Source organism: Fringilla coelebs, assembly GCF_963513975.1.
Source record: "Fringilla coelebs genome assembly, chromosome: 2".
Taxonomy (NCBI): domain Eukaryota; kingdom Metazoa; phylum Chordata; class Aves; order Passeriformes; family Fringillidae; genus Fringilla; species Fringilla coelebs.
In genome coordinates, this window is record NC_140029.1 from 30,590,170 (window position 1) to 30,734,014 (window position 143,845).

General features: G+C 42.2%; 3 protein-coding genes across 5 annotated transcripts; 1 reads left to right on the forward strand and 2 right to left on the reverse strand.

Moving 5' to 3' along the window:
- The first annotated feature begins 10,210 nt into the window (after positions 1–10,210).
- On the forward strand, positions 10,211–59,053 carry TBC1D8 (TBC1 domain family member 8). Of its 3 annotated transcripts, none has more exons than XM_084226419.1 (20): positions 10,211–10,424; positions 24,136–24,291; positions 28,629–28,747; positions 30,072–30,300; positions 33,964–34,204; positions 41,548–41,755; positions 42,922–43,116; positions 44,307–44,489; positions 44,876–45,026; positions 46,072–46,286; positions 47,101–47,218; positions 51,281–51,566; positions 52,046–52,175; positions 52,456–52,554; positions 53,052–53,120; positions 54,479–54,719; positions 55,950–56,015; positions 56,599–56,688; positions 56,800–56,900; positions 58,143–59,053. In XM_084226419.1, the coding sequence occupies exons 1-20, from the start codon at positions 10,298–10,300 to the stop codon at positions 58,599–58,601; spliced, it is 3,483 nt and encodes a 1,160-aa protein (XP_084082545.1). In that variant the 5' UTR covers positions 10,211–10,297; the 3' UTR covers positions 58,602–59,053. The 3 variants fall into 3 exon arrangements, with proteins under 3 accessions (XP_084082545.1, XP_084082546.1, XP_084082547.1); XM_084226420.1 differs by having other exon boundaries at positions 58,146–59,053; XM_084226421.1 differs by having other exon boundaries at positions 24,136–24,246.
- Positions 59,054–59,644: 591 nt separating this feature from the next.
- Positions 59,645–64,636, reverse strand: RPL31 (ribosomal protein L31). Its single transcript, XM_084227119.1, has 5 exons — positions 64,594–64,636; positions 63,900–64,016; positions 62,264–62,389; positions 60,185–60,297; positions 59,645–59,710 (listed from the first exon to the last, which is right to left on the reverse strand). The coding sequence occupies exons 2-5, from the start codon at positions 64,004–64,006 to the stop codon at positions 59,679–59,681; spliced, it is 378 nt and encodes a 125-aa protein (XP_084083245.1). The 5' UTR covers positions 64,007–64,016; positions 64,594–64,636; the 3' UTR covers positions 59,645–59,678.
- Positions 64,637–68,075: 3,439 nt separating this feature from the next.
- Positions 68,076–120,588, reverse strand: NPAS2 (neuronal PAS domain protein 2). Its single transcript, XM_084227237.1, has 20 exons — positions 120,542–120,588; positions 115,600–115,748; positions 112,336–112,427; positions 108,938–109,027; positions 102,963–103,083; positions 101,840–101,953; positions 92,763–92,881; positions 90,313–90,395; positions 89,292–89,398; positions 87,992–88,139; positions 87,319–87,400; positions 86,486–86,627; positions 85,651–85,757; positions 85,386–85,478; positions 79,463–79,609; positions 73,574–73,768; positions 72,119–72,291; positions 71,522–71,614; positions 69,430–69,616; positions 68,076–68,274 (listed from the first exon to the last, which is right to left on the reverse strand). The coding sequence occupies exons 1-20, from the start codon at positions 120,571–120,573 to the stop codon at positions 68,089–68,091; spliced, it is 2,460 nt and encodes an 819-aa protein (XP_084083363.1). The 5' UTR covers positions 120,574–120,588; the 3' UTR covers positions 68,076–68,088.
- Between the last annotated feature and the right edge of the window lie 23,257 nt (positions 120,589–143,845).

The following is a 143,845-nucleotide window of genomic DNA, read 5'->3' on the forward strand; positions in this document are numbered from 1 at the left end:
TGTGTGCCTTTGGGCACGTTTGGTTTGTCTGGATATCCACATCCACATATGTAAGCCAGGGTAAATCTTACAGCAAGAAATGGGCAGAAGTATAACTAGGCAAAACTTGTGTGGCAGAACTGAAAGCAAAGCATCAAGTTTCCCAAGTCCCAGGACTGCTTTGCAGTGAGAAAAGGGCAAAGCAATAACACTACCACCTTGATTTCAGTTTCTCCATTAGCTCAGTGGTTTCACCTTGTAGGTATACAAAGTACCTGTATGGATGTGCACGTTCCTGTACTTTTGTAGGTAGGGTTTTCATCTTTAGAAGATGACATGGCCTAGAGCAGGCTCCTCAGTTTATAACATCCTTCATCTGGCTAGAAGCAGTTGCTGCAGCTTCCACAGGCCATGCCAGGTCAGAGTAAACTCTGTGTCCCAGATGGAATGAGAGCTACTTTAAGATAGTCTGATAGCAGGGCAATAATTCAGGAAATCCTGTTTTGTTGGGGTCCTGAGTCTTGTTCCTGGACCGCATAGACACTTGTGTGACAAGCCACGGTGTCCTTCAGAAGACTTAGTCTGTACCATGAATGGAGCAATTCTCATACATCTACCAAGGTGAGTATAACCTTGCAAAAACAAGCATGGAGAAATGTCAATAGTGTGCTTACATAAATGGTTTCAACTGGAAAAATTGAGTTTGCTCAGTGTGGTTTATTTATGATCTGAACATCAAGAGCATTTCAAATGTCTACTTGATCAACAAAAGAAAAAACCACTCTGTATTTATACAGTCTTGTACCAACCTCCCTTTTCCCAGTAACTCTTAAACCTGTGGCTATTTTCAACCAAAGGAGAGAGAGGGATAGAGGTCTGGAAGAGATGGAGCTGTAAAATCTCCATCAGCTGGAGACCTAGTGGAGGGGAAGGGCTCTGCCATGGAATCTGCCCTGTTTTGCTGCCTGCTCTCTCAACTCTAACCAATTTTCCTGTTCTCACTTCTTGGCCATTTTGCAGCTGTGTCAGACCAGCTGGCCCCAGCAGGGAGGCTTTGGGAGAGAGTCCGAACCATGCTGGGAGGAGGGGAAACAGGAAGCATTGCAGGAAGGGGGGACTGAAGATGTAAAGGCAACCATGGGGACATGGAGAGAGGGTACAGGGAGACTATTATAGTAAGGGAGGGGCAGGAGAGCAGAGGCTGTTACAGGTTTTGTTGGTTTTGCTGGCTGCTAAATCCTCTTCTTTGACATGTGAAAGGAATGTGAAGGTGCAAGACAACAAGAATTAATAAATAAACAGTAGTTATCAGTGCTTTTCAATTCCAAGGGGTTTATAAACATTAATGAACCTTCATGAGCTGTTGGACAGGTATTTAAGCTGTATTCCATTTTCACAGATAAGGAGATGAAAGCTCTGGCCCAAGTCCAAAAGTTTTCAAAAGCAGAAACTACTTTTAAGAACCCTGCTTGACACTCAGCACCAAACCTCTGAAGGGATTGATTTCACAGTTGTCATCAATGTTGATTATATTTAATCAACATTGCTATTTACTTCTGCAAAGCTAGGTTTAAACATGCCCACTCAAAAGCAGCAATATCTTTTAAAAATTCAGGCTCTGTAGGTCTTTTGAGTTCTCCCAAGGAGAAACTGGTTTATGAGAGAAATAGATATGCAAAAGCTTGCACCATGACTAGAATGGAAACAGACTTTGCTGGCCTAAGACACTTAGAGAAAGGGCAAGGTAAAACAAAGATTTTAAAAAAAAAGAGTTCAAGAAGATCCATTCCTCTGTGCAAATGGGAAAGGAAGCAGAGCATGTTTTCAAATCTTTCTACATCTCCCATAAAGACTAGGCAGATGGTTTGGGTGCATTTCTGTGTGTGATGAATATTTTATCCCTGAAAGGAATAGAAAACAAGAATGTGTATGTAGTCACCAGCTTCACTGAGTGAAGAAACAACAGGACTTCATCAGAAACCATGTGATTTGGTAGTCTAGAAAAGAAAGAAAATAGTGTAATAAAAAAGGGGAAGAGATTTGTAGTTATTTTCTTTGGAATCATGCATTCCCAATTTGAATTGTTCTGTGGCCATGCAAAGACTAACATCTTGTTAGCCTACCTGCAAAAACATAGATGGTGAAAAAGCCTCCAAATTCTGTTAGAATGGCAGGTGTCACATTTAAATTAGCCAGCAGGCAAAACAAAAGGTCATGGAGCTTTCACACCGAATATGGCAGTCAGGTAGAAGCAGAAATGCAATGCTGATCAAAGACAGCAAGTTCAAACCCAGTCCTAGGCATGTGCAGCATGATTCCTACCCAGCAATATCAGCAATGTACCAGGCTCAGCTCAGCATAGCTTTGAGCGTCATAGTGGGAAGATGTAAGAATCACAACAGAAATGCTCCTTTGGGGATCCCCAGTGCATAAAAAAGAGGAAAAGGTTGCCAGAAAAAATATGTTAAAGGGTGCCTCAAAGGCACTCACATAGACGTTTTAAAACTTGTCTCAATGTGCTGACACTTCTGCAGCAACCAGGCTTGTGCTGTGACACAGTTTTGCCACTCCTGCAGCTAAAGCTCCCCACAGGTATTTTGAAATGCTCAGAAAGCGAGCAGAAGTGGTGGCTCCTCCCTCCACCTTCTGCGGCACCACCATGCCCAGGACAGGCGGCACGGGCAGTCCCAGCACGCTCACCCTGACACCATTTGGGTGATAATGTGGTGCTTCCACCCTTGGTGGAAGGTGCCAACTGTCTGCAGCTGCCAGACAGGCAGGCAGGATTCACAAAAAATGTAAAACAGTAGAGCTTTATGTAGCTTCAAACTGGTTGTAAGGTCCCTGTGTGCACAGGGTTATGACAAATCCCATGGAGTATGGTGTCAGATCTTGTGGCATACAGGTGGGATAGAGACCATCATGACTTTAAGGGACATAATATGCTTTCATGTGTTTCTGTTATGCAGCTCTTGTGAGGCATCTCTGACTGAGAAAAGGGTAATTCATGATTTTAAAAGGCCTTACTGTCCACACAAGTTGAAATTCCAGGGGATCAAAGGAATAACAGGGTAAGCACCTAACAAGAACCTCTGCTTCCAAATGCAGCCAAGAAAAATGGAAATTCTTCCAATTTCCTAGGCCATACTTTTAGCTAAGGCAAATTGTACTCAGATCCAACAAAAGACAGCTATGGTAGGAAAACCACTGCCAGAAGCAAGATGGGGCACTATAAACAATGCTGGCATGCTTTTGGAGGTGGTTTATGTTTGGGATTTTTTATTCCCCAAATCATTAAAGTATTGCTGAGCTCCTGAGGACTTTTGATCTTGGAAGATAAATTAGCATGGGAATTTTGGATCAGGAAACAGTGCTGGAGGAAGCTGCTGCTAACAGAAGCCATTCCACTTCAGGCTTCCTTTGAGACTGCCTGGCACAAGTGAATGCCAGCAGCTGCATTTTTGGTAGTGTGTTAGGGCAGCAAGACCTTTTACCTATCAAGGTAATTTGCTATTGCTGCTGAAAGACCACTGCTCTTTAAAAAACTGCAATTAGAAAGGGGGCAGGTTGCAACCTCTGTTCAGAAGCGTTGTCCTCTCTGCTCTGGGCTTTTCACCTTGTCACAAGTTATGGAGCCTTTGTACCTTTGCTTTCAATTCTGCCTCCTTTGTTCCTGGCTCTGCTAATTTGCTCTATTGGTTAAGGTCTTGTATGTACCAAAAGGTAGAAAAATCACGGGCTGCTTGATTCATTCTCCCTAAAGAGCAGAAATGCATTTTAGGAGGCCAACTCTTCCATTCCCATCATACTGCAGTGACTTATGCCAAGCCAGAAATAAATTGTATTCTTGGAATGCAGTTTCTTATACAGGGCTGGCCATTCCTCTTCTTTTGTACCAGAATAATTTTAGTGTCTTATCTCAGTGTCAGATAGGGCTGTGTATAAGAATCCTGAGAGGATGGGGTCTACCCATTGCCATATCTTGAGAATGAAAATGAGGATGGGCAGAGAGGGTATCCTGGGCAGTAACTTGAGAAATACCTTCTTCTTTCCATCATAACTGAAGTAATCTACATCATCTCCTCCCAGCTTCCTGGGGTCACTGCCACTGTGCTGAACAGAGGTCTTCTGCACCTACTGAAGGTGGGGAGGAAAGCTGGTGTGACTGAACTCTGGCTGAGTGCAAGCACACTCTTAAACACTGGTGGAGAAGGTGTCAAGTAGTGGGCAGAGCATGACAAGGCCTCAATCCCCTGCTGTTCTTTGGAGAAACGGTGGCCATGGAAGCCCCTGCCTTGGTTTGCTCTCTATCACCTGTGTGCGCTGCAGGGATCTTCTATCTATGAGTAAAGGGCTAAGGGATTGTTTTTCTCATCCAGTGTTTTAGAGAACTCTAAGTTTAGTGAGACAAGAAAAAGCTGGAGTTCACTGCCTTAAACCACATGTATGTATTATTTTAATCATGTGTCCTGAGAGAGGCTGTTTTCATAGGAAATGTTTGTTAAACGCCTTGAAATGTGATGACCTTTCCAGTGTCACAGTAATTGTGTGGTTCCCAGAAGAGCTTTGACAGTGCTAAATTGCAGAAGTGGGTTTTACAACTGGAAGTGAGGAAGTGATGCTGGAAGTAAAATAAGAAGTGGAATCGGCCACATAATAATTTTGGATATTGCTGTTCTATTGCCGGTACTTGAAATATAAAAATGCACATTATAATGCTATTTACAGGGGAAAAAGCCAGGAAATATTATTGCATAAAACTGTGTCAAGACTTCTAATAGTTTTTACAGTGTTGCCTACAACTTAATTACACTTGCTCTTGACAGTGTATTATATCTTCTTATATCTTCTTTATTGCACAGGCATTAATATAATCAGAGAAAATGAATGAAACCTCTAGAATTAATTATAGGTTGTAACAGTTTTGTTACTTTGCTAGAACAGGCAGGAAGACAAAAACATATGGACCCATAAACATTAACTGGCTTTTGCAATCCAGCCATTACAGGAGAAAGACAATGAAGATTAAATTACTTGGAGATGAAGCTGAGAATGCTCAGGCAGTTTCAGTGTTTCTGAAACTCAGCAGTTCTCCATGTGGAAGACCTTGACTACTACATTTCTGTGACCCTTTCAAACCAAAAACCACCTTGTGTTTGAATCTATTCAAAAGATCTAAGCTTAAGAACTGCTTTTGCAGATTCCCTGGATCTGATCTATCTGGCAGGAGGGGTCTTTGCAGTCCTGTTTCAATGGAGGCATGCTGCCAGGATTTGGGATCTGCGTGTGAGCGACGGTGATTTCCCTTTGGGCCCTCTCATCTCTGCCAAACTTGAAGTGGACTTTCTGTGAGTGAGAAGCAAACATGGCTCCATTCCAACAGCACAATATCTGGGAGGGTGTCTGTCAGGAAAAAACCTTGCAGAAGAGCCTTTCAAAGCATCTTTTAAAAATCCCCTTTTGTATGGGATTTCTTGTGGAGAAAAAAGTCATTACCTGTGCGTAAAAGGCAGAGGGTATCTTGCCTGGTTGCCTAATCTTTCTGATTACAAAGTTAACATGAAAGAGTAACTCCATCATATATGAAATTATTTATCTTATACTATTTCTAAAATGTCTCTAGTGTGGTCCTTGGTGTGCTATTCACAGTAAAAAACTTTCAGATCAATCTGATTTGCTTAGTAAGCTCAGTACTTAATCTAATCTTCCCTTTTTTAAAACAAGCAAAAAAACCCCCCAAACCTCTCATGCTGCATTTGTGTGAATCGCCTTTTAAATGCAATAAATACATCATCTTCTTTGTATTTAACACACAAGTTCTTGTAGGCAGTTATTTTGTGCTTCACTTCAGTTGTCACTTTCAGCCGAGCTACACGTATATCACACCACTGCAATGTGAGCTCACAAGTCAGATTTAAACCCTTAATAATTCCTGTTGTCCATTTCTTTTCTCCACTACATCTACATTTTTCAAATACTGAAGTAGTCTGAAATAAATATGATATATCAAAAATGGTCCCATCAGACTTTTGTAGAAGAGGACTATTATCTACCTGGTCTGTGATGGGGATTTGTCTACCCCATGCAGGAAATATAATCCTACATGGTGTGGAAAGCCTGGCAGTCTGAGCAGTGGGGTATTTTGGTTCTTCACAGTTCTTTCAAGAGTGAGCCAGTGCCTGGAGCAGCGTGCTGAGAGGGCTTAGGGCTGCCACTGGGCACTGACCCAATGTGTCACTACATCTCTCCTTTGTTAGGTGTAGGTGGGAGATAAAGTCTTTTCAATATGGTGACTCTGAAGACTTGTGGCTTCATTTCCTGCAAAATCCCTTCCCTGCTCTCGGAGTGCTCAGTGGTTTTCAGCCCGGGGGCTGTGGATCTCTGCATCGGCAGATGGCTTCAAGGGGACATGCCACAAAGAAAAGTAAATGTACTGATGCCTGCAGTCAACTGGTCTACAGGAGGCTGAAGCTGCAGTGGAATATTTTGGGGCTGCAGAACATAAAGGGTTGAAAACAGCAGTTGTTGATTAATCACTGTGAGGTTGGGGGGGGTTGTGTTTTTTTTGTTGTTGTTTTTTTTTTTCTGTCCTCTGAAAGAAGTATGTTTTAGTTATTTTCTCCTAGATGCATTAGCCAACAGTTTGAATTTCCAGTGTTATATTCACTAATGTGTATATTATTTCCCTAGCACCCTAAACATTGTTTCTCTGCACTCACTGCTGTCTCTGATATGTCCAAACTCAGGATCATCTGACAGTTTCAGCAACTCTGTCTTGCAATTGAATCAGCTCACTGATCAGGGTTATCAGGGTTTTTCAGACACTAATAAATGTACAAGTTAAAGAATCAAAACTGGAAACATGGTTGAAAACATGACTGGACCGTGCATCTGCAGAATGATAACCAAATTCCAGCAGTCACAATATGACTAAGGAACTAACCTAGTCAAAACCACATTAATAAATGAAAGTTTTCAACTAGTTTAACTAGTTAAAGCCATTCACTACAGAAAGTCTGGCAGGAGTCAGGGAGGGAGCATGGACAGCCTGTTTTTGTGGCAGCCCCTATGTGCATCAGCTGCAATCACGCACCTGCTGGCCCTGGACCCTATCCTAAAGCACTGGACACTCACAGTCTCCCAAGTTTGTTCAAGTTTGCCAGTCCCCTCTGAGGGTTTGGTACCCTCTGCAGTGGGCCAGCCAGGCAGGAGGCCCAGAGCACCACAGCTGACTCTTTTCTGCCATCATTCATTTTATGCACAGGAGGAATTTGCCTTCCTTGAGCACCTCAGTGACATCCAGAATAAAAATTATATATCTGTTTGATGGATGAAAAAGGTGAAGTCGTGTGAAGTTAAAGGGCATGACTAGTGCTGGGAAGGCAGCCAGTGACAAAGGCAAGAAGGAAAAGCAAAGTTTTCTCTGTGACTGTTTCCTATGCTGTCTATACTCTGTTTCATGGATGCTCAGAACCTCTGCAGTTTATTCTGGGTATGATTGATGCTCCAACATAATCTGAATGGCAGACTGCCTTGTGCTACTGGTACTGAAATTTAAGAAGGTTACATAGCATCATGAATAACGCAAACACAGTCATTTCAGAGTGCGTGCTTAGGGTGGTATAAGGCCAGAAACCTCATTTTCTTTCTGTTCTTTCCTTTCAAACACATCTTTATTTTTTAAAGCTCTTTTTCTTCAGTCTAGTAACCTTAAGTACCTTCAAGAAAATGAGTAAGATAGTCCTATCTTTTCTGGACTTTATCAGAGAATAAATAGAAAACTATATAACTTCTCACAGCACTCTGAATTTTGTCTCATAATCTACTAGGTTCCCATCCTCCTTGGTTTTATGTACCCCTCTAGACACTAGCATTTTAAAACTATTGCTTCACAGGAGACTTCAGAAGATCCTCAGATCATCCAAATCCTGTTCAAGTACTGGTTGTGAAAGTAGTCAGTACATTACTGTAGGACTTCATGAAATAAACTTACTCTTAGCTGTTGCCAAAGACTGTCTAGTTTTCAGGTATAAGCTGTGCCTCAGGATGTCAGGGACTGCCATGTCCAATGCCACATTGGGAAAGAAGTAGATGCATTCAGTAGATGCATTTATTACAATACATATTACAAAATGCTTTGTTCTGCTTTGTCATCCTGAATAAGTTTTCTCTCATCTCATCCATCCCTCTTTTGCTTCTCTGAAGCCATTTCTCAGAGATTTGTTGGTAATTATCTGCCACCAGTTCTATGTGTTGAAAAAGCTGCGTAAATAGCATGAGCACTCCCATTTTGATTGTTGGGCCAACTTGGATGTGGTTCCAAAGCCCACGGCTCTGAAGGACTACTGTTGGTGGGGTCCAAGAGAAGCTTGTCTCAGGGTGTAAGTAACACTGGCAGGTATGCATGACACTGGATCCTCAACTGCTTTTCTCTTTTGCTAACTCTCAAGCTCAAAAGGATGTCAAAGGTCAGCAACTTGTTAGGTTCTCTTCTAAATTATACCTCAAATCAGCTGCCCAAAACTCAAGACTGAATGTAAAAAAAGGCCTAACACAAATAACTGAAATTAATATTCAAGTATCTGCAAAGGGAAGAAATATTCACCATCTCACTTCACTCACTCACTTCTAAGCATTTAAACTTTCAATACTTATATATCTTCAGGATAGTTTTGGGGGCAGGGGAAATCTCTGAGCTATTCTTATCCTGCAAGAGGATTTAAAGTAATTTCTCCTTAAGTTCTCATTAATTTTTAATACATTATTATGTGGATGTCCATCTTCTCCTTTTGACAGTTTTATTTTTATATCAGACAAAGTGCTTGCTTGCTATTCTATGTATGGAAATGAAATCGTTGCTTTGCACAGAAATTGTAAAGAACACAGATCACACAGTGTTTACCAGATTGCAGCTGAATACACAATTTTGACTATTAAATGATCCTACTGGCAACTCAAAAGCAGCCAGTCCACATGGCCCCCTTCCAATTCCCAGCTAATAATTACTGCTGGCTGTGCTAAGTAGCGCACTGCAGCACTGGTACCTTTCAAAGAGCTGGTAACCATAGGCAGAGGTTGGGAAAGTGAAGGTCTTTATCCCTAATCGAATTCTCTACTTAGAGGGATCTTGGCTGAAATTTAGGTGTGATTTAACCCACAGAAACTGAGGTCTTTAATCTAGAAGAGTGAGGTTTTGCAGCCTGCTAATTCAGTTGTTGTAAAGTAATTATTTAATATTTGCAGTTAACTGGAAAAGGAATGCGACAGAAAGAAAGTGCAGTGGTCATGTTTTAATAACAGAATAATAAAAAGTGTTGTCTTGCAAGGGACCTTAAATATCTAGTTCCAACCCCCCTCCCACGGGCAGGAACACCTACTAGATCACGTTCAGAGCTCCATCCAACTGGTCCTTGAAGAGCTGCAGGGATGAGGCATCCGCACCTTCTCTGGGCAACTTGTATTAGTGTCTCACCACCCTCATTAATGACAATCTGTGCTAATAAAAATGTCAAATACAGTGTCACAGGTTTACAATCATAACGTGCTGCAGCAGTGACCATTTGTGCAGGTTCACAAATGGTCCTGTCAATTGCTCAACCGCCAGCAATGACAGATTATTTCTTAAAATGAGAAAAAAGCCCGAACTGTAAAACTAAGATTCTGACTTTTCCCTTGCCATAGGAGGTTTCAAGCATCGGCCTTTAAATACCAAAGCAGCTGCGGGTTCACGCTTTAGGCTTAGATCTAGAAGGAAACAGGAAGGCAGAGACACCCCCATCCCCCCAACCTCTCTCCAAGCCCAGGACACCCTTTCCTTCCCGCACTGCTGACGGCCCCGCGGCGGGGACCTGCGGGGCACATGCCGGGGGTGCGGGGACTGACCCAGCCGCTGTAAAACACAGCGGGAGCCGCCCGGCTGCGGTCCCGGCAGCAGGGCATCCTCCAGGACCCCGGGGTACCGCGGCAGCCCAGTGGGCTCTGTGTGGGGCTCGGGGCGCCACGGCACCCCGAAAGGGCGAACCTGGCCCTCCCCCCTGCTCCCCCTCCCTCCGGCCTCAGCGCCTCGCCGTCCCTTCCGACGGTGCGGAGCAGCACAGCCCCACCGCACAAAGCCCCCGGCTCCGCGGGAAGGGCGGCCCGTGCCCGGGCTCCTCCCCCGGCCCCTCCCCGGCGGCCGGGCCCGCGCTGAGGGAGCCGGAGCCGGAGCCGGCGCGGCGCAGCCCGCGGGGGGCGATGTGACCCGGGCGGTCGGGTGCGGTGCTGTGCGGGGCAGGCGGGCTCGGAGGGGGGACACAGCGGGACTTCGAGCCGGGGGAAGATGTGGCTGAAGCCCGAGGAGGTGCTGCTGAAGAACGCCCTCAAGCTGTGGGTCACGCAGAAGAGCAGCGGTTACTTCATCCTGCAGCGGCGTCGGGGCCACGGAGACGGTGGCGGCCGCTTCACGGGTACCTGGTGGCGCGAGGGGTCGGCGGGGCGCCGGGCCGGGCCGGGTCGAGTCGAGCTGGGCCGGGCGGCAGATCCCCCCTGCGTCTGCCCCACGGGAACTTGGCCGCACCGGGGCACCCGCCGGCGGGTCGGGCTGCGGGAAGCGGGAGCGGCCTCTTTGTTCGGGCCGTGCACGGGTGGCCCGGCTCGGTGATAGCGGGGGCGCCGCGAGTCCCCCCGCCGCGGGCGGTGCGGAGGCAGCCGCCCGCCGGGAGGTGGGGGCCGCCCCGGCTCCCCTCGAGCTGCCTGGGGAGCAGCTGCGCGTTTCTGTAGCCTTGAGCACCGCTGAAGCCACTCTTATTGTTACTTCCCCGCTCTCCCCTCCCCATGGGTTTCTCGGCGTGACTAAGGGCGGGCGCGGAGCCCGTCAGGAGGTGCGGGGCCGGTGCCCGTGGCCGGAGGGTGCAGCTGGGGAGAGCCGCCCGGGGCTGCAGCCCGCGGGACGCGGCGGAGGTCTGGGGCTGGCGCTGAGACGTGCAGGGATGCCGGGGGCACACAGTGGGATGTGGTACCCGCGCCCCTCCGGAACCGTCCGCGACCTGTGGCTCGCCTCCCCTTTCTATAACGAGAGCTATATAACTACACATAGGACTCCTGGCTTTTGGACGATACGTGACATTACGGGGCGAGGGTTGTGAATTCGCTGTTGTGGTAAAGTGCTTTCTGTCTTAGTTTTTGCTACGGGTTATGGTGGCTGTAGATCGGGCACGTTATATCCATGTGGCACTCCAGATACGTGTGGTGAAGGATACGCACGGAGAAGGATCACGCTCTACCCTCGCAACAGTGTGGATCCGTGAATAACTCCAGCGAGAATGATGTGTTAGGCTGTGCTGACGTTGTAGAATAGGGAATTTGGGCCAAACTTTTGGTTCAAAGACAGCAGCAACTGAATTCAAATAAACAGTGCTTTGGAGAATTAATATCGTTTAACAGTGTAGTTCTTGCTGAGAAGCAAACGAGGCTGTTTTGAATATTATAAAGTGAGAAGTTTTAATGGTAGCTTATATATTTGAAATAATTTTCAAGTATTTTCAAAATCAGTATTTTCTATGGAGTTTAAGAAGCTGCATCTATGGAGTTTAAGAAGCTGCATCTATGGAGTTTAAGAAGCTGCATTACCACATTCGGTATTTATTTTATTAAAACATTTTTTTCCTGAACTATTGACCCCTGCCATTTGCTAATACTGCTTTCTGCACTGTTGCCTTTTTTAATTGGATCTTATCCTACCTGTCCATAAAGTGCACAAAACTTGAACTGTGGCTTGGTAGATTGCATGCTATCAATGTATCACTAATGAAATGGAAGTTTTGCCAGCGAGTTAAAACACTTAGCCTCCTATTTTCTTCTGCCTGCCTGTTTGCGAGTCAGGCTGCTCTTTTGTGACAGTAAAGACGATGTGGATTAATTTTCAGAGTTAAAAATAGCCGTTTACAGCTGCTTGATTTAGGTCCAGGACAATCATGAGGTTCAGTTTCACAAATGTTAATGCCTTGCGCCTGAGCTTTTCACTACAGAAATTTGCAAGCTTAAACCAAACAAACTGCTTTTCTCTCTGGTTAAGTTTCAGGTGAATCATTTTGCTGAATCTACAGTGCACAGGCTTGCTCAAATCTCTTTTGGCTGGCAAAGGAAAGCCACTCCTGTCTTGCACATTTTCTAAGGGAACTGTAGATTCTGATAGTCTCTTAAACCATTTGGAAACGTTTGTATTTAAAAGGGCTTAGGAATTTGAATCCTAAAACCAAAATGCAGGAGTTACAGAGCATTAGATATGGCTGGGGTTAGACAGTGTAATTTTTTTTCCAGTTTTTACTTGCAGTGAAGGAAATGGAGATGGGTGCTGAGAAACAGCAAGGCTTTGCTGGTGTGTGTTTGCTTTCAGTGCAAAACTTAGCTCCTGATTCTTACTTTATATGACTATAGAGACACTTAATTGGTACCTGTCTTTTCCAAACTGGCAGAAGGGCAGTAAAGCTTTGCCACATTTCAGAGTATCGTTTACCAAGTGGTAAAGCCAAAAGCTAGACGTTTTTGTTTGTTTTACTGGGGAAGCAAAGCTTAAGTGAGAACAATATCCAAATCTGTTTTCCCTTTAATACCTTGATCCCTGGCCAATTGCAGTTGCATTTTGTGAAAAGGAAGAAGTTTCAAAGATGTGAAGATTCGGTACATGAGAGCAGGTTCCACAGCAGAAGAGAATCTCAACTCCTGTCCTGCAGAGAGGAGGAGGCTGAAGAGAATCTCAGCTCCTGCAGGGAGGAGGAGGCTGCATATCCTGAGGCTGTGTTAGACCTAGCAGAACAAAACTCTGAGAATGTTAGATTTCATACAAGTGTAGATGGAGCAGCTGACCCCCTGTGACATAATTTGCTTTCAGCAGGGTGGAAGGGTTCAGTGCCTGAGTTGCCCTTGTACATATTGCCACAACATGGTATTTGCACTGAACCTGTGTGAGCACATCTGTTTTATGGCCCAATTCTCATATTTGCCTGTCTCTTTCTTCTAGGAGGCTTCTTTGTTCTTACCAGGGCATTTTAACTATTAGGTAAGAGTAAGTTAGCACAGCTGGAGGGTGTGTTTTATGTGGGTTTAATTCCTGAAGAATGCACTAAAGACGGTCTCTTGCACAAAAGTGCTTTTTCCCCCATATCTGTGTTTCTTTGTGTACTGTGTTTTTGTCAGACGCTGAGCAGATGTTTGTGAGTGAGAGACTATTTCCTACTGTTATTTAATTTGTGTCCTAGGGCAGTTCCCAAATGCACACTGGGCTTGCAAGCAGAGGGTACAAACTATGATGGGGGTTGTATCTAACTCTTCATTACTTGACCAGTCTCCTTCTGGTTTTTGTCTTCCTTAGGGATATGCTTTTTCAAGTAAATGTTTAACTTGCTCCTTTACCTGGATCTCTTCTTGACAGCTCTGCTGGTCAGATACTTAATAAGAAAATTGAAAATGTTTAGAATTGTAATTTTTAAACTAATGACTAATTTTAAGTTATAGATTTAAACAATTATTTAACTCATCAATATCTGTTAATTTTGGGGTTTTCTTTGCCTAATTGAAGAGCACTGTAGTCATCTCTACAGAAAAAGATTTGTGATGTAGCCATGATTAACAGATCAAAGTTAGTTGGATTTAATGCTTACTGATGTCTTTGGTTCTGAGGTTGCATATTAATGATAAACTGGATATGGCTGTAGTAAAAAATACTGTCAAATGCCTTGTGGTAAATACTGCAAGATGGTTTAGCCTGTAAATTAATCTCTACTTTAATTTTTAGGAAGAGATATTGAAACCTTCATGCACCTTCCTCTTTGATTAGTTTTCTGCATTTTGACAGCAAAACTGCTTGTTCTGGGATATGTTGGGAAGTCTTTCACTCTTCCCAAGCAGCTAGTGTTGAAGTTTTTGTTTATACAGTACTTCACGTTGCACACTCTTAGCATATAAAAACCCACTTAGCAACACTTGTGAATCTTTCCTTTTATAAATAAGGTTAAATAAGACCTTAAAATGAACTCTTGGTTCAAGCAGCTTTTTATCTGGTTGAGATACAGTGCTTCTTTAACTTCTTGCTTGAAGTGGATCAATAAAAATTATGTTTTGTTCTTGTTTTACCCATGATTTTAATTTAGCTATGATATTTTTCCCTACTCTTCTAGCTTCCATTTTCAGCTCAGGGCACTTTCCAAGGTGGATAGAGTTTTGCATTATTTGAAACTTGAAGAGGACTAACATTTTAAAAGGAAATGAATTTATTTTTCAGCTCTTACAAAGCTTTTTGGTTCACAACTTTTATATAGACTGGCAGAAAAAATCATCTTCTGTATATGACTCTAAACCTAATTATTGCTTTAATAAATATAAATGAGGTAGGCATGGTAAATACATTTCCAAGCTCCATCTTAGGATTTAATTTTTTCTTTTAAATAAATTTTTTGCAGGGCAATAGCTTTTGAACTCATCTACCAGGTACCTCTTTGTTGCGAGTGGAGAACTGACTAGTCTGTGTGATAAGACCTTTCTTCCTTATTTTCCCTTTGCTTGGGTGTTAGTTTTTATAAGGCGTACAGAGAAATGGTTACTGGGAAAATTTTCCCAGAAATGAAAAATTAAAAGATCTTTTGCTGCTCTTTCATACTCTACTGTCCAAGCTGTCCTGTAATCATTGTCAATAGCTCAGCTTTTATTGGCCCTGCGCATCTCCCAAGATCTGAAGTAAATAATTTCATAATGGAGTCTATTTCTGGGAAAGGCAGTAAGAGGACCGCAGTAGATGAAGATTCCTGCAGCTCAGATGGGGAATTCATCTAGATTGCCCCTGTTCATTACATTGTAGCAGAAGAGGGTCCAAAATACCTGAAGACTTAGATTTTTACTAGGGAATGCAAATAAGAATCCCCATAGTATTTTTTTTTACTTCCTGGAGAGGTAAAAGGTAAAATGAGTAGCCTTTCATCTTAAATGAATTATTCATTATCAAATATCATAATCAATATTAATTATCAAAAATATAATAATTATTCATTATCAAATAGAATAATATTAAAAGGCCTATCCCAATACAGTTTTCAGAAGAGTGTTACTTTTTTTCTTAATATATGTTCAGGATACCAAAATAAGTGAGGCTCAATCTGAGCACAAATGAAAAAAACCCAAACCCAACAGTACACTTTCATTTTAAATTAAGCAGTTTGAGGAGAGGAAGATGCCACTATGCTGATGTTAATAGAGGATATTGGTAATGGTTACTGTCAGTATTCGTGGTTTTGTTTCCTTACAGAACAGCTCTCTGAAGCCTTGCACAGGAGAAGGAGAAATATGCATACTTTATTGAAAGCTTGGACTCTTGTCAAAACATTATCTAGCCTTGCCCACAACTGGAATTCAGATCAGCAGGTTTTTTTTCCCTTTTTTCCTCTCTTTATTTTACTGTAACATTTTTTTTAGGAGAATGCATACTTAAAAGTGCTTTCCCAAGGGGATGGCTTCTCCGTTACAGTGTTTGGCCAAGAGGCATGAGCTGGAAAGAAGGATAGGAGCAGGGTGCCAAGCAATGCTGGGCACCCCAATTCCTGGCCTCAGAGCACCCTGAGCTGTGTGTGCTCCTCTGGCCCCCTCTGCTTGCCTTTCTGGGGTGAGTTACCTGCTCCTGAGCACTACTGTGGTGCTGAGATGGCTAAGGTGAAATGCAGGTGCTTGTGTTGAAATGTTAGCAGTGTGTTAAGTGCCAGTATTAAAGGTGAGGAAGTACATGTGCTTGGAAAAGTAGGGGCTGGGTTGTGTCTGCACAGGGACTGACCATCACCTTTTGCAAGACTAATCCAGTAAACACCTACAGTGGCTTTTTATTTTCATGATGTGGAGGCAGGCCAAATGGCACAGAAGAAGGCAGGAAAATCCTAGAAGTATTTGGGCTGGAAGGACCTTAAAGACCATCTAGTTCCAGCCCCCCTGCCAAGGGCAGGGACTGCTCCTACTAGAACAGGTTACTCAGAGCCTCCTCCAGCCTGGCCTTCAACACTTCCAGCATAGGGCATCCACAGTTTCTCTGGGCAACCTGATTCACGACCCTTGTAGGAAAAAATGCTTCCCTGTAAAATAAATGAACATGTCAGTAATGGGTGAGTACTAGTTTGGTCTATTCAGCATTATTTACAGCACCCACCAAAAAAGATACTTTTTTATTTTCGCCTAGTAGTGGTGCATGTCTGAATAATTTACAGGGCTGCAGCAGCAACTGATATATCCCATCTTCTTGTCCATTTTCAGGTACAAAACAGTTTCAGGTATTTTTACTTGTAACATGAGAACCAAAGCATTTGGCTCAGTGGCCTTCAGGGTTATAAAAATAGGCTTGGCTTGAACTGGACTGATGGCAGAGGACTGAGATAAACAGCTGTGAGTGCTTTGCCATGGCAGCATGCCCACCTGGGGAAACAGCCCATGGGGAAGCTGTGCTGGGGAGAAATAATCAGTGCTCCAGGGTGGGGATGCCATTTCCCCATGCAGGAGAGAGAGTTCATAATTCACCTCGCTTCTTCCTCCTGTGTGGTCTCTCCCTCTGCATTTATTGGTCTGACACAAGCATTTAGCATCACATCCAGGGACAGGGGAGTCATGGGGACCATGGGACACCAGCCCCCACAGTGAAACGCATGAGCTCCCCACATTTCTCATGTCCACCTTCCCCCCAGGGCACTGGGACCTAGGCAAATTAATTAAGTATTTTGTTACAATTTGTTTCTACGTACTAGGTTGAAAAAAGTCCCAATTCAACAGAAAGCAATTTACCCAGTGGCAGTGTTTGATCTGGCAAGGTCTGTGCTAGAAGTAATGTAAGGGCTTGGATGTTGGGTATTTTCCTGGGTGTATAAATACTTGGAGCATTAGGTCTTTATGCTGAAATCTAATGTTGTCTGTGCTTATCTTTCAGTGTGGTGAGCCCTTATCATTTTAGAGGAAACACAGCCTTCCTACAGCCGTTGCAGGAGTCCTCCTTCATCCTTTTTCTTATGTACTTACCCAAATAAGTTTTGCAAGTCTTTTTTTTTTTTTCTGGTGGTAGAAGTGTAATAAATACTTTTGGATGGGTGCTGTACTGGATCAAAACCTGTTTATACAATTTTGCAGAATTCAACAAAGACAGTGGGGTTTTATTAAGCTGTTGTTATTAGCAGCTTTGCATAACTGATGGTGTTATTATCCATCAAAAACATGGATTTTCAGGTGACCTGAGTGAAATCAACAACCCACTAAACATCTGAGTTCTGAACTTTTAGAGAAATCAAATGATATGAAAGATATAGAGATGTCCCCAGTGATTTATGTTGAGGGCAACCACTGGCCAACAGCAGCTTCATGACCACTGCCCTGGGCTGTATCCTGCCTTGGTGCAGCTCAAAAGCTTCCACTTTAGCCTGTAATGCCCAGGGCTGGCACTCTCTGGGTGGGCTGTAGGAGGTGAGGATAGAGAGGCTGCAGTGGTCCTCATTGCATGTCAGCCCTGGGTCTTGCCTTGGGCCACCCTTGGGGTCACGGTCACAAGTTAGGGCTCCTGCATGGTGGGGTGGTTGAGGCCTGGTGAGAATCAGCTTTGTGGTCCTCCCATCCCTCTCTCAGCAAGGACATTGGTCACAGGGAGAGCTTCTGAGATGCCCTGCAGAGCCAGGCAAGCAATCTGTGCTATTTGGTGCTGTCCCAGGAGTGCCCTTTGGCCAGGCTGAGCTTATCCTGGTTGGTGTGAAAAGCAGCTTTCTGTTCCAGCTGGAGCCCAGGGATGGCAGGGGTAGGGAATGGGTACATCCATGTGTCCCTCCCTGTGTTCTGCCTTGTGGTGGGCTGTTCCTTCAGGCAGTTTGCTTGCCTCCCCTAGCATGGCTAATTGCTGCTCACCGTGGCTCTTCTGAGACGCTAATTGTTTGCAAATCATTGCGGGATGGAGGAAGCTCTGTGGAGAAGGGTAATTAGGATTCAGGGTATGAAGTGCTTCTCTGCCTCAAAAAGCCAAGATTAATTCTGCTTTATTGAAGCTGTTCAATTTCACTGTCCTTAAAAAAACCTCCACCTTTATTTTTATGATCATGTGAATTGTTTGATTTGTTCTTTTCTCCCAATTCACATGCCTAAACAGATTAGGGTGATTCTTCAAGCTATTAACTCTCCTTGTAAAACTGCAGCCACTGGGAAGCAGCCTGTACTGTTAGCTCTTTCCACTTCTTGGAAGAACTTTCTCCTTTCCAGTAAGAGTACAGCTTTTTTCAGACAACTGGGCTTATTTTTCTTTCTTTCCCCCGCTTTCTCTGGTGGAGCAGATATAGCAAGCAGCAGTGAGCTCCCAAGGATGAATTTGAAGGCATGCTTTTTCCTTCATGGTTTTGCACTGAAGCAATGCTGCTCTGTGACTGTGATCGTAAATACCACAATTTGCTGGTTTTGTCTTACAAAAATAACCTAGTATGACTGAAAAAAGAGGGTATGAATACTTAAAACATGGCTTTAGCATGATATGAGTGAGTGTAACCACCAAGTGCTCTTTTTCATGTCCCTGCTGATCAGCCACTGCAGTCCCTAGAGACCATGAGGTGCCATAATTTTCTTGACTTTGGAGGTGCCAGGTTCCTGCAGCCGAGAGAAACCTCAGCTTTGGAGTTGCTGAGCATCTTGGCAATCTGTTTTGGGTCCTTGTATGGTGGTGGTCCTCTGTCTGTTTTCTTGGAAGGGCTGGATTTGGCAGATACTCTTCAGTCAGGCATTGTTGCATATCTGTCCAGCTGAGCTGGTCTCAGGTACGTGCAGTGGAAATCTCAAGTATGTTTTTTTTTCAAAGTAGACTTAGGAGAAGTGGAAGGACAGTTTTGTCTCTGCTTCAAACTTCTGCAGCAGTCAGTTTGTTTACAGTGACTAAAGGTGTTCCCCAGGATGCTGGAGATGGAGGCTGGACTCTGTCTTCTCTGTCACCCCTTTCATTTTGTAGAGAGAGTGTAAGTGCTTGATTTGGGAAGTTCAGGGCTGTGTGGGAACAGGTACCTCTGTGCGTCTGACTCTCTGTTCTCCAGATTTTAAAAGTGCCACCAGAATTTCTTACTGACCAATTGCAGGTACCACATGTAATTGCTTCTTGGAACTACATTGGCTTTCACTCCCCACTTTGTAATGGATGGATGAGTTCATGTTAATCAAAAGATCCTGGCTGTGGTGACTGAGTGTCTTAAAAACCAAGGAGAACTGAAAGGGTAAAAATGCTGAGTGTTGTGACACTGCAGTCTTCCTTGTCACTTAGATTTAAATCTCCTTTTTTTTCTTCTCCCTGTCCCTCTTCCCCCAGTGCCCCCTTCACCCCCAAAACAAGCAGACAAACAAAAAAGCAAACCAGCCAACCAACCACCAGTTTTGGCCTTTCCCCTTTTTGTTTTGGTAGGGTTTTATTAACTTATTAGTCCCAAACTCCTAAGTCCCTCTGCCTTGCAGCATGGTTTAGCTGCTGAAATGGCCACTCCATTTTTGAGTAGTTCTCAAAAATTTCCCTTTAAGGCCGTTCATATGTGATGGAGGTAGGTAGAAATCATCTTGCTGTATGTAGAGGGTGTCTTAGACTGCCTCTTAAATATTGTCATAAAAGATGGAAATAACAGATAGTTTTTCAGTTTGAATTTCTAGTTTGAGTTCAGCTTTACTCACCCTCTGCCCTATGTCTTGGAAGTTTAAAACAATTTTAGAAATCCCACATAAGTGATTAACAGTGATTCGGGAAAGGAGCCTGCTTTCTTTAGTTTGAAAGATATGGAACATTTAGTAGAAGTTGGTATAAAGTTAACTTACTTGTAAACATGTTCCTTTTCCTAGATTAGTTATGAACATGACACAAGAAAAATTGTAATGCAATCTTTTATCTTTAAGTGGGGGAAGAAACCGTATCTTTAAAGATAAAGAGTTCTTCATTTGAGAACCTGATCCTTATAGAAATATCCTTGATTATTTTTTTTGTATGTGTGTGAAGAAATGCTCAGCAAATTCATAGTGCATGATGTCCTGTTTGTGTTCTATTTGGTTACAGGTTGACCTCTGTAAAGGAGAGACAGTACCTACCTGTTGTAGAATTTGTAATTGTTTCTTGCTAATTTTATACTTAAATTTATTTCTTGTATTGTATCCATAGTATGCACATACATTTGATACAAATAGGTATGTTTTACTTGAAGGTATCCAGTTTTCTGTACTCAAACAACCAAATATGCATGAAAGTAGATGTTTCAGTGAAATAAAAACTACTATGTAAAGCATGGGATTTCCAGTGAGTTTTTCAGATACGTTTTATAAATATACTTCTGAAAAATATAGACAGATGTTGCCTCTGTCTGAAATCCAGCTTCCAGCTAAAGTGTTTAGATTTATTGAGAAGTGTATAACTTCAGTAGAAAAGTGTCTTTCCACTTCTCCTGTCTTCTTCTCCATATGTGTCAAAAGTATGCATATTACACCAGACATTTGCATATGAATTTTAGCCTAAAAATACTCCTTCTGCATGAAGAAACTTGCGCCTTTTGAGGAACCTGCAATGTTCTGTCAGTGAACACTGTCTTTCGGGAAAGGCTTTGTAAACCAGTGTCTGCAGCTTTCCATAGTGCAGTTACTGTATGGTTAATTGTTTTTCCTGAAATATATTTCTGTGTCTTGGGAGGTCAGAAAACAGACAAGAAGTTGGTGAAGTGGCTCATTAAAGGGGAAGAGCTACTCTGAATTTTAAGTTCCTCCCAAAAATCTTAACTCATATAGGGAAAAAAAAAAAAAAAAAAAAAAAAAAGGAAAGAAAAAAGGGAGTTTTGGGAAGAAAACCAGGGTAGCAGTTCTCTTTTCCTCTTCTGCTTCTGTTTCCTTTTCATTTTTTGCTGTCCTGAATTATAAATGGTTTCGCTTTCATCTGTGATGTGGAAGATGTCTGCATCACCCTGACTGAAGGCAAGCTGATGCATCAATATGTGAGCCAGAGGCTCTTAATGTAATTTATCTTGCTAGCCAGATACCCTTCTGTTTTTTAAACAGATTCTGTTTTATGAGACCCTTCCATGGAAACAACTGTTTGGACATGTTATGAGGAAGGTGTTTCTCACAAGCTGGGTATTTTTCATAGTATAGGTTTCAACATCGGTGTACTGCTGTTTGTTTCTTCACTCAGGGATCTTTAGGTTGGTTGTTTTTCAATGTTCTGATGCAAAAGTCACCCCGAATGAATTATGAGGCAACTTACACTGGAATAAAGTTTGCCTCTAGTTTTTGTAATTTTCTTGCTACCACAGTTTCAACTAAATTATCATATTGGCCAGGTGTATACATTAGCGTTGAATCCTTTTCATGCTTCTGCAAATGCACTTAGTAATCTCTTTTTCCTGTTCTCTACCTCTGTCAGTCTCTCAACCAAAAAATAAAGGAGCTCCCAAACACAGGGATGGGACCCACTCTTTGTGCTTGCTGAACTTTAGCAGTACTTGCTCTTATTTTCCTTTGCTCCCCTTATGACCCCACTGCAGCCACTCCTGGCAGAAGTGGGACAGGACAGGACTGGTAGTTTAGGATTTATGTGTGGAGTCGCTGTTCCCTTGCAAAGCTCTCATAGAGGGGCTAGGCCACCTGGGCTTTATTCTGGCAGGTGTCCTGATGGCCACACTCTTTTTCTTCTCTTTGTGTCTTAGTTCTGGATCCTCCTGAGTACATATTTTAGCTATGGGTAGTTTAGAAAAGGGGCATGATTATTTCTTTGTACCGTTGAAGGAGGAATGGGTTTCTTTTTAATAGTTTGTAAGCAAAGTAGAAATTGTAAGCAGAAGTAAACAGTGAGAAGAGGAATTGGGTTCTCTGGTCTGTTATTCAGGAAGAGAAAAAGGAATTAATTTTGCACAGGCTAAGAATTAGTAAAGCAAAACTTTGCAGCTACTTCTGTGCTGTCATGTGTTTTTTTCATGGTTTCTGAAAGGAAAAAAAGATATTTCACAAATCAGATTTTCATTAAGCATTCTCTAGGGATTTTGGTAGCACTTGCTGTTAGTTGTCTTTTTTCTATGACTTTAGTGAAATGAAAAAAAATCTTTCTCCTAGGCCTGTCATCAATTCTGAAATTTGAAAGTTAAACTCTATTTTTGTTCTCTGCATCATTTAATGCTCTCTTACTGGCTTTAATCCAACTGTTTTGAAGACTGCACAGTAAAGTTTTCTGCATGCTGTTTTCTGTGAGCACAGCTAATTTGCCACCTTTTATACTAGGATGAGTTTTAATGATTTTTTTCTTGTAGTTATAGGAGAGCATGTAGCAATTTCAGATACTATATGTGTCATCAGTCTGCAAATTCAGATCTCCATTTTAAATAGATGGGTGTAATATCTGGTCACATATTTAAGTGAGAAGCAAACTGCTGCTGGAGAATGTTTCACTGTACAGTTTTAAAACATATTGCATCCAACTTCTGCTTGGCTTTGAAAGCATCATCGATGTTTTGTGTGTGTGCAAGGAGGAAGTATTTAATGTAATTTTCTTTGCTCTCAGGTTATTGATGATGTTCCATGTGAGCTTCTTACAGCTTCTAGATGAGAAAGTGGTTCAAATGCTGTTTGGTTGTGCTATACTCAAATTAATTAGCTGTCATTTGTTATCCAAGTGAGAAGGCAATTAGGACTTTGTAGGTCTCTATTATTTCCATTAATCACTTGGGTGATGGACTGGAGAATGCCATATTTAAAACAGCATGTAGTGCCAAGGGCTGGCAGACCTTTTTGGAGATGGAGATTAGTTCCTTTTGTGTTGGGTTAATGGTGAAGAAACTAAAACACAACAGGTTTAAAAAGTTACATGTGCAAAGCGAAGAAAAGTATTACAGAAAACTTCTAGGTACTCTAGGGATAAAACAAACATGGTAAAGCTGTTCCTCGCTCTCTGCTGTCCCTCTCCTTAGGAGATTGTGTCTCTGCAGAATGCACAGGAAAACTGAATATAAAGCTGCCCTGAATTGCTATTTGTAAGCACTGTAAACCAATTCTGAGTTACTTTAATATGTCAGCTTGCATATGCAAATCATGGCATTCAGATGACTTTTTCATGGATAGCTTGGATTTACCTGCTCGGGGGAAGGGGTAGCAAGAAACTCCAGGTGTCCTCCAGATTGGAAAGTCTTTTTGGGGTCATCAATTGCTGCAGTTCTTCAAAATGAATTTGTCTGTACTGAAATCAAGTGGTGATTTGCAGTGGAATACTGCTGCAAGCTTTCTTGGATACAGTGGTAGGCATGCAAGATACAGGAGGTGATCTTCCTTTCTGCTAGTGGCTGAGACTTCAGTAGCAGTGAGCACCAGGTCCAGTTGAGAGTGTCATTCTTAAAGATAAGCTGGAGAGATTCCAGTGTAAGTTCAGGAGCAGTGAGCTGTTTGAAAAACATGACCCATAAGGAATAGATGAGGTGATTTGGGTTTCTTTAGAAATAGAGAAATCATTAAAGGGTGGGAAACCATGATGTTAATTTTTTGTTATGTTGTACATTAGTATCAGACGTGCCTGTGGCCAATTACTCTGCATGTTCCAGAGAGCACGATTAATTTCCAGCAAGAAAGTTTAAGATTGTGGTAGTTGACTTGTTAGTTTAGGGTAGGGTTATTTGCTAGGGTTTTTGTTTGGTTTGTTTTGTGTTTTGTTTGGTTTTTTTTGGTTGGTGTTTGTAATTTTTGTTTGTTGGTTTTTGTTTGGTTTTTTTTGGTAAGAATATTTCATAAAAATAGTGGAAGAGGTTACCTAGAGAAATTGTTGCATCTTGATTGTGGCAGGTTTTGAAGAACAGGTTAGACAAACACCACTTACAGCATAGCTGTATTTATCCAGCTTCAGAGCAGGGCTGGAACAGTAACTTCTTAAGATGCCTTCAGGTCTTTCCACTTCAGTTCTGTGGTTATATTCATATATATGAGGCAAAACGAGAAACACAGAGAATTCTTTATGCTTTTGATCTTCTAATCTGGTTTGCCTTTTGGATTCTGAGCACCTGTAAATTAGAACATAAAACTGGGGAAGAATTGTTATTGTTACATTCTGTGTTTTAGTTTTATGACTGTAAATGTGAAACAGCTTGCAGGCTACAGAAGTGAGAACTGGCATTAATCCTCTTTTCCCCCTTTTTTTCTTTGCAGGTCGCTTGGTTGGTGCCCTGGATGCCGTGTTAGACTCTAATGCCCGCGTTGCTCCATTTCGAATTTTACTCCAAGTTCCAGGCTCTCAGGTTTACTCTGCCATTGCATGTGGTGAGTTATTGAATGGATCAGAAGTTTACTGGGCCATAGCTATTGGTGAGTCACAGATGGAAAACCCCAAACTGATTCTGAGCATGGTCAGTGTCTGCATGTCCAGGAAGCTTAAGGTAACCCCAGCTAGTTGTGTGTGTGTGTAAAGCTTGTTTAACAACCAAAATAACCTCTGGTTAAAATCACTGAAAAAGTGTTGCCTAGGAACATTAAGTTTCAATGGAAAACTTGTTTAGCTGTGGGTGGTTTGCTGCTTTCATTTTCTCCGTTGCAAAGTAGTGTGGTTCTGTTCCTGTGCAAATCTTTTCCTACAGTAGTGGTCATCCCTTACAGGAAGAAGCTACTTAGTCTAGGTTTTCACCAGCCTAGTCTTTCACTTGCTTACTGTGAAATGTCTTCACACTCTTTGCTCTAATGAAATAACTGGAACATTAGAAGATTTAGGAGGTAAAGTTGTTGGAGAGGGGGAGAGTGTCAAATTCCTGATCTGTTATGCACTAATCCCTTTTGCAATGTTTCCATAACTTCTGAAAGTGAAGTTCATCTTCAGGAACATGAAATTTAGATGAATTGCAACCTTGCCATGACCCAGTAAAAGCCGTCTGAAGTTTCATTCATCTCACTGTTGCTTGGCCAGTGTTTTCTTTTCTCTTCTGCTCCCATCTAAAAAATCCTAGCACTGAAATTTACAGCAGTTTTATTTTGGGAAAAGTTCAAAGCTGTGACTGGGGAGCATTAGGAAGCATCTCTTTAATGGGAGGATGGCCAGATCCTGTAACAGGATTCCTTCTGAGAGGTAGTTGATGTCCCACCCACCAGACCTGCCAGTGTTTAAGAGGCATTTGGACAATGTCCTTAATAACTTCAGCTTTTGGTCCTGAAGTGGTCAGGCAGTTGGACTAGATGATTCCCAGGATTTCAAGGAAAACAAGAAGAGCTTCTTGAAATGCATCAATAACAAAAGGAAAACAAAGAATGATGTGGGCCTGTTACTAAATGAACAGATTGCCCAGAGTGGTTGTGGAGTGTCCCTTACTGGGAACTTCCAAGAGCCATTTGAACACAATCTTGTGCAGTGTGTTCTGGGATAACCTTGCTTGTCCAGGGAGGTTGAACCTGATGACCCATTGTGGTTCCTTCCAACCTTTCCCATGCTGTGATTGTTGTAGATCCCTTCCAAGTGACAATATGCTATCCTATTCTGTTCTTTCTTATACAGATCAAGCCATGAAATAGTTAGGTAATGTAAATGTTGACATGTCATTGACAGTGTTTGACATAGTAGTCCTTTAAGTGGAAGAGTCGTAAGTTTATATATTCACCCTAATCCTTTCCTCTCTACATGCTCATCCAGCAATTTTTCCTTGGTTTTCAGCAGAGATCCATCTGAATCTTCCTCATTAATACTGGAAATTTTTCCCTGGGCCAAATGTGTGTGTGGAGAAGCTTGTGTAAAGTCCATTTGGGCTATTTTTGTTTTGGCTAGGTTTTCTTTGTTTTGCAATTGCTTTGTGCTTTCTATCCCTCCTTCCCTCCTTCTTACATTTAAGTAATGCCCTCTCATGGAGAAATTTAAGAGCTTCATGCTGTTACAGTCCTGTGATGAAACCAGGTAGCTTTCACTGGAAAACTGTCTTCTTGATTATTTGAACATATGCAATACTACTTTCTGGAGCTGATCCTTGCCCCACCCACACTCTTACTGCACACAGAATTTGATTTTGTTTTTTTATTTTGTTTTTTTATTTTTTGAAGGAACTACAAATTACAAACTTGCTGGGTTGGAATGGCTAAGGATTTTGCTGAGACAAACTTACATCATTAATATTTTCTAAAATTCTCCTTGGCTCTCCTGAATGGATGCTCATCCCTGAGAAAATGAGATGTATAGTAATAGAGTGGAAAGCAGAGGGGTCTGTTTTGTGTGCTGCATGGGTAGAACATACACAGTTGCCAGAGCTGCACAGAATAAAGAACCATGGAGCAGAAGCTGTTTGTGAATAATATTGCTGCTGTGAAACCCTGACATGAGTGTCCAGGGGAGAGCTGGCAACAGGAGTCAGAGGAGCATCACCCCAACCCCTTCTTGGGAAGCTGGAGAAGGACATTCCCCACACAGAAGTGGTTCCTGCTGCTGTATAGCGAGGGCAAGGAGCAGTTCCAGGAACTCCTCCCAGTCTCCCAGTGTAACTTAATTGTGGATAGCCATCATGTCATCAGGCAGTTAATTAAAATGACATTTTGCATTGTATGTTGGCAGCCCTCTGTTCCAGGAGCTATAGGCTTAAATGATAATACATGCATAAGGGTCAGGTCTGTTACAGACATTTGCAAATCTCAGAGGAGTGCTAGGAAATCTGATCCCTGCATGGCTGTTCTGGCAGAGATGTTTTAATCCAGATGGTTAATCATGTTATACCAGTACAGGGAAAAAAAAAAGTCTAACCTCACCCCTTGTGTAGAGCCACTTGAAATTTTCCTTTTAGAAGGCTCATGGGCAGAAAAAAAACCTCAAGGCTCAGTCAAGCAGAGTTGGTTTTAGGAGAGGGAAAGCAAAGGATTTGGTGAGAAGTGGGTTTAAAGAAAAGTTTCTGAGGAATGAGGCAGTGGTTTGCCAAAACACTTGACATGAGCAGATGAAGAAGGTGGTGAAAGGTGGAATAAAATGCTGTGCAGAACATCAGCACAGGAAGAGGAATAAGGAATGGAAATAAGAGATTGGCAATGCTTGTGTCAAATCACAGAACAACTTTAAACTACGAAATAGAAATTAGACATAAAGAAGGGACTCAAAAAGTTGAGGTGGCCTGACCAAATGAAAGGGCCAAAATGATCTTTTGGTATTTGAATAGACACCCTGGGGGCAGGCAGGACATATTGCAGGAGTCCCTGTGGAGTATAACTGCTGCCTGGGCTCAGAGCAGTCCCAGCAGTGTGGATACTACTATGAAAGGGATCTTGCTCACAGCTTATTTCACAAGAGGCAGCCTGACAGCTTGCCCATACACTTGGTTTCTTGTAGGCTACTCAGAAATATAAATGCAACTCAGTATTTGCTTTGTGCAGCCATTTCAGTATAAAATGACTCTATTTCTGGTGTTCTTAAACATTCATATAATTTGTTTTCTTGATCTAAAGGGCTTTTAAGTGTCTCTAATTTTATGGTTTTTTAATTTAAATTTAACGTTGATTAATGATATTTAAGAAGTTCCATTACAAGACCTTCCTGTCAGGGAAGTTAAAGCATGGAAGGTTTCCCTGCCAGCTGGCATTCTGCATGGAAAACAGAGCAGAGGGAAATGGAAAATCCTCACCTAAATTTATCATTTTTTGTTGTTGTGAGGCAACATGATGCATCACTAATGTACACACAAAATAAATCTTGAGATAATAGGTCTTCTCCTTGAGATTAATTTTATTATTATATTCATGTGTGATTTGTTTTTCTCTTCCATACAACTATTTATCTTCTTTCTTCCATAAGCAAGGCACTAGGAGAAGCAACTATTACGGCCTTTACTTTTTTACCTACAATGTCTAATTACTGACCAGTAAGGTCTGGAGGGCTCAGATTTTCCCTTGTTGGCCCTGTATGGTGCCCATCTTACTATGACTTTTCTGTCATTGTGTCATGCAGAGACAATTCAGTTTCAAGCAGAAGGAGCCAAAGCAAATGGTAGTGAGTGAAATATTATTTCTGGAGTTAGTGTGAACAGATTACATTTAAAGAACCAGAAAACCCCTCAGATGTTCAGAGAAAGAAGCTTTAAAGATTTGAAAAGCTGTATTAGTCAAAGATTTCTGTTTGCTTTATGTCTTCTTTCTACAAACTGCAGAAATGTGCTCTTGTAGAACCTTTAGGTGCTGCTGAACCAAACTCCTTTTTAGGTACTTTATTTATTATAGAGGGCTTTGTATTCCCTTCAAAGGGTGTGCATGTGTTTGTGAGTGCATGTATGTATTGAGGGAGGGAGAGAAGAGGATCAGGGACTTTTGGGAACAGGGCTTAAATCAAAGGTTTCCAGTGGCCACATAAAGAATGTCATGTCAGAATAAGCTGCAGTCTGGCAGCTCAGGATGAAATTTTGATGTTTTTTCTGCTTTCACTTTTAATGCAGCATTTGCTGGCTGAGAGCATTCGAGAAGATAAAACTAAAAGCCTTAAAACTAATACTCTAAAACAATGAGGTTTTTGTTTTTCTCTAACTATGCTGCTATGAATGAGACCTTTTTGACCTGTTTGCTACTAAGAATTCTGAGGTTGAAAGTTCAATTTCTCATAATGAATTTATGAAATAGTGCATTTTATTACTTTTTTCCTCCCTTCCTTTCAATTTTATATTACAGGATTACTTTCAATATACTATTTTTTACTTTTCTAGGTGCCACTGCAGAAGAAATAAACCAGCACTGGGAATGGCTGGAACAAAATTTGCTCCATACTTTGTCTGTGTTTGACAATAAAGAAGATATTGTTAGTTTTGTCAAAGGGAAAGTGAAGGTAAGGGAACTGTTTCACTTTCACCCTCCCCTGCCCAATTACATGGGATTTATTAGAAAAATGTCATGAAATTGTTGTCACTCATCCTTGGTTTTGGCCATATAAACATGGCTTGTTTTCTATGTGGCTCTTGCACCTGATGGGGCCAGCCCATGATGCTGCTGGCTTTCCACAGGGTTGGAGAAATGGGCGTCCTTTTAGAAGGTTAAAGAATTTTAAAAGTAAAGGAATTTTGTGACCATCAATCAGATTAAAAATAACAATGTCAAATGGGGAGTAACTTAAAAAGCCTGGTGTCCTGAGCTCTGCTTTTAATGAAATACGTACTCTAAGGGGAGCTTGGTGATGTCTGGGTGGGAGTGTGGGTTCACTGGTGGCTGCTGTATCTCAGGTCCTGCTAAGTTTTTTCTTGCTAAGAATCCCTCCATAGCCTCTTTTTCAGTTTGGAAATTTTGTAGGAACATAATGTATTTGGTGAATTTCAACCTTGCTGCTGTGAGCTTTGTGGGCTCTGAATCTGAGGAAGAAGAGGACAAAACCAAAACATCACTGTACAAATCCTTGTTTTTATCCTGCTTTCTTTAAAAAAGGCATATTGTCTTAAGTGCACTGAAATAGCAAATACAGTTAATCTCTCTTGATAACACAGTGACAGCCTGTTACCTAGCACAACACATATCTAAAATTCTTCAGGTTCATTAGTTAATGTTAAATCCAGGTTTTGGACCCTTTCACCTGCTGAAGACTTTTAGCATGTTAGAACTACTTGGTAATTACAGACTATAGCAGGTGCTGTAACCTATGGATTATTTGTCTGCATGGTGCAATGCATACGTAACTCCTTTGTTGTAATACCACTATTAAAAATCTGAAATCTTAATTACATTTATGTTGATGTTCTTGAAACCATGTTTGTAATGGTTCCAAGCATGTCTCAAGTTGTTGACACATCTGACTGCTTTTCTTCTTCATAGGTAAATAGTACTGGTCAGTAGCCACAACTGTTACTCTGTTTTTACTCTGTGTGTACAAAATAAGAGCAATCATAAGCCATAGTGAAAGTGCAGAGATAGAGTTCTGCCAGACTTGTTGAAAAAACTATGAATAAGGTAAAGAAGGCCCCAAAAGTCTTGCTTTGAGAGCATTCAAAATGTGTGAGAGATGCAAGCACCAGAGAAATTTCTCCATTTGTGAAAACTGCAAATTGACTGGAATTTCTTTGTAAGAAAGTGTTGCATTATTAGAAATTGAGTGGGCAGCTTGTAGCAGCTTGCCTGTGTGTGCCATAGCTTTATGCTGACATATGGTCTCGTTCTGGGCTCAGGCACTGATTGCAGAGGAAACGAGCAGCAAACTCGCTGAGCAGGAGGAAGACCCTGAGAAGTTTCGAGAAGCCCTGGTGAAATTTGAATCCAGATTTAATTTTCCTGAAGCAGAGAAGTTGATCACCTATTATTCCTGTTGCTGTTGGAAAGGAAAGGTTCCTCGGCAAGGCTGGCTTTATTTGAGCATCAATCATCTCTGTTTTTATTCCTTCTTCCTGGGCAAAGAATGTAAGTGTAAACGCATAAGAAATTTTATGCTGGGGAGAGACATAATTACATTTGAAAGCAAGAATAGCCAGGGTTTTTATGAAAAGCCTAGCTGACCTCTGAAGTTTAGTTTCTGAGTTTTTAGTTATTAGTTATTAGGTGAAAAATCCTGTTTAATTCAATTTTCACTTCAGCCTTTGTGTTTTAATATGAATCCAGTAATAAAAATAACACTGCAAGAGCACACAGATATAGTTGTTACCTGGTTTTTCTTTTTGGCATTGAAGCAACCTTAAGATGTAGCAGACCTCCTTCAAGTTCTAAAATGAGGAGTTTTAGTGCTGAAAGTGGTGAGTAAGGATGGGTCCCTCCCACAGGCAGGGAAGCAGAGTCACCACATTGCAGCAGGGTGGTAGGGGAGGGGCTGGTGAGGCCAGGGGTGCTTCAGTCAAGCTGCCTGCCTGAAGAAATCCCAGGACAAATAAAAGTAATGTGCCCTGGAGAACCAGGTGAAAATTAAGAGCTTTTAATGAAAAACAACAGCAATTTAGGGATTTGTTTGTGTTTCTGAGTAGCAGTGCCAGTAAGGTCACACGAAGCATATCCTGAGGCTTTTTGGCCCTTTAGATGGTTCAGCAAGTTCTAAGGATTTAGTTGGGGTGTTCTTCTACAGAGAAAGAATTGTGTGAATGGAAAGTCTGCCAGAATAGATATTAGAAGGTAAAAATAAAGTAACAGATGTAAGATGGTAAAAATGAATGTAGCCATTTAAACTCTATAGCATTTCTCTGTTTAGTAAAATTGTGCATAAACCTCCAGCCTTTTAAGGCCTGTTTATCCTTCTGGAACTTAAACAAAGTTAGCAATAGAAACCTATTCTGCTGTATATATAGCAATGTCTGTCATTCAGATCAATTAGGAAAACTTTGCCATATTCCAGCTGGATTTAATATTTAGATATATCTGTAGGTTTAGAAATGATGTTTGTCTTAAAAAAGATAGTAACTTGTAATTTCTAAGACTGAAAACATGCAAAGACATGCTTAGAGCTGGAGATCCTTTCTTCCCTTATATTATTTCAAGCCACTTATTTTGTCATATCATCAAAGATGGGAGAATTATATTTGATGTGCTGCTAAGTTTGTTATTCACTATAAAAGCAAAAACTGAGTTATGCTGGGAAGAGTAGAATGGAATTTCTTCATATACTAGATATGTGAGTTCTTGTTTAATCTTCTTATTCTCTGGTTAGTATTAAATAATATTCTTTGTCAATCATTTCTTCTTGTTATCATTGCAGGTTTTCTCTCATTAAATCTGAGATAGCCAGTCTGCCAAAGCACACAAAGCAGGAATGATACTTATTAATGATAGATAACAGTGGAGGGAAGAGCGAAAAACCCTTAATATGGTTCCAAAAATTTTGTTTATCCAATACCACAGATTGTTACGTGATAATGGAAATATAATATAATGTTGTATTGTTTAAGAGATTTCTTCTCATATCTTTAGTGATATTCATTATGAAAATCAACAAAGAACCCCAAACCAAACTAACAATTACATGTTTGCAACTTTTTATTTTGACCATGGAAAATACACTTTGATTCACCAATGTAGTCTGTTGCGTTGTCTTTGAGTTCCCATACATTTGCATGGAAATGTGAGAAAACCCCCTGAATTTTCTTTTGGTTAAACAAACTTCCCTAGCTGAGTGGGAAGCAGCATATATGCTGAAATGATTCCCACTTCCTTGATTGTGATAAAGCAGATTACTTCTCTTTCTAGGCTAGTGTTTTGTCATGTTTATGAAATATTTGTATTACAGGGAATAATCCAGATTTAATATAGGTCTGATTGTTACTATTTGAGAAGCTGATGCTGCTTACATGCAGAACAAGTGATTCATTGCCTTTGTCTTTTTCAGCAATCACAAATGAAATCTGGTTAAATCTGGTCTTAAAAATATTGCTAAGAAATCACATTTATTGTGTTCTTCAATACTATACAGAGAAAAAACTCAATGTATGAGTTGCAATAAAATTAGTTCTCAGTTGTGTTTTACCTCTATAAAAATTCCCCCAAATCATAGACTGAAATCTCTTTATAGGCAAAATGTTAAGTCTTCTGCTTCTGGCAAGTCTTTTCCCGTCTTTTGTTTCATTTTGTGTTGGAGTGACCTGGAATGCAATATTAGAACCTGTTTTCAAATGCTCATAAAATTAATTTACAGCTTATGTGAATATAAACTCCTTGGAAAATTTTTTTCCAGGACAAGCCCCCTTTTATCTAAGCTTCCAAGTGTTTGTAGGATTTCAGAGGTTTAGATAGTCAGATAACTTGGAAGGGTGTGCCAAGGTTTCTTCACATTTTTAATTAAATTTGTGTTTTTCTTAAACTTCGAAGACTTTGTACCTTTTATCAGTGGCTTGAGTCCTGTACAGGCTGTTGAGCTTTTTCTGTAACCAACAGAGAGAGCGTGTGTGACTCTGACCTGCCTGAACAGCAGTGCTGTTGCTACAGCGTTATTTAATCTTTCTTCCCTTGGCTGGGCTGGTACAGTTGATTTTATGATCATTTGCAACAGTCTCTGCATGTTGATGCAGCTGTGCTTTATTTAAGCAAGAAAAAATGCAATCTGTAAATAATCTTGACAGCTGTGGTTCATGTAGTACAGAAAACTTGCTGAGGGTAGCTCCTTAGGTAATGAATGATCTTTGATAAGTGTCATATATATATGACAATGTTTGTTATTACTGCCTTTTTATTGCTTTATTGGCATCAGGAGACCAGCTAGGGATGTTAAGGGGTGTTGTCTTGGTGTTATTGGCACAAAGAAATCTGGGAAGTTTCCAACAGTTCTTAAGAAGAAATTGAATCTATTTTAAAGTCCTTTCCAGCCTAATTTTTACCCAGAGATTTGTGTGAGAGGCGAATAACATTCTGTAGTAGTTGCCTAAAGTAAGCTGATTCTGTTTGCCACTTGTATTTATGTGATTCAACAGCTTTAAGTATAGAGAACAGTGTCCTACATTTCTTGTTCTCTATAAACAACTCTGACTACAGTTAATGTTTAGGGCAAGATGTGCCCTGTGCATCTTTTCAGTACAAAGTAACCAAATGGAAAGATCCCAAAGGCTAGGCAGCTTTTTAAATGTCTTGTTTATAATAGTAATTACACTTTATAGCAGTCTCCAAAAAGGCTTTCTTTTGGATGGGAGTTTGCTTTATTTTAAAAACTAAAGTAACTATGCATGTAATTGGTTTTCCACCTGCCTACTGTTTTGTTTCTAGGGGATCACAAAGCCTTTCCCTCTTACCTCTGTATTCTGGAGATGAACTGTTTCTTCTGGTGGTAAGGAAGCAGGCTGCAGAAACGACTTGTAAAGGAGCTAGAAACACAGTGTATGGCAGATGTTCTGCAAAGGCACCACTCCCCAGTCTAGTATTTCTTGTGAAGATAGTTAAAATTTTGAGGGAGAGATTCTGAAAAAGACATGTCTTTTGGAGTGGGTGATCTTGAATACAGTCATAACAGACATTTCAGCTTGCGCTTGGTCTTGCCCATAAAATTTTTTCTCTCACCTCTTTGGTCTACATTTCATTCTGAATTTGATTTTTTCCCAAATCTGAAAGATGGAAGCAAAGTTTCCAGCCCACTTTTGTTCTTCTCTTGGATTGCAGTGAAACTTATCATTCCTTGGGTTGAGGTCCAGAAGCTGGAAAGAACCTCCAATGTCTTCATGACAGACACAGTCCGTGTCACTACAGCAAACAAGGAGCGCGACTTCTCCACGTTCCTCAATATCTCTGAGGCTTTCAGGATCATGGAGCAGCTGGCAGATGTGACGCTCCGAAGGCTGCTAGATAATGAAATCTTTGAACTGGATCCAGGCCTGCAGGATCCTACTCAGATTACCAAGAGGTAAAAAGCTAAACATGTTCTATGAGCAGAGGTTCAATAGTGGGATTCGTGGTTTGGTGTGTTAGCTGGGTAAGATTTTAAAGCTTTGTTTGATTGGAGGCAAAAGAGACTTCATAGTATGTTACGGGGTATCCAAAAGGTGCATTTTAACTTTATGCAAGATGCATTTTTTGACTTTATATTCTTCCCTTAAACAATGCAAAGTTTCAGAAGTACTGGTCCCATAGAAGGGAAGATTGCAGCAAGGGATATTTTCCATCTTCACTGAAGAGCAGCATTATTTTGCTTAAATTTTTGGTAATATGTAGGCTTTCCTAGTGCCTTCAGTTCTCTGGAATTACTGCTTTTGATGATATCTGAAACATGTAATTCCCACTAGTGTGATTGCCATAGACAATTTAGCAGCAGTTACAGGACTTAAAAAAAACACAGTTGTGGTATAGCTATTGTCAGCTCTACCTCTTGCATCCCGGCAATGCATCCCTGCATTCCTCTCCCACTACAGAAATGCATTTGGCTCTCAGGGAAAGATTGATGGCCATTTCTCTGCTGGTAGCACAACACATAACTCTGTGTTTTATTTGCTGCTTTGAGAAAGGGGGAGGGAAGCTGCCCTGAGGAATTTTAGGTGGGCAGGATGGAATAGCCCTGACTGGAATTTGCCTGGGGCATCAAAGTTAAGATGCTGATTTAAAAGACTTCTTTTCTGAATGGGATGTTTGTGGAGCAGTTATCTCCTCTTGACTCATGCCCTTTCCTGCTCTTCCTTCCTCTCCCTTTGCTAGGGGTATGAAGGGAATCACCCAGGTGTTGCTTCCTGACTAAAACATAAGGAATGCATGGTATCGTTTCCCAAAAAAGAGAGACCAGTAGCCATTTTATTGTTTCTCAGGGACATTTTTACAGTGGTGGTGGGCCTAAATCTCAGCTAAACACTTCTGCAAAGTTTCATAATGGAGTTTAAAACAATAAATTTTACTTTCTCTGTAATTTCATATGTACACACAGTAAGGAAATTCAGTGACACCAGGATTTCATCACTGAAGAATTCACTTGAGGTAACACAGTGGTGAGCAGCCATAAACATATTTGCAGGCTTTTTTTAATAACCAGGGTTCCTTGGAATACAAGAGCTACTACCATTGTTTTTTACACTATGTATGTAACTTGGGTTTTTTAGCATTGTAGGCTTTTGGCTCAAGAGATGTAGGGATGTGTACTTTAGCTAATGTAGAATATGGCTGTGGTAGGTTGTATCTCAGCCCCTTTCCATGGTTTACCATTTTATATTCCTCCTGCTTTTGGGCTAAAAAGTTAGGTGCAAGAAGAGGAATCCAGAGGAGATGTAACAAAAACCTGGCGGGAGATATTTTTCAGCATCTACCAATTTTTGTCATTGTCATTTCCCAAAATAGTCTTTGAATCAGGGGTACTAACTGAATGGAAAGAAAGTAAAATTACAGTTGTAAAGAAAAGTGTAAGCTTAGTAATGCACTATAAAAAGGGGCTCTCAGGGAATCATCTTGTAAGTACCTTGTGGCATTTTTGAAAAGCAGTGTGCCCATTAGCGGTCAAGCAAGAGAAACCATCCCACACACTTATTCAAACTGGTTCTCTCTCTCCTTCCCTCCAACTAAAGAAGAGAAAAGAAAGTAAAAGGAACAGAGGGAGAAGGAAGGACGAGTCAAGATGTTCTTTAACCTGTGCTGTGGCTTGGGATGGCACAGATGATACCAAAATCCCATTTCCTCTGCATGAATTAGGTAGTGGTTGGATAAGTTGCTATTTCTGTTGCCCTTTGTCCCACTTCAGCAACCACTTTCATGTAAGGTGATTAAGCAAGACTGTAGTTTGAATAGTGGATAAACTGGTTTTTAGTGTTAACATGTTTTGGGGTGGATGTTTTACTTTTTTGGTGTATGAAGTTTTGGTTGTTGCTTTTTTTCTTGAAGCCATTTTAGTACTACAAGAACAATTACTTTCCTCTCAACACATTCCCTCTAATTGACATTGTTAATTCTTGTACATGATTTGGAAGCAAATAATAATCTATGAAAAGGAAAGCAGACATACACATCATTGGAACTATTGCAGCTCTGACAAATTAATGAAGTTGTAGATGTCTTGTGTTTGCTAGGCTTTCTTTTGTGAGAGGCTTGTTTCAATATCTTTATTTTTATAGAAATACATTTTCAGTGCTGTCATGATCTGTATATTCTACAGTCTGAAAACCATAAACCTTTGCCATTCCTGAGGCTCTTGGGGTCATCTTGCTGAGCAATGGAGGGATGGAACTCAGAGAGGCTATGGGATTAGGCCCACAGTTTGTGACACAAATTATATATCATGGCCAGAGTCAAATAAGTCAGTATGCATTTTTTTGTGCTGTTTAATGAAATGATTAAGCACAGAACAACGAATTATGAAGGGATTAATGGCAATGGAGGTAATTGCTATAAAAAGCAAGTAAACCTGATGTGTTTGGTACCTACAAATGCCGTTTCTTGCAGACATATGTATGTGCCATACAATTTTACTGGAATATATATGGTAACTAATTTTTCTTTTTTTAACAAAAAAGGCTGCAGCAGTTTCTGGTATAGGTTTCTCATACTTCTAATTTCCATCTCTTTCATTTCTCAAATGTAGTGAGAAATTCTCCAGAGCAGAACCCACAATTTAAAAGCTTTAGTGCTGGTATAAGTAAAGTTTCAACAGTGTGATATGTTTTCCCAGGCTCTAACCACATCAGCTTTTTTTCTTCATGTTTAACTGTGAATTACCAATGAGAATGACTTTGCTTCATGTGAAGGCAAAGAAGGTTGTTAACACTGATCTAAGCCTGATGGAAAGTGTTTGAAGTATCCTGAGTCATAAATGTCACTTCAATCTGCATTTATTCCTTCAGAGAGAGAATCTGAGAATGCTTTAAACCTTGAGCAACAAGTAGAATGTGACTAGAAAAAAACTTCCTTTTATTGCATCTCTGTAGCTAAAGGTAGGGTTTGGGATATCTCTTTGTGATTGCCTAATGTGTTTTTTAGGATTTGCAGTAATGGGCATATCAGGATCCATACCAGTACTTCACTGTTCTGTCACTTAGAAGTTTGAGGTCTAACTTGAATTTTCTACACTTTTACACTTTTTGGGTCTGTCACTTTTTTTTCTACCCAGTACCAACTGAAGAGATCAGAAGTGCTCACTTTCTTTAGAGCACTTTGTGCTCACTTAGAAAAATCATTTGTGTGTTTGGGGGGTTGATGTGTATCTTATTTCTCTTTTTTAATTTTTTAATTTTTTATTTTTTAAATTTTTTTTTAAGCTGCACTGCCCTACTTCCACCAAGGTTTTCTTATCAGTGTGGATTTTAGCCATTCTGGTCACTCTTCTCTGGACATTCATCACTGATGCCATGTGGGGGCAGGTGCATGGTGGGGGGATATAGGATTGCCCTAGAAACCTTGCCAGTTCTGGGACTGCCATGCTTCATCTTGATGGCCATGAACTTCTGCAGCCCAGCCAGTGTTCCTCTTCCTCCTGTGAGCATGAGGCTGTTAGCTCTTGTTTAGCTTGTGTTCCTTTGTAACCCCAAGGGATGGCTCCTAGTGGAGTTCATCTCCGTGCTGCATTTGTGAAGCTTATGATGTACAGCTGAAAATATTTGTAATGGTTTTTTTTTTCCACAAGAGCCCTTAAATTTATGAATATAAATCTGAATTTGATTCTGTTGTTATGTTCATTAGCCTCTACCAGCATTGCATCAAGTGCTGGTTTAGTGACAAGCTCTTGATCCATCGTACAGGTTGCTAATGAAGACATTGAACAGAAGCTAATCTAGGACAGATTCCCAAGGGGGTCCTCTTGATACAACCTTCTAATTTATTAGGAAGCCCTGAAGGGCTGTGTTTTGAGGTACTCTTTTGCAGCTGTCTTGGTACAACAGTTTTCCAGTTCTAGTTTAATTAGTTCCATGAGAGGCTATATCAAGACTTTAATAAATTTTGGCTAAAACATTAATTGCAACTCCTTCATCTACAAGTCTAGTGCTCCTGCTGTGTAAGGGAATGATAATGATGTTCAGTTTACATGTGTCCTGACAAGTCCAGGTTGGCTCTTCTCAGATAACATCTCCTGACTTGCTTATAAGAAGCCTTTCTTCCCACATGAATTTAGCAGTTCTTCTAACATACAAGACATATATTGTTGGATGTGTTATTTCCAACGTATCTTACTTTCTGGAGTCTCAACAGTAAGAAGACTCTAGTAATCTGTCTCTTGAAGCAAGAGGTTGACAAGGCTGTTTAGATTTTAGATAGGCAACAAGTGACTCAGCAGAGCTAAAATCTTGCCAAGTTGGCTTCTGCTGGATTTAAAGCACAGAAAAACATTTGTCAGTGAGGACAGCATTTTAAGCATCCTGATGCTTTTAGGCATTTTGTTAGTCTTGTGTGTGTTATTTCCTTTAAATTAAAGCTCTTGGAAGGTAATGTGGGGGTCATGCACAAGGAGTTATTGCAGTTCAGGCTTGCCGTTCACTTTGAAGTGCTGGAGTTGGAGTTGCATGTTATGATCCCATAACATGCAAGTTGGGAGCTGCACTCAGAAGGAATTGCTGAGTTTTTTGAAAAGTAGGGAACAAGGCAGTTGCATCTTGTTACCTTTTATTCTTCTGATGCTTGTGTAAATACTCAATAAACATTATTTGTACATAATGATAGCTTTCCTTTTTTAGTTAAGTACCACTCAGTATGCTGCATTTGCTTAAAAACCAAACCCACTTGAAAATAGTTAAGTGAGAGTAGAAATTTTCAAACAGGTAGGGGTGCAAGTAGATTGCATTTCTGTTTGGTGTTGGAGGTCTTGTGAAACTCTAAATGGAAGCTGTGGGACTTGGTGACGTGGGCCATCTTTGTTGTAACATATTTAAACAATTGCCTGTCTTTTTAGGAGCTAAATTTGTTTGTGGGTTTTTTAGAGTTGTAGGGTTGGGGTTTTTTTTAACCAACTCTAATTTTGTTTGGCTGTGTTTATGAAGGGAAGCCATTAAGCCCTAGAATTTGCGTGCTTAACAGGAAATATATTCTTGGTGTTCAACTTTAGAATAAAACCTCTAGTTTGAGCCCACAGTGGTAGGTGCTGACAGCATCTCGTCCCTCTGCTACCATTTTTTATTCCGGGATCCCTCCTCCAAGCAGGCTGGCCCATTTCAGCACTTGTTTCTGGGGCAGCCCTGGCTGTGGTGTGTTCTCTGTTCTCAGTGGTGTCCCTGTGTGAGCCTGTGTGTGAGTCATGGGGGGACAGGCAGTTCCAGAGATGTTGGGATTGGCAGCCTTCCACCCATGAGTGGGGTGGATACAGTGCTGGTGAATTTACTTAGTTTCAGATGTGACTAATGTCATTCTTCTTCAGCTTAGAATCCTGTGGTTTGTTGTCTGAAAGACCCTGCATGTGGATACCACAGCCCCAGGAAATGCAGGAAAATCCTGAGAACTCAGAAGCTTCAGATTTTGGAGCATAGGAAGCAGTCAGCTCTAAAATAACAGACAACGCGTGCCTCAGTAGGGGTCCCACTTTTCTGTATAAAGCCTTTTCTCACATAAAGGTTGAGAAATCTTCAAAACGAAGGAGATGCTGGGGGGCTCTTCCCTTGCAGCACAATAGCAGGAGAGCACAGCTCTACCAGACCTGACTGCAGATGCTATCAGCAGCATTCATCTGTGCCGTGCAGAAATGGAAAATATTTTAGTGGTGAGTTAACTAGGAGGCATATCCTGATCCAGCTTTGTCACAATAGTAGATCGCTGCAGGCACTTATCAGAGTTACTCTCGCTGTGGAATTTCAGCTCAGGAGCAACCTTTTTGTCTTTCTCCACAAAGAGGGTTTCTCTTTGTTTTCTGTGAAAAAACAGGAGACTATTTGTCTGGTTTCTTTGGATAATATTATTAAGGAAGATAATGCTTGAGAAGGAAACAGAAGCTGAATGCTGGTTGAGGGCATTCTGTCTTTTCTGTTGCTTGCAGATACAGACCCTCCCTTCTCAGGTCTCAGTTTGTTCTGGATTGTCTTCCTGTTTCACATGGCTATGTCTTTTTCTATGGATTAAACTAAACTAAAAAACCCAAAACCCAATCAAATAATTTATTTACTTATTGAGGCAGTGGCTTCATTTGTCTCAACATATATTTTAACAGGGAACAGGGCTGGGGTAGAGGGAAGGTGTCTGCAGAAGAGGTGGGTGAAGGAAGGAGTGGAGAGGGGATTTACAGCGCCAAAGTACCACTCCCTGCTGTGCTTCAGCCCACGCTTTAAATTCTTTCAGTGGCACAAAATCAGGCAGCTTTTCTTTTTTTTTCATTTCCCTAAGGTGAATCATGCTAGGAAAAATTTACTTGTAGTAAAGAAAATCATAGAATTTCAGCCCTAATGTTTCTGGAGCTGCTGTTGGTGAGCTAATAGCCATGGCCTGTTTATAATGTAATTGCATAGTTCTCTAAATTACTGCAGGCTTCTTCATTAAGAAAGGAGAAGAAAAATAAGTCCCCAAAGCCAGGTCTCTATAACCATGGCTCAGTAATGAAAGTTTCATTTATTTAAACTTTTCCCTTCACATAAATGTGGATGGATGGCTGGAAGGAGGCCAGGTTCAAACTGAGTGTGGCTGGTGCTGTTATTCCCAACTGAGTCTGTAAGTGACCTGAAACTGTTCTGCATTTTGAAACTGTTCTGAGGGCTCTCTGAGGCTAATTCTTGTGCAAGTTAAGGATTCCATCAAGTAAATGCCACCATCATTAACACTTCTATTACTGACCACTTTGGTGGTAGTCATTGAGCAAATGACTTTTGGGTGCAGGTGCAAGTCCCTGGGGTGATGTTGGTAATGCTACTGTGAAGGGAAACAAGGAACATTAGGCTAATCTCCCTTGCTCAATATATGTTCATCAGATGAAAGATTTAGTTGTCTCCTGGGCACTGAAATTTGTAACTCTTGGAGTCTGTAAAGTCATACAGCAGCCATAGAAAATACATGGTTTAAAAATAATGTAAAAAAACCCCAAACCAGCAAAACAGCTGATTCAAATTAGTGTGCTTTCCCTTCCAAGTTACTATACTAGTTGCTTTTGACCTTATTGTTAAACAAGTAGTTATTGATAATGTTTTCCTTTAAACATATTTGAAAGTTGCTTGTACAGTGCTCTGTTCACATAGGCACTGAAGATTGCTGTGCATGGTGTTTTTATTCTGTATTCCTAGCTCTTGGTGATGCCAACAAGAAAAGTTAACTTCACACTGCATGTCCTGCCTTTTGGGATCTTGTGATTAGTTCTTGCTGCTTTTTCTTAAGGGATCTTGAAGCCAGAGCACAGAATGAATTCTTTCGGGCCTTCTTCAGATTGCCCAGGAATGAGAAACTGCACGAAGTTGTGGACTGCTCTCTCTGGACGCCCTTCAGTCGCTGTCACACAGCGGGGACAATGTATACTTCAGACAGTTATATCTGTTTTGCCAGTAAAGAAAATGGCTGCTGCACTGTTATCATCCCACTTAGAGAGGTAGAGTTTTTTGTTTGTTTAATTTTGGGTCCTTATCTGCCTTTTTCTACCCTAAGCCTCCACTGCCACTTGACTTACCTTGACAAAGTGTTGTTTGATGAAAAAGAGTAGGATGTTTGTGTGTATCCTGCCTACAGGATGGTTGTACAGCTTGTTCTGGGACTCACTAGGGCCTGAGCTCCTAAAAATATGGGTGATTCAAAGCTCTCCTCAAAGTGAAGTATGGACAGGTAATGCAGCAGGAGGGAACACTGCAAAAACAGAGTCTGCTTGGCCCAAGACTTGGACAGGGCTCCTCTCCCAGCTCCACAAACACGTACATCCAGCATAATGTTGATGGGAGACTGGCTTGGACCCATTCCAGCAGTGCAAAAGCATCCTTGCCTGGGATCAACACAGGTGTTGAGCTCTCCCTCCACAGACAGCCTTTAACAAACCTATGGGTACTTTGCAAAGCTGTAGGGCAGAGAGAAAGAGGGGATGTTATGCCTGCAGTGATGGGCTGACAAATTTCCATGAAGTCAATAGACAAGTTTAAATGGAGAGAGAGCACAAGGGAAGGTGGTGGGAGTAGAACAGGAGAAGGAAGCTGTCAGCTAACACCTGCCTTATCTGCTGTGGATGCAAGGCTCTTACGATCTCTTAATTAAAGCTTTCCTTTCATCCTGGACTAATAATAGAGTAACATCCAAATCATATCATAACTGTAGCAACTTACCTTCCTGTTGCAGAAACAGAAAACAATAGAGACCAGTGTTGTATACTTAATGAAAATTAACAAAACAACTGTTTTGCCCATCTTCAAAGGTGGGAAAGTGAATTTCCTCCTCTACACCCAGAAATGGATCAAGTTGATCCTTTTATAAATATTTTTTTAAAATCATACACCCCTTTCTTATCTTTTCCTTCAGTCTGCTGTTTAGAAGTGGGATGCAAAGTAATTTAGGAAAAAAAAGGCATATGGGATACTTTTTGGCATCTGCTTTGAGCTTCTAGACAGACCATGAACTTCAGGCAGTAGGATGTGTTTGATCAAGGAAAGCCAGTATGAATAACCACATTTAAAGCATGCATATGAAATGCTGTGTTTTGGTACATGTAGAAAATTTGAATATGTTTTTGTGGATGTGGTGCCTAATGTGTTTTCTGTAATGTCTCTGGAAAAGGTAATCAGTATAGAGAAGATGGAGGATACAAGCCTTCTCCCTAATCCCATCATTGTTAGCATAAGGAGTAAGACAGCTTTTCAGTTCATTGAGCTGAAGGACCGAGATACTTTGGTGGAGAACCTGCTCCAGAGGTTCAAAGAGGTGAACTCCAGCAACCCATTGCACTGCAACAACTTGCAAAATAACAATCAGGTACTGAGCTTTTATTTTATTATTAATTTAATACGTTTATCCATTATTCCACTGTCCTGCCTTCTTTGGGAGGCCCCCAAATTGATCTTGAGCCAATGCTTATCTGGTGCCACCTTTAAAGACCTGGCTGGTGGGACAGAGGACACTCACAGCATAGTTGTGATTGACATGCTGGGGAGAGCAGGGACTGGGATGGGCAGCTGGGTTGCCCTTCATAGAGACCTCCACAGTTTGGGGAAATGGGCTGATAGAGACCTCTCAAAGTTCAACAAAAGCAAATGTGAAACTTGGCAAAATAAGCGAATGTGATGGGAGAGGCTGGGAACTGGCTGGTTGGAAAACAGCTGGGTGGAAAAGGTGGAGGAGTCATGAACAAGTTGAGCCTGTAAGTCAGCTGTGTGCTCTTACAGTGCAGAGGGACAACCCCATATCAGGTTGGACTAACAGGATTGTAACCAGCAGGTAATGGAATGTTACTATTCTCTTTTATTCAGTACTCATGAGCCTGATAAGGAGTGCTGTGTCCAGGTTTGTCTTCATGTGTGTCTGCTCGATTACACATGGAGAAAGCATTGATAATTTGGAGTAAGCCTAGTGGAGGGCTGTAGGCACATGCTTTATAAGGAAGTCTGCCAAATAGTGGCAAGTTGGAAGATAAAGGCAACCTCTCCTTTGATATGCCAGTTGAAAGACAAGCAGCCACAGCTTCAAGGTTTAGCAAGGAAAAATCTGAAGAGATGAAGAGAGATTCCCCCTCATGGTTACGCAGAACTGGACCAGGCTGCCCCGAGTGGCAGTGCTCTCTGCTTTTTTGGAGCTACTCCACTTGACTGTGCACAGAGCCCAGCAGCCAAGGCTGAGGGCTCCTGCTTTGAGCAGGGGATTGAAAATGATAGTCCTCTCCAACCTAAATTGTTCTGTGATTTTGTCTTTCAAATCATAACAGTAGAAGACTGTTGGGTAGCTTGTCATCAAGGACATTTAGAATTGGCTAACAACTTTTGTTTTAAAGTAACAACCCTTTTCCTGACATGCAAATGAATGACAATTTGTATAAAGCCTTGAGTAAGACCTTCTGTCCTGAAAGGTGTTAAAGGTTTTGATGCAAAAGGCAAAGGGTAACCCAGCTCTGTCTTGAGGATGTAGTTCTTAGCCGTTTCAGTCATTACCACTTTGATTTGGCATTGCAGAACAGCCTTGCCTTTGGATCCGTGTGCACGCTGGGGGATGATGAGCCTGCGTGTCTGGGAACAGAGGATTCACAAGGGAAAGAGAGAAGTGAATGTGAAAAGGAGAACAATTGCTTGCTCAATGCAGAAGCACTAAGGTCAGACTTTCATCAGTCAGGAATGCCAGGCCTTGATTTTGGAAAGGTATGTAACATTTGGGGAAAGCTGTAGGAGTTTTAGGATTTGTTTTTAAAAAGCTGGGGTTATATTCAGACCGATAGATGTTTTTAGTAAAAGGCACTCTGTATTGGTTGGAGAAGTTAGAAACAGGATAACAGCTATTTTTTATTTGGTTGGATTTTTTTCTTCTCCCTCCCCCCATTTCATTCTCGTGAATATTTCTAATTTTTATCCATGTGTGGTGAATGAGATATGCAAAGTGGGGAAAGTCAAAGTCCCTAGAGCAGACTTCCCATTTCCATTGGTAATGGAATATCTTGTGGAATTTCTAATATGAGAAATGCTTTTGTCTACCAAGTCTCACATGCACATGATGGTGTGTTTTTTTTAATATATCTTCTCATTCCCAGTCTAGGGAGCAAATTAAAGAGAGCCTGTGGGATGACCATTTCGTAGAGTATGGCAGAACCGTGTGCATGTTTCGCACAGAGAAAATCAGAAAACTTGTTGCTATGGGAATTCCAGAATCCTTAAGAGGCAAACTCTGGCTGCTTTTCTCAGGTGGGCATGCTTAGAAATGTTGGCTGTAGGCATCATCTGATTCTGGAGATGGCAAAACATTTAGGCAAGAAATCTCTCAAGGGCAATTAAATATCCTTTACATGGAACCTGTGATACTGCTTAAGGAAAAGACATGATCTGAACTGAACTAATATATGCAAGGAAGTACCCGGGTAGGTCTGGAAAAGTTTTACCTCAGGATGATATCATATGATGTACAGAAGAATCAAAATAACATCTTTGTAATCTATGTAATTTAAAATTAGCGTCATGTTTTCATAAAACAATGTTCATCTTCAAGCAGCAATTAGATTGTAGCGTAAATACTGAGTTAGCCCTAGACAAATCAGATTATTGCAAAATAATGACAATCTCAAAGTTGGCAGACCTGCTCCTGCTTCTTGTTGAATGTTGGCAGGGCTTACAGAAACTGGAGATGGAAAAAACAACTCATTTCATCGACAGATATGGCAGAGCCAGAATGTGCCTACAGTGTGATCTCAAGTTTAGTCCTTAATCCAATATATGGCATACTCAGACATTTGTAAATGTGGAGCTTTTCCTCCTTGAAGGATGTGAACAGTGCTGAGTACATTTCTCCCAGTAACTTGTGAGGGTGGTGAGACACTTGGAAGAGGTTGCCCAGAGAAGCTGTGAATGCCCCATCCCTGGAAGTGTTCAAGGCCAGGCTAGATGAGGCTTTGAGCAACCTGGTCTTGTGAAAGGTGTCCCTGCCGACAGCAGGGGGGTTGGAATGAGATTATCTTTAACCAGTACTTTCAACCCAAACCAATACTTTCTGCTGGAGACATCTTCTGCCAATCAAGGTGTTCTGAATGATGTTTTGTCATGTGAGTTTTGCTAATACTTAGTTTTTAAGATGTGTATTCTGCTAGGACTTTGTCCTTTAGGTCTGGATATTCACAGACCTTGGGGAAAACCACCTTGCTTATACCCTTTTGAGCAGTAGTTCCCACAACACTTAGGTTTAGCATCGTCCTTATCCACTCCCATCTTCCTCTTTCTCCCTTCCTGCTGCCTGCAGACGCGCAGACGGATCTGGCCTCGCATCCCGGCTACTACGTGCATTTGGTGGAGGCATCCATGGGCAGGTGCTGCATGGCCACGGAGGAGATCGAGCGCGACCTGCACCGCTCGCTGCCCGAGCACCCCGCCTTCCAGAGCGAGACGGGCATCGCCGCCCTCAGGAGGGTGCTCACCGCCTACGCTCACAGGAACCCCAAGATAGGATACTGCCAGGTGAGCCATTCCCAGAGGGATTGTGCTCCCTGCTGCTTCTTCCCCTTCTTCCCACTCTCTGTTGTTCTCTTAGGAGTGCTTTTAGTGGTGCTTTTTATAAATAAAGACCTTTTAGTTGGAAAAGTACATAGTTTTAGATGTTAAATGTAATTTTTCCTTGGAAAACAATTACATAGTCTTACCAAAAGGCTCTGTTCTACCAACGATATTCTTTCAGCATTTTGCAAACTGCATTTATAGTTACAGGAAGGGAAAAAATTGTTTCTGATGCTTCTGTTTGTTGAAAAGGGCATTTCTTGGACAATACTTGGAAGCAGTGCAGGGCGAATTGGCCTGCACAGATGAGATTTTATGTACGGCACTGGGGCACAGGCTTAATGAACCTTTCTGCCACTTTATTCCAAAACTGATGATAAATGATGAAAGTTATCTGTCTAGCTGGTCAGCTCCCTGAATTCTGATTAACATCAGAGTGGTCCTGATACTGAAGTAGGGGGCAGTGAAAGCAGCCCCAAAATATCTTGCAGTATCAGTTACCTGCTTTGCATCTTGGCAAATCCTGTACTGTGCTTTTCTCCATTGTTTCCTATTGCTCTTACAAAAAGCAGTATACGTAAGATTAGAAAACTTGCTATGCCTGTGGGTTGCAATTCCATATTTGCTGTGTATTCTCTCTTTTTCTTGCTGTTTTTTTTCTTAGTTCTTTACATCCGGTTAGGCTACTTTTTTTTCTATAAAAATAGCAACAGTTGAGCTCTTGTCAGTAGGATTTGCTGTCACTAACAAATCCCATTTTCTTCTTTGCCCTTGTAAGTCTATGAATATTTTGACCTCTGTGTTGCTGCTGTATGCCAAAGAGGAAGAAGCCTTTTGGCTGCTGGTTGCTGTGTGTGAGCGGATGCTGCCGGATTACTTCAACCACCGAGTGATAGGTGAGCTCGTATTCATGGTCCTGCAGCTGGGAAGGGGGAGCCATGTGGCACAGGGGTGGGGAGAATGCTCAGGGTCAGCTGGGGTCCAGACCCCACGGATGAGGTGCTCCATTTACTTGTGTGATGTGCAGGGACATCAGCAGTGGCTGCTCAGATTCCAGACAGGGCTGGTTTTGGTCTGAAGGGTTTGAGCTGCACGATCTGTAAATGCTCAACTTCACAGTTTGTTTTTTAATTTCCTGTTGGTCAGAAGGTGGTGACACTTTTGGCTGTTACATAAATAGAAGAGCTTGTGGGTCTTGGCTAGGAGTTTGCAGTGTTAGAGACTCAGGCTGTTTAAGATGAACGTAGGAAAGATCTGCTTTGTGATCTGAACTGTCTGAATTGCCTGGCTGCTGGAGCAATGCAGGCTTGCATCTACACTGGCCCTTTGTAATGAGAGCTGATACATGTCCCTCTGCCATGCACTGTGTGTGCTGTAGCTGTATAGTGCCATTATTTTTAAGATGGTTGTGCAGACTGCCTAATGCACAAAAAGAGAGGGGCTAAGCAGTATTTGTTCTTTGCAGTCACTTCCTTCCCTTACAGAAATGTTTGATAGCTTTTCCCTTTTTAATGCTAGCCTTAGTCTGTAGCTGCAGCATTTGCTGTTACACCTTTGCTGTGGCAAAGAGAGGGACCAGGGTCACATGTGCACAAGTGAGGATAGGAGCAAGTCCCTGGCAGTAGTGGTTCTGGGAGCTAGAAATGGTCTGGGCAGTCTTGTGCTGCCTGTGGAGTGGAAAGAGACACTTGAGAAGATTTCCACTCTTTTCCTTGAAGGATGGGGTTGTCGTACTTCCCTCTAGACACTGTATCACTGCTCAGTTTCTGTCTTGTCTCTGAACTGGCAAGAAGGTGAGTTAAAGCTGAGTTATTCCAAAGTTTAGCTGGATGCTTAGCATGTTTTGTAGTGCTTTGAATGCCATTGGTATTTTCTGCTAGTGGACTGGGCATTGTAACTGTCCCACTTGTCAGAATTTTTCTTCTTGTCTCCAGACATGGCTTTAAACTCCTATTTTGATTACTGACTTCCATGTTTGTCTGTCTCCTTCCTTGATTAAAGGAGAGAAACACAGCTCTATCAGTACTCAAGCATTTATAGATATCAACAGCGTGCTTTGGATTACTCATAACTTTCTGATGCTTGCTGGGTTATTGCCCTTAAGTAGTATTCTCTGCTACTCACCTGAGTTGTCTCACCTGGCCAGCTATATCCCTGCCTTGAGTTGTTCTTGATTTGCGCTTTGCATCTTGCCTGTCACTTGCCATGGCTACAGCCTACATGGTTTAAGTGCTGAAAGTTTTGGTTGTCCCGTCTCTCTGTTTTTCTGGCCCTCTTTATCCCAAGGAAGGAGTGCTGTGTCTCTACTGTCATAGCCCACCACAGTGTGAAGGGCCAGGAATTCAGTTTGGAAGTTGCCCTGCTCTCCCTGGCTGAGTGGCACTGGTGCAATTTTGCAGCATAGTTGCTTCATTGAGCACAATTTCTGCAGCTCTGCTTTACCCTAGAACTTAATGTGCCCAAATCGGTGCTACTGATCTTCTCCACCCTGCCCCTCCTCTGGTTCCTGTTGCTTGAGTTAGTGTTCTTGGCTCTGCATTTCAGTCAACCTTCTTTTTTGATTTGCAACCAGCTCTTGTCTAAACTTTGTATTGTTTCTTCCTGCATAACACTTCCAAGACCAAACTTTTCCTCTTTGTGCACCCTGCCAATACTGTTTGTCCAAATTTTGATCTCTCAATAACTTTGGTGATCTCTGACCTTGCTACCCGTCACTGTGCTTTTCCTCTGCAGTGTCAGCCAGTAATCTCTGCAGGCCAAACAGCTACCAAATTAATGACCTTGGTTATAGCAGGCCTTCTTAGCTTCCTTTTGTCTCAGACCTTTTCTTTATGACTTTCAAAATCTTCTATTTATTTATATGTGGGTTTATTTAGTTAGTTAGAATTTTTGCTTTCAAAACTTAGGCAATTCAGTCCTACTCAACCTTCTTACTTTCATCTCCCTCCTTTAGCATTGCCAGCTCTGACCCCTTTCACAAGCTTTTTCATTATTTCACTGCTTGCAAATGGGGAAAGCCTGCAAGCAGGGCTCCTCCTTCAGGAATTCCCTCTGTCCTTCTCCACTCTGCAATGCATAGAGGAAATTATAGGAAACAAGTTGTATATGGGTCAAGAATGGTAGCAAGGGTCAGGCATATCCTATTCTCAATTACCATGACTTTTTCATCCTGGCATAAACCAGCAGGGCATCTTGCCCCACTTTACCTGTTAGACTGTCATCAACTTGTCACTGTAATTCTTGAAACACTGAAAACCTTATTTCATTTCTCTGATTTTCCTTTTCAGTCCTGAAGATGTCATTTATCTTGCATTTAAGGTGGTCATTCTTCAAATGCATGCCCTGGTATTTTCCTACCTCATTATGGTCTCATGCTGTAATACAGATTCATTTAGTCAGATTTCATGTTTTCTGGGAGACTAATGAACAAATAGACAGAAAAGTTCATTTTAAATACATCTGCTTGACTTCCATCTACAGTGGCAGCACTTATTATAAGGAGATCTGTGAAAGATCTGGGCAGTGTTGCATGTTCCTCTTAAAGCTCTGGCTTTGCTCATGCTGTCTCTAAGTCTGGTATGATCTATTTATATATGTCTTGCCTATCTGTCTCTGGCTTCCTTCAAATACCTCTAAATCCAGCTCTGTTTTTTGCATCTGTGTTGACTATGTCTATTAAATTGTTTGCATTAAGCTTATTTAAAAAAACCAAACAAAAATTGCCCTCTGTTGAGTAACTCCAGTCTGTTTTTCTCCTTTTCTTCAATCTTATGGAAAGCTTTTTCTTCAAAGCATCATGCTTGATGTGTTTCTCAAAAGCTTTTTGGATGTCCATGGGCTTTTATTTTTGATTTGTGGTGCTGTAATGCTTGTTCAGTCACCAGCAGAAGCTCTTTTGGCCTGATTTGAAAGGTTCTAAGACAGAGAAATGTCATAGCTATTTTTTCCCTATGATTTGGATGCAAAGCCAAAAGATGCTGGCTCTCTGCCACAAATTGTCCAGGTTATATTCTGCTTTTGAACAACAGAAGTTTTGAGTGCTAGGGATATATGTGTTTCATCAATTAAAATTGTGTCCTAATACTGGCAGAATATGGACTATAAGAAAGAAATGAAATAACTTGAAAAGAAAGACAAAATAATTGAAAAGTTAACTGCATTTTGTATTCAGGAATATTTTTAACTTGCAGTGTCTTAGGTCAAAGCCGTGGTGTGGCAAATTTGGTTTGTAGACACAGTCCACTTCATTGAGAAGAAACTACATTGATTCTGTAACAGCTGCTGACAAAGCAGAACTGAACTAGTAGCTAAACCAGAGCCCAGATCTCCTTTGGAAAGACTGGTTGGGACAGTTAGGAAATCTTTTATCTGGGCATTGCAGAAATCTTTTGTTCTTTATGTGTAGATACATATGCTTGTAAGTATATATTTGTATCTGTGCATGTACTTTCATGTAAATGTTATTCTTCCTTCTTGGTGTATGTAGGCATATCTGGACTTCCATCCTACATTTCCTCAGTTAGAGCAGTACCTTTGCTGCCCACTTGCTGGAGTACATACATCAGAGAGGAATGTGTACTGTCTTATTTTCCTGCATACATCCCAAGTGGAGCAATAAAATGCTTTAAGATTACTTTTGCTAGCACTTAATTATTATGTGCTTTTGTAGCCAAGACCAACAGCTGCTGCTATTGCCATTTCATTGCACCCTAAAGGCACTTAGGAGAATTAACACACTTTTTGCAGAAAGTTGTACAGTAAGGTTTATGGACACAAGGGTTGGGCTGACATCACAGCAGGAGGATAATGGCATTTTTCATTGTAGATATGTGTGTGTATCTTGCCTGTTTAAATTTTAAGAAAGTCTTGCAGTTAACAGTTGACAGTAGTGATTAACTTAAAAATTTTTTTTTTTCCTGTGTCAGTCCTGACTAATGCTGTTCCTTTATAACTTGTAGGTGCTCAGGTAGACCAGTCAGTGTTTGAAGAGCTTATAAAAGAGCAACTTCCAGAGCTGGCTGAGCATATGAAGGATCTGACAGCCCTAGCTTCCATCTCTCTGTCCTGGTTCCTTACCCTTTTCCTCAGCATCATGCCCCTGGAAAGTGCTGTGAATGTTGTGGACTGCTTCTTCTATGATGGCATCAAAGCCATTTTCCAGCTGGGCTTGGCCATACTGGAAGCCAACGCTGTGGATCTGTGTAACAGCAAGGATGATGGGCAGGCCCTGATGATCCTGAGCAGGTATGGCCACACAGGAGTCCTTTCATCTCTGGCTCTTCTGCCCTAAAACAAAGGCATTGCTCAGTAGGCACCAGGGCCCTTCTGTGTCACCCTGCTGCTGCTGCTGTCGCAGTGTCTGCCTTAAACAATGCCTTTGAATGTCGGACGAGATGTCCTGTGAAATTTCCTGGCACTGCCGAGACATGCATCGCCTGCGTCAGCGTGCAATATTTACTGCTGCTCTCCGTGCCTTCCCTGGACTGACGGGCTTCCTGCTCCAGACTTCAAGGAGACAGAAGTTTTCTTCCTTGGGCAGCATTTAATCATTTGGCTGGCTTACTGTTCCTCAGATGAGTAATCACAAGGGCATTTTTGAAAAGTCTAGCTTGCCCAAAACTCAGTTTATTTCTAAATCTGAGCCATAAGACTTATTTGTGTATTTGAATTGAGAAGAGCACAGTGCAATGTGATCTGTGTTCTTATACATTTCCTCTCTTCAGGTTTTTAGAGCATGTCAAAAACGAGGAAAGCCCTCTACCACCTATTGGTAATCACCATGCCTTCTTCAGTGACGACCAGGAACCCTGTCCAGTGACTGAAATAGCAAACCTGATTCATGACTCCTATGAGGTAAAATAATTCTTTGTATCTAGTAGTCAGTTAAGTTAGAATTTTAAAGAAGAAGGTTTGATTTACTCTGGATGCTTTGAAAGTTAATACACTTCTTTACAGATTCCATGACTGGAGCGCTCTCATGCACAAGACTAGGTGTAGTCTGAGTACCTAGATGAATTAGAGACTGTATATGCTTTTTCTTCCAGGTCTCACTGCACTTTAAAAGTGTATTTCCAATTAATACAGGTATCATAAAATACAACACAAATAATAAACTTCTGTTCCTCTGTTACAGAAATTTGGAGACCACTCTGTGGAGCAGATAGAGCACATGCGCTACAAACACCGGATCCGTGTCCTGCAGAGCCACGAAGATACAACCAAGCAGAACGTGGTGAGCAGGGTATTGCTTTGATTGAGGTAGCTCAGCATTGCCTCTGGAGACACCTGGGTTTAGTTTTTAAAAAGGGGCCACCAGCTCTTGAAAATCATTGCTGACTCTGCAGATGCTGATGGTTTTTCTCTGGCAGCCATGTGCATTATTGTAGTTTAGGGTGGCTTTAAAGTTCTGAACAACTGCAGGACTGTCCAGCCCAGCACCTTATCTGTGACTGTGGCCAGCCCTTGGCAGATGCTGGGGAAGAGGAGAGACAGCACCATGCGATGTCTTCCAGGCCTCTGTGACCTGTAGCTTAGGGACTTCCTGTCTTTGTTTCTAATAGCTCTTGAGGGATTTCTCTTTTCATGGATCTCTCCAACTGGTGAACCTAAAGAAGGGGGAAACAGTGCAAAGATTTTTTTAATAGTGGTTTTCAGCAGTTCCACCTAAGGACAGCTCGTGAGTCTGCCTGTGTCAGTGATGTCACTAACATGATTTTCTTTTTTTTTAAGCTCCGAGTTGTCATCCCAGATGTTTCAATTCTTCCTGAAGATTTAGAGGAATTGTATGACTTGTTCAAGGTTGGTCTCCCTGAAAAGCAGGGGATGCACCTCATTGAGGCTTCTTTGGGCATAACTTCCAGCTGTTGCTTGGCAGTGCAGCACTGACCTCCAGTCCTCTGCCTGGACCATGCTCCCTGGGTGGGATCTTGCCATTTTGTCCTTTCTGTGGTTATGCAGTTGTTAAAGAGGAACAGTAATGTACTGATTGTTCAGAGAACTGCTCCCAAAATTCTTTCTAACTTTCTGCTTGGAAATGGTCCCTGACAAGCTAGCTTCTGTTAACTTTCACATGCAGAATGAATTAAATATTATGTAGCTATGCTCATTGGGAATTTGGCAATGCTTTTAAATCCTGTTCTCTAAATGCTCTTAAAAGGCAGACTCTCTTCTCCGTGGGGAAAAAAACCCGAAACCCCCACAACCTTGTGTCCTTGCCATTTGTTCCAAATTTTCTCACAGGTTTGTTTTTCGTTTGTTTTTTTTTTTTTTGACTAAAAGCAGTTTCAGTTCCTTTCTGTCAAGCTGATGTTTGATAAAACACACAATAAAGTTGGTGACAGAGACATCTGTGCTTATACAACTACATTTGATTTAGAGGTCCAAGCTGTAATTATTTCCCTTAATGGACCATTTCTTCTGCGTACTGTTCATAGCCATAAATACTGAGAATATGACTGTGGTATGCTGTTAGTGTTACACAGCTTTGTCACCAAGAGCAGCTGTATCCTGCCTCCATTAGTGGTTGTAAGATGATGCTGCTGGGGCTTGTTCTTCAGGGCTTCCCTCCTGCTCCTCACTGCTGGCTTTGATCTTTGACTAGCGCGCATTCCCCTAATTTCATTTTCCGATACAGTTCCTTTTTTATTATTCCCCTTGCTCTCCCAGGGACATCTTGCTTCGTTGAGACTCTTTGTTTTGCCTGTCCCTAACAGAAGACTAATGCTACAGTATCCAAATGGAGAGGTCTGAGAGAGACTAAATGAGCAGGTCAAGCCTACACTTACTCCATATTTTTTACAGAGGTGACCCTCTGTACCTTTGGCTGCTAAGGAACATCCTGGGTCAGATATGATTAAACAGTTTCAGTAGCCCACAGTGAATTTTTTCAAGAATCTGCCCAGTCTTCCTTCATATTTATTAATTATCCACTGGAAATTGTGGGATTGGCTGGCTGTTCTGATGAAAGATTTGCTTTTTCACACAGGGATGGTCTTGGTATCACACAGGACTGGTCTTGGCAATCACTATGCCACCTTGCACAGAGTGAATTTTGAGCGCATTACAGCGTAGCTTGGTGTGAATGCCTTTTTCTGCTGGTCGTGCTCTCTGCTGCCGCACCCCTCAACAACCGCTCTCGTGTGTCCGATTTCTCCTAGAGGGAACACTTGATCAGGTGCTACTGGGAAAGCGGGAGCGCGGCGCCGGAGCGCCACGACCCCAGCCGGCCGTACGCCGAGCAGTACCGCATCGACGCCCAGCAGTTCGCCGGCCTCTACCGCCTGCTCTCGCCCTGGACCTGCGGGGAGCACACCGACCTCCTGGCCCACAGGACCTTCCGCCTGCTGGACGAGAACATGGACCGCCTCATCGAGTTCAAGGGGCTCGCCAGCTGCCTGGGTATCGGCTGCTGCGGGCTGGCACGGGGGCGGAGCTGGGGGTGGTAAAACACCACGTCACTGGCAGAGAGGATGGTTTCTAGGGCTTGTAATTACCCATATCAGTGACCTTTACTCATTTTTTGTGTTTCAATCAACTGAAGTCAATTTGATTTAAAAGACAGCCTGAGGACACGATTGAATGTTGTATTAGAATATTTGATTTCTCAGACAATAGTAATTTTGTTGAAAATCTTGCATGAGTGAAGAATTACACTTGGGTCTGCACAGAATGCTAGGAAATCCTCTCTACCGAGTTGTTGCTCTGAGTATACCTCTGAAATCTCAATGTACCTCTTTGAAACTGCTTCTTGAAGACTTAACCTTACACAGCTGACTGCTGCCTGCCTTGCACGTTGGCAGTAAGCAGAACAAAAAAAATCTGGTCAGCAGTGACTGAGAGCTGTGCTAGGGTTGGTCTTGAGGCCACCAGCTGTCCTAATAGGTGAAACTGCCTGTCCAAAATCTGGCTGAAGAGGAAGTAGCAGATCTCAACTGATGTCTGACCTCAAGTGGAAAAAAATGAAATTCAAAGCTTCAGTAAAAATCAGTGATTTTGTATTCTTTGCACTTAGGATTTTTAGATTTTTTATGTGAACACTAAGGCACCCTGTATTCTCTTTTTATTTGATTCTTAGAGGGATACAACTTTTAATTTAAAGTTCTCCACAGTATTTGAGTGCATTTGAAAGTTTAGAATCTAATTTTTACTGGTCATTGAAACGGTGAATTATTTTACATGTGAAATAGTTACCTCCTTTGGGCTTACTCTATAAAACAGCAGTGAGGGCTGAAGGGGAGAAATACTAAGAATATGTAAGAATATCATACATACGAATATGTATGATGTCCCCAACATTATCTGTCTCCCCCCCGCTCACATTTCTGTAAATCTATGGCAGCAAACAGCCTTTACTAGATTCCCTGCCATCCTCCTTGATATTTTTAAATGGTGCTGAAGCTCCATAGGGTGAGGTGCTCCCAGTCTGTTTCACAAGAGCAAAGACCAAAACAGATGGCTGTCACCTGCTGTTCCTCATTGACAGGCACAACCTGAAGTTATACACTGGCCTTATGTTTATTGTCCATGTAAACAATTATCCTTTGTGCACAGAGACATGCCTGATTTATTTTAAACTGTGGAAGTAAATGCTCTGGTTCACTTCCTTCTTGTTCTTTATTTTCTTTGCAGATGTTATGTATAATGGAGAAATGAATGAAAAGATAAAGTTACTTTATAAGCTGCATATCCCACCAGGTAAGAAATCTGAAAGAAAATTAATAACTCAGTTTCCCAAAAAAATATCTTGCTTTTGGGGAAAAGCTGCTTAATGAAGAACCCCATCTTACTTCCTTCCAGCTTGGAGCATACAGGATGTGCAAATTACTCTATTAATTACAAATGGAACCTTTTTGGATGAAATGTGCACATTACAATGTCAAAGCTCACACATATCTTGCATTCAGAGATCTTTTGCAGCCAATTATATGGTTACTTCCAGACAAAATACGAACTGAAATAACATTTTTGAGTGGCTTGTAGTCCATGTACAGTAGAGATCTCCTTGTATATCTTGATCCAGTTTTGATTAGGTGACAAAATTCTGTGGTAGTTTCTCTGTGCAAAGTTTTTAATTAAATGTGCAGTTTTTGGCAAGCTTCCAAGTGCAGCACCAGTCTTACAGGAACATTTTACAATATGATTTAATGACGTTCCTTGAAATCATTTGCAAAACGTCTTTGCACAATTACTTCACTTCCATCAAGTATGCAAATTTTAGAAAAATAAATAACCATCATGTCTAATTCAAAGGATTAAATTTGTCACATTTCTTGGACAGCTCTCACAGAAAATGAGCGAGACAGCCAGTCACCGTTAAAGAATCCTTTGCTGTCAACATCAAGACCACTGGTCATTGGAAAATCAAATGGTATGTCCAGAATGGCTGTCTCATGTGAGTGCATGAGATAACCAGCTTTCCACTTGTTTTACTCCAGTGACTTGAAAATTAATTCTAGTTTTTATGTCTGCTCCAAAAAAGGTGATGCAGTAGATTACCAAAAGCAATTGAAGCAGATGCTGAAGGATCTAGCCAAAGAAAAGGATACTAAAACTGAAAAGGAATTGCCAAAAATGAGCCAGGTATGTACCTTAGAGGCTGTACTCCTTTTTTTAAAAAGTGTACTCAAAATGAAATTATTGAATTCAACAGTTTGGCTCTCTCTCATGAAGTATAACTTCAGCCTGAACTTGGGTTCAGTCCTTTAAACATTGAGGATTGGGCTCTGATTCAGGGAGCAGGTGCTTAAAAACTTTCACTTTCAAAAAACTACCTTCCTAGCAGTTCCCTCTGCTCAGACTGGATGGTGAATAGAATTTCAGCCTCACCCTCACCTGCAGCAGAACATGCAAGCAAACAGGCTCATGCTGGCTGGAAAAAGGCCTCCTCCTAAGCCAAAGAATTCCCTAGAATGCAGATTTTTGTTCTGATTTTCCATACCTGCTCTGCACTAAAGCAGTAACTTCTTAGTCCACCACACCTGGAACTTGCCCTGTCTTAGCCAAACACTGACTAGAACTGCAGGAGGACAGCTGAAGGCTGCACAGTCTTACCATCTGTTTCCTAATTCCAGTAGCTGTTTGTGTTGTTGGCATAAGGAAAGCTACTGGAGGGAAAAGGCCCCATGCTAATAAAACAAATGTACAGATATGCAAAGAAAGATGGGACTGCCCCCAGAATCCCTTCTGTGCTTGTGTTGCTAAATGAAGTTTTAAATGGGTGGCATGTACCTCGCCTGTCAGCTCTGCAGGGGCTCATGATCTCATCAAGGCATCATTTCATTGAGGGCTCACAACTCTCCTAACAGGATATGGGGAGACATCCTCTGTAGCCTTATAACCACCTGAAATGGGTGAGCAAGGGAGAGACAAAAGGAGCTGGGCAGGGAAGATCTCTGAATTGTTTTAGAAGAGCTGGGAAAGAGGGGAGAGAAACAAAAGGGAAACTTGCCTGCAGGCTTGTGGATGGCTACTTTGGTTGTAACCCACTCAGTGTAGCAGCCACCAGGAAGGGATTTTCCCTTGCCTTGTCTCTCACTTGCCCATAGATCATCTGGCAGGTCCTGATTTCCTTCATCAGGACATCAGAATACTTCACTACTCTCTTCCCTTTTTGATTTCAGCACAGGTTTTCCTAGCACCACTGGGGGTTGAAATCCTTTCTCTAACAGTTTTTTAAAAGCAGGCCTAAGTTATAAAAGAACATAAAAATGTACACAGCATTCCACCTGCTTTTGCACTACTGTGCCCTGCCTGACTCCTGCAGTGATCCTTAGCAGTGGTCCTTAGTTCAGGACTTTGATGCTGGCTTTTCATCCTTTACAGAAGGAGTTCATTCAGTTCTGCAAAACGCTGTATAGCATGTTTCATGAAGATCCAGAGGAGAACGATTTGTATCAAGCCATTGCCACTGTGACCACACTGTTACTTCAGATTGGAGAAGTAGGACAGAGGAGCATCAGCTTGGGGAGTGGGTCAGATGAGTTCACCGAGGACTTACAGCCCGAGGCCTCTGCTTCAGACCAGGATGCTGTTTTCACTGACACTGTGAAGCCCCCTCACAAAGACTCTCAACCTTCACCTGTGACTGAAGGGGACTGGACTGTCTCTTTTGAACATATTTTAGCCTCCCTCTTGACTGAACAATCATTAGTTAACTTCTTTGAAAAACCCTTAGAACTGAAACCAAAGCTTGAGAATGCAAAGCTAAGTCAATACAGTCTCAGAACAAATGGAATGAGCTGCCAGTCACGGAGTGAACATGCAAAACCAAGCATGCAGTAGCAGCAAATACATCAAAAATGAAATGCACTGAAATTATGCCAAAGGACTTACTGTGTAAAAGGCTTTCTGTTGGCAGTGGCCTTCTGGTATCCCATTTGTTGGTCTGTGGTTTTCAGTTAAAGAGCTTTAAAAGCTAAAAGGGTGTGTAGGTTTGTTTTGTGCCATTGACTTATTATGTTCTTGTTTTGAATGTAAAAGGAAACATATGTCTACAGTGTGAAGAACTGAAGCCCTCTTCTGCATGGGAGAGCAGAGGCTGGCTCCAGTTGTCTTTTTTTAAGCAGGGGAAAACACTCCTTCATCTACTGTCCACAGTTTGTTTCGGTTGCCTTTTTTTGCACTAATACTGAAAACTGTTTCAATGCTGGTAATTGAAACTATTTTAATATATTTCATTGTATTCCAGTTTTTATGTCTTGCTGAAATGTTAAGTGTACATGGACTGTGCTTCTGATGTTGGTCTGTGAAAACATGCACTTTTCAATAAACCCTTTTTGTACAAGACTGGCATTGAAAAGTATTTTACTGGTTTAGGGAAGCTAAGGGCCTTTGGTCCCTACTGCTTTAAACAAATACCCTGGGGTAGCATGATCACAGTAATTTCACTAATCAAAACCCTGATTCTGTGTTGCACACAGAGTTGCTTTGGGAGAAGCCTACTGAGTCTGCCTAAGAGGCCAGTGGGGTGCATCACCCACATGAGATTACATACATGAAATATTGATCTAGCAGTTTTGGTTGAGTTTTTCTTCTTGTGTTTTTAAACAAACTGAACTTAACTTAAAATACCTGTGTAAAGGCTCTTTAATACCCAGAACAAAACAAACCCACCACAACTCTGCCACCCACAAAGAACATTTGAATCTCCTCCTTATTCCATTCACATATAACAGAAGTCTAGTGTATCTTTAATTAAGATAATTACACCATTATGTTAAAATTCAAAGAAAGCAAGATATTTTAAAAGGCTGGTACCTGTTCAACTCAATGCTTCACAGCTGAGAGCTTGAAAAGACTAGACAATAAAAACAACAACTAAAGAATATATTTAATATTTTTATTGTAATGAAAATCCATTTAATTTTCATCCACATTGACTGTCTGTAGACCTGCAAAACAAGACATTTTATCACCACCTGTTATATATATAGAAGTCTTTCCAAGAAAGTACACCTATATTTTCAAGGGTAGTCTGCTGATCTACTTCTGGACGAGCAAACTATATAGACAAGTGACAAGTATTTCTACAAACACTAAAACAAAAACTTAGTTGCATTTACATTTTTATCAGATGACAATAGAGAGGTCTTAACCTGCCTGACCTTTTGACAGCAGAGGATGGGCTTAGTGACTACCCTAGTGACTATGGCCCGTGTTTTTCAATCTCTCAGAATTTACAGGACCATTTCACTCCTTTTTGATGTGATCAGGGAGCTCTGTTCTCTACAGCAAAGCTAGGCAAAGCCTGTGGTTTGACTCTAGCAGCATGCTTTTTATCAGAATTTTGCACTGCAGGAGGAGCTGTCCTGCTTTGCTTCTTGTTCAGAGACAGACGGCATGGGAGATGCATGAACCTTCCTCACCTTTGAATGTTGTGACTGGTACATAGGTAACCAGAGTGTACAGCTTGTTGGGTGAATCCTCATCCTCGTTGCGCTTTCTGGACAAACGCACACGGATACGGTAAGGAACATTCCTGAAATGAGGATGGCAGATTAATTTGCAGTGAAGTATGTCTTGAAACCCATGAATTCATAAGAAAGTTCTTTCTCAGCAGCATACCAAGAGCAAAATCTTGTACCTTAAGAGACTGTATTGTTTGCCTTAGAGGAGCTCTGTTTTGTTTGTTTGTTTTGCTTGGTTTTATTCAAGTTAGCAGGTAAGATTTAACTGGGCCTTGAGTAAGATGAATTCATAATCCAGTAGGAGCATAAAGTCAGAAGTGCATCATCAGTCCACTACTGAGGAAATACACCTTGAAGATGATCATCAAGTGAACATGAGCAGCAAGCAGCTATTAGTAAGAAGCATTTCTTACTACAATATAAAATAGTGAGTAAAAATGCCAACAATCTACCCTGAAAGCGGAAGACCTCTGTCAAAAGTCAGAGTACTGCCTATCTTTATACCAGAAGCCATGGAAATTCTAGTGAGCATCAAGCCTGAACCAAGGTCTTACTTATGGGCACAAAAATGATCATGATTTCTTCCTCACAAAGGCCATGGAATCATTAACTGAACTGTTTAATTATTTTGTTCGTAATAGGCAAATCACAGCTTAGTGTCCTCACCTAGTAATGCCCAAAATATGCTCTGAGGGGAGGCACAGAATTTTTTTTCCACATAACCTGCCACCTTGAACTCAAGATTTAAGGAAACTCCTGCTCAGAGTACTATGTGAAGGAACCTGCTCCTCCTCCCTGCTGCAAGAACAGCCTTTTCAAGAACATACTTAATACATCAGGTGGACATAGCAGTTAGACACAGGAACTGGCTTTGCTTTATTCCCTTCCTGTCAAAGTCAAAAGCATTTTCCACTGATTTATGTAGATCACTGACTACCATACCAGCCAACATGGTGATCCAGCCTCTGCTGATCCTTCCAGAGGAAGATACCTTACTTTGCATACATTATATATTTTAACTAGTAAGAACTGCAGATTCACACTGGAAAGACTGATGTTGTGACCCCCCGCTCCACAGACTGCACTTACACCAGTGAATATGAGGAAGTCCTGGTTAGCAGCCTCACTACAAAGCTCTGGGATTATGTATGCTGTCTCCTGGTTCCACTGCTACTTCTTCACTCCCTCAGAACTGGGCAGTTTAACAGGGAGGACAGAGAACCCTTTCTGTAAGGCCCAGTAACTCAGTCTCATCCTCCCACTCTGCTTTTCAAGGAAGGGTCGGCAACACAATGCCAGGCAAAGCAATCTATGAATGTCATAGACCAGACTTAGGGATCTAACTGCCAGAAGACATGGTTTAAACCCATGTGCATCTCTCAAAGCATCAATCCCTATCAGTTAACCTTTTATTACAGTTTAAAAGATCCCACTCCCCACAGGAGTTCTACTGGACCACTTCACACATGTCATACCAGCTGCCTTTGTAGCAGTGATTCAACAGAAGTGGTAGTTTTTGGTCCCCAAACTACTTATTTATCTGTACTTTCAAGAAAAGAACAGCCCTGTTGAAAATACGCTTCCTTTTGTGCAGCATTTGTTCAGCATACTTCAAAACTTTATCCTGTTTAGACACACTGCACAAATCCCACTCAGCCTGGGATTGCAGTTATCACTAAAAGGTCAGGTTTATAAAAACTATCTGCTGCAACAGGGATCAAGGTAGTACAGTATTACAATACCCAATACTTTCTCTTCCCTGCCCTCAACCCCCAAACCTGCACTCCTTCCTTCCTTTGCTTTATTCTCACTAAAAGTAGAAGGAAATTCTTTCAATCCCAGTATTTACCAAGCTTTGTTACAAATATGCCAGGACAGCTGACCAGAACACAGAGGTGACAGATTAGGTTGGTGTGTACACCACAAGAAGGAAGCACTTGCAAAGAAAACGCAAATACTGCAAGAATTATACAATTTTTTCCTAATTCTTCATGTTGTTTTTTTCCTCAACCTGTAAAGAAAATGACAAAAACCCACCTTATTCCTTTAGCCCAGACTGCTTTGTTGAGTCGGGTATCGATGCGGACGTCAGGAGTACCCATCTCCTTCATGGCAAATTTACGGATTTCCTTGAGGGCGCGCGGTGCTCGCTTCTTGAAGCCCCTGGGACAAACACAAGAGCCATTTAGGCTTCAGGATGCTGTCAGCACTGGATACTTGTTGCACGTGTTCTCCCAACATAAAAACCCCCAAAAGCACCGTGCTTAACATCAAACAGCTGTACCAGCCTGACTAGACCACCCTGGCAGGCAGATGCTAACTTTAATAGAAACCACTTAGGGAGAATAATTTCAGTGAAATTTTGCTACTACAAGATCTCCTGGTCAAGCCTTCATTTTAATGTCAACACGTTTGAATATCTCAGTAACACTGAAGAGATCAGAGGTGTCACACACACTCTGAATAAAGCCCCTATGGGCAAAGCAGTGCAACAATAGTAACATGAACATAACCATGACAGAACTGTATCAGGACTGAAATAAACAGAAGAACAAAACTGATGTTATTCTTAATATCAGCTTTTGCTGAACAGTACTTGATGGTTGCCTTCTTTCACACTATCAGGACTGCACCAACACCCCCATCAGAACTGTTTTTCTCCCCCAGTACAGCCTGTCCCATGCCCATTATGGCCAGGTCCTGCAGGACTGGGCATCCACAGCAGAAGTAAGAGCTGCACCATGAGTGTTCTGCCATATTTATTATACCCACACTGTGACAGGGGCTGTGCCAGTAGTACCTGAGGTCCCACAGTGGGTCATATTTAGTTATATTATGTGCACACTGCTGTTGATACTTTGTGCTAGAAATGGGAAGTGGGTACTTGATCACAAGTGAGACAAGCACTAAATAAAAAGCATTTAACTCTAGCATACCATGCCCAAAAAGAAAGGTGGACAGCAGGATTGTCATCATTAAAACAAAATGAAGTGCCAATCAAAAGGCAAGGCTAGAACATCTTACTGACAGAGTACCACTGCCTCCCATTCCCAGCCACAGTTCTGCAATGCTCCACTGCCTCATTCCTCTCCTATTCCATGTCAGCCACTGCACCAGTTGTTTGGATTTGGGTGGTATCTTCCATGTGCTTGCAGGCACAGACACAGAATGCAAGGGCACTGCAGCCTCCTCTGAAGCACTTTCCATTACAGCTTCATGAGCTTCAGTATCTGGTCAATTAAAAAGCTACTCACCTACATGCAACAAATATCCTTTAACACAAATCATATCCTCGTTTACAGCTCACACAATTTTGTGAAAAACATGAAACCAGTAATTTGACTACAGCAGTACTTAATTTCTGGAACTTTCTCAGTGGGCTGAAGTTTAAGCATCTGCTTGGGAAAGAATGACAGAATAAAACTGATCTAACTTTTAACTCAAGTCCCAGAACATTCACAGTCACAGAAACAGGCTTATTCCTAAAGCCCCAAGCCAAGTCTGGGGCTGCACAGGAATGGGGGTACAGAGCTTCTGCCCTGCGACACAACAGAGGCACAAGGGACCAAACACAACACTCTAAGGAAAGTCCTTCTCTGCTCTTTAAAACTACCAAACCCACTTCCAAATGCCACTTCACAGAAAGCAAATTTCGCCGATAAAAACAACTTACACGCCATGGATCCGCTTGTGAATGTTGATTGTGTATTCCCGAGTTACTACTTCGTTGATGGCAGAGCGCCCCTTTTTCTTCTCGCCGCCTTTCTTCGCGGGAGCCATCTCAGCGACGCTAAAAGACACCGCGCACACATCAGACGCACATCTCGGACCTTCCCCGTCCCCAGCCCACTGCAAACCGCACAACTCCCACATGCAGAAAGAAACTTAAACCCAAGCTTCATTAACCCCCGGGGTCGCACCAGTCGCAGGCTTCACGCAGCAACTTTCCAGCAGTACAGATGCTTGACTCCCATCTCCCTGCGGAGAGCAGGAAGCGCATCCGAGACTCTTCGCCCACCTCGCATTAACATCCTGGCCGGCCCCAAGCCCGCTCCCTCTGCAAGGCGACCCAGGAGCGCAGCTCAGCCCGTCCCGGCTTGAACACGACGGGGCCAGACCGGCTCCTCCCCGGGGCAACAGCACGGGCCGCATCCCCGTCCCATGAGTCCCGCAGGCCTCCCCGGGCCCGGGGAGGGCGGGAGAGAAGCCCCATTCCCGCCGAACGCGGACGCGCCGGGAGATCCCAGCCGGTGCCCCCCTTGCCGGGCCGCCCCCCGTGCCGGGCCGGGCCGCATTGGCGCCGCGGCGCGGGCTCTGCGGGGCGGATGGAGCCGGATTCGGCGGCACCGGCCCCGGCCCACACTCACCGTGCCCGGGCACCGGCCGGAAAGGAGCGCGCGGGGCACGCTGGGAAACAGGAGCGCTTCCGGGATGAGGCTGGGAAGCGACTGCGCCGGCGGCGGGAGGGGCTGGTGGGGCGGCGTCGGTGTGTGCCCGGACCGGGGGCGGTCTCTGGGGCAGGGTCTGGGTGTGCCCGGACCGGGGGCGGTCTCTGGGGCGGTGTCGGTGCGTGCCCGTACCGGGTTTGTACTCTGGGATGGTGTCGGTGTGTGCCCGTACCTCTAGGAGGTGTTCGGTGCCCGCCCGCTTCCTCTGTAGGGTCTCTCCCTTTTCCTTGGAGTGCTGTGTGAGGAACTCGGCGCAGTGGTGCTTCCAGCAAGCATTTTGCCTCGTGCAGATCTGGAGCTCCTGTTCCCGAGACAGAACCGAGACACCCCGGCGTGGGGCAGTAGCCTGATATAATCACCCCACCCGGAAACCGACCTGAGCTGAGGGATTATGTTGGGACAAGCTGGGTTTTGCCTGCAGTGAACTAGAACAGCCCAGCTCTGTCAGGAGGAGTGCCGTTGCCTTGTGTGTGCAACAGAGAACAAGGACAATAATCCCAAACCCGAAGTGTGTATGGGGAGGAGCATGAAAAACTAAGTCTTGATGTAAATCTGCTGTTGAGAGCTGTCTGTATCCTTCCAAACCAGCTCAGAAGGCAACCCGATGCTATTTACAGCATCTCCCCGTTAACAGCTTACAGTGCCACTGGCTTTAGAAAGTTACATGTTTGCTCCAAGGCTGAGTTTGGTTAGGACATACCACTGCCAATTGGGAGAGATGTGGGTTTGTAATCCCTGAGAGTAGAACAAATTCTTAAAGGAATTTTCCCTCCCTGTGTCTTCCGTCTTAGTAGTTGAGATCCATCAGCTGCTGCTTTCACAGGTATTTCCTCTGAGGTGCTCCTATTCCTTCATTACCTCTTCCTGCATGAACTTTGGGCTTACAGGTTTGTCCCCTCCTTTCCCAGGAGTGTCTGCGATGTATGAAGTCAGCCTCTAGCTCAGCCAATTGGCCTTTGCTTAGGTTTGTCTACATTAATGGAAGGAGAGAGGTTCCTTCAGACACTAAGTGAAACTTTCACATCTAGCTTTCTAATCTTCATCTGGTGGGGTCACTCTTGCTTCACTGAATACAAGAATTTAAAGGGATGAGCAGGCTAATTCATCCTGGTAACTGAAGTTAGCAGTAAAAACACTTTCTTAGAGTCCCAATACTTGATTCTCTCATCTTCTCTCAACAAGGGATGAAGGACTGAAATACACATGCACGCATCAGTGCTACCACCCAATCTTGCAGTTGAAACATCAGGGTAATTTTGTCAATGGATTTTCTTTAGGAGATTTTTAGCTTTTTCAGAACTCAGGGCAAATAAGCTTTTTTTCATTTCTATGAAAGCTTACTTTCACATTTTCCTAGCTTATCTCTATTGTTCCCCTGTGGCACAGGAGGCAGAACATGTGGGCCCTGTTGATGTGATCCTTGGTACTCAAGGGACAGAAGGCCATGGGTGCACTTTTCTGAACTTCATGCTGGCTCCAGTGGCTGCAAGCTGCCCTGAGGGCCATCCCCGTTCAGTCTTACTGAGGGGAATGAAGACATTTCTGCACTCAGTTACCTATCTCAATCTGTGCCTTAGCTTCTCCCTGTCTGCAGAGGGAAAGCAAGCCTATACCTTGGCTTGCTCCATCCTGTAGTTAATTTGAATTTAACATAAAAAGGAGCCTGCACAAGGATGCTAAAATGGAAACCGGAATGTCTACAGAAGAGTCTACACCCAGAAGAGACGTGCCCCAAAACTCAGGACAGCAGTGTCTTAATACACTGAAGCTGGACATGGGGTCAATGCCCTGGCCTATGCTGAATCAAACTGTTCTTTAAACCATCTGTTTTGTGCTAATATAAAACTCTTTGGTTGGAAGTACAAAGCTGCCTGAGGTCTTTAAAGGTGCTTAAAGTTTTAAAGGTGCTTAAAATGAGCTGTCTTCGCTTGCAGCTAATAAAACTTCCTGAGCTTTCATTCTCAGTGTCTGTGCCATGACAAAAACTACAAGGGAAAATACTTGGTTTTGCTAACTGGGCTCCCAACACCATTCAAATCTGTGGCTAAGATTAAAAGTCTAAAATGAATCACATAGTTCAACAGTCACAGGAAAATGTGTGCAAGTCCTGCAATAAAGCCTTTTGGCTATTTTATTTTATTCTACAAATAAAGACAACTGTCCATCATAAATGGAAAAAAATAATAGTTTGAATTGTATATAGCATGAAACAGTAGTTCCCTTCACAAAAACATTTCTAATTCATTAGTTTATTACAAAATACCCACTCACAAAAAAGCACAAGCACAATCTTTATACTTGTGAAATGAGTTGATATTTCATATACAAAATAATTTCCACATAATTCCATATAATTTTATTTTATATAGAAATAGGTCATTATTACAACAGCTGTACAATACACTACTTTTATTTAATAATTACATAAAATCTTTCTTAGAAACATATCAACGGAAAACATACAAAAAAAGCGAAAAGTGCATTTTCTTTTTTTTTTCCTCCAAAGGAAAATTTAATCCTAAATGTTATAATGAAAGAGATATGTAATAGTCTGCAGCATCCCAAGTCAGTGGGCCAAAACACAGTGCATATTTCTCAGAGACTTGGAGTGGGTGAGTTTAGGTTGAAGAAGGATTCGTGTTGTACTACTGGAGAATTGCATGATTGTGCTTACAATTTGAGTTCTCCTTTGCAATCACAATTCATGTAGGAAACAGTCCAGTGTGGGTTGTGGGTTTGTTTTTTTGGTTGGTTTATTTTTAGTAACGAAGAACAGTTAGGGTAAGCTGCATAATACTTTTCAGATTCTAAATCAAGGGTTATGAGCTGTAGACCATCTTCACCAATGGCTGGGCTTTTTCCTCCATTGGATGTGCTAATTTGGCCACAAGAATAAAGAAACAAACTTCTCTTTACAGAAAGTGCCTAGTTTTCTCATCTGTGCAGTTGTGCAAAATAATAACAATAATCATAATAAAAATAATCTCTTGTTCTCTCCTCGATAGACCTTTGACGCAGTGCTTTTCATACACAAAAGAAAAACTGAAACAGTGAAGGCCAAGTACCTCATGAGTCTGTTGACAGTCTTTTGGAATTGCCAGATGGCTTCCAGAGTGACACGCCGGGATTAAACGCCTCTTCCCATGCTCCCAGCGGGGATGGAGGCTGCACAGGATAGTGCTCCTTTTATTTTGCTCTGTCAGTCCATCCTGTGCTCACGACACAGCGCAAACGGAAGCCAGCGTGCCGTGAGTGCGCTGTCTGCGGCAGTCTGCACTCTGGGCGTGCTTCTGTCACAGAGCTTGGAGAGGAATGCTTGTGCAAAAGCCAGAACAGTAAGTACAAAGTCATTCTCTTCTGCCCCATGTGCCCATTGGTTAAAGCTAATCGTGCATTGATTGTGCTGGTGGGACTCTATCGCAGTGGCTGTGGTAAGTTTGATGATTCTGATAAACTATTCCTTCTTCTTGATGTTAGTTGTTGTTGCTGTTGCTGTTGCTGCTGTGTCTGATGATACCCCATATTTCCTTGCTGTGGTGAGTAAGATGGCAGGAGCAAAGAATCAGGTTGTTCATTGTGCAAAGAACTTGGTGTTTGCACCTACAGATAAAATAAAATTTATCGTGGTGTTTTGATACTTTCATGCATTAACGCTCTTTGTTCTCAGGTTCCAGGATGCTTAAAAATACTACTGGTCTGCTGGCTTTTATTTCTGGAGCTGTTTGGCATGAGGTTAGCTTAACTAATGCTAGAAGGAATGGACATAAATTGCATCAAAGAACACTGCAATTAGGCATTGAAAAGGTTTTCTCACAGTAATGCACTGCCTGGGATGTGCAGGTTATCCTGAAATGCCTGTTTGGGAACCGTGTGGGTGAACATGTCAGAAATGACACAGATGGGTGGAGAAATGAAACAGAATTCTTATGTGCCTCAGGCTGTCTCTTCCAACCCTTCCTTTTCCTGAGCTTACAGTTCGGTGTGACCTTGCAGTATTGAAGTTGATGTGAATTTTGCAGATGTTTTATTGGAAACAGTATCTGCCAGACTTTTTTTCATTAATTCTCAGGCTATGATAAGGATTTCATTTCAAAAACAAGAGTTTAATCATCACTCTTTCAGTGATGCCAGTGGATATGTGACCAGGTTTCATAGACTCAGTTCAGTTCCTGTTGAACTAATACAAACACACCTCATTTCCCCCCTTTACTTTAGTATGTGTTGAACTAGGTCAAAAAATAAGTATTTTTACATCTTCAAATCACCTGGTTCTTCCAGGCAACGTGCTCCACTTTATCTTCTTTGCCTTGTGGAGTTGAGAAAATGTGTTAGTTTCCTGAAGGGATCCAGATATCTGATCCAGATCTATTTTATGTTGATGCTGGTAATTAAAAATCATCTTTTGACTTGTAAACTAAGCAAATTTTATACTGAATAAAGAGAACAGAACAAATCCTAAGGCATTGATTTTCTCCAGCTGGAAATAAACTTTAAATATATCCAAGATAATCTGATTATGCTTTAAATGTACGGAATTAGTAATTTCCTTTTAAATATTCTGACTGTTCCCACTGTTCCCTTTGCTGTACTAGTACCGCCCACTGTAGCAGTGTGTCACATGTCAGAAGTGAGAATCTCTTAAATGGACATTTCTGCCAGGACCAGGCTCCAGCAGAAACCTGGGGCCCTCTTTGCACAGCCCACTCACCTTGTTACTCTGTGTGCACACTTTATACATAAACCTCTTTGTCCTACCTGCAGGTAGCGTTGTTGCTGATGCTGTTGGTGCTGGAGTTGCATAGGTGGCAAAGAGGATGGCTGGGAAGGAGGGGTAGTGGTGAACCCTTGGTTTAACACTGCTTGTCCCATCAGTATGATTGGAGAGCTGCTGCTGGAAGTCTGCACTTCCAAACTTTGAAACATTTGTTGGGTTTGAGAATACCTATGGAAGAAAGAAGCAAAACAATAAAGAACAAAGTGTTGGAAACAAAGGTCTTCTCTTAGAAGGGGGATGGCAATCCCTAGTCTTCCTAAATCATAGAATCACAGCATGCTGTTGGTTGGAAGGGACCTTAAAGACTGTCTAGTGCCCACCTGCCTCCCATGGGCAGGGACATCTTCCACTAGACCAGGTTGCTCAGAGCCCCATCCACCAATCTGGCTTTGAACACTTACAGGGATAGGGCATCCACCACTTCTCTGGGCAACCTGTTTCAGTGCCTCACCACCCTCACAGTAAAGAATTTCTTCCTAATATCTAATCCTCTTTCAGTTTAAATTCACTAACTTTTGTCCTATTCCTATATACCCTTGTAGAAAGTCCCTCCCCTTCTCTCTTGTAGCCCCTTCAAAGACACTGGAAGGCTGCTCCAAGGTCTCCCTGCGCCTTCTCTTCTTCAGCCTAAACCCCCCAAATAATTCCAAATAAACGATTCCAGTGCATGGGACCTGCTAATATGAACAACAGCACTACTAGCAGCACTGCTTTCCCTTACTCTGTGTTGAGCTGGGCTTGGAGGGAAGAAAACACCTCACCTCAAAATCCAGATCACATTTTAGATTCATTAAGAATTCTGGTTTATGCACATCTTGTCTTGAGCCACAGCATTCACATCCCCGGCTCATTAAACCAAATGGCCTTCGATCCTGTTTTAATATGCTGAGCCCTGAACTGCAGCAAGAGAGAAGCAAATGCACCTCCTGTCCTGCTGCCTGTGCTCCCCTGTGACTGCCTGGGGGTGGTGATCTCCTGCAGACACATGGCTAGGGTTGATTACTTCCTAAGCTGCTCATACACATATTGCCACGTATGATCAGCAGTTCCCATCACCATGAGCCCTGCTCTAGGAACAGAAGAAGCCTCTAGAAACCCTCTGGAAAGAGGGATGTGACAGAACCAAAACACTCATCTCCTCTTGCCATTCTGCTTTTGCAAAGCAAAACTTAAATATGTGTTGTTTTGTGGAAGGCTGTGGGCAAAACCACAATGGAACTTTTGCCAACCCAGACTAATTCTGTTTATCCTGTAAAGGGTGATGAGATCATAGTGTGGCTTGTGTTCACTCAACAGCTGTTCAACATTAGGGTTTAGTTAGAAATGCTACAGTCTGGGTACTTGTATGAGGATGTGAGCTCCTATAAAGGGGTCCCATGAGTCAAGTCTACATGAACTGCATGATGCATCTTTGCAAATAAGGCCTCTTTTATTCAGAGGCTTAAAAGCAGAGCTACAATATTTACATTTGACAAGTTAACTCAAGATAATCTTAAACAACAATAATGAGGTTTAAAAAAATGAAGTACTGAATACCTACATTCCTGAGATAAAATTAGAAGAGTACTGTTTTCTAAAAATAACTATTTTTAAAGGAATGATGTGCAAACAGTTGCTTATTATTTTATCAGTTCGCAATTAAGTACAGTGACAAAAAACAGCTTAAAAAAGGGGTATATTTTGACCAGCATGTTCTGCTTCTTTCATCTAAGTTTTGTGGAGAGAAAACAAGTGAGGTGAGGCTTTCTATTTCTACCAGTCATTTAACTGAGCCAGTGCTGACTTTCTCACATTTATCTTTGGTGGGTCAGAAGTTCTAGTGCTGAAGCAGGCAGCATGTGAGGGACAAAAATTCCTCCAGCCATGGCTTGTTAAAGCGCCACTGGCGCTTAGTGCTTCTCTCTGTCACTCTTCCTGATATGACCAGGCAGGGTAAGGCTGATCCTGATGCTGGAAGGCAGGCTCAGCACAGTAACACATTCCCAATATTTAAAACTACTTCATCATCTTACAAAAGAAAGCTAATTCCCCTCAAAAGCAACTTTGATGTTTTATCTTCGACAAGGCACGTACTTGGCCTGGGATCCCGCCATGCTGAGGTCTGAAGGGTGTCTTGCATTACAGGACCCAGGCATCATGGGCTGAATAGGCTGGCTAAGCAACAATCTGGCACATGAGGGGAAAAAAAAAAAGACATTGCTAGAAGAGAAGGACCATACAAATCCCACAGCGTGCAAAGAGAATCGGCATTTTCACAGGCACGGCCCCAGGCTGAGGAGTGTGAGGAGGTCTGACCCAGCTGCTGGCTGCGGCAGGCGCATCCTGGGCACCCTGGGCACTGTGAGGCGGAGGCTGGGGCAGCGCCTGCCCTCTGGGGTGATCTGTGTGCCGGACATACACCTCATCAATCACATTTTTTACCATTATTATCTGCTAAGTATATGGGTGCTTGAATAATATTTTACAACTTCGGTTAAATTCACCTTGTGCTCTTCGAAGCCAGCAGCAAGGTATCAGTTTTCATAACGCTACGGGGTGAGACAGCTACACTTTGGGAATCTTAATCCACCCGTGCATTACTGCAGCCCCAAAAGCCGGAGTGCGCCGCCCGCTGTTCCCGCCGGGCGGAGCTGGAAGCCCGGCCCTGCCGAGCGCGGAGCCCGCCCGTACCTGAGCTGCTGGTCGTGGCTGCAGCCGGCGGGCGCGGGGGTGCCGCCGCGGGACAGGCCGCCAGGGGGCGCCGCGGGGCCACCGCCGCCTGAGGCGAACGGCGCGGGCGCGGGGCGGGGCGGGGCGCGGCCGCCGCCCGGCGCCAGCTCCGCGCTCCGCGCCGCCTTCGGGCCCTGCAAGAGAAGGGGAGAGAGCGGGGAGACAGCCCGGCTGCGGCACCAGTGCCTAGCGGTGACGCCAGCCGGCTGCTGTCATCGTACGCGAAACGACTGTCATGGCCACGGCTGCCCCGGGCCCGCTCCTGCCGACCGGCAAACCCAAACGACCCCCCAGTTACGGCAGGAGCAAAGTTAAGCGTGAGGAGTTGTCGCCAAGACCCATGATAGGAAGAGATCAAAGGAAAAAAAGTGGATTTTTTTGTTGTTGGCCCCCCGCCCCCCCATTTCACAGAATTACAGAACAGGTCAGGTTGGAAGGGATCACCAGAGTGGGACATCTGGTCAGGCCTCCTTCCTCTAGCAGGGTCGTGCCAGAGCACATGGCACAGGATTGTGTCCAGACGGTTGTTGAGAATCTCCGGTGAGGGAGACTCCTCACCCTCTTGGGGCAACCTGGCCAGTGCGTGGTCACTCGTACAGTGACAAAGAAGTTCTTCCTTATATTCTGGTGGAAGTTTCTGGGCATCAGTTTCTGCCTCTTGCTCTGCATTCGTTATACACATACACTCTCTAATAGAGTCATTATAACAGATATGAAGGAGGTGAAATGCTACAGCTGGGGGCTCAGAAAACAATAATGGAAATATGCTAGCAATGCAATCCGGAAGCAGAGGAGCTCCGTTTTCTGTGAGGGGAGGTACAACAGGTGGGTGGAAGAGCAAACACTGGAAACGTTGAGAAACCAGCAGTATGAACAAAAAATACAATGTCAAATCTAATAGCTTTCACAGATCTCAGTTACTGCTCAGGCTGAACTTTATTTTGCTCTGCAAGAACCTGTTAACGTTCACAGCCTGAGGGTCTCAAATGAATCTCAATGTATTCTGTGTGCCACCACAGCAGACAGGCTTTGTTGCATTGGTGGTGTCCGACTGGGCTCAGGGAGCAAGTATTCTGAGAGGTTTCACTATTTCAAGTTTCCAGTGTGATCAGTCAGGTTTCGTTCAGGACCACCTGAAGACCAGTAAGTCACTGACACATTCTGCATGCCCCCCTGCTCAGTTTTCAAACTGAAACAGCTGCTCAAGAACCCTCCTGGCTGAGATCTTAAAAAAAGGCTTTAAGGTAAGGTAAATGCTTGTAGGGAAACCCTTTTTATAGGCTGCCCTTTTACGGAAGAATAAGAAAGGGAAAGCAAAGGCATAGTTACAGGACTGACATGATTTTACTCGCTTCCTTAAGAACAGCTCATGTCTCCTTTCCATCTAAATGCTTCTCTGTTCAAAGAAATGATTACCTGGCTTGATATCACGCTTGCTTCTCTCAGTGACTGCTGGTTCGTTGTTTGTGAAGATGTGATTTGCCCTTGAAGTTGAGAACTGGGGACAAGCTGCTGCTGAGAAAGGGCCCCTGACCTCTGCTGTAGCTGTTGTGGGTCCAGCTGCTGAGTATTGCTAAAGCTCAGGGACACTGTTGGCTGCTGTAAGATCATCTGGAAAAGAAGAGGGGAGGATTTATTTACACAGCCCAGATGTTTTGAGTAATGAATGTGACAGAAGTAAATCCAAAGGTATATTCTAAAATAAAATTACCACATTTCTGGATTCATAACACATTTACTGTTAGTTGGAAATCACCTCTCATTCCTACATTAACAGCTCTACTGTCTCTGGTTTCCTGGTTTCTTGTTCTGCAAGTACACCCATTACTTGTGAAATGTGTCTAGAAGGTGCAAGTCCTCTCTCCACGGGGCAAGCACAGCCCTCTTTAAGAGCAGTTCCCAGTAATTCACTGTGTTCTGGGGCATCCTGACCAAAGAGAAGAGAGTAACTCCATGTCTTTTCAGTCCTTTTGTTTTTCCTTTCAACAAAATCCACCTGCCTTTCACACAGAACTATCTTTGAATTTGTCTCTGGAAATTCGACACTTTACACCCAGCTGAGTTGTAAAATGTTTTTAATGAGGCCACAGTCAGGCCAGAGCTCTCCAAGCTGAATGGCCGTGTCCTTATCATTGACAGGATGTGTAAACAGACAGTCGCTGTCATTTATCTGATTTCCCATCAGGTAACTGTCACCTGGTGTTCTTCCTAACTGTGCCATGCATTTGACTTGTGCAAAAGAGCTAGCAGCTCCTCTCTTAGTGTTTCTGTAAATGATGTCCTCCCAACTTTTGCATTTCAAGATGAAGCTTTCTTCTTTAAAAGTTATAGGACTCAGGAATTTTTGCTCTTCTAGGGGCTATTTCTTTTACTACAGCTGTAAAGAGGGAAAAGTAATCTTTTTTAAAACCAGGCATCATTAATGCCACAAGCTCTCTTTGCAGTATTTCAGACCTAGCCTTTCTACCACCAAGGGCTGTATGGAGAAACACATCCCACACAGCTGACGTAATTTTTGGATGTGATTCTGATTCCACACCACTGCTACGGAACTCCATTAATTTAAGTGGAGCTACTTAAGTTTTAAATGAAATCAGAATCACAGTTATTCTCTTCATTATTCATCCATCAGTCTCACGCCTAGCAGTACATCTGAGGTATGCCCAGTAATTAGTACACCTTTGTGCAGCTTATTGCTGCATTAACAATTCCCTAAACTATCATGTCCCCTCTCATTTTTCCTGGAAAAAGCCCATACCTTTCTCCAAAGGCCCAGCATAATGTATTGCTTTTCTCTGCAAAAGTATGGCTTGATCCATCATGGTTGTACTTTTTTATCTAGCTTTAAAAACATAGCTTATTTAAATATGATAAATTTTTAATTAATTTATGCGTGCCAAGATTTTACCCAGGAAAAAAGGTACAGACAAAGCTTACATTAATCAGCTGGGAGAGGGGGGCAATTAAGGAAAAGCAACAGCTTGTTTCAGGTGCTGTAGGCTAACCCACATCTCAGAGATGTCTGATAGGAATAAATGGGTCAAGTGACAGAGCTGGGGCTGCTGCTTGCAGCAGGTTTGAAACTAGCTCTGAGTGTTTTCTTTTAAAAACACTGCTCACTGAGTTTGGAGCCATTACATATCAGAAAGACAGATGGTCTTGCAACTTCTGCCAAGTAAATAGGTCTTATTATGAATAAATCAAAGACAAATATAATGAAAATTCATTTTCTTGTTTATTTTCTGAACATAGAAGCTAAGTTTTGGACGTGTTTAGTACATGAACTCACTTGATTAGCCCTAGCCGTGAGACAGGTCACCCCTGATAAAAAAAATTTATATAAAATTCAGAACAGGCAAAGCAAGTGGTGCATGTGAAAAAAAGTGATGGAAAGGGAGTGTGAGCCCACTGGCACTGGGCAGATCACTGCAAATTAAGACCTTTAGAAGGATTAGCTTAGTGTCCTCCTTGTACATGGCACACAGCACTGGAGAAACACTAAGTTCCCCCAATGCAAATTCAACATCTATCAAGGCACATGTCAGGTGGGGTGTGAATTTGCAGCAGACTACTTATTTAGCAGGGACCTCCCTGTTTGCTTACTTCACTTCCAGATGAGGGCCAAAGAGTTTATCCTCCAAAGAAAGCATAGTAACCTACTTTGCAATTACCAGAGGGTGCCACTGGGTAGGAACGTGCACAGTTAATGGCTGGCAGCTAACACACCATAAATTTAGAACCAAGTTTATCCCAGTAGGGCAATTTCATTTGTTCATATGTTCATACCCTGAGAGGGCTCTGAGTGTTTCATACCTGGGGACCCTCTGTTGCCATTATAATGGTCAAAGCAGCATTGTTACCCTCTGGACATAAATGACCTGGAAAAAACAAGCTTAGAGCAGGAAGCAATGGTGGCCATGTCCCTGCAGAACTGAAAACTCAAGATGCCTCATAAAAACAAGAGTTAACCTGACATAGGATCAAAGCATGAAATTTCCACCTGTTAGTTAAACCTAAAAGCTTAATTTGTACAAAATTAATGGTGGTTTTTCGTAATGTGCCTCTTTTGTGATAGTCTTGTCTGAATTCCTCCAAAACACTGAAATACAGCAGCTTTAAATAACAAGAAAAACCTTTTCATAAAAAATAAAATCTTTCTCTAAGTAGATAAATTAGCAGCCCCCTAACTGTATTGCTGCTAATGACGTCTCGTTGGTGATTTTGTGGACTGCAAGGTCAGTGAAGCATCTTACAAACATTTTTTAATTGGCCAGATTGTTAACATACACAGCAAAGCAGCAAGGGAGAGGAGGGACCCTCTGACACTGCTGCCCTGTCATTCCAAGATAGAAGGGCCCTACAGCTAATGGCTATACCACACTGACAAGGCATCCTGAGAAAAACATCTCTTTGACTCTACCTGTCCTTTGGATAATCAGGGCATTACAGCTTTTTGGGCTCATCATTACAGGCATCAAGACTCTCTCTTTATGTAAAATATATAAAGATAAGAAGCACAGCACTGGGAAGCTGAGATTCATGACTTCGAAGAGAACCTGCTTTGCAAATGATGGGTGGCTGTGGATGGTCTTGATTGTAGTTTTTGCAAGCTGGTCAGGCTGAGCCTTTCTGCCTTCCTCTTGCATCTGTGAATCATTAGCTAGACTGTTCAAACTGGAGCAGACACAGCATCCTTCAGACTTTTGAGGTTACTCTTCCTGCTCTTGTCCTTCATTGTCAGGAAAAGCAGTAACAGGGATCTAATGGGGTTTTGAACAGTTTTATTCAGGGCCTGCAACCCTCCCGATAGTTTCATCTTTCTCTGCACAAGGCTCCTGCAAACAGTTTCTAATGCAGACTACTGTGCTCAACATCTGTCTGTCTGGGAAAGCATTTCTTGGTGGACTGCCCTACTCAGTTTTGAAGATCTCTGAAGGAAATGGAAATCAAGCTTAATTCTCCATGGAGCCACCTGTGCACTTCTATGTGGAAGGGATGGAACCAGTGGGGATGATATGCTAATAAATCAGCTAATAAGGGAAAAGCAGGAACACTTCCCCCTTAACAGACAGCCTACATCACTCCCCCATGCTTACAGCTCTATTATGCAGTGTATTGAAGACACCAGAAATGTGCTTGATAGTAGCCAGTTTGCTACTATGCATTTTAGCTTTGATAGTAGACAGAGATCAATGTCTGCAGACATCCAGCTCCCTGAATAATGAAATCTGTGCAGCAAAGCACGTGGCTGGATTTCTGATTTAACAGTTTACTCCTCACTGCTTGTGAGTCACAAAAGAGCTTCATGCAAAAGTGTGCAGCTTTCTTTCAAATTGCCCCTAGCCAAGTAAGACAAAAATTATTCCTCATCTCAGTCTATCCCTGCGACAGCACAGTAATTTTTTTTGTGTGTTTTTTGGTTTTTTACCTAGAGAAAGTGGAAGAAGAAAAAGGTCTTGGCCAGGAGTCAGTGTGACCACTTGCATCTCATCACCTTGTCTGATTGTTCTGAGACCAAAAAGCACACAAAATAGGATGCATTCTCTGTCCAGCATTGCTGGAAGATCCCCATCCCACATTGCCATTACATTAAGGCAAGTATGCAGCCCCCTGCATTTCCAAACTCTTTCCATTCTCCCTGCCTTTCAGTATTGCATCTGTAGTAAGCTGGGAATTGGTAGGTACTGACACAAGAGAACTTGTAATGGTCAGAAAATACTTGGTCCAACCTGGTGCAGTCTCCATGGGAGAAGGCATCACCTAGATCGTGTAAGTTAGAGCTACAAACTGCTGGGGGGGGGGGGGGGGATGACAATACAACCCACCATTTATTTACCCTCTGGGCCTCAGCCTGAGCTCCCTCTGAGTGTATTTGAGAACCTGTCCCTTAGTCTTTGTGCTGTTAAATGCACCCTCATACATATAGGAGACAGCTTTCTAAAAATAAAATCTGTTTCTTGCATATAAGAATGTGCTCTGAAAGTCTGTTTTTGCCTGAATGATGAAAAAAAAGAGCGTATGATTATTGAAGACGTCACCAGGAGAGAATAATGTCTATCACCCAATTAAAAAGAGAGGAAGTGAGAATATCATGTCTCTTGATATTCATAATAACAATAATAGCTTTTAGACATATGACATGATTCTGAACTGAACACCTGTTAATTGCATAGAGACTTTCTCTTCCCATTAATCAAAGTCAGCGGAGAACCAATAGAAGAAATACAGTGAAGCTAAACCTGGTCTCCCTATGTGATTCTATGGCACCAGGAACAGGGAGTTCTGGGTTTGGAACACACAGCTGCTGTGTCATCTTACAGCAGTGCACAAGCAGCAACTTAGGTGGCAAAGTTTCTAATTTGGCTTTGTTGATCCTTTAATTACCTAAACATACAATCCCAATTTGTTAATGTGTGAAACTGCACTTTACAGATGCTCATGAAGGGTGAGAGTCTATTTCTGTGTGGAAGTTGCAAGCAAAATTCCCACTGACTTCAGTAGGTCCCATCCTGTTTGTAAAATACTCTTGACATGTTTGTTTCCGTGACAAAGCTTGTCTTCTAAAATCATCTTGTTAGTATAATACTCACAAAATCCTCAGTGCCACATTACTAGCAAGGATCATTTAACGTGGCATTTATAGTTAAATTATGAGGAACATAGCAGTAATCACCCATATTCAGAAAACTTCCATAAAACTGGATGATTTGTCCATTTGTTGTTAAAGGAAACCTGTGATCTACTAAACTGCACTTACTATTATTTCTGAGGTTTGGTAGACGTAAGGGGTACAAAGCACATACTGTATCAGAGAATTCTACCTCTGTGTAGGAGGTGTCAAAGGTAGAAGCAGTGCAGGCTCAGTCAGCTTCACCCTAAAGGCTTAAGCCTGTCTGGTGAAGAAAAAATTCAGGTACCTCCAAGGTGTGAACAAATGAACATCAGCAGAATTTGGGGGGTTTTAATGGAAGGAAGTCTGAACTTCAACATTCTCTCTACTACAGCTGCTCAGTCTGAAGACTTGGGAGATAAAGTAATGAAATGCTATTGTAAATGACCCAAATTATTCTCCTCCTCATAAAGCTGAGGTATTCCTTCCTTCTCCTCTTCTAGAGATCTCTTAAACTTTTCTTGACATAGGTTACTCAAGAGGCTTTTAGAGGGCAACATCCCTCTAAAATTCACATGGGCTTGTTTTCCACGTGTCCAGATACCCTGGACTCTGGAGCAATTTTAAGTTGCCAAGCCTATCAAGAGTCATGTGAGAGAGGATGCTTGACTCTGTCCCTTCCAGCAGTAACGCACCTGTACGCTGGAGTCTTGGACCAGGCAGAGCTGCTCCTGGATCTTCTGGAGCTCCTCCTGCTGCCACCGGATGTTGGCCTGCAGGATCCTTGTCCGCTGCTCTAGCTGGTCCTTGATGGTCTGGAACATGCTGAATTGTGCTGAAAACTGGGGGGAGGAAATAAAAAAAGGGAGGGGGGGAAAATCAGTCATTATATTAAAATGAGGCCTCAGTGGAACATTGTTCTGTAAGGAGTTACTGGTCTCTTGATTGTAAAGCACAGCTAAAAAATAAAAATGTCTTTATAATATACTAACACGTAGACAGAGACATCTTGTCTATTTTCAGTGTTATGTACATATATTAAATTTCCTCAGTTAGAATGATCTGTTTACAGTTGACCATGTTCTGTTGTAAGGACTGTTTTTGGGAGTATGCTACTTTAAAATATCAAGAGCATCTTAACTGGATGGCAAATGAGTGCATTATTTTCATTAGCTTGTAGTTTGGAGCCCTTAGTGTGGCATAACAGTATAATCCAGATGTGTTTTACTAATGCTTTCCTTTTTCAGAACAGAAATAGCAGTTCTGCAATGCTTTGTTCTGCTGATGACTTACTAAGGCATCACACAATAGACCACAATAAACATTTTCTAGATTTGTACAGCTGAGTGGTACTTAAATGACAAGAAATACTCATTAAGTTATTTTTATATGTGATATAAAATGAATAGCTCAACTCAGTGGAAGAAAGGCTGTTCTAAATAATAGTAAAAAATGGAGATCATTAATCAAGGTCAAGAAGCAGGTGCAACCTCCAATAGCAGCAATACTGGCACAAACTGAAATAATTCAAGAGTTGTGGAGAGGACTAACAGCAATAAATCCCTAGTATTTGGTGCTTTCAGGTATGATTCAAAGTTCACCAAAGTTAATTATTACTTTAGTAGGCTTTGGAATAATTGCTTTTGATAAGCTCATATTCCAAAAGTAAAAAACAGTCTTTGAAAAAAAGAACAAAACCCTTCAAAAAATCCTTTTAAGTTTTTGTGTAATCAAGGCATTCAAGATGTTCTCGAAAACATGCAGGGCTGTGAGTGTACAGGCAAAAAAAAAAAATGGTGTGACTTGAAAATGCTGCCCTGTCCCTGTATTTGTTCCAGTGGCTCTGTGTTAGTGGGTGAGATAATGCTTGCTGCTGGAACCTTCCTGCTCCATGGTGCACTGGCTTACATTCTTTCTGGCTTTTTAGTAGGAAAAAAAAGCTAACAAGACAGGAATTAAGGAGTGCTGTGGTGCTAGCAGCACTGTACACTTCCTTAGATGAAATTTTTGGCTACTTAGAGAAAGCTAAATGTGACAGAACAGATTTGTATCAGCTAACTAGTTCACCTTAAACCAGTTAAGTATGTGAAAGTACCTTTACATTCCCTCTAGCAAAGCTGACATCTCCAAGTAAATGGCCTTTGGCAGAGAAAGAGCGAGAGCTTCCGAAGGTTTATTTCCATTTATCAGGCAGAGGGTGGCTTTCCCACACAGCCTGGGAGGTCACTGCACAGAGTGATGGCCAGGTGGGGGTCAGTCTCACAGCCAAGCCTGCTTAGGGGCAAGGAGGGCTGCTAAGGTGGCACCTGCAGTTGCTGGTGACAGAGCCCACTTTGCTGCCAGAGGCATCTGTGAGCACTCGCCGCTTGCACTGTCTGCCCAAGGAGGGGATGGGAGCCCTCGGCCCTGCTGTGACTCATGGTGCTTGTGCCTGCAAACAGCAGTGCCATCATCCGCAACCCACTCCTCTCCCAGAGAGGGAAAATGGTGTCAAACCTCCCAAAGGGAAGTTTGTGTTACTTGGAATTGGTGTTACAGAAGCCAGAGCAGGGTCTCCTTCTTTCTTTCTTGTCCATGTTTAAAGAATTACACTGAAGAATGGTTGAGCAGAGACCTCAGATGCTTAGGAATAAGACCAAGTGACTCAAAGGGGAATCCACTGCTGCTTGTTGCAGCCCAGCCTTTTGGTTCTGAAGAGTCCCAGGTATCCTGGTTTTAGGAGTGGAATGGTGCTGTGAGCAACACATCATAGACGAGATGCAGCTAACTCCTGCTTTAACCTGGCCTGTACAGAAGGATGTTTTAAAAAGACAAGTCTCCTAATCTAATTATCTCTATATGAACTCTTTTAGCGAGGACTGCTTTTAAGTTTTTAGAAGGATCCTTATTAGAAAAGGAATTAAAAACAGTTTTAGCAGAGAGCTTCATTTTAACTGCTTGGCTTGGTGATGGCAGACTTTTGATTAACATGCAAATTCCTTGATGACCCTTTGAGAAAGGAACCTGATTTTCTTCAATTGATCAACGTAAGGAATTTTAAACTAAGTAATTTCACAATCACTTTATACTTCAAAAAGAAATAAAATCCATTTTCAGGCCTTAGTTTTAAATCTGAATTTGCTTTGTAAAGTTGCATACAAGAATGTATTGCTGTTGATTTTAAATTATTATTCCTCAATTTTTTTTTGTGCAGGTTCTTTTATTTAGCATATTCATATTATCTTTTTGTTCTCTGTTTCACATGCCTTTTGTATTAATATACTTAACATCAACAATTAGCTGGTATACTGGAGTGAAAGCTGCTATGGATAAAGACAAGGAACTTTCTCTTTTGCTTTTTTCCTTTTCCTACTCTAACCCCCAAATTGTTGATAACTCTAACCATGACCCCTGTGCTTACAGAGCTTCTATTGTTTTTGTACAATGAGACACTAACAGCAATTGACCTGCTCCAGAGAGTATTTATCTCAAGATCATTAACTGCTCTACTAATTAAGGGAGAAATCTCTAATTGTATAATAAATTATAAGAGCTTAACTCAAAACATTCCACAGAAAACACTGCCCAGCTTTAACTCTGCCACTGGCATCAGATGAAGTTGCTCTTCATCTCACTTAGGTATTTACAAATGTCTACAGAATTCCTAGATAAGTGCATGTAATACACAGAAAAGTGTCATTTTCCTAGATACAGTCAAACATGTGAGATCTCTATAATTGCACCAGTTTAATCAAGGTTTGTTAATGCAGGCATTAAAAAACCCCAAAACAAATAAGCAAAACCCACAGCAGTAATTTTAGTCTGATTTCTTAAAAAAAAGTAAAGTAAATGGATGCGTTTGGGATCATGTCAGCATATGTTCTGGTAGGGAGGGGCTCGATGCACTAGCGCTGGGTGCGGTCCAGGGAGGCTCTACAGCCCAGGGAGAGGGACAGGCACTTCCATGCTGTGATTCCTCTGCTCCACCATGCCCAAGGAGAGGTGCTTTTCTCCACTGAGTGCTACCCCACGGTGCCAGGGTTACTCCCTTTCTCTATGTGCTGGGGGGCTGCAGCCAGGGGTGGGGACCCTGACGTCTGTCAGGATGGTTCCTCATTTCTAATGTGATGAACAAAAAGATGGATGTCCCAAGACAATCTGTTCCTACATGTGTCATGACAATAGGAAACTGGGTAAAGAAATGAGACCCTATTTGTTTTGTAGCTCAGTTTCCTTTAAAACTTTCTTTTGTGCCTATCTTCCAACTTACTTTCAATTCCTCTGGCCCAAGAGATGAGCCATGTTTCTTGCTGGAGACATTCAACAGAGCTGTGGGAGTGTCAAAAATACCAGATTGCTGTAACTTCATGAAAGCTTTAGCTGAGCAAAGGAGAGAAGGATCCACTCATCCCTTGCTCCTGTGGGAAAGGCTGGCTCCATGCACCAGTCCTGCAAGGCACAGCCCCTGGGAAACTGGATTTCATTAGTTTTGCAGCTCACCGAACGACTTGTTCCTTCTTCCTTCATCTGAATAACACCTGCTCAATCCCAAACGGATTATTAGTGTTAATTATTATTCAGTCATCAACATCCGCTGTGTTGCAGGGGATTTTAATTTATGACAATGAGGATGGCAAACAAACAAATATTCTAATTGGGAGCACTTGGTTTAAAGTAAACCATTTACATGCAGGTGACATCTAGGGTGACACTGTGCTGTCTGTTCATTCACACAAGCAAGGCACAAGCTAAAATCGCATTTCAGTGGAGACAAAACTATCACAGCCTTTGCTGGAAATAAAACTACTCAAAGTTCAAGCAGATGGTTCCCGAGGCAGCAGCTAGCTGCCCACTGCAAGACACAGGTGTGGCCACTTCCAATGTTTTCCCTGCTGCTGCCACCCTGTAGCCAAATGTTAGCCACAAGGATACCCAGGGCCTTCCAGCTCCCACCATCAGTCACCTTCAGCGAAGGACAAGAGGCAGAAAGGCAGCAGGAGTAAACCTGTCCAGCTCCTCCTTTCGCACTGGCAGCGGGGCACCTGGCCACACACTATTTCTACAAGCAATGGGCTTGTGTTTTGCCACTAAACTGCTGGGAAATGGTCAGCTAGGAAGCCAAGAAGTGTTCCTGGTGGGATGCACATGTACCTGGTTTTGTCCCTTACTCACCTAGTGCTGCAGGCACCTTTGTCTTTGGAATAATTAATGATATTGCTGTAGGCCAACATGTTAATTATTTTAAAGTGGGATATACAGTGTAGTATCATAACAATCATAACAGTTTATGAAAATTACACAAGTGTTTGGAGACTTGGTACTCTCTACAGGAGTTTTGCTATGGAGTGTGAACATCAGCAGCCTGAGCTGCAATGTCCTGCTCCATGTCAGGCTTCATCCTGAGCTTCACCAGGAGCACTGATGTGACTGCTGCCAGAAGGCTGCCTGTGTAGACAGACTCCAGTCAGCCCTCTTCCTTTCACCAAGATTTAGGTGGTCCAAAGAGGCTTTAATCAGTAACTGGATGGCACTCTAATTTGTCAGAAAAAAAAATGGAGCTGGTGTGCCAGTAAGAGCCTTTTACTGGGAAGGGACAAGGCAGCAGGAGTCTTGGTAAATAACTGGAAAGCTTCTCTTCACAAAGAGCTTTGATGGAGAAGAAAGGGAGGTAGAAAAAAGTCAAACAAAACACAGAGAGACTTATAATACATAAACTAATTGATGTTTGAAAATGCATTAATGAATAACAGGGAGAAGTATCTGTAAAAGAAAATGAATGTTCAGAGCAGATAATTGATATGCTGTTTATTCGCTGCATGCTAGCGTGGAGTCATGAAGAGAATATTAAACATGAAGATAAATGAGAATTTGTTATTTTAAAGCCAGGATCCTCAGGACTTTATATGCTTTATGTGCTACAGAAATAAACTCTGGGGTCTTGTGAATAAGTACATGGTATCAATGGTAGAAGCAGTCTAGGTCCAGCAATACTCTGTCATTCCTAAAATCAGAGGGTGATGGGGTGTATCATCACAGCAGAACCACAGAAGAAAAACAATGTGCTGGGAACATGGTACTCAAATCTGCTTCTTCAAAATCCACTGCAAATGTAACCTTGAGGTGGGTCATCATCCACTTTTTTTAACAGATTGGAGGAATCTGAAATTTGTCCTCATTGGCATCCTCACCGTTACTGGCACACTCACAAAATGGGTGTTGTTGAATTTGCATGTCCTTTACTCCTGATTAGTTCTGCATCAGCACGACCAAACAGGTGTTTTTAGCAGGACTGGGTGTCTCTGTTAGTTTTTGGTTTTAATTCTTGAATTTAATCTTGAAGGGACCTGGTTCTGTAAAAGTGAAGTTGAAAAGTCTTTTTCCATCTGTTTTTTGTCCTCTCGTGAAACAGATGTGTGCACACTTGAACCTACATGCACCTGGGCTTCTGAACACCTGCATGCAGTTATATGTTTAAACATACAAGTGTACAATTCAGATTACTTTCCCACAATAATTTAAGTGTTTGAGAGTTTGGATTTGGGGATTTTAGTTACTAGAGAGGTAACTTAAAAGCCCCAAAATGAGAAAGTATCAGGAGATAAGCAAGTGACCTATTCCACTTCCAAATCCCCAACTAACCTGTGCCAGAGGTGCAGGCTGATTTTGCAGAGTTGCTTGAGGCAGCAACTGCTGTGGGAGAAGCTCACATGGAAGCTGAGAAGGCAAAGAAACCTAGGTTAAAAACAAAACAAACCAAAACTTTATTTGTAAGTTTGGCTGCTTTAAATTTTAGGTTTCTTCTAATGCTGTGGCTTCTGTGTAAGTTGTTTTTAATTGCTATGCTGCGTATGTGGCACATGCTGTTACACCCTCTGCTTGTTTCCATGATTCCTTGTGAAGTTACCTGAAGAGCAGTAGGCTGGCTGAGTCTATGCACAGATAAATCCTGCTGTGCACTCGGTGTTCTCGGCAAGGGAGTGTTGGACTCTGTAATCAGCTTTGTTGGTGTAGCTGCAAGAAAAGTACCAGTGAGATCTTACATGCTGGAAATCAGCCCTGTTTGAAGTGGGTAATATGACAAGACCTGGGTAGAAATTGTATTGGCCTGGCTAAATTCTAGTGGGGCTGACAGCTAGTCAGGGCTGTTCTTGTTGACTTCAATGGCAATAAAATTGAACGGATAAGGAGGGTCTGGGCAAAGATAAAAGTAAATGAGACAGATTATGATTCTATGCTCCAGTGAGCAGTGTAAAAGGACCCATGAACTGTTCTAAACCAGCTGGAACTCCCTTTATATGGGCCAAATAACTGTAAATTTAGGTTAGCTCATTGGCTTTTTTTCCAGACCAGGAAGCAGAAAAAGGATACCTAAGTTAACACTGGAGCATCCTAAATCTTGGCCAGAGTCACCCACAAGCTGTTACTACTCATGTAAGTCTAGAGAAGTCCCATATTGCTCACAGGGGTGCCCTCATATCTAAAGACAAAATCCTCATTTTTGTAACAGATCGAAACAGCACATTTCATGTCTTATCCCAGTGTTCATCTTCCAGCATTTAGGTGGTTGTGCTAGAACCTTCCCTCTTGTACATTACCATTTCAGCTTTTGCACTTCTTTGTCAGTGCATATCATCAATACCTCATAATTTACTGTTAAATTAGCAGCTGTGGTATATAAGCACACATTCTTTAACTTGTCTAAATTAAAAATAATTCCATAACTCAGGAATGCCACTCACATGCTGGATCTGACTTGGGTGTGTGGGAAGATTTTGGTGAGCTCCTGGATGATACTGAGGGTGTCCGACTAGCACTGAGGATTGAGGCACCAATATCAAGTGCATTAAAGTGCTGTTCAGGATCCAAGCTGGCACCACTCTCCTAAAACAAACAAGAAAAGGAGAACAGCTATTGCATCTGTCAGAGGTAAAGCATTTTGATATCTAGTAATGGCTGCACTCCAGTTCTTTGGCAGACCTAAAATGACGGGCAGAACTAATCTCAGGTGGACCAGCAGAAGACTTGGACAAAGGTGCCCCTTCCAAACAGCATCAAAGTAATGCATTTTACAAACAACTATCACTGAGCTAGAAATAAATAGCAGGCTACTGCCATGGTCACTTTGTGCCTTCAGATGTTTTTCTGAATCTTTCTTTTGTGTTCAGTTGGATGTGACAGCAACTGCAACCTCTGTGAGATACTTGGCTGTGCACTGAGGATGGGCTTTGCTGTCTTTCCTCAAGAGATGACTGAAATGTAGCCAAGAGGGCTGATTGTCAGAACTTGTCCAATTGAATCTTTAAACTGTAGTACCTTGCCAAGGAAAAGTGAGATATCTCACACTGCCCCTGCCCATGTTCCTCTTCATTTGTGGCTGTTACTGATCTCCAGGTTCATCCTTTCATAAACTCACCTGATTTATGTCAAAATAATTCAAATGAGCAATGAGTTCTGAAGTTGAGATAATCCACCAACATTGGAGAAAGACAATGCTGGAGTCTTCAGTGACGTTAACACAGGAACAAGTTGTGACTACTACATAAATTAATGAAAAAAGCTTTTCTCATTGTACCTTTAGTGCTGAGGACACCACCTCTGAGGACACTTCTTCCAAGCCCATCTCCTGTCTCCTCTCCACCCGAACATCTGCATAACTGAATGGAAAATAAAATTCTATGCATCAACAGGGAACTGCTATATTTCTTAAAATGTGCTTTAAGAGAGTGGAGGAACAAATTACTGTACATTTTACAGGTTAAATGAACAGCTGCAAAGTGACTTAAGTGAAATGCTACTGAATAACATTTGAGAGTGTTTTAATTTTCAGGTTTTGCTCTGTTCCTATCATGAAGTCAAGATGCATATTAAAGAACTATATAAAAAGGTCAAGTTCACATCCTACAACCACTTTATGACTTCACTGGAAAGCTTCTACACATCTCTTTGAAAACAACGTAGGGATTAGAGAAAGTGAATATTTAAGCGATCTCTCTATTCTCTAATTTTGCACAAAATAAAAAATGCCATAGTTTATCTGCCTCTAAACTAAAAAAAAAATTAAGCTTAATATAAACTAAGGTTCACTCTGATAATTTTTCTATAATTGCCCTATTTCCTTCAGAAAGTTCAGGCTTAATTTCTTTGTTACGAAAATGATGTTATATTTTTAAAAGAAAATGCTGGCAGATATGAGGATGCTCCTATCTTACTGTCCTTTATGTCCCGGCCGATAGGATTTTCCATACCTTACCACCATGTGAGTGCACACAATGAACTCTGGCTTGGAGTTCCACTGGTGGTAGGTGATGTAGTAATGGGTCTGGAGCCAGATCCACTGCTGTCCTTTGGTCAGAAACCGATAGCAGCACGACTTCCCCTTGCCGAACTGCATCACTGCCAGCAGAAAATACACACAGCTTGTAGCACAATTTCCCACGTGAAAATGACATGAAATGTGGAAAAAAAAGTGACAAAATATCTGTTATAGGTAGACAGGAGTATAAGCACCAATTTTCAGTAAGTGCTCCTCTCAGCCTTCTGACAGAACAAAAATCATAATGATTAGTAAGTATCTTCTTCTGACACTTTGGATAGTACATTCCTACACAGCACAATTAACCTGAAGTTTGGACACTAATGAATTAGTGTCCTCTACAATTTAAACAGAGATCTTACCCAGTTTTATGTGCTTATCACATACTGCTTAATTAGACACCTGGGATTATTTTCTAAGAGTGATCATCTTAAGTTCTAGAGCAGAAAAGTACAGCATAAAAATGCTTGAAAGGATGAGTATTGTGTGCAGATGGATTTAGAATAAAGTAAGCATATGACATAACACTGTGCAAAGACAAAATTTGAAAGAAAATTCCCAGACTGACAAGAATTCAAACTACAGTAAACAAGGGTGTACTGAAGGTTTTGAAGGTTCAATAACAAAATTAATCTCTGTTCTTTCCCCCTGGTGATTTCAAGGGGTTCCCAAACATCCACATATTTAGCCTTTCTATATTTCAATGTCAACATATAAAAACTAATGTTGACAGGATACTTTCAAGACAGGCAGAGGTGGTAATCTGAGATTTTAAAGCCAGTTCTGTAAGCAAATATTTGAAAAGCATTGCCTTATTTTCTTTACTTACTGAAAGAGTTTTTCAATTAAATCCTAGTAGACTGTATTTAAATAATCACAGCTAATCCCAAATACACAGTGAACAACATTAGGGGAAATAATCCACAAGAACTGCTTGAACTATTTCTGCATATTCTTTACTAATAGAACAGGGGTCAAATCTGGCATATTTTATCCATTCAGTGAGTCTCACTGGCTACTTTTGGGGATATAGAAGGGAAAATTGTATTTTTCAGAGCTTGGTAAGTCTGTCCCAGATGCCAATCAGCTGCAGTGTCCGCAGTCTAATTCAGCTCTGCTGAGATACACAGGCTGAGGCAGAGTCAAACCTCCCCTTCCAAACAACTTTTCACTGAAGAGAGGAGCGCCAGTGTCCAGTGACTTCCCAGGAACCCGGGCCATGTGATACTTACAGTGTTCATGGCACCTTGCTAGCAGCTCTAGGTCGTCTATGTGGTAATAGTCGTAGCCAGAAGTACCCAGCACTTCAAAAGGCAAGTATCCGATAATGGGCGGCGCTCTGCGGTTGGGCACAACAGGAGTCCATGAAACACAGAAGGAGCAGCTCTGCATGTCGATGCAGAGATGCAAACAGCCCAGATCTACTCTCACTGATCAGTGTACAGTTGTTCACCTCAGGGGGCTGGATCCTGACTTTTCCCCACCTTGAGCGTGGGATACCCAGCTGGGAACAGCAATACCAGCAGGCACCATCCCACCAGGACAAGACTATGGCAACACCCCTTCTCCATGGAAAATGTGCTTGTGGAAAGCAGTGCAGCTTCTCAGGGATCTTTATACAGGAATCTGCTGTGAGGGAGTCCTTCCTTGGCTGCTGCTTGGTCAGGGGCTCTGTGATGGCTCCTGCAGCCCTTATACAGGGAAAAATGCGTGGGGAGGTGTTTGGAAGCCATCATCTGCTGGGACTGGGGGGATAAGAGAGGAAATCATCTGTGCTGCTTTCCCCTGGGCGCCTGGAGAGCTCATCTGTGGCATGCCGAGGCACTTGCTTTGTACCTTTGCCAGCACAGATGCCTCAGGCCAGCATAGACTTTCCCTCCATAACTCAGTGGGAATTGCACACACGCAATCAATGACTGGATTTGGAAGGAAGGATTTCTGCAGCTGTATAATAATTAGCTCATTTTGCCATGTGACAGACTTTGGTCTGTTGATAATTTTAAAGGAAGGAAGAAGAAGCTAATCACAAATTCAGCTGAAGAAATAGAGTCCTTTTGTTTCAAAAGCCCATTAAAAATAAAAGCAAAAGTAAATGTAAAATAGTAAACATCAGCTTTTGTAGGAATTTCATTGGCAGCCCTCCTGTTCATGAGATTTAGATGTGAAATGGAACACTACTTGAGAGAACTGTACTTGTGAAACAGTAGTAGAAAAGCACCAAACACAACCAGCAGGGCTTTTCTTGTCACCAACCTATGATCCAGGAATAAAAATTTCCACTCCAGACTGTGTCTTGATGTGAATTCCTCTAGAGGTTCTTCTACGATGCACATCTCCTGTCCAGTGGAGAAAACTGACTTACTGAGAGTTGGAGCTTCACCCCTCTGCTTCATCTAGCTTTTTTTAGCTATAAATACATGGTGCATAAGAGGAGAAAACAGAGGATTCACCCATTTTCTGGCCATTCCAGAGAGCAAACTATTGTATTTATCAATGCCAACATTTTTTTACAGGAGATAGGGAGAAGAACTTGTAATGCACACATACTTAAGAGCTGAGACTGTGCCTCAGGGTGCCAAAAGTTTTTTGGCTTTGAAGCAGTGCCTGGGGTGTGATGGCCGTGGGCTTTCCCAGCATCCAGCCTGTGCCTGATCCCACCAGGGCTTGCCACATCTTGCTTCACTCCCTCTGTGTTACTAAAGATACCCACCACCCTTGGTCCTTTTGGCTGTCTGCCCACCAAGCTCTCTGAGAAAGGGGGACACTTTCCTTCTCCCTCAGTAGCTGCAGAGGAGTAAATGCCTTTTCAGGCAGCCAGCCTGCAGGGGACCTGTCCAGTGGGTTAAGGGGTCAGTACTGCCTTGCACTGCACTGCCACAGAAACAAGCTGCTCCTCAAGATTCACAGCAGTTCCTCAGGGCTCATGAGCATGATAATTAATAAGTGAGTTATGTGAGGCAGGACAGCCTTGCCCCTGAGAGATGAGGATCAGGAGGCAGTCAGTGGGGCTCACTTGCTGTGTGGAGGTGGGAAGTAAGAAGGAAGGACAGCAGCACAGTGCACACCCGTGCATGGGCTGGGGCTGGCTGTGTGCCCCATGGCCACCTCGCTGTCCACTCCAAGCTCTCCTCTGCCAACCTCTCCCCTCCCACTGGATGCTTTTGAAGCTGCCTAGAGTCAGCCTGGAGGCTCCTGGCCTGGGGCTTCCCAGCATCAGCATTCTGGATTTGTGGCATCCAGGTTTCCAGTGTCCTTCATGTCTCTCCTGCGGGAGAGTCTCCATCCTCACTGGTAAGGACAGCCTGCCCACTGGCCCCCAGGGCTGCTATTCCCCTGCTCCCTGATGCCACACCCCTCCATGATGTGGGCTCAGTGACAGTTTCCATCATTTCCATTAGTGCTTCTCTCTCTACCATCCCTCAGACAGAGGAGACCACTGATGTTTTAAACCCTGTTGGGACCAGAGAACAAGCTGAGGTGTGCTGCAATCAAGCAGTTCTTTGATACATATCAATGCTGACAAAGTCATTTGAAGTCACTAGCTGTGCAGAGGCAAAAGGCTTCACAAACACCTTCAATTTCTCTCTCCCCCTCTCCCCAGTTTAGGCCAAAATCCATGCTGACACCAAGATCACACACTAAAGTTCAAGGTACAAACACTGCTGTGTGCAACCAAACTGCTGATTCTGTCTTCCGTGGCTGGTCAGTAAACATTTTACATTCATTTTACAGTAGAAAGTCAGGAGTGGGGGTTAGGTGAGTCACCCAGGTGAAGTGAAGTGTGTTCAGAACTCTGTGGCAGTTAAAACCTTTTCAGTCAGGGCTGTTCAGCAGCTGCTTCCTCCCTAGTACTGGGCAGCTCATTGCCACCAGTAGCCCATTTTGTTTCCCTGTTTATTTTGACACGCTGGCTACCCAAAGACAAGGAATTTGCTTTTGGGGTTCTCAGAGAACCTTTAAGTCCAGCCTTTCTGCTAATATGCTTATTGTGGTTAAGATGCATGGGAAGTGTCCTCACTTACCTGGAAGGGACTCAACTTGCCTGCAGGGTCAGGAATCAGTCTAGAATGCCCTGCCAGTTCCAGAGCAGTAGTGGAACCAGGCCAAGGGAGCAGTGTTTTCATATTGGTCACATCTCAATTACATAAGAAAACCTCCTAAACTCTGGGCACAGGACACTCGATGCAATAGTTCACATTTGTCAATCAGGGAACAGCAGTGCTAGGCACAAGCTTGGTTTGTCTATCATAGCCACAAGCAGCTATCTTACTTCCAGGATCTGTGAGAAGGGAAACAAGCAGTAGTCCACCAAACACACTGAGAAGCACAAATCGAAGTGTTGGTGGTCACCTGTATCACAAAATCACAGGATCACAGAATTAGCTAGGCTGGAAAAGACCCTTGAGACCTTGCTACAGTGTCCCATCACAGGAACAGAAAGCAGCAACGAGGAACCAAATTTCCAAGTGACTTTGCAATTCCTATTGCAAGGAGGGTTTCTGTATCCTGTGCAACGTGGGCAGAAGTGACACTGCTTCCACAGATCCTGCCTTGCACTGATAATCCTCTTCACTGGATTTTTATGCATGAAATGTGATACCTGTAATCCATTCAATTAGCAAAACTAAGACCCTTCTGTGTTACTCCATCTGAAAGTGTTTCATGAAGCTGTAAAATGCACAGCACCCAGGGAGAGCACTTACCTTTAAAAACTGAGGTGTTGCCAAACGAACTGTTGCAACAAAGCAGATCTGCTTTCCCGGGGATGTTCTGTAAGCCCTTGGGACAGCCTCATCAAAGCCATTGCAAGTGGAGTTAGGCACTAGTTAGGGAAAAAAATGGGACCTGGAGTCATGCCTCATATAAGATTCGCTCTCCCTGAATATTTTGCACACTCCAAGTGTACTAATACTATTTTTATTCAGAGAAGTGCTCTAAAAGCTTTTAAAGCTGATATGCATATATTTAAATCCAAGTCAGTCATGTTAGGCAGAAAGGCATCAGAGCTTAACTTCAAATATGAATTTTACAGGTTAATCCTGATAAAAATAAGGCCAAACCTTATTACAGAGCATAAACCAGTTTTCTGGAAAGAAACCCCACGCATCCAATTGCTCTTTTTCACCACTCACAAGGAAAAAAAAACATGCTGCAGCATGCCTTGTGCTGTAACTTCCATGATGCAGTGAAAAAAAGTGTTGGCAAAGGAGGTAGCTGAAGAGAGTTCGTCAAGTCATCAGTGGCAGAACACTGGGGCCCACAGCCAGGGAGGCTTCATCAAACTAGCAGGAGGATGCTTGTGATTCTTGGCTGCTGAAGAATGCCTTCCCCTTCTGCATGGAAAGAACTGTCCCCAGTATGCTCAAGCTCTCCTTGTTTTAAAGAAGAAGAAAAGAGACCCTGTGTATGGCACTGGCCTCCAGAGATGGGCGCATCTGGCGAGTCTGCAGAGGGCCTGCTGTGTCCTCCAACACTGGGCAGAGGGAAAAGCTGGGTGTGATGTGGCTACACATTTTGTATATGCTTTTTACCTGTGCCTTTCATGACTGCATGGCTTCAGCTGCTTTGAGAGCCCACTAGCACCTCCTGCCACACAGATGCATTGCCAAAGGACATGTTGCTGAAAACCAGCCCACAGTCCTGTGTTAGAATGACATAATGCAAATTATTCCTCCAAGTTCAAGTTTAGAGATGGTAATCCCACTCCCACAGCTATGAAAGAAAACAGCGTGCCAGGCTGCAGTGGGAACTGGGCTGGATTCTTGCCCTGCCTAGCTGACTTTCTCCCGTAAGGGCAGAGAAGGTCCTATCTAACAGCCAGAGTTCATCAATATCAGCTAATTTCATGCTAATAGGGATTAAAGGTAATATGAAACTCTCTTTCCTTACTATTAGGCCCCTACATCCACCTTCATGAAGTTTCAGACAGTTTGGCTCTTCTGCAGAGGGCAGAGTATTACTGTGAAATTGAAGAGCTTTGTATCTATATGGGGAGAAGATAACAAGCCATTTTTATCCTCGGGTGCTTCTGCACTGGGATTTCATTCACTACCACAAATTGCAGAGATGGAAGAAGTCTCAAGTGATCACATGTGCTTTTGGAACCAAATTCAACCTATTAAAAGGCTTAGAATATTGATGCATTACTGGTAACAAGGATAACAGGGTATGAGACAGAAAAGAAAGTATGCTGAGTGGAATTCACACCTGTGATTAAGTGGTTTAGGCCACTGCGTGTACAAAATATATTACCCCAAAAAGGAAGAGAAAAGTTCTTTATCTGAGAAGACAGCACAGATGTGAACATCTCCAGAAATCAAGTCCTCTCTCATAGTTGAGACTGGAGGGCATGGTTAACTGGATATAGAGAGGAAAACTATGGGCAAAATTCTCCTCCTTTCACCAGCAGAGCACACGTGCTCTCAGACTCCCTAGGAATATGTGTTCCCATTCTGATCCTGGAGTTATATGTATATATGTGGGCTTCTTTGTGATTATTAACACAAACAGTTGAAAAAAAGAAGAGTTAAGTTCTACAGGACACACAAGTAGCCTAAGTAAAGAGTTATTGATCCATCTGTCATACTAGTATTTTGTGCAAGTCTGTTGATTTCTGTAGTTGGTCCCATTAAAAATTAAATGGGAATGTTATAAACCCACATTACGGGCACTGTGAAAAGTTACTTCTGAGCTTGCTATGTAGTATGTTGAGACATTGGAAGTTAGTGGGGCTGTTTCTCTCTGCAATAGCCAAGTTCAGCAGCAAATTCTTGCAGTCTGGGCTCTAAGGTATGAAAACAAGATGTGCACATTTAGCCTCTGAAATACAGGTATGATAAGTTAACCTAGTTAGCCTCTGAAATACAGGTATGATAAGTTAACCTAGTTAGCGAACCATGGGCTTGCAAATGACACCAGTTGTAGAAGGAAGCGGAGACTGAGTCACACCAAAGAGAGCAGATGGCTTTTTATGTCAGCTGTTGGATGTAAACAGCCACGAGCCTGAGACATATTCCCAGAAGGCAGCAGAATACATCCCTGAATGTGGCATTTACAAAATAGGATTCTATTTCCAACAGGTAAATGCAGTAGTAAGAGGGTAATAATTATTGTGTAGGACAGCTAGGCAGTAATTTGGGATTTCCTCACAACATTTGGAAATTATGAACTTAAGCAGCAGTGAATGAATAAGCCCAAAGAGATGAGACACAGCTGGCCTGGCTGGATGTTATCCTGTCTTTGAACAGCTACTGTGCCATCTCATACTCAGCTGCCTTTGACAAAGTCCAGAGCATTAAAAGCCTCAATGATGCAGGCAGGTAGCCACTACATTGTCAAGTACATTTCCATCTGAAAATGACAACTACAATAACTGAAAGGAAAAAACCACTCACATTTGCTTCTAAATGATTTTGCTGCCTGACTTCGGCTGTTGGTATCTTTTCTTTCCACAGCTCTATCTGCACAGCCTGCTTTGCTCTGCTTTTGCAGCTGGTCAGTGAATTTCAACCTTTTTTGGTTGATGCATTTTGAAGTGTAATTAAAAAAAGAGGTCATCAGATGAATTTAAAAAAAAATACAATCCTGGTATAACCTTTTAAAAAAGCCTTCTGAAAAATCATACCTTATGACTCTCCAAGTCTCTTCAAAAGAAACACAACATCTTGAGGTAGCAAAGTTCAGTAGTGAACTTTCTGAGAGCACCACAGCAAAACAGTGGAACAGAAAATATAGGATCAAGCCTGAGGCTATGGCAATATTGACTTATCAGTCAAATATAGGGCTTGGAGTGCTTTTGTCAGAAGATGCCTAATGAAAATGTTAGGCTGGCCATAAACAGGTGGGCTTGGGTAAATGAAGGCCTGTGTGTTTCACAATTAAATAATCAGGACAAACTATCTTGAGTAAGGAATCTGAAGGTCATGTGACAAAGTTAAATACATAATCAGAAAGGTGAAACAGTTGTCTCATATCTATCAGCTAGCTGATGCTCCTTAGCATGGATTTTAATTATTTTTGTGGTTACCTATCATGCCTGTTGCCCCTAGAGTACCACAGAATTCTTTTGTAGAAGTATTAAATACCTGCAAGTATCTCGTAAGACACAAAGAAACTGATTTACCTATGCAGAGATCTTAATTCGATTTTTCTTTTGTTTATTTTTAATTTTTTTTTAAAGACCAGGACAGAATGTTACAAATAAATAATGTACAAAAGGAACCAAGCCCTTCACTATCACAGACAAAAGGATTTTTATCCTTAGGGAGAGAAATCATGCCATATGAAATGAATGAAAACATGTTTTAAAAACCCCAGATGCCACTTTATTCAGTTAATAATAGTACAGCAGTCAGTCGCTCGGTCATCTTACTTCAACTTGGAATGTGTAAAACCTAATCTTCCTAAGATAGCAAACCTCCTACTTATGCCATTTGAAAGAAGAAATCCCTCCTTCCTACTTTGTCAGGAGATGTTAATGTTTAAAGAACCAGTCTTAGTGACTGTCAAGCAAACTAACAGTGATTTCAAAAAGTACAAGCCAAACAGACCAGAATAAAATCAAAATGGTTTCATATAAATTAATTCAGGCCTCAGATGAACAGAATATTTGGCAATTAACAGATATAATGAATAAATCTAAAGTGCTGGTGGCAAGCCAGACTGCTCTCAGTAGCCATGTAGATGAGTAACAGTGACACTGTCCATACATCACCTGTCCCCTTTGATTTACTCTCCTCTTTCCTCCCGCTGTTTCTCCCCTGGCCATCCTGTGTTGATATGAATCCCAAATAGATTCCTTAGGACAGGAATGGTGTCTTTTCTTTGCATAGAGAGCCTAGCATGAGTGCTGCATATTGTTAGCTGTAGTAGCTTCTATGATATTGTTAAGAGCAAATAATAATATGTGTCTGTTGCTTCTGATCAAAACATTCATTCTGGATTGAGTTACTCTTGTTTCAGATGTTTCAGCATATACTTATGGAGGCTCAAGATCAATGTATCTTCTGTATGAACTGTTTACTTCTTTTAAAAATTGATTCAGATGCAATTAATTTTTCTGGAAGTTAAGACTTTTTTCCTCCTCAGCACAGTAATTTTCTTGATGCTTATTATTATATCTGAGAGATGTATCAGCTAACAGTAGAGTATCTTCTATTATTAGCATTCAGTAACCAGATACTTCCTGAGTTTCCATGTAATTGGGAACAAAAATGCACAATTTTAAATTCCACTATAATATTACATGACTTGATTAGGAACTCTTTTCACATAATGCTTATCTACTTCTTCAAGAGAAAGCTTCAGGGATTTTGGATGAAAGGACAGATCTATCACTTAAAAGATGCTGGTGGTCCTTTTTAATATTGATTAACTCTTTGAAAGGGAGGACTCTGGTTTTGTTCCTTTCAGGAGTTTTTAAGCAAGTATGTCACTTCAGAAAGAGGATACCAGAGACAATATTTGGATAAATAATTATGAGAGATCTTTGTGTGTTTACAAGTGTACAAACAATTTTCACAGGAGGAATAAATCCAACTCATCTTATAATTTCTTATCTGAGTGAGCTATTAAGCAGCTTTGTAAAATAATGTATTCTTACTTGATTTGACATTTTATATTGGAGCTGAGCACTTCCTTGGACTTTTGGGGAGAATTACCTTTATTACTTGCCTTCCCCCTCAGCCCTCAGGCAAGACTGGGTGTGAGCCACTGTATTATTCATTGGTGATGCTGCTATGACTCTCTCTCTTATCAGGTACTACTGGTTAATAGGTACAGTGATGCACTTGGCTGCCTCAGATGTGAGCTCCCTTCATGACTCTCATTAAAATCTGGGCTACAGACCCAGAACCTGAAATATATAAAAATATTGGACAGAGTTCCTTTCTACAAATAAAACAAAAACAAAAAAAAAGCCCTGATGATTTGACAGCAAGTAGGCATTTCTCACAGAAGCAAAAAGGAATTCCACCTTCTTTGTCTGAGTGGCCCATGGGCCACCTCCTTTCCTCTCACGGGACTACTGAATCTTCACATCAGGTTACAGTCCTGCTTTTCTCATTGAAGCTTAATTAATGATGATTATATAATCCTCCCAAATGGAAAATCAAATCTCTTGTATTTGATTTAGTACAGCCAGTGACTCATGCAGGCGCTCTGCACAGCTTGCACTGCTGTCTCGCTGGTCAGCTGCTCTCGCTTGGGCACAGCCAATGCAATGGGGATTCACTCGTGTGCAGGCAGCTCATGTCACATCCCTGGTGCAGATACAGCTGCAGAAATGCTCTGCAGCAGGGTTTGCAGAGTACAGATTCCTCAGGACCGGTCCAAGTGTGCATGCTCTTGCTAACCCTGGCACTGGACTGTGTAGCTCCTCTAACCCACAGCTGTAGCTGACCCTAGGAGCTCCAGGGACAGTGATCTCCTGAAAGACTGAATACCTGCTGTGAACTGTGAGAGCTTTCCTGGGCAATTTCTGGGCCCTGTACATGCATGTCCCTGCCTCTTCTGGGATCAGCGAAGATGCCAGTGACTGCTCCCCTGTGGCAGTGACGTGGGTTCGATGCAGATTGTGTGTGATCTGGCTCCCTGACAGCAATTCTGGTGACAAGTCACCTTGGCAGATATCAGGTATTTGTCCTACTTCAGCATGAAAAAATGATCTTTGGCATCTAAGTACAATGGCCTTTAAAGCCTCAGAGCTCCCATAAAGTTAGGGAGAGAAGCTAAGCCCCTAACTGGCTTTCTAAGCTGCAATCCTTCAAATTAATCCATTCAAACCCATCCCTATATGATGTTCTCAGCCAGAAGTCAACAATGCGATTAAGGGAGAAGGTATGAGGGAGGAGGGAGGGGGACAAGGTGACTGGGAGACCTTGTCACATGCATGACCTCCTTGCCCCGAGCACCAACACTGTATGAGCAATGAACAATAATAAAATAAGCCTAAGGAGATGGTAATTGAAAAGAGGCTACAAAAAAGGCTATGTGGAAGTAGATTAAAGATAGTGACATTTCTGTTAAAGAGGGTGAAGCAGGACCTACCAGTTCTTAAAAACATCAGCAAAGGTTAAATGAGAAGGAATGGAGACAGATTTACTCCTGCTACAACTCTACATTAATGACAACAGAATAGTTAAGTATCCTGATAAGATGTAATCTGTCTAGGGATAAAAGAAGTTCCCTGGCCATAGAGGCTCTGGCATCCTTGTGGCAGGAACATACAGGCTGAGTGGGCTCAGAGTATGCTCAGCAAACCATTGGAAACAAAGATAGGAGTTTGCATTGGGTGGCTAAAAAGGAATGGCAGGATTTGTATTTAAGGAACATCCTGTATCAGTCTCCCATGTGTAAAAACATGCTCACACTTCCACTGCTGTGAAAAGCTACAGGGAAAAACATTCTTCAATACATTCATAAGGAATGTCTCCTGCTAATTAAGCCTAATTTGCAATTTCTGTCTTTCTCCCCCAGCTGACTCTTTTCTTATCTTTAGCTCAGAAACCTTCCTTCACAAACACCTCCAAAAAGCAGGCTTTGGGGCCAGCTGATCCTATGCATATGGGACAAATGCTGCCCTGAGTGATATGTCTCTCCCACCACTTTCTTTCTTGCCCACTTGACCTCACACCTGGAGGATGGATGACTGGAGAATGGGTATTTATTTAACAGGAGGAAAAGAGGGCAATTGCTGCCTGGCCCAAAGGATGACAGCCCTGAGGAGCATGGGCTGGGGGATGGTGCCTGGTAACAGAGGCCAAACAGAGGCAGGAACCCAGCCCACCCCTGCACCCACCAGATGCTTGAAGTTGTTTGTGCCACAAGTCCCCGTGCCAAAGCACAGGCACTTGTCCCCAGCCCTTGGGTGGCTTCCCCAAAGGGTGGAGCATTCCTATGGTGCTCACTAGAGCTGATTCTCCTGCGCCTTGCTCAGGGTGCAGCTGGCTGGTGCAAGGAGCCCAGTGGATCCAAGGACAGCCGCTTTGGAGACCTGCACCCTCCTCCGGCTGCTCACCCTCTAAGCCAAGGCTATCAGCTCCCAAGCAAACAGCTTGCTGCTGCTACATCTGAGTCCAGGGCACTTCTCTCCACCTTTGCTGGGAGGCAGCCATGGCAGTGACTCCCAGCCAAAGGGAAGTCGTGCTGGACATGCACTGGTGATGCATTTCCATCAGGCTCTGCACTGAACTGGTGAAACTATAGTCACATGGCAAGGGGGCCAGGAGGCACCATCTCACAGAGCCAGGTAAGGCTGCCCCTCCCTGTTAACCAGAGGGTCAGGCGGCAGCAGAGATGGGAAGAAAGTGAAAGAAAGAAAGTGAGAAAGACAAAATAAAGTGAAGATCTAGAAAAAGGTGGCACAAAGGGGGAAAAATTTGAAGAAGAAAGCACATGACTTGTTTGAAAGCTATTAAGATGGGGTCTCTAGAAAATGATTTGGTGTCTTCTGAAATCAATATGTTCCCATTTAGTTTCTATGCATTAAGCTAGAGAAGATAGCTGTAATGTAAGTTTTATCATTCTTCTGAGATAGCCACTGATAAAATAGCTGGGATGTGAAATCCTAATGGGTAATGGGGCAATATTAATGTCATGCCAAAATAAAGGGCTGAAAATCCTTGAAGAAAATGGATCAGAAATTCCCCTGGTAGAAATGTATCCTTATGAGTCAGCACCTGAAATCCGGTTTCTGCTCTAGAAAACAGAACAGCTTGGTGTGCACGTCTGTCAGGCAGGCGCATATCACTTCATTCAAACTAGAAAGCATACAGGCAGCTACATTTTTTTATACAAATAGAGCCTCAAATCAGATGGCACCAAACAAGAAATACATATCTCCATCCTGCACGTAGGTTTCTATTCTAGTCATGTGGAGCAAAAGCAGAAAGTTAAATGGGGACAGGGACATTTTTTTTTCACAGCGTGGCGTGCAGTTTTTGGAAAGCACGGTGGGGAATTTTTTTGCAGAGGATGACCTATTTGGAACAATACCAGCAACTTTGGAAATGCCACTCTGGAGTTCAGTCAGGCAAGTAACTAAAGCAAACTTGGGCAGGCAGGAGAAGGAAAGGAATAAAAGAGTATTTCATTTCTGACACTAATGGCCGTGCAGCAATCTGTTTGTTAGAGAATGGGCGAGGTGGAAATCTGCTCTTCACCCCTTGAAAGATGGTTTCCCTGGACTGACTGTGGTGCATTAGTGACTATGCTGACTGCATGTATTCCCTTTATTTTTGGAGAGTATTGAGTTCTGCAGTGATGGAGAGGAATGCAAAATGGCAGCTGGAGAGGGAGGTGGGTGGCAGTGTCCTCAGCCATTCTGATGAAACGTGGCACTGCTGCCTTTCCCCAAGATTTTGCAGAGAAGGGTAAGAAGACAGATTTGGCAGGTTATCAGTTCTGGCATGGAATTTGTGTTTAAAGTAAACCAGCAGATAAGGAAGCAAGATTATAATTTTGCTAATAGGTGGGGTCTTAGCACACAGTATCAGTGAGCACAAATAAACCCTCATCTAAACCTGTCATTATTTGCAAACTTACCCAGAGTCCAGGATCACTGCAAGTGAAGGGCAGTAACAAAAGCAACTAACACAATTTCACTCATCACATGTATTCATCCAGCTACTGCAACTCAGCCATGAGATCCGTGAGAAGCAAAATTTATCCCGTAATGTTAAAAATAGTTCTGTCAGTTAAAAGCCTGTCTTGTTCAATGGAGCAATACTTATATTTTATTTTACACAGCTAAAGGAACATTTATACAACAATTAAAGCTTACCATTGCTGTAAGACCGAAAATTTCCTACAAATTTTATGTATTCATATGTTGGAAATTCCTTTGGGTTCAAACTTCCTCTCAGAAGATGACAATAAAACTCTAGTTCATTGTCAGCTGGATTGTTAAAAGAAGAAGAAGAAGAAATAAATATACTATTTCAGCTAAAAACAACCAATGGTGTCTTCCAACCCCAATCTTGCAACTGGCAGCACAAGAGCAGCTTGTTACCACTCAGGACTCCTAAATACCAAGGTGCTATACATTGCAGGAGCAGAGCCTCTGCAAGAAGGCCTTGCAGGGATGCAGGTTGCTCAGCGCTGTGCCCAGGCACGCCTGCAGCTCGGGGCCAGCTTGCCCTTCTCTGACACCACCTCATCACAGGAGTTACACGGCCACAGCCTCGGTGCAGCAACAGAGAGAGCTGGGTTCTTCACTTACTGCTTTTTTCTATTTAGGCTCCTCATAACTCACAGCTGTTCTATATCTTGTGTTGGAAAACTATGCTTAATTACCTCAAAACATCTATTAAATTAACTTTGGCATATTAGCTATCAGCTGCAGGTTTTGTAGGATACAGTAGATTGGGCAGCTGTACATCTTACATTATTGTGTCTTTTTTGGTTTTCTGCATCTTACCTCCTAGAGTGAGTAAGGCTGAGGAAGTAAAAACCTTTCCAAGGAAATAAAATTTCAATTGGAAAAAAAAAAAGAAAATACCGTTTTAGAGGTATTTTTTTGACTGTAAGGCAAACCAAAGGTATATGCCACATTAGCTGATCTCTGAACAACATCTTACTTGAACAGGCTGAAATATCAATTAAGATGTGATTTGTCTCAGGCGAACTCTCAATTTCCATCAGCTAACCTATTTTCCTTAGCTGTCTCAAATGATATGATATTTAATAATTAACATAACTGCAAGCAGTCTTAGCCTAGTAAAATAAAGGCAAAGAGTTTCATTTAAAAATAGAACCAAAGGGTCATTCCAGGTGGCAAGATCTTTTTGAAAGGCTATGAACCTAATTTTTTTTACTGCACATCACATAAAAAACTCTTTCTGGGAGAAAATTTTTTATCCTGCCTGTGCTTTTTCATTTACTAGAGAAGATAAAATGAAACTTACTTTTTAAGTAATCGGATGAGGCAGAATCTGTCATAAGCATACAAGAAGATAACATCTTATAAATTTCTGAGTGTTCTTGTTCTGGGAGAAAGTTTAACAAATTCTGATCCAAGACATCACACTGCAAAGAGAAATAACTTCTGAGACAAACAGAAATATCACAACAAGAAACACTTGCAGAGATGCGCAACAAGATGTGATACAAAGCCTGTGGCATTTGACCGGAGCTTCCTCACTGATTTCCAGGTACTCTAAAACAGAGGGGGAACCTGTTGGACAAACTGAGTGGCCACTTCTCTGTGGGCTGGTCATCAGATTAAGTCTCAGCAATCAGCAATATTTAATGTTTCTCAGAGACCACGCGATGCAGCAGGTATGTCCACACAATTAAATGATGAGACCTGGGAGAGGGCTGGAAAAGGGTGTCTGGCTCCCCATACTGCTACTAAGCTCTTTGCACAGGCCTGTTGTGGATCATTGGAATTTGTTCTCTCCCTGACAGAGCGTGACCTGCAGGAGCAGTGAGGCTGAGAGTCAGCCAGGTCAGTCCCAGATCAAGCCCCTTCCCAAGAGAATCCCCTCAGCTCCTGGGAAATGCCCTTGGGGTGGCAGGTTTTGTTCCCCACTTCCTGCATCCTGGCAGGTGAGAGCAGGGAGAAGGGGACTTCCACGTCTGGATATGACTTTACAGCAGTTAGTCTCCTGGGAGGGGGACTTCACAGTGCCACCAACACAAGCCCTCCTCTGGCCAGCCATGAGCTGAATGTCCATGTGCCTCCAGCCCCATGATCAGCTGGCTTGAACCTGAAATCCATCCAACATCTAGGAACTGAGATTTGGGAATGGAAAGAGGAGATGGATTTGTGCAAAAGGCCATGGCTGGCTCAGAGTGGAGACAACAACGAGTCTGTCATGGGCTGCCAAGAGGAAGGTCTCCCTCTGCTCAGTGTGGTGACTAACCCAACAGAGTATATCTGAAAGGAAGCCTGAAATAAAGTGACCCTCCAATGGCATCGACTCACATCTGTCCCACTTGAGACTACCTCAGGCTGAGCTGGCACACTGACACAGCTTTGTGTGTCATCAGAGCAGCTTCTATCAGACTGTACAGTCATGCTGAAAACATGTAAGCTCTGTATGAGACTGGCAAGTTATTAACCATCATCTACTTGTGTAAGATTGTGCTTTGGTTTCCATCTGCTTTCTATTCATTCCTGTTTAGAGTGGTGAAACTCATGGAGCAGACTTTAAAAATCAAGAGTGCTATGCTTTATACGCACACCTTAACAAGAATACATTGCTTTAGATGATTCAGTTATAAGTATTATATACGCTCATTACTTGAATATGTTGTGAAGAGTACTCAAAAGTTATTTTTGTGGCTTTAGTTTATATCTTATTAATGTGAATCCTACTGATACAGTATGTGATAAAGTTTTTTATATATGTATAAATACTTACATACACACTTCTGTATACACATACTATACTTCACAAAATGTAGGACATTGTTTCATATAATTTTTTTTTGTGCATATGAAGAAAGAGAGCCTTTGACAGGAAACTGCACTGGTGAGCTTTGTTCAAGGCTTAGGTGCAATCTCAGAAATTTTTTTTTCCCTGTAAATGACAATTATGCCACCAGATTAATTAGTCTCCCATCTATTCTGTAGTAACTGAAGGAAAACTAAATGTAAGCCATCACCACTCCTCTAACTGAAATCTTTTGTCTCCATACTGTGACCAAACTCCAATTCCAAACTCTTGCCTCTTGCAGAGGATTGGCACACCTGTAAAACAGTGCACAGAACAGAACTTCTGGATCTTGTACACATCAAGACTTCAACTATGCTTTTGAATCAATATGTCAATCCAGAATACATTGCTAAGTCAAACAGAGAGGTGGAAGCAAATATTCCACTGTCTCACTGGAACAGTAGAAAATGCCAAGCAAGCTATTCATAGCTAATTCTGCACCATTCCCAAAGAGCAGACATCTGATGCCATGGCAAAAAGGTAGGTGTTGAAACAGATAAGCTCTGCAAAGGGATCTGGACACACTGGATCAAAGACCTGAGACCAACTGTATGAGGGTCAAACAAGGCAAAGCACCACATCCTGCCCTTGGGTCACAACAACCCCAGGCAGTGCTACAGGCTGGGGCAGAGAGGCTGGGAAGCTGCCCAGGGGAAAAGAACCTAGGGGTGCTGGTCCACATCAGCTGAACATGAGCCAGTGTGTGCCCAGGTAGCCAAGAAGGCCAATGGTGACCTGGCCTGGATCAGCCACAGTGTGACAGCAGGACCAGGCAGGGATTGTCCCCTGAACTGGGCACTGGTGAGGCTGCACCTCGAGTGCTGTGTCGAGTTCTGGACTGCTCAATTCATTTCACACTGAGGTGCTGGAGCGTGTTCAGAGAAGAACAACAGAGCTGGGGAAGGGTCTGTTGCACAGGTCTTACAAGGAGCAGCTGAGGGAGTTAGAATTGTTTAGCCTGGAGAAAAGGAGGCTCAGGGGAGACCGTATCACACTCTTAAAACTATCTGAAAAGAGGTTGTGGTGATGTGGGGTTGGTCTCTTCTCCCAGGCAACCAGTAACAGGACAAGGGGAAATAGACTCAAGCTGCACCAGGGGAGGCTCAGGCCGGACATATGAAAAATTTCTTCATGAAAGTGTGATTAAGCATGGGAAGAGGCTGCCCAGGAAAGTGGGCAGAATCACTATCCCTGGAAGGGTTCAAAAAATGAGTGGACATTGCACTTTGGTTTAGTGGGCATGTTGGTTGTAGGTCAAAGGTTGGACTTGATGATTTTGCAGGTCTTTTCTGACCTGATACTATTTACAAAATTTGACCATCAGTGATAAAAATGGATCAGTTAGAGGGGAATGGTTTGCAGCTCTGTCTAATTATTCTTGCAGTGAGCAGTTCTGTGCCTCTGGCTGAGACAGAATGCTGAATGAGATAGGCAAAGCAGACTATAGATAAACTACAGTGACTGTGGGCAGGCTTGTTAGATGAACTATGTTAATGCATAGTTATACTGCTAAGCCTGGAATCTACTCTGCATCTTCCAATCTATAGATCCTGCTAAGCAAAGCTTTGGAGTATTTACTCCTGAAAGCTAAGGCAGGCAAAGAACACCTTTGCCTACATGGATGCCAGTCTGTTCTAAATACAATACATCAAGTTCTGCAATAATGGGATGCATAGTTAAAATATTTCTGCAGTTTCAACAAAACAGCTGTATTCCAGAATGGAACTCCTTCCTCATAATTTCATTGCTTTTACTGCAGGATGGGGGTAGTGGTTAGGTGGAAAAATTCTTGCTGCAGGGAGAAAAAAAATCAGAGGATCTAAGCAAACATGGTGACTAGGAAAGGGATGGTGGAGGGCTGCAAATGAGACAAGTTTCTTTCCCATCAACACAAAAAATAAAGATGGCTATGCACTTGTGTGCTGGGATTTGGCCCCTGTATGAGCCTGTGTGTCCTGCACTGATTCTCACTGCTACCCTGTAACAGCAACACAGCATGATTAGCACACTGTAAGGTGCTATGCCCTGGAGTCTTCCATCCTGAGGTTTACCTTAAGCACCCAACACAGCAGAGCAGCTCCTTGAGTTTCACTGGGTAGCCTCTGAGGAGAAATATCAACCCTGCCAGGGACCCTCTGGAAAAGCAGGCAAGAAGGGACAGGGAGGACCCTTCTCAAGAGACTGCATATTCTTGGAGTCATAGTGTACCATCTGACTGGCAAATGCTATGAGTTGTGGTCAGATTTCAATGAGTTCACTTCAGAGTCATCCCTACCATGTGAGCTAGACCTCTTCATCTCAACTGACCCTACAAGTAGTCTCCAGACCTCATTAAAAAAAAAAGTTAGAATTACAACAGGGGAAATTTGTGTCTGAAAATTCTCCATGGAAGTATGGGAATCTGTGTTAAAGAGAACCGGATATATTTGTTCTCAGCACTAGAACTTTCATGATTTTAATGAAAGAAAATACATCAGTTTTCTTAACTGAGGAGCCCTCAGAGAGCCCGCTCTGCATTCTGCCCAGTTTTGCATTCCTTTCATTGTTCAAAGCAGAAGACTTTCAGAGTATTTTTTCTCTGTTGTCACAGAGGAGAAAGAATTGGTATTTTGTCCCTCAAACAGTGACTGAATTTAACTTACAAATAGGTCCTCGAGGTAAACAAAATAAGCCACATAGATTTTCCAGATTGCACTCTGATCAGGTTTAAAACTTAAAAAAAAACAGATGACAAGGGCAACAGAGGACTAAAATACCTAGTGTGCTCCTAGAAGCACCCTCAGCTGGGCCCCTGCCCATGGCCATAGTGATTTGCCAACCTGGCTCAGGCAGAAGCCTTTATTCCTTGCTCACTTATGGCCTCTGGGATGCTTCCTCTGCAGGTGTGGGCTGGTGGGGCCATTGTTAACCATTACCATTCCAGTAGCTCCAGGAAGGTCTGCTCCACCTGCAGCCCGGTCAGGCTGGTCCCTGACTTGGACTGTCATGTGCTGCTTCTATGCAAACAAAAAGTAATGTCCATCTTTTTCCTCATTTTGGGCTGGATACCATGTCAGGTTATCACACAAAGCATGTCTTTGGAAGAGAAAACCAATTTAGTTTCTGATGGTGCAACTCAGGAATTGTAAACCTGAATCTATCCATGTTCAGTCAGGGCTTCAGACTTCAGGCACAGGGTCTGAAATGTGTTTTCCTGAAGAGGAATACTTTCCCTCCACAGATCCATCATGTCCACTAAGAATCAGTATTTGAAAGGGATACCAATGAAACCTCCAAATGATGAAAAAGAAGGAAATTTCATGGAAATCAGTAAGTGTATGAAAACCCCATAGCCTGTGTGTAGGACGGAGCTCTCCCTACCCTTGAAGTGAGGCAAATGCCAGAAAATAGTCAAGTACTGGTCTTCTGAACTGTTAAGGATGAAAGAAAACTGAAAGAGATAGACTCAGTTCAATCTGTTGTTGCATAGCAATATTTTTGCATTTACCAGGAGCTGCTCTTTCATCAAGTTCCCTTTGTCTCAGAAGAAAATAATTTTTGTGCTTATTCCAGCAAGGTAATGTCGTGAAATACATTTGTCTGGGTGGAAAACATAACACATATTTGGTGAAAAACTAAATGAGAGAAAGAGAATTGTAATTTTCTTAAGAACATGGCAGGGGGTAGTACAATAATGATTTGGCAGCTAATTTTTTCTCCCGGGCATGTATTTATTTGAGACCAGGGTACTAAAAATGAGTGTGAGGATTAATCCATAATTATTGTGCCATTTCTCCTAGAGCAGCCTTAGCAACAGGAGCAGGGTTTGGAGCAGTCCCTCTCCCCTGCTCCTCCAGCCCAAGCCAAAGCACAGGAGTGTCTCCTGGAGCAGCACACAGACAAAAGGAGCTGAATGTGCCGAGCATCGGCTGCACTGGTGCAGGGCTGCACCCAGCATCGGCTCCACCAGCAGCTCCTGGGAGCAGTGTGCTCCCCCTGGGAAGGCACAGGGGAGCTGCAGGGAGAGCTGTCAGCAGCCTCCAGCTAACCCCAAATTCAATGGGGCTTTTGTCCTTTACCTCCCTGGGAGCAGAATAAGGCCCTTAACAAGCTCCTCACTGGGCTGCCAGCAGCACTGGTGCTATTCTCTGCTAGCTTAGAAATCAGAGATGGAAAAGATCAGCCAGGTCACCCTGTCCCTCCCCTGGCCAGACTATTCCTGCAGAGCTTTTTCCATTCAAGCTGAAGTGCCTCATAGCAACAAAAACCTGAAGGATATGAATCAGACAGAGAGAGAATGCAGAGCTGAGCAACAGCAGCAGCCAGCATAATGCAGGGACAAACTCCCTCACCACATTTTTAGGAAAACACCACCCCCAGCACTGTTTTACACTGCTCCTACAAGAGCAGTGCCCAATTCTACAATGTGTAGTAGAAAAGGCAATGCCAGAATTACTCACCGGTAAATGCCCTAGAAGAGGTGTGATGCTGTCAGACACATAGATGATGCTTCCACCTGTGGTCACTGCTATAATGAAGCCATCTAATGCCTAAGGAAAACAGACAAGTGGAGAGTGCTTTAATAGGAATGAGTGGTGTAAACAGGACATCTCATCATGTATTGATCAAAACAGTTTGACTTTGGCACCATATTGTTATCGAGTTGTAGGAATGTTATCTCAAGTTGCAGAACAGTAATTCTCTGATTTTACAGTCTGATTTAACTTTTACAAGACTCTTTGTAGTCTAGTAAAACCTACTATTGAAGCAACAAAGGGCTCACAGGAACATTTCATGTCTCAGTTTTTAAATTAATCACACATTTTAATAATGCAAAATGACTAAGACTGGATCCCTTGGAAGTTATTAAAATGAACATTTGAGCTCTGTGTAAATATCAAAGGACGATGAAAGGATGCAGTCCTATCTCAAAATGGTACTTCTCTGCAAACCCCATAAATCTCAGTTTGTATTAATGTAACATTGTATATTACTGGGCTTTCATGTAAGTAAAAGCAATGCAAATGATCAAATAATCCTTAGCCTGAGTTTTAATTGAGTGATTTATTTTAAAGGTCATGGTATTAGATTACTCATTCCAAGACAAATTCACCCTTCTGCAGAGTTTCTTCCTCACTTTGGTCCCATCTTGTGGTAAGGCCCTCCACTCCTAGGACTGAAGGGAAATGTCAGCCTTACCCCACCCTCTGCACAGGAGAAATTTCACCTTCAAAATGAGTCTCTTCTTTAGCTTGAGCTGCCAAGTTTTGAGCTAAGTTTTGCTCAAAATTAAACCTAGGTGGATTTTGAGATCTAAGGCAAGATTAACTTAAGTTTTTGGGGGATTCTCTTCAGAGGGAACTAAAGCTAGATGATCTTCAGATCACTGTAAGAAGAACATCTCAAAAAATTAAGACACAACAGTAGGTGCTCAGATAATGCATTAAAACTATCCCATGGTCATTAGGGAGTGACTGGTGAGGCTCCCAACCCTTCAAGCGGAGCAAGTCCGAATCCTTCCTGATGTTCTGGAGTCAGTTTTGCCAGCAGTATTTGAGCAGCAAAGGCACTGCAAGCACTACTGAACAGAGCAGTGTTTGACAATGCTCCAGTGGCCATACCTGCTCAGGAGACAGGTGTACTGCAAACAGCCTGACCAGAGAGCCACGGCGTTACAAAATCATACCACAAATCCAGGCCTGCCTCCAAGCCACACTTGCAGTTGATCTTGTAAGACCCAGCACATCCTTCCCCCCCTACTGACTTCAATAAGGGAAAGAATTCTGAGAACACTGGAAAATGCTAATTGTTTAAAAAAAAAAAAAAAAAAGGAAAACACAAAGCCTTGAATAAAGACACAAACATATGTTCCTTTTTCCAGAGAATGCTGAGCACCCACAACTATTTAAGTCAATGGGAATCTGCTGGTGCTTCAATCCTTTGAAAAGCAAGTCAACAACTTATACCCCAGTAGAAGAGTGAGTGTTTAGCATCTCTGAAAACCCTCCAGCTGCTATAGTTAGTTTGATTTTGTTAATCTAGGTGCAGAGAATATGTTTTTCTTTAGTGCAGTACATTCAAGCTGTTTTCTAAAAAAGCATGATAGCTGTTAACCCATAGAAGAGAGCAGTGGTTTTACAAGGCAGTTAGATTGTGCACGTTACTATGGTGAAGACTGTTAGTTTTTAAAAAATCAAGTCTTTATTTCATATCCTGTTGTATCTAATGCAAATTACACACAGTGACTCATATCAGAACCTTGTGGTAAAATCAAGTTAATGTGTGCATATATAACTCTGCTTTTATTTACTTGCAACTGGACATTCCAACATTAAGAGAGCATGTTCATCTTCAAAGGTTTTACTATTGCATCAGTCCTAGACAGACAAACAGAGCCTCATGGCCACTGTAATTTGGTGACAGCCTTTTCAATGTGGTAAGAAAAGGCCATTTTCAGGAAAGCTGATATATTACTGCAGTCAATTATGCCTTGAGTCTTTTGAATTAGTGCTCAGAAAAAACCCTACCCATCTTTTAATAACAGGATGGGAAAAACTTCAAGCAGTCATGTCCAAATGCTAATAAAATAAGATTAGTAGAAAGGCAAAATAGCAGGGAATGATGAACATCTGTCACAACAGGACATCCCAATACCCAATGTTATCTTGAAGGGCATGGAAAATCACAGTAGCAAGGAGGTGATTTATAAGCTGGGAAACCAAAAGTGATTGTTTTAATCTAAAATTGTGCAACATACAAGTAGAATCAACAAAGACCCAACCTGTCAAAACAACAGTCAATTTACTGCTATCTGAGGGGCATATTTCAGTGCGGACTGAAGGAGTTATGTGTGTTAAGTTCCTGTGCACAGAGATGGAAATGGGCGGTTGTCAGAGCAATGGGAGCAAAGTGTCTCATAAAACTAGTCCAGGGGAGTCTCATCACAACAAATTGCAATGGCCAAAGGACTGCCAGCTTCTGGGAGCCAGCAACGTGCTCCTGCTTTATGCCACTCCTTGGTGGTGAAGTTGTTCCCCAACATCCTTCCCTGCCCACCACTAGAGCCTGGATCATGTGCCATGTTCACATCATTTGTGGGAGAAGAAGCTTGTTCTCAAAGGACACTGTGGGGCTATGCAACATCTGTGTGTTCAGTACAGGAGAAGACCCTGCCTAAAGGCAGTTCTAGCTATTACTGAGAGAGAAAAATGCATTCTAGCAACTCATTTGCTTTTCATTTTGAACCTACATAAATACAATTGCATCGCCTCCCTTCAAATCCCAGCTAGCATTAAAAGAACCTATGCCATAATTGAAAAGCTATGACTGCAAAGTGCTAGAATAAGAAGAAATATAAGAAACTATAAGAAATATAGTTTGATAAGGGCCCTGAAAATCAGAGTGAAAGTACCAACTGCATCAAGCCAAGAGGAGCTGTCAGGCTTTATCTGCTTGTTCAGCACCTAGCACTAGAGGGACGCGACACCACTGCGTTTCAGGTGCTAATCTTGCATAAATATTAGATGCTAACAATGCCTTCCAAGAACAGGAGAAAAACAGCCATGTGCCCTTTACCTCACCTCTGTTTGTAAAAAAAACCAAAAAAATCCTGTGATTTGAACCTTTGCCCTGAGCTGCTTTTCTTGGGAACTGCTGCACAGTTCTGCAGGCTGCAGCAGTCCCGGGCCATTGGTACTGCTGAGAGGAAAGAGCAACAGGTGACAGCTCTGCTTGATAGTCAAATACAGCAGCTCCCAAAACCTCCTCTTTTGGAACTGCAGATGACAGTTTGTTCTAAATGCATGGGCATTTCCATGAGTGCTAGACAAAACTGGGAAAGGTGTATGTGCATGTTTACCTCCAACATCAGCTGGGTGAATTCTTCATTGCTGAGAAATGAAGGCTTCCAGTCCTGCTGAATTTCAGAAATCTCCGTCTGCGCTGAGACTTCTAGACAAATAGAATATTTACATCTTTAAAATTCTAATTAACTTCTGTCTTGAAATATTACATATGAGTCACTATGAAAAGAAAGAAATAACCTTTGTATTCAAAAATTGCAGTTTTCAAGCCTGAAATGCTTTCCACATTTTTTACTCAAGTCAGCTTGTACTGACTTCAGAGGGAGCTTGTATTCACAAGGCCATTGGACTCAAGCAGCATTACTGGGGTATTGATCAAAAGATAAAACCACTTTGCATGAAATTAAAATCAAGGCAAGGATTAGCATGTGTCCAATTGCTATTTACAATTTACAGCTTCAAAATCAGGATGCTGGAGAGGCTGCAGCCTAAAGCTTCTGTGCCAAACAGAAGAGCAAGAAAGCTCCTTCAGAGGAGCCCCAAAGGGCTGTGACCCCAAACTGCAGAGCTATTGCTCTGTTTTCCAAAAGGAGAGCAAATCACAAGCATTTGCAGCAGCTTTACATCAGTGCTAATGCCACCACCCTCTCCCTACCTTCAGCCACATGGTGCAGAGCAGCCTAGGTGAAGGAATGGAGCACCAGCATCTCATTCCAAATCCTGTCAGGAGGGCAGGGTCCCCTGTGCTGCCAGCACATAAGGCCCCAGGAGGAGATCTGCCCCACTGTTGTCCTATCCTGACCCCATGGCAGAGGGCTTGCTCCTGGAGGGCTTTCCATGGAGGAGTGCAGACACACCAGGATAACAACTCACAGACTGCACTGAAACTGGGGACTGTATTGGATAGCTGGTAACACTGTTTGCCTTTGAAAAAGTCACTTATGTTAGCTCTGAGTCAAACAGGATTCTGGGGGACAGCTCTAATTTTCAGAAACTTGACCTGGTTTATAGTTTGCTGCTCACTGTGCTTCTCTAGGAGGGCTCCCTCACTCAGGTCTAGTAGTGAGGGGATGGCGAGCACAGAACCTTCTCTTTTCAGCACCTCCTGTTGATTAGCACTTTAATTAATCCTGTTGATTAACACTTCCAGAGCATGTAACACTCAATGCTCTGTATTCAGAGCACATAGGCAAACTGGCCAGAGAAACACAAACGGAAAAATGATACTAAAGACAGTAAATTTCTACAAGTGCCAGTGCATTTTGTCACCAAGAAAGAAATCAAATCCTCTGTTCAGGCTGTATTAGTGCAGATGCAGGCATTTGCTTCTACCAGCTCACTTGAGTTGCTTTCTGCACTATTGGGGGCTGTCACAGGCAGCATGGCAACTCTCCACAACCCCCCTGTGGTTTTACACACAGGTTTGAAAAGCAGACTAAGGAAAAAGAGTCCATCAGATATTTAATGTAGTTTCAGAATATAGGATACTTTCAGCAGATCAGTAGCTTGGAAAAGCCAATGTACATGAAATGGTGGGCATTGGGAGAATTACTTGAGATTTGGGAGATTCTGTGGATTATAATGAAGGAGGCTGTTTATGAAGGAAAAAATCTGAAAATTTGCCTTCTCCTCTGTTATGACTAAAATCTTGGTTTAGCCTACCAAACAGAAGGGGAACATGACTCAATAAACCAGATCCAAAGTATGCTGAGGATAATCAACACTTTTAAATGCTGATGCTTTGTATTATATTCTGTGACTACTAATCTGCTTTAAAAATAGATAACATTTGCTTTTTTTAGCAAGTGCACAAGCCCCAGTCACATTTTGACCCAATTGCTGTGGAAAGATTTGTGACTGTTAGCTTTCCTTCATCTAGTCGTTTTTCAAGGAAAAGCACCTTTTGGAGTAAATTATTTGGACCTTCAGCTACACTTATGCACTTATTTCAAATCTTGGGTGATTGTTCTTTGCTCAGCTTTATAATTGAGCATATTCACATCTTCCTGTACCTTGGGCAGCTAAAAAAAAAAAAAGGTGAGTTATTACTATAATTTTTTTAAAAGTGTACATAACTATTAAACCTTGAGACGTCTTGGTCATCCCCTCCTGTACAAACCATAACAGTTGCACTCATTGGTCTTAAATGTCTTTTCCAACCTAAACAAATATAGGATTCTATCTTGTCGGTGGTAAAAATTCATTTAAGGAGAAGCTGCACTCTAATGCCAGAACTGTTATACTTATTTCCTCAGTAAGACTGACATCTGTGACTCCATTCTGTTTCAAGTAATGATATAAGAGTTTTAATGGTCTTTCCAGGAAGGAGGTGTTGGATGAGCCAAGGTAAGCTAGGCAATGTAGTTCACCATCTTGTGAGACCCCTGCTTTCTGGGACCGGGGGCATTCCCCACAGTCACCCACTGAAGCCTCTTCCTCATAGGGGCAGAGTAGGAGAGCCCCATTTTGAATCAGTACCCTGATTTATAAGGGAGGAGCACTTCAGTTGACCACTACTGGTGGATGCCAAAGCATCAGGAAGGCCATAGTGCACATTCCCCACTCTGAGTACAAACTAGACCAAAGAGACTAGATCAGCAAGGTCAGAAATCTCCTCTGCCCTCTGTGAAGGTACATTTCTAAGGGACTTAACTGTCACTGGTGCAAGCATTTTAAAAATGAACTCCCAGCTTTCTGGTGCTCACCTTGACTACTGGAACTGGATGCTGTGCACATGTGATGTAGCTTATGCAAACTGGGTGAAGCATGTCAACTATCTGTGGATGCAATTTGCTGAGGCCAGCTTCAAAAAAGGAGGCACTTTCTGGTCTGAGTTTTCTACTCAGTGTGGAAAATTGAGTCCTACACAGTCCACTGAGGAGTTGGGGTGCTGAACAGATTGCTTCCCTGCATTTTTTCTGCAGAGAAACTGGGGCGAATACTTTGTTCTTCTGCTCAGAATATTGCAAATTTCAAGTAATGGAATCTTCCCTCTGATCCCAAATCTCTCTTGTTCAAAGCATCTGTCTTCTTCATGAGTGCTGCAGGGCATGCATGCAGCTGCCGTCTTTCCCTCAGCTGCTGCCATTTGCCCCCTTCTCTAGCAGGTTGAGAGCCGTCTTCAAATGAAGAGCAAACAAGGAGATGGATTTGGGCAGCACAGTGTCTGCAAATGATCTTTTTTGATGATGTTGGAAAAAACCTCAAATACCTTATGTTGGCACTTTTAGGTCCCTCGAGCCACTCTGATAATCACTGAAGGAAACAGGATATTATAGTAACTGTCTGGCAAGTGCATGAAGAGCTGCACTAAATCTTACCATTGTGTTTCTGCAGAAAGCCGATGACTTTTTCCAGCACAGTGGTTTTGTCCATTTTGCGAGTGTTGCCTGGAAGCATGGAGCTGAGCTCTTTGATGAGAACATTGAACTGATCGCGCCTCTTCTTCTCAGACTTGTTACGCGAAGCCCTGTAGACAGGGGAAAAGAAACAAAGGATGAGCAGAGCAAGAAGGGAAATGATCATGTACCTGCTCTTTGCAATGTATCTACATAAAATTAGCTTGCTGAACGTGTCAGTGTGTGAAGATTGACACTGGACTCCAGCAAAGCTGCAGAAGCAAGAAAGAGGCAATAGTTCCCACCTCCTGCCTCCTGCTCTTGTCTTTGAGCCACCTTTAATGCCCAGTGGGGAGATGGAGGCTCTGCTCACTCCTCTGTGCTGCCTCTGGACACTCTGAGCTTATCAGGGAAGCATTGAGCTTGTAGTTGAAGGAGCTCTGTCCATCTCCCAGACATATGTAGGATCTTAAAAATTCATGCAGTCTCTGGGGAGGCACTCAGAGTGAGAAGAAATAGGAATACTGTGACAACAGAAAAATTGTCCATAAAGAAGAGACTGGATCATACCCATCTGTGCAGTGTTAACAGAATAGAGGGACCCCAGTCCTGCAGCTGTTGCACAGGAGCTGGACTGATCTAGAAGGACCTGCCCACTTTAGTCACAGGTGCTCTGCCTACCTGCAGGCTGGCAGAGAAGAATCAGGATATTGTCTTCCAGTCATTAAGATCAGAGACCTGAGTAGAAGTTGCTGCAGCTCCCATCTGGTTAGTACGCCACTTTGTTCAGCCTCCTTTCCAAGGTCACAATGACATGCAGGAGAGAGGGTATCAGCATGGATTGTCTGAGGCTGGGATGCATTGCCAGACTTGGGGTCTTGGAATTGCCAGCAGTGCTTGCCCTTAATCTGTGTGCCACTGGGAAAATCAGTGTCAGTGCCCTAATCTCTAGGTTTAAAACAAAGACTTGACAGCTTTCTTCACCAGTCTTGTCTGTTTAGATTGCAGATTCCTGAGAGAGAGCCTGCTTCTGCTGCTGTGTTTCAAGAGCTCAAAGGAAGAAAGGATCTGATTTCATTTGGGGTGTTTTGGCACCATCATAATACTGTCATTAAGGCTGCTGATAATCTTTTCAGCATGCGCACTTTGGTTTTTTTTTTAACCCTATGCCAATCTGTACACACGCATTTTCTGACTTGTTCTCATGAATACCACAACAGTTTGACTCAGAGGTTACCACCTGGACTTCTGTATGGAAGTGGAAATAGAAACAAGTATAGCCCAGTAGGTTTGTTTGTTCTTCTGAGAGGTCCTCAAGCAGATGAGATTTGCCTTGTCGATTACGCAAAGACTGAAAAATCTGGTTACATGTAGATGGAAAAGAAAAGCCAAGAGGCCAGTTCTCACTCTGACTTTCTCAGTCCCAGCTAACTCTGCTGGGCCTCAAAGCAGCTCTGGATACACACTGCTGAAAATCAGAGCAGAATTTAGCCCAGCATCTACATGGTCCCCTGCGAGGACCAGGATAGCAATAAACATTTTCAGCAGAGAAATTACTACAGAGGCTTCTAGATGTTACTACTGACAGAAGGGTAATTTTTGTTTGTCTTGCTCTCAACCCTGAACACACTTGGAGATACACTGGATAGAAGCCAATGCTTGATTATTTTACAGCTTTGAACACAAGAGATTGGGTGGATACTGCCTGACTGATTTCAGCTTGCTCTTATTACGCTGCAAAAGGCTGTCAGAACAAGATGTGAAAAGCTCCAGCCTTATCCTATTCTCTACAGTTCAGGGCAACATTAAGAATATCAACATTTTACTTCCTCATAATTCAATCCTCAGTTCATTTTAAGATTAAAGAGTCCAGATTTCCCTGAAAATAATCTAAACCCCAAGCTGTCAATAGGGAATGTGTTGCTTAAAAAAAAAAAAAAGAAAAAAAAAGAAGAAAAGAAAAAAGCCTTGACAGAAATATGAAGAATCTATTTTTAACACTTGACATTTTATTCACAAAGGAAATATAAAACTCCTCTAGTGGAAATAACTCTACCAAGATATGAATTGATGATCACAGTTAAGTTTTGAAAAGGAAAAAAAAATGAGAAAAGATTGGAAAAAATTATAAAAACTATCCCTGCACAGTTGAAAATACTTTGTTTAGTACAGTTATAAATGCATGAAGTAACAGAGTTTTTGTCACTTCCCTTTGAAGATTATTTTCTAGCCTTGCTTACTTCACTGCTAGGGCATACAATTACAGTAAGCCCAAACAACCTCTGTCTTAATTCCATACTACTTGTCCCAGTTCTCCTCCCTCCTTGCTACTCCACAAAGATTACAGCATATTCAAGGAGAAGGAGGATAGACAATATGAATAAAATCAGGATTTTTAGTGAATACAGCAAAAAGCAATACAGAACAGCCTGAATTCAGAATGATCAAAATGAACAATTTAACAGCCATTTTTATTCACTTACATATATGCTGCTTGTTGTCTTAGATACTGACTGAACAGTAGATGCACATTTTGCTAATTTACAATGAAATATGACTTTACACTAAATTTCAGATTTCTTTTGGCTGTCCAGTGGAGTGTGTTATATATGCATCAATGCAAGTAACTGTACCACATACCTTCATTCAGATTCTTAAATTTACATTTTATTTCAGTGGAAAATGGCAGGTAGTAGTCTTCATGATTAAGCACTTTCTCATGGTTCACTTCAAGCTGGTTTTAGTTGGAATTTGGAATTCAATTGAATTGTAAAAAAAGTATTTTAAAATTATATAGTATTAAAGTAAACTGAAAGAAGAGCAAATAGAGAAAAAAGTGCACAAAGCACACCTTTTGTTTAAAAATAATAAATATCTAAAACCAAAATAAACCTCATTTAGCCTCAAAAAACTGAAAAGGAAACTATGGCTTCTGACCTGAGAAGATCAGAAAACCTCACATAGGTCTTCAATACTCCCAACTGTGGTGCCATCATGCCCACATTTTAGTCCTTAGGTTGTTGCAGTGAAGTTGTGCCTTAGAGAGTCAGGTGCTGCAGAAAAGGGCTCAATTTAACCAGTGTTCTTCCTGATCTTGGCCAAATATTAAACACTTGGGTGTTAAACCCTCTCACAAGGGTGAGAGTGCAAGTTCCTCTTCTCAGGAGAGGACGGATCCTTTTTTCATGTCTGTGTAATACAACCTGAAAGCGCCTAAAAACTGCAGCAGATGTACATGCTGTGGATGTGTATCTCTACACACACCTAACCTGAGAAACTCACCTCCTGGCTTGAGACCATCCCAAAAACTTAGGCCCAGAAATCTTCAGTCTCACCTACTTTTAACCAAGAAAATAACAGGAGAGAACAATTTCCCGAGCTTTTTAATCTCTTCTGGTATTTCTCAGCCCTGCAGGACCCAGTCCTCATATCAAATAGAAGGAAAAAAAAAGGCGTTTTCCATGTGGTACAAGACAGGTGAGAGTCCTCAGTTTACAAGACACAGCAGCAAAACATTAATAATATAGCTTCTCCTAAGTTTGACTCTCTCTGGAAGAAAACCTGTAACTTTTAAATGAATCTGAGCCGTTTCAGTATAATGTATTGACTTTAGAGCTTCATGAAGCATCTCATGGTTTCAAGCTCCATTTCAACTTTAGCTTTATTTCTAAAAATCAACATGAACTTAAATTACAATCTGAAGAAGCAGTTTCCTTTTCTAATTTTGAAAGTTATAACTTTTTTATGCACCCTGATAGAGGCCTGCCCCAGGGTACGACAAAAATTTCTTCTGGGAACAAACGGCATGAAAACCATAGCAGATGGTGATGACAATTGCCGATAGCGAGGATACATGTTATCCTATTTTTTTACATATATGCATTCATTTAATGAATTTTTCTTTTACTAAACAATTAGCACACAAATATCTTGAAGATAATCAGGCCTTTAGCAGGTGAAGCAGTGCTGCAAGGTGGGCTCCTTTCTGCACCCTCCAAAAGGAAGCAAAGGGGAACAGCTGAGCCTGGCTGCAGCCTGTGCTGACCTATATTGGTGAAACAAAGCTGCGGGGAGGGAAAGAAGCAGAGAAGGAATCAAAAGAGATGAAACTGGATCAACTGCTTGTGCCTGGACTGGAAATACTCTCATTAGAAGGAACCAAGGGGAAAAATGTGGGCAACCTCTGTCTCTCTCTAAAGTAATTAAACTGCGGGCTGAGGCATTGATAACCTCGAATGCTTCCAAACTGCTTTTCTGCAGATGCTGGTCAGCTCTGACAGTTACTAAGAGTTTCATAGCCACAGGTCTTCTGCCTTGAAACACACCTTTTCTCTCCCAACAAAGGGTTCACAGTGAATTCCCACCAACTGGGACTCAGTGGAGTACAGACTGTATGTGAATATAGGTTTGTGCCAGTTTAAGGCTGACTTTTCCTGGTCTTTCTCTGCTCCAAAGGTAACTTCTGGGTGTTTTCATTGCTGAGAGATAGGCATTGATGAATAAATGAATAAATGACCATTCTAATAGGGAAAAAAACCCCTCTTTTCCTGTTCTTTTTCTTTGAAAAAGAAATTTAAAGAAAAAAGAAAACCACAACATTTTTGTACACTCTGGAAGCTCAGATGATGTATTATAGTGGCAGAAGAATGTTGCTGGTGCTTCAGTTCTGATGTTCTGCAGTCATGTGAAGAAAATGATCAATGCCTTGGCTTTTTTAACATTTTCCACAGGAAACACTGCTAAGTTATTTTCTTCTTACAGTGCAGCCAGGAGTAGGAGTCTGTGAGATGGCAGTTTTTCAAGTTGTGTTTGACTGTATTTTACTCTCTTGCTCTTTGATTAATTGATTATGGATAAAACAGCTTCTGCAGCAACAAACAGTATCAAGCTCATCACAGAGAGTTATAAAAGAAAAGATACTCACCTCTTTGCCCTGTCTTTCTCATCTTCATCCATTAGATTGTCTAAGCAGTTTTTTCTGTTGAAGGAATGCAAGAATCAGTATGAATTGTCATTTTTTTAGCTCTATTTGCAGGTTAATCTCACAGTCACTCTATTTCAATTTAATAAAGTGATGATATCCAGGTCAGATAAATGTGTCAGCAGTGCTCTATGCCACAGCCCTTGATTTTAGGAAATACCCATTGTGGGTAATGTTATTCCTGAGCATTAAGCTAGCCTTAGGGTCTCTAGCCAGGGATCAAGGCTCCCAGGCACCACATGGTGCATCAGCACAGTGCAAAAACAGCCCCTTCTTGGGGATTTTTTTGTGTGGCGGTTACTCTCTGCAAACTTGTAGGCTGAATGAGCCTGGGATCTGCTCAAGCTGAAAAGCATTTTCATTGCCCCCCATGTTTCCACCAAAGCCATCTTCAGTACAAAAGCCAGCATCACTGATGCCTTTGACCCCTCTGCTCTTCCTACTGGGAAGCTCTTCATCCTCTCCTGTGGATCTTGACACAAAGCCAAACGAGATGGTAATAACTCTACTGAATTACACCTTAAATTCAAAGTGTCCTTATAAATCCCACTGCCTAAGCCATACTAAAAAACCCTCTTGCAGCACAGTCAGACCACCTGCCCAGCCATGCTGGCACCAAGCATGGGGACTGTCCCATCCCCATCACTCTTTCTGCTAATTTTCACCAAAATGTTGTGACCTCAGCTTTGTAGTACAATTGCTCCAGCAGTGTGAGCTGTATGGAGGAAAGGGTGAACTGGCTAAATTAAGTAAATTTGTGCAGGCAAGGCAAAAGGAAAAATACAAAAGCAGCCCAGCTGAAGGCTGAGCGCCTCAGAAACACTTGTCATTAGCTCACTGCCCACCCTCCTTTGCTCCACAACCTTATGAGACAGCGATGCTTGATCTGTAACCACTTCAGCCCAAGAAGGAAGCCCTGTGCTACTGCACCTCTCATGGCATCTGCCACCCCTTTAGGGTACAAAATCCACATGCTGCTGCATCCCGCACAAATATTTTCCAAAACAGCAGCACAATGCCACTGGATATTGTCAAAGCCTCATTTTCAAAGCAGTGGTGTAGTGACAGGCAATGATAACACTCTTTTTCAGCAATCAATGTTTCTCATTTAATGAGTCCTCAACATGTAAGACATGAATAAAATTGGAAGGGAGGAGGAAGTTAATTGCTAGGCTTTATTTAAGCCCATGTTATTTTCCACATATGAGTCACACATAAATTTGCCTGTTTAAGGAACATTTTTTGAAAAAAACAAAGTGAAAACGCAACAATAGTAAACCGGTGCTCCTGTTATTAGTTCTCTTACAGCAACATTCTACCTGGTAGAGCAACAGTTAGCCAAGAACAATTAGCTAAGAACACAAAACTACCCCATAACTTTTTATCAAATGAGTTATGAGGAATTAGATCCACTGGTCACTCATTGGAGGGTAAAGCTGCTACTTAATGGCACTCAGCTCTTTGATGAAGGATGAACAGGAAATATGAAGACCAAGGGACGAGTTTTTTCAGTCATAACTGATGAATTTCAATTGCTGAATTCCCTTATACAGAAAAACATAACAAATAATACCAAATAGTTTTTAGATTTTTTTCAGATATTTGTTTTGACTTACAAAACAGCCACAGTCAGCCATGACTTTTGACTTGCAAGTCAGCCATATCATAATCCATATTTTGGACTAGGAAAATGTATAAGGCCAGCAAAATTCTATTAACCAGTGTTTTACATATATTTTAGGTGTTTATTTTCTTAGTCCCATAATAAAACTGTTATCCCAATCACTGTGTTTTTAAATAATTCAGGCTAAAATGCAGTGACAATATTCAGTGTGTTTTGTTGTTATTTGCTCACTTACTCCAACCTATGCTATTCAAGAATACAGAGGGCAATAGTTTAAATGGCAGGATTAGCATTCAGGATTTTGCAGTGTTTCTTGGCTAAATCTTTGCTCACAATCAGCAGGATGTTAAGGGGTATGAAGGGACCATGAAGATCATCTAGTCCCAATGGTGGGAGGACACCTTGCACCAGACCAGGTTGCTCAAGGACTTATCCAACCTGGCCTTGAACACTACCAGGGCTGGGACATCCACAACCTCCCTGGGCAACCTGTTCCAGTGTCTCACCATCCTCACAGCACAGCACAGCACAGCACAGCACAGCACAGCACAGCACAGCACAGCACAAAATGTTCTGTTGCATGCACACTTGTTGAATCTAGGGTATGACAATCAAAATGGGGCAGTATCAGCAGCAGAAGTTGCTCTCCCTGAATCCCTAAAGGTCTTCCCCTGGCTGTAACAGATTCCCAATAGAAAGCAGGAATATGTGGACAAGTGTGCCGAGTGGCTGTGAGGAAGGATGGAGGTGGATGAGACAGTCAGTATTGGTGCTGCTCAGCCCTGGCTCTTTTGGAGAAGCACAATGCACCTAATGGAAAGGGGCTTCCTACAGCTGTACCCCATAAACCATCAAGAAGAAATGACACTGCCAGAAATTACTTGAGAGAGAGAGCAACAGATCGAACTGGTCTGTTCTGCCAAGGATTTGGCTAGATCTGTAAAGCAATTCATGGCCAGCTTCCAGTAAACAAGGTTTCTCAGTGACTGACATGAAATTCTGGACCCGCTGTGCTGTTGTTAGCATGAGACAATATCTAATTGTCATTTTGCTTCTGTTTGCTCACATGTCAAAATCTCTAGAGCATCATAAGCATTACTAACAGGGTTTGCTAGTACATATGTACCATATGAAATTAAAACTGTTCTCAACAAAATAGACGCATCAGAGTATACAACTGCTGCAAACTAGTACTACCATCCCTCTCCAGAGCCCCACAGACGCTTCCTTACACCTTGACAGAGAAACCCATGTCGAGGAGCTTAGGTATGTGCTTAGTGCAACCTGCATGCTTTATTTTATTCTCCCAATCCCTCAGCTGTGAAGGTCCTAAACTGCAAACTGGAAACCTACTGTCTCTTGATTTAGGAGAAAATTCTGACTCATTGCAATGATGGAGGCAGGCAGTAAATACCAAGGCTCTGTGCCACGGTTTCCCTGCAAAGAAGTGACATAAAAAAAAAAAAAAGTGGCACAAGTATTTCTCAAACTGTGAAAAATCCTTTCACAATAAGAAAGGGAATTTGGAAACCTATAGGTTACCACATGATATAACTCCTGTTGGCAGAGTATTTAACAGTGACAGTTACATTCGGAGCTTCATTAGTATCATCATTATCACCAAGAAGTGAAGACCATCACTTAAAAAGATGGGAACTAGTTGGAACAAGGAAGAGAAAGCTCATGTACTCCCATCAGGGAGGAACTCCTACAAACACACAGCAAGACACATATCCACAAGTGGGGAAGAATGGCATTTTGGAAACAAAAGACTGGCTAAAGCTGTTAACCATGTACCCCTGGCTTACTTATCAGATGGAGAATTATAGCCCAAACATCCCCCCCACATTCATTCATACAATGAATAGTTGCTTGGGAAAGAAGTAATTCAGGCAGAGTGCCAGCTCACCCCAGGGACTCTCCGGAAGAAAGGTTGCACATGTTTATTTTGATACAGTCTATTCCCACTTGACACAGAACTTGCACTATAAAAAATCATCTGGCACTGATCACCTTATCCTGTGCTAGAAACATGTTTTTTATTGAGCTTAAGCTACTACTTTTCTGGGCTGGTGAGGTTGGTTTCACTCCTTCCTGCCCTAATGCTCATAAGGATATGCTGTAGACACTCAAATGTAGGTAATCAGTTGTATTTCCCACTAATTTGCCACAAGGCCAGCTAACAGTTCTTACAAATCAGCCTGATATTTATCAAAATTTTAAAATAATATTAATTTAACTCAGCTGCATTAAATCAGAGATGTAAATTTCTTTCAGAGGTCCTGAGATGTGCCTGGGGAACCTTCGTGAGAAATCAGAGTGTTTGTGATTGGCCTGGCCCTTATGTTTGGCAGCTCAAGGAAAAGATGGGACTTCTCCTCCTATTCCCTCTCGAGGGAGGTGGTGTGTTGCCTCCATCACCCCACAGGTTTGCCTGGGTATTCATTCCACCACTTTTCCTGTACGAGTATGGTCAGCCCTGGGGAGAAGGATGCTCCCACCCACTGCAGACATAACTGAGCCTTACACCTCAGACCACTTGGGATGCTGGAACAATACAACCAATGCTAATTAAAGATGATCATATTACACTTGGAGAACAATCCTCTCAAAGACAAAGAATGGGCAAGGCTTGTACGGAAAACTGGGATGCTGGGATGAAACACCTTGAACTATCCTCTGACCTCTGTGAAGACCCTTCCCAACAACTGCTGTCTTTGTGAAGGAGGAAGAAACAGAACAACAGGGTAGGTATGCTCCCATGCCTTCCAGACACATTGCTCAGCCTCCGGGGCCCATCTCTGCTCAGCATTGCTCCTGTTCTGCCTCAACAGGGCATCCACTCTCCTGTCCCCTCTTTGAAGGGGAGGAAATGGCTGTTAGCAAAGAGGTCAGTGTGATACAGGAGGCACATGGGTAAGTTTGGTGGGGCCCAGGACTCAAAGGCCAGATCCAGCCATGCATGGCACCCTGTGCTGAGTGTGTAGGATCCAATGCACATGAAGAAGGCACCAACAGGGAGTGGAGAGGTTCTAGGCATGAGCCACGGGCACAGTTTCTAGGCACCCACTAGCACAAGGGACAGTGTAGCTTGGTCACTGTGCTGGCACTGCTGCCAGATCCCCTGCCCAGTGATGATGAACTAAGTCTTATGGGCACTGTGGTTGGTCAGTGGCATCATCCCATGGGTGTTCCACAGCGTGGGTTAGATGGGATTTGCCCACCCTGGGGAGCACCACTGTGGCTAGGAACTCTACCTGCTTCCCCTCAGCTAAGCAGAGCTCTGAAATGAATCGCACTAACAAGTGAAGTATTTCCCTTCCAAGCCCTGCTGGAAGGCAAAGAGAAAAATCAGCAAATGGGAAGCAGCAGGAAAGGTCACAGAGTGAGAAGCAAGAAGTTACCATCTGACCATTTTAAGCACCTTGTTTTAAGCATCCAATTTTCTGTAACATGGATGAAGCACTCAGATATCCCACCAGGAAAGGTACAGTGTGAACACACAGCAGAAGGATTTGTACAAACACAAATCAGAACAAATCAACAGATTCATAGACACATCAAACTGAACTCTACCACTCTATTCTCTTTTTTTCAGATGTAAACCTGTGAACTGTTACAAGAACATGCTGGAGTCCATAATTAAATATGACACATTCCTAACCATAGCAATAAAAATTGATTTATCAAAATGTAAACAGGCTAGCCTTTAGAAACATTAAGAGAGTAAAAATTCACTTTCCTGATGATATACATGGTTATTTGAGAAAGATACATGGCTTTTTAGAGGGAGAATGGCAGTCTGGAGTCACCATGGGTCATGTTATGCTGAGATTGTTATGGGAATTACTGTTTTCAGGAGTAAAGAAAAAAATCCAGAAGCACTATTAAGTGACCAACTTTAGAGTTTTTTTCCTGACAGTGTATAGCAAGGTCTTCCTGCATTCAGCAGGTTACTACATTTTGTTTACACGAGAGATATTTAGATGCTTCAAAAAAAGAAACGAAAACTTTTTGAGGAAATACTGGACTTCATGAACCTCATGGGCTGTTTCATGTTTCATACAAATGTGTACAAAGAATCTTTAGATGGTAACAGGCTTAAAGAAAACATATATTAAAAACAATCTACATGTGGACAGTAAAAAGAATTAATTTGACAGAAATTAATGCTCCTCTCTTCTGAACTGGGGATGACAGGAAGATGGTTATACGTAATAGAGCTGAGTAGTAAGAAATTACGATGAATAGAAATAAAGGCTCAGAGCATATTCTGGTTTTATTCTTTACAGTACTTCTGTCTAGTGGGAAGGGGTTTTATTTTATTTCAGAAACCTTGCACCTTTTGGCCTGTGTTAGAAGACCACGCTCCCCCTCCGCCCTGGTGCCAGCTGAATTTTGGGGTGTGCACCCTCTGTAGATGCAGTGTGATTCACATCGGTTTAAGCCTGACGTCAGCAATGCCGTGCTGGAGCGTGGCCAGGGTGAGAGGCATCTTTTATCTCTGACTTGTGAGCAACATGTAAAGTTTTGTGCAGTGTTTGGACCTCTGATGAAGATCAGTACATACATGCTCTTTATCTTCCTCACTGCTATTATTACTACTGAATGACTACAGCCATTCAGACTTCAGTGAACAGGCTGTGAATCCCCATGTTCAACCGCTGCTCTGCTCTCCCCTCGCACGGCTGGAAACAGAAAGGCAAACAAATTAAACTAACATTAATCAGCAAAGACTGCCATCTGTATAACTCAGAGCACTTCTCCGCGTGCCCGTCCCCTTCCAGCAATGCTAAACAGGATTAGCCTTCCGTGGGCGGACGGGGAAAGTAGGTCAGTTCGGTAACATCGCTGCGTGTGATGAACGGAGGAGGATGTGACTGCAGTGGTCTGCTGGCAGCCCTCTCGCCTTCTCTGTGAGCCAGGAGATGAAGCACCTGGGCTTGTCATGGGGAGCATGAGGTGGCTCAGGCCCTACATCCCTGCATGGTAACACCTGACAACTCTAGGATCAGGGATTTGGCAAAGCCTGGCTGATGCACTGGAGTTAGTGGGTGCATTTCAACAAGAAAACTGAGGCACAGGGCAGCTAAATACTTAGTTATTGCTAGTTTGTGTATAGCCAAATATTTGTCAAAGCTTACACATAAGCCAAAGTGGCAAGGGATGGAAAATCACCTGGTGGAGGTATTGCCTTTCTGCATTGACTTCATTGGGTATGTAGAGATGGTGGCAGGAAAGCCAAAGCTCACCTTGCTCACCTCAAGTGACTTCTGCAGGGCATGACAAGGGCATCAAGAAGAGCTTCTGCTGCTACATCAGTAGCAAAAGGTTGAACAGCAGGACTGCTGCAGTACTGGAGGTGTGTGAGGGGGTGAATTAGTTACCACCTAATCAACCTCACCTGTTGATCCAGAATGACTGGACAGGTGAGGCTGATGCCTGGTTTAAGGCAGTCTTCAGCAGCAAGGTCGGCCAGCCTCCGTGTTGGAGGCAGGGGCAGGGAGGAGCAGAAGCACTGGCAACAGGGGAGGATCAGCTCAGGGAACTTGAGGAAGCCTGGGGGAAGTTGACCATACAAGTTGATAGCGTCTGACTACTTGTCTCATTGGGTGCTGGGAGACTCGCTGGTGTCCTTTACTAGGCTGATCTCTTATTTTGAGAGGTTGTGGAGGTGCAAGAGGTCCCTGATGTTTGGAAACAGGCAAATGTTGGCCTTCAAGAAAGGAGCAACAGACCAGTCAGTCTCACTTCAGTCCCTGGCAAATCATGGAGTGAGTTCTGTTGGAGCACAGGGCTAGGCACATGGAGAAGAAGATGATCAAAAAGAGCCAGTGTGGATTTACCAAGAATAACTCGACTGCCTGTTATGATGAAATGACAAGATTTGTGGATGGAGGGAGAGAAGTGGATGTCATTTATGCTGGCTTCATGCTCAAAGGCAGGGCTGTTGTCATGGGGGAGACTGAGAGACTGAAGGAAAGAACAGACAAGAAACCTTATGAAATTCAGTGGTGCCAACTGCCAAGTCCTGCACTTGTGAATGAAGAGCCTTGAACTCTGATACAGTCCGGGGATGGACTGATCAGAGAGCAGCTCTGCAGGAAAGGCCCTGGTAGTTCTGGAAGGCAGCAGGCAACATGCTGTACATGAACCAGTGGCGTGCCTTGGTGACAAGGATGGCCAACAGGACCCTGGGCTGCATGGACAGGAATGCAGCCTGATGAAGGAAAGGGTTTATGTGCCTTCATTCAGCACCTGTTATACCACATTTAGGATAATGTGACTGGTCTGGAGCTTTCTAGGAGAGAAAAGATAGATTTTAGGATAGGAGGAAAGTCAGTTCTATCCCTAGTGGTGGTGCTTGGAGCCACTGACTTATGTGAAGAGGCTGGGATAGCCAGACTGACTTAGTCTGGACAAGAGAAGGGTTTGGGGACACCTAAGAGTCCTCTCATTGCCTACAAGGGGTCAGTGAAGAACCAGTGCTGGGCTCCTCATGGTAGTGCAGGATGGGAGAGTGAAAACTCACAGGTATAAGTTTAAAGAAGAGAGAAGGAACTTTTCTCCATGATGACAGCCAGCCAACAGAGCAGACTGCCTGGAGAAGCTGTGCCATCCCCATCCTTGCAGGCCTGACTGGGCAAAACCCTGAGCAGCCTGGTGTGACCTCAGAGCTGGCCTTGCTTTGAGCAGGAGGCTGGATTGGAAACCTCCTGAGGTTTGAACCTGAATTCAGTTTCAACCTCAACTGTCCAGTCATTCAGGATCTACTGAGCTGGCTACATATCCTAAGCAAATCAGTCCCCTTGAATTAGTTCCTATATTATATACATGTTCTTGAAATATATTTTATTGTGCTTTTGGTTTCTGTACTAGAAATAGCTTATGCACTGTCTCCCCTACATTGACATTGCTCCTGCTTTATAAACAGATACACATCTTGACATTGTATGTCTGTATGTCAGGTGTTCATCATGCCACTTCTAAATGCTAATTAAAAAATTCACGTTATGATAGAATTAGGGAAAAAAGAAAAAAAGAAGAAGAAGAAAAAGGCCTAACAGGAGAATGGCCCCTGAATGTAAAACCTGTTTTTCTTCTCTCTCTACTTCTCATGTTCTTAATCTGTTTTAGGTATTTATAAAACTTTAATCCTCGTAATATCAGAAGTCCTGAATGTACAAAGACTTTAAAATGTGCTTAACTCTACTGCTATAAGAAGGCCCTCATGTATGTGTATCTCTGAAAAATCCAGGTCAAAATTTGGAGGCAGAACCGCACAGATTATTTTGCAATTATTAGCTCTGAAATCTTCTCCTGAAAAGGGTCTCATTTATAAAGTATTCACAGTTGTAAGAATCTGTTTATGTTCTTCTGCAAATATTAAAATACGTAGAATACTATAACATTTGACCTATGACCTTCTGATGGTCAAATGCTCAGCTGATACAGGCAAACTATGCAAGTACAATACTATAAAGATTTATTTGTCAAAAATGCAAGGATTTTTATTTTGCTTGACATGAACTACCTGGGAAACACCAACGAAGCAGAAAACGAGTCTTTTTCAATAGGACTGTTATCAGTCATTCTCTTTGTTTTCTGGCAGCAACAGTTTTGACAAGATCATTTTAACCCTTTCCATATGATTAAACAAGGTGGCACTGGAATGTAAAGCATGATGTCCAGGAGCTGACATAGTTTGGTTTCACTTCCCACACTTCTTTGATTGTTAAGTGTTACTCCCCTCGCTTTTTTGTTTGTTAAGTGTTTATGGATGGCTCTCAAATAACCAAATTACTCTTCTTTTAAAAGGCTCTGGGCCTAGAAGTAATTTTGCTAACAGAAAACTTTGTTCTAGAAATAAATTCTGATTTTTTGACAGTGTTATTCAATTACATGTCACAATTACACCAGCTGTGATCATTCCCTCCCTATATAAGATACTGAAATAACAGACTACATGTATCTGTGGAGATTTCATCAGGAAAGCAGAAACTAAACATGAAACCAAATTTCCATTGAGCTTTAGGAACCTATCCTGATGTAGCATGTCCCTCTTATTAAACAGGACCTAGGCTGAAGGGCTGTCCTCTCTCAGTGTCCTTGCCCTCTCCCTGCCCATGTGGGATTTGTTTGCTTCTTCAAACCAGTAAGAACTGGAGGGCCAAGCTCCAAGGAGCAGACTGGGACTTGAGCCAGGCAGTGAGTGCTCTCCTTGGGCCTCCCCATCCTCATGGGCATGGCAGCATGGTGTGTCCAGCAAGGGTGCTCAGCTGCTCTGCCACTGATAGGCCTGGAGGTGGGAGGCATGAGGGGACAATGTGACTGTCCTTGCAGAGACCCTGCAAGACAACTTCCCTGCCCCATGCAAGAGCCAAAGCTGTGGCCTAGATCTGCTGGTGACAGGAAAAAAATCCCTATACAATATTACAAAAATAAATACAGATATCAACACCAATAATCCCATCACTTTTGTGTTAACAGCTTGATAACACATCTGCTTATAACTCACACATTGCACTAAATTTTCTGCTCTATAGTAACTATCATATCCCTGTCAGCAGAACTAAATATTTAATCATCTGGGGAGATGAATCATAAAAAGCTGTTTGGGGGAGATATTTTTTAATGGACAATTTGATGTCATTTAATTTTGAGAACTTGCTGTCTCTTTCTTTTCAGAAGGGACCCTGCAAGCCTGTGACCATACAGATTATTGCTCTGTCTCTCACTGCTTGCTGTCTCTCTTGCAGGTAACACAACCTATGGAGTTTAAAGGTCATTTCTGACCAGAGCAAGGCAGAAGGTTTCAGGGTTTGCCTTGGCATCACCAAGCCTAAAGACAGCAGGGATAGAGACACTCAACCTGCCTGACTGCATGACACTTTGGGGATGGATGTTCTCTAGTTGCAGACTTCCAGTTTTCTGTCTGAGTGCATAAACCTGCTAAGAGTTCAGCTACAGCATCAGACCAAGGCTGCACCTGTATTTTGTGCCATCTTGAACATTTATGCCCTTGAGTCCCTCCTGTCTCAGACTAAGCCATACTCCAGCTATGTGCAAAGTACCACTTTTCTCAGACCCTTCATGCCACCAGTGGTTCCCATTTCTACAAAGATAAAGTTTCTCCAGCTTGATGTAAAATTCAAATCAGGTTTTACAAAATGAATCTCTAAGGAAAAAGGATAATTATTAAAGAACTTCGTTAGTGCTTTGCAATCTTAATTATGATAATTATATTTTTGTAGCTAATATAACTGAACTCCTGCTTTTAAATCCCATTAACAAGCATTTTTAATCCCTCTCCTACTGGGCCAACTAAACAGTAATGTTGAACTTTACATTTACACAGGGCATTATTTTTAAGAAAAATGATGCACTGTTTACTGAGGGTTTCCATTCCTTTTATCTGCACTTCGAAGGTGCACCTTCTCCCAAGACACAATAAATTAAGAAAAGCAAAGATGGATTCAGCAGCTTAGGCTCAATATCCTCTCTTGGAAACAAAAGGGCACAGTCCCTAAGCCTGGATGGCAGTGGGCTGTGAATACTGGCTGCCATCAGGAGTCAGTGACACCACTGCTCTACTGAAAGGACAGACAAAGTTTTTTCCCTAAAGAGCCCAAGGGCTGAGCTTCATCTGCTCTGGGTCCTCATGTGGACTTCAACAAGAGCACGTGCACCTCCCAAGTAAGCAGAGGATGTGACCCACTGCATGAAAGAGAAACCTCTCGGGTGGAGGCAGCAGGAAGTTGCACAGGACAACTTTGCCATACTGGAAGAGTCCCACCGGTAAGCGGGATATAGAGGGATAGCAGGAGCCACGCTGCAGTGGCCAACAGCAACTGATGGCCAGGGGAAAGGTGGCAGCTGGGGGAAAAGGTCAAAAAAAATCTCAATTAAAGAAGAAATGCCTAAAGAAGAAATGCTGTGTGTGAGCAGGGAAAGGTACCTCTTCATACTGGAAATCCTGAAAACTGCCAGCAAGTGACACTTTTTAGTGAGAAAGTATTTTCTGAGTAAAGTTTATAATCCCTGACAGAGTGGAATTTGCTGCTCTGTTTTGTTATGACCCACCTACCACCGCCCAGGTGCAACAGCCTAGTGGAGTTTTTTTATGAGTCTGTTTGCAGACAAATATTTTACAATTATCTAACAGAAAGAAAAAAAGTAAAGGATCAAAGAGGAAAGAGCATACAAATTCAGATATCTCAATAAAGAAATTAAAACAATAATGCATATATTGAATATCATCTGCCCATTAATCTCTGGAGTAAATTCAGAAAACTAATTAAAAGCTTCTACACAGATAAATGATAAGCTTCTTTATTCAATGAGCTCAACATATGAACAAACAGAGGTTTGTGTTGATATCATCATTATTAGCAATTGCATTAAAGCAAATGATTTTTGCTGTGCTACTGGGAATACAGTGATTTGAAAAACATAACGTTAGGAGATGAAAATTCAAACCTTTACGGTACCAAACATACAGCACTTCCTGGTTTTTATTTTTAGTTAGTGGTAACTCTTATGGGTCAGCATGATAAAAAATAAGATGTGGAGAAACAACCCCAAAGCCAGTACAGAAACAGGAAAAATCTCTTCATAATCGTTCTCCAAGGGAAGGCCAGCTTTACGGGCTGATATTGCCTTCCCACATGGGAAATCCTCTAATTTGTCAGTTCTTCTGCACCTTGTGTCCCTTTTTCTGCTATTGGCTTCAACATTCTCAGGGGATTTTGTCTTGAATTTTAGAGGGAGGCTTTGCCTCTTCAACCGTAATTGATAGATGTTCTATTTTTGTGGTGCAACACGGCTGTGTTACATGATGTGTGTGGCAGTGCTGCATGGGGAGCTTGCAAGGCAGCTAGAATTGTTCTCTCTTGGTCCTCTGGGAATAAACCCCATCCCAACCATCCATTTATATATCTGTGACTTGAAAAAGGGGATTCTGAAGAACAAGTTTACAGCTTAAGCTGTGTGTTCAATTTAAGTGCAGAGCCTGAAATAATTAATATCAATATATAGTCAGTTCGGAATCTGATTATTTAGAATCAATTAAAACTGATCTGCCTCCAGAATTCAGATATCCTCTTAAGGATCCTACACAAGGAAACAACTTGAAAAACTCTGCATTTTATGCATAGAGCATCCCAGTGATCCAGAACTGATTAGCATAAAAACAGCTTTAAACTGATAAAATGCGGGAACAAGAGAGAAGTATAACTGCTTTTGTTAATATTTTTTATTCATACACCAAAATCTTCCTACTTCATATTGTACATTAAACTTTCCCTATTGACCAAAATGAAGCAGAGATTTTAGGAAGTCTCAGGTTAATGTTCTCTTGAACACAGGCTAAATGAAGGATACAGTCCATAGAGTGTAAAGTGCACTTAGATTTTAGCTTATTCACTCAAATGCGGCAGTTCAGAAACAGAGAAGTCATTAAAAAGCCCCACAGCAAAAGATCAAATTATGCCTCTGCCAGATATTAACTTTGAAAAGGAATAGAGACAGTCAGAAAACCACAGTGAAATACTGATGTGCTGATTCACCTTGCACTTATGTACTGTATGACTTAGAACTGAAAAATAATCTCTGTTCTGTGCCAAATGATATTGGGAGGAAAGCATCTTTTGGCTCTGATGGGTGCTGCTTTCCACTCATAATGTGCATTTTCCCTTTTCACTTGCAACAAAATTTGCTGTTAGAATCTGAAGTTGACTTGCTATTTTATTTGCCATCTGTGTCAAATATTCATATAGGCACACTAAGTCTGCGTCCACGTCCCGAAGGGCATCAGTTGTTGCACACCGTTTCCTATCTTTCATAATTACCAGGGTAAAAACTAGGAGGGGGTAAAACCTGACATAATTCTAGATCTCAACTCAAGCTCTATGACATTTTGTCTATGCAGAGTGCCATAGCCATTACTGGAGCACCACATATGAAAAAATAGGACTTGAACCCTCAATGCACCACTAATTTTGCAGATAACCTAAAAAGTTGGACTAAATATCTTGCAGAAATAAAGGTACTTTGCATCCCATCTATTCAGTAGCCAGTATTACAACTGCAGCTCTTGAAACATTATCTGATCTGGCTCTAGAGATGTAGTTCAGCATCAATGCAGCTCACCGTAGGTCTGCTGGTTTACATATTTACCCAGTGTCACCAAAAAAAGCTTGTGTATGGCATCTCAGTTTGGGGGAGGGCAGGGAGAGGGAGAAAGAGGGAGGAAAGAGAAGCAGTTGGCAGGGAGCTGAGATTGGGGTCAGGTTGGGTCCTCTGGCTCACAGTCTTGTGAGCAGCTGGGAGAGGTAAATTGAAGGGCTATGAGTTGAGATGAGGAGAAAAGGAAAAGTCCCATGTCCTCTTTCTAAAAAAAAAAAAAAAACAAAAAAAACCCCCAAAAAATCCACACAAAAAGAGAGATCCCAAAGGCAGTTTTGGGGACCCTAGGGAAAAATGCTGTTGTCACTGGATGGACTGGGAAGTTTATTTGCAAAAATGCTATTGCTCCTCCTTGTTGGGTAGGTTTAAAGCAGTCTCAAGGGTGGTTATTGAAACTGTAGCAACTTTAGTGCTGTGAAAAGATATCAATTTATAGAAACTGTGCCAAAGGTAGTATAAAATTTGATGTCACAGCACTTCACTTAGAAAAATTTATACTTCATCCTACACCACACCATTCCAGGGGTGTTCGGGTCTGGGGATCTTTTGCTTTTAAACAGAAAAATCTTGAGTTCTCTGTGGGTGGGTTTTTTCCCTCCTCAGCCTCCCTTCTTCAGATATTCAAAAGGCAAGATCCTGAGAAAACTTTTCTGCTGGTTCCTATTGTTTTCTGCTTCCAAGTGAAAAAAGTACATAATGTTAAATCTGAACACCAAGACTCTGTGAATGTGTAAACTTCAGCACTCTAAATCTTTCAGCCTTTGCCAATGTAAACCACCTAAAGAGCAGAGAATTAAGTACACTTTATCCTCTCTGACCATGATTGAACATGTTCCAGTCCTAAAATCTGCTGCAGGGAGTCACTCAAATCCCCCACAGCAAAGTAGGGCTTTTCAAACAAGCATGAGAAAAAGAGGGACATCCTCATCCAAATCTCAGCCCCAGCCCTTTTGCTACCTTCTTTGAAAATTATTACCCTGCTGTTTCAAACCACCTCCCTCTCAAGGACACGAGGCAGAAAAAAGTAAAACCTACCTTTCCTAAGTGAAATGCTCCATATTACCTAAATTAATGGGAAAACTGCACAGATAATTCAATAAGCACGTTTGCAGTGCACATTGACATCTGTCTGTATCACCCACCCTTTCCAATGCTGCTCCATTTATCTCTAACTGCCCTGTTTTTTTCAAAAAACAGCTATCTTGGTCCAGCTTCTGGAAGCTGATAGACTTACATTTTGGGAACCCAGTTATGGGCTTTCTGTCCAGCAGCAAGAGCTTCTCCTTGTCCTGCTTCAACAGCTGGCACTCTGGGCCAGGACTCTCTCCTCTCGAGAGTAACCGCTGTGGGGACCATGGCACTGGGCTTCTTCCTCCCGCCCAAGCACACACCATCCCCACTCCTTGCACTGCAGTGCGATCCTCCTGTGCACTGGATGCAGTGCCTGAGTCAGAGGCCCTGCTTCTGGGTTGGCACTGGATATCTGGAAGCACGTGAGCGCTTTCCACAGCCAAAGCCTGATGTACGCATTGGCCACGAGAAACAGGCATCCAACTGCCACTGCCTGGGTATCCAAAAGGGTTTAAGCTATTGTTACTCAGGGAAAGTTGGAACAGAAATGCATTAAAAGGCTCTCTTTCCTCAGACTCACTCTTCTCTCTTTATCACTCAGAAATATTTTACAGGAAAGAACCACAATGCTGTTGCAGCTGGGCTTCACTTACTCCGCTGTCTTGTTCTAAGCTATTTTCAAACTGACATTTTCCTGAGAAATAATGAGAAGTCTTAAACTATACTTCACTGGGTACTGTGTGAAGCACACAGTAAATTTCTAGGCAGCTAAAGAGAAAGGAGTGAAATGCAAGAGAATATTTTTCCTGATATATTTTCTCTCTCTTCATGGAAACGTTGATCTGAAGGATTGTAATACCGCTACTGAATTCTGACCCACATGGCTATAAAGATGCATTACTTGCATCAGCCCAGGAGACAATTCTCTCAATCTTGCTTCCTCTGCAAATGCAGTTATCTTGCTCTGGCACTTTGCAAAATCCTCTAAATTACTATTAAATTAAATACTTTTAATTTATGAAGGTTTTCAGCTGAACTCATATTTCTGTGTCATTAATTATCAAGTACATTACTGAGTCTTGAAAAAACATTAATAAATCAATCTAAATGAACTTCCACCTTCCCCCCTGAACTGGAGATGGGTCTCATCAGTCACACTCTAACCTGAGAAAGTTGTATTTCCTTTAGATTCATCATTCATCTAATTCCAAATCATGTACTCAGTGAGCTCAGGGCAACATTTTCAAACACATGGTTCAAACACTGCCAGTGATGGCAGTATATTTAGCCATCTTAATATGTGGATGGATTTTCAGAGTTCTTCTATGATTTGAGACAATTCCCCTTTTGCAATGTTAAGACTGATTCATTTCTTATTTTGTTTGTTTTCAGAAACAGTAATTATACTGGTTGTCTTTTAGATAAACCATGATTTTCAGGGTATCCTTTAGATAAAACATGATTTTCAGGGTATCCTTAGACACAGTGGAGCTCTGGGAAAGTACATGTGACAGTAGAGGCAGTGATAAATCTGGGGTTGAAGGATGTGTGGATGCTTGGGAAGGTAGTTAGTCCAATGGGTAAATACAGATTTAAGTGCTGATCTTTTGACATACACAATTGAAAATACGGACCTTGATATGCAGTGATGGTCTTTAGCATGTCGTCACATGGCAAAAAGGTCTGCAGGGGTTCAGTATAGGTAAGACAGCCCAAAACAGTCTAAAGAGGACTGTAGTAGCAGAGCAGGCAGGTGAGGTATTTCAGAAGCTGACAGCGCTACCAGGGGCATCCTTATAATCCCCTCAAAACCGTGTCAAAGAGCGAAAAAACAAACGTGTTATTTCACAGACTAGTCAACAAAAGTAGTTCCCATTTCATCAGTGTTTCATCCTTCATTTGCCAAACCCAACACAAATCTTGGCAGAGGAATGTATTTCATGAAGTTTGTGGACTGACTTAATGTATTAATCTTCACAGTGACACAGATTATTAGAAACTCAATGATATGTGGAATGTTTTATGATGTGCTTTCACGCTGATAAATAGCTAATCACCATGTATTTGTGACAACAGAGCATTACAGAGAGCAGTGATATGTGTTCTGAAAAACACCATTGGTCCTTTTACGCCCTCTGCATAATGCCCTATCATCTACAGCGCTTAACTTTGCAGTCTTGCTTTCAAAACCACACAAAAAACATCATTATGAGAATCCTAACATTTGTCAAAGCCTCCTTTCTCGTCTTTTGTGCCGTTGTTTTTTTCAGTAAAAGTGCATTACATGCCATTTGACAGCTGGTAATTGTATGTGTATTGAATTAAAGCATTGATTTTAATTTTCAAAGTCAATCTCACTCTCTTTTAGCTGAATGAATTACTTTGTTCTTGAGAGAAAACATTGGTACTGGACTTCAGATACAGGATCAGAGCTTAGACAGCTTGTCCTCAGGGGTATTTTCTGCTGCTCTTTTGCTGAAATATCGAAAGGTCCTAACTTGCCCATTACCCAGAAAAAAAAAGATAATAAATTTCTGAACAGCTAGCACAGCTTCTAAATTCATAGCTAGCTTTCAGCTATATTGTGTTGGCTGCTAGGATGATTTTCGATTGTACAGACAAGCAATAACAGACTGGGCAAAGCTGGGTAAGAAACCTTGAAAGAAAATCCAGGTGCTGCTAGGAATTGCACTGACTATCACGGATTGCAGTGTATCTTTGGGTCAGTGGTGAAGTACATTAAGAAGGCTCCCTGGGAAACACATGTTCTCTGACCTCCCGTACTATCCCTTTCACAGATGCAGACACTTTTCCTCCTCTAGACTACTCCTGAAGAACTAAACTGCACACCAAAGCAGCTGCTGTCACGTGGAAACCAAAGGAAGGAAAAGAAGTAACACTACATATCTGAAAGAAGGATCACAGGTTGTCAACCCAAAGAGATGTTCAAATGGAGACCAAAGCTTTGCGCCATGTGTCAGAAGACAGGCTGCTGCTTCTCGTGTCTCTCAAAACCTAAATACCACAAACCAAGTCTTTGACCTGGTTGCTCTTAATGTGCATTCAAAGGTATCTGCTGTTTCCTTATTCCTAAACTATCAAACCTATTACCTTGAGCTCAGTCTGGATCTTGGTCCTCTCTGTGGTGCATGAACCTGCCCTCCTGCCCACTCACACCCCTGGTGAGAACAGCCTGTTCCTGCAGCCATCCCCATCCAGGTGATGTTCAGGGAAACACCGTTTGCCTACTGGCATCCTCCAGCACGTCAGCTGGGACAGAGAAACGAGGCCAGTTGCTGCTCTTACTCACATCAGTGAGAAACAACACTAAGTCCTTTGAAATGCGTGGAGCTAGAGCTCTGTAAAGCTGACCTGGAATTGTGATCTAGCACTACACACAGTGTCACTGAAATGGAGCTAGAATGACCAAGTACAGCAGCTGCCTCTTTTATGAAGAGGTTTCCTGATAACTGGAGTTGTGGTTTGGGTGAGGATTTGCCCACTCAGGACAGCTCCAATCATGCTGCATGCTCTACATATGACAGAGATGAAATTTGGCTGAAGATTTTCCTTTGGTCATACTGAGTGTCATATTTGTTGCATAGGAGGCTGAACAAAGAAGACCTCTGCTGTTTAAAAATTTATGTTAATATTGTGCCTTGATTCCTCCACACCCTAAGACTCTGCAGACATGCTATAGCTTTCCTTTGTTTCTTCATCTAGCATTTCAGTCCTTCCAAAGAGGCATTATAACAAAATGCAGCATTAAGACTTCATTAATTCAAATTTACCACTAAAATCCTCCCCAAAACACTCAGAAAGATGCGGCTTATGTCCCATCTCATGTCAGTTTATGTGACAGAAAATGCTAGTCCATTCTGGTTAGTCTGTGTCTTTTTTGCCCTAAGACCAGTGGGGTTTTTTGCAGCTGTGCATTAAAGTGGATTTTCTCTGAGGCATAATAAAAATATCACAGTAAAGACATACATCATCTTTTTGATGCCATGTTACGTGATGACATTTTTCATGGTACACTTAGTTTGCTTTTGTCCAAAGCAATTGAAAGTGTGAATGTGCACTGACCTGCTCCAAAGCAATCCTATTAGCCACCAAAAACACAGAAGATCACATACATCAATTTGAGTCTGTGCAGCACAGCATTTATTATTTCTGCAATAAACTGCAGAGAAAATAAAGTACTTCATTCATGTCTAGCTGCCCTATTGCCACTGTATTATGTAACAGAAGGAAAAATAGGGATATATATGCAAAGGGCTTTTCTTCATCTGGCCCTGATATCTGTATTACCACTCACTTTCTGGTTTTCTGTCTTATTTGACTCAAACTCTCTACAGCCTTTACAAGTGGACTATCCTGACTTCTTCCTACTGTTTCCAGGCTTAGACTAGCTCCTGTTTCACTGCTTCCATCTGCATGTGGTGAAGGGAGATACTGCTTCAGCAGCTTGATGCATGTTTGCAGATATTTGGCTATCTGCTTTTCTACAAAGAAAGCAATCAACTGATGCCATATCATTATATTATACCTGAATTTGGGAACCTGACATTAATTGAAGACACAGCTGTAATAAAGGATTTTCAGAGAAGTGAGTGCTCCTTGTATTGCAAAGGTGAACCTTAGAGCAAAGCTTAGAATTATTATTACACTAGAAATAATATGGTGGCAGCAGATCTTCACACAGCATGGAAAAAATCACAAAAATTACTGGCCTTTATCCAAGGACAATCATGAAGGATTTGGGGAATTAGCACCCTCTTCAAGGAAAAAGTCACCTCCTGCCCTGGGATGATGTGGATTCTACATAAGGTTCTTTTGTCACCGAGATTACACAAGCTCCCCGGCCTTGCCTTTGCAAAAATATTAAAAGATTTTAAATGGGCTTTATTCTACAGAGACAGAGTCCCAAATGCTGTTACACAAATAAAGTGATGAATGGGATGCCTATATATCATTTATTTCCTCTTGGAATTGGTGACCTTCCATCAGTCAGTAGTCTCCTTCACAGTCCCTCACTTGTGAATTATAAGTTAATCAAGAGTACAATGGAAACAATGCATCCATGGCCTGCTCACTGCATTCATTTCTCTCCTCAGGGTGGATTACAGATGTTAAAGTTGTAATGAGCTTTCTTTTAGTCCAGTTTTGACCTCAAATCTGACTTTGCCAGAAAAAATTTCTCATGTGAGTTCCCGCAAGATGTATTTGGAAAATACACTGGGATCTGGAAATGAGTGTTGTGAAGCTGGCGTAGTCTAAAAAAGAGTATCTCCTTAGCTGCTCTATTTTACTGTAGTGGGTTACGTGGAAAATAATTTAAACAGAGAACAGTATTTTGCAAGAATCAATGCAGAGGAATGAGTACTTTAGCATACTGCCCCATTTTACACAGCCTGAGCTGAGCCTGGGGAATTTCCCCTTAAAGGGGATGCAATACCTCCACTGGAAGTATTTATTTTCAAAACACAGAGATGCACAATAGCTGTGAATGGAATACGAGGAAAGAATTGTTCTCATACAGTTGATAATACTAGTGGTAACAATGAAGGAATTATTCTCATTATAAAGAAGAGTTGATCTGAAAGGTAAAAAGAGGTGGTAATTAATTTCCTTTAATAGTCACACTGGGATCTCCTGTAGTGTGCAGTCTGATGTTAATAATATATTTTCCCCCCTATAATTAATGTTCATGTTCTGTTCCTGGGGGACTCTTCTTCACTACCCTCAGCATTGTCATTACTTAAGCATGCACAAGCAACTTTACCACTTTGGTGGCTGCAATAGCTAATCCAAGCACTGCGTCCCTTGCCTTTATCTTCTCTCCTGTCGTGTGGGTGGCAAATGGCATCACTAGAACATGCAACCTCAGGAGAGCTGAGAAATAATGAGGTATTTTGTCCCATTGTGGAGGACTGTGCAGTTTTAAAGAAAACTGCAAGATGACAGGGGAAGAGTGAGCCCTCTTTGACTGCCCTGCTTTCTGAGGCATGTGATTCATGGGTGCAGATGTTGCACCTACTTGCCAGCACAAGGCTGGGGCGCAGCATAGCAAGCAAGGAAGCCCTTGGATCTCAGGGCAGCCTGTGGCTCTCATGCCAGCCACCAAGGGCATAGGAAGGGAATGAAGCCAGGGCAGAAGCAGCATGGCCTGAGTTTCTTCTGGATGTCAGCCTCTAGTTTAAATGAAAGCTGTGCTGTGCACCAGAGAGCAAGCAACATTTGACTTACTCTAAAATACTCTGATTAAGCCGAGTTTGATGCTCCTTAGCTAGAAATGCAGACATGACTCTTCTCAGAAAGCAACAAATCTCAGAGATACTTGTGCTTAACAGAAAGAGCAGGAGAGTAAAAAGCTCAAGAAGGAATAGGAGACTAAGAGCTTTAACATTCTACCACTTCCTTGCACCTTCCCCAGATTTTATACTTGTTTAATTTAGGGTTCCTGCAGGACAAAAGTGCCACAGAAAACAGTTATTTTCCCTTTATCACTAAATTTTCTTTAGCCTGCTATGCAATGCTGATGTGCATTCATCCCACTTCAGAAGATTAAGGAGAATGACTCTCAACAGACAAGTCAGAAAAGAGGGAACTCAACAAAAAGCTCGCATACAGAACCATTTTGTTTTCATAGGACAGCAGAGATACACACCTAGGAGAACACAGTACTGCATTAAGCTAACTCAAGGCACACAAATGCAATTATCTTCTCTTTGGTTTTGGTTTGTTGTTTTTAGAAATATGTTGTCTTGAGCAATTGGACAAAACCAAAATGTTTCTGGAAGTGCTTTATTTCCCTCTTCTCCATCCATGACGGCTGCCACCACTGCCCAGTACAAATAAGCACTCCCACAAGCATATCCAGCCTTACAGCACCATCCACCTCTTCTCATGCACACAAGCAGGCTGGCCTTTGCTCCAATACAGGAACTTTCCCTTTGGCATTACTTATTTCCTAAAATGAAGTCACTTAAGCCCACAACACACACCTGTGACAGCACCTTTTAGGGCTGAGAAATGAGCTTGCTCAAGTGCTGGTCTGCCTCTGTTTGAATGTGTGCTCTTTGAATTGCAAAAGCTTTTCCTGGAGCAGCAGAGAAAGCTAAAGAAACCCTGAGACTCACTTCCTTCATCTCCTCTCTCTGACCTTTCCTACCCTCATTTTTTTGGTTCTCGCAAGGAAGAGTAAACAAGTGAAAGACAGAAGCAACACCATGTTCACAAACTTTCCTCCCTAATTTCACACTTACTTTACACCTGCATCCTGAGTCAAGGATATCTCACTGAATTCTGCTAAAACTGTAGTCTACCCAGAGATTTAAATATTCTGGAAATGACTGTAAATATAAATGTAACAGATTTTGCCTTTTTTTCCCCTTTAGGAGAAAACTGAAATATCAGCAGTTTCACTTCAGAACTAATTTTTATTTACTTCTCTAAGAATAAAAACTCTATTATGCCAAATTTTGTTAGCACATAGACTACTGCCAGATGTAGATACAAGAAAAAGGAAAAAATCCTGGCTTGTGAATGGCACCAAAAATGCCCAATACTAAAGACACAGATGTAATGTACACAATGACATTTCTTCCTAGTTGACATATCTGTAAAGCAGTAAAATGACTAATTAAATAACAAGAAAGATGGCAATGGAAGGTGCCACTATCACTGAGCCATTAACAAGAAGGTGCCATAAGACTCAGAGATGGAAAGTAAGCAGATTTAAGGCTATAATGCACAAAGCCACACAGAACAGACCCATATTCCTAGAAGAAATGTTTGGAAAATAAACATCCACACAGCTAATGTAGTATAGTGACTTCATAGTAGCTTAACTGGAAATATTTTATTGCATGAAAAGTACTTTGAAGGGTGACATTTCAGCACATGAACACTGTGTTTTCCTGCTTATTCTGACAAAAGGTATTTCTCAAATACATTCAATTCAAGTTTTTTCCAGGTTTTCCAAGCTTGCACTTCCTACTTTGCATAGGGGGGTAATGGAATGGAGAGAGTGTGGAGGGAAGAGAGAATGAAAAGTAGAGATTATTTTTTAAACTGAAGATTTCAGTAATTGTTTCCAGATCTTCACATATCTAGGCCTTGCACATTTAAACAAATGCAAGTGCAAAATATTATTAATGAAATATAAATTAAGGAGAAAACTGACAAACGGGTGATCTAGCATTCTCTGTCTGAAAAATGGCATATTTTCATGGAAAAAACCAACATCAGAGACATTTCGTGTATCTTTCAAAGAAATCTTTGGGACACTGCTTTTATGGAAAACTGGAATACATCTTCTCTTTAAAGAAATAATTCAGATTTTCTGACCTTTTCACTAAAAAGTA

Excerpts from the sequence above, each read along its gene's own strand:
- TBC1D8 (XM_084226419.1), top strand. The coding sequence starts at position 10,298 with ATGTGGCTGAAGCCCGAGGAGGTGCTGCTGAAGAACGCCCTCAAGCTG. Across the intron at positions 10,425-24,135 it reads CGGTGGCGGCCGCTTCACGG|GTCGCTTGGTTGGTGCCCTG; the intron begins GTACCTGGTGGC and ends TTTTCTTTGCAG. Across the intron at positions 28,748-30,071 it reads TTGTCAAAGGGAAAGTGAAG|GCACTGATTGCAGAGGAAAC; the intron begins GTAAGGGAACTG and ends TTCTGGGCTCAG.
- NPAS2 (XM_084227237.1), bottom strand. The coding sequence starts at position 120,573 with ATGGATGAAGATGAGAAAGACAGGGCAAAGAG. Across the intron at positions 115,749-120,541 it reads GAGAAAGACAGGGCAAAGAG|GGCTTCGCGTAACAAGTCTG; the intron begins GTGAGTATCTTT and ends CCCTGTCTACAG. Across the intron at positions 85,479-85,650 it reads GCCAGCCTACTGCTCTTCAG|GTTTCTTTGCCTTCTCAGCT; the intron begins GTAACTTCACAA and ends TTTTTAACCTAG.
- RPL31 (XM_084227119.1), bottom strand. The coding sequence starts at position 64,006 with ATGGCTCCCGCGAAGAAAGGCGGCGAGAAGAAAAAGGGGCGCTCTGCC. Across the intron at positions 60,298-62,263 it reads GTCTGGGCTAAAGGAATAAG|GAATGTTCCTTACCGTATCC; the intron begins GTGGGTTTTTGT and ends TCCTCATTTCAG. Across the intron at positions 59,711-60,184 it reads ACCAGTCACAACATTCAAAG|GTCTACAGACAGTCAATGTG; the intron begins GTGAGGAAGGTT and ends CTTGTTTTGCAG.